The sequence below is a fragment of the Eptesicus fuscus genome, chromosome 11, assembly GCF_027574615.1.
Source record: "Eptesicus fuscus isolate TK198812 chromosome 11, DD_ASM_mEF_20220401, whole genome shotgun sequence".
Taxonomy (NCBI): Eukaryota; Metazoa; Chordata; class Mammalia; order Chiroptera; family Vespertilionidae; genus Eptesicus; species Eptesicus fuscus.
In genome coordinates, this window is record NC_072483.1 from 93,058,481 (window position 1) to 93,185,000 (window position 126,520).

The window sequence follows — 126,520 nt, forward strand, 5'->3', positions numbered from 1 at the left end:
CAAACCTCAGGATAAAAGCAAAGCAAATGCACCCTGTGGTCTCTCATGACGAATTATTAAAAGAAGCGCTTTATGGCCGTGTAGTACAGGATTGTGAACTATGTGTGCGGGGAACGCTGCTGAGTATTTAAAAAAAAAAACAAACATGCTAAGAGCTACACGATTTGAAAAACATGAATTCTGGGCTGCCCATACACTAACAGTGAGCTCATGTAATGGAACAAGGATGTACTCATGGCGTTCTTTCTGAAAATCCTAAAATGCTGGCTTTCTAAAGAAAAGAGGGAGGCCCGGCCTCATGTGTGTCTTCACCGACAAACATGTATTCCATGAACGTGACCTGAGCAGCTACTAGGTCTCAGGTTCTGGGTCACGTGTTTGAAACGATGAGACACAGGTGAGTTTGTAATCTACTAGGCCAGTGGTCGGCAAACTGCGGCTCGCGAGCCACATGCGGCTCTTTGGCCCCTTGAGTGTGGCTCTTCCACAAAACACCACGTGCAGGCGCGCACGTACAGTGCGATGGAAACTTCGTGGCCCATGCGCAGAAGTCGGTTTTCGGCTCTCAAAAGAAATTTCAGTCGTTGTCCTGTTGGTATTTGGCTCTGTGGACTAATGGGTTTGCCGACCACTGGACTAGGAAGACAGGCCTGTGCACAAACAAAACCCGGAAATGAGACAGAAACAGGGTCCCCCCAGAACGAAAGGCAGGAGCCACGCTTCATCGGAAGGACCATCTGTGGCACTCGTCGAAATGGCCAGTTCTCGGCCTACACGTCACACCTGCCGAGTCATCATCCCGAGGGTCACCTGGGGATTTGTGGGAAGTTTTGCAAACGCCCCGAGGTGAGTTTTCATGTGCAGACGCTCCGATCCACGGCAGAGGAACCCCCACTTCCTGAAGATATTGGAGACAATTTACTCAAAAGGAGGGCGCCGAGGGACCACTGTTCTCCGTCCGAGGTGCGCAGGACAACGGAAGCCAACGGCGCTGTTAGTCCTCGTTCGGTGTCTGGTCAGTAATTATTTATGGAGCACCTACTCTAAGCCAGGTGCCTTACCTACGGGGTTGGGCAAAAGTAGGTGGACAGCTGTGGGTACACAAAACACAGAGTTTACTCTTGTATTCTTGCTTATTAATTATCGTGTTATGTATTTGTATTGCAACTGTAAGCCTACTTGTGCCCACCGCTGTATGCAGAAGCAATGGGCTTAGTGACGCTGAGCCTCAGGTTTAAGAAGATAAGAATAGGCCCTCTCACCCCATGGCAGAAAGGAGAGGAGACCCCGGCCAGCATGGCTCAGTGGTTGAGCATCGACCTATGAACCAGGAGGTCATGGTTCGATTCCCGGTCAGGGCACATGCCCAGGTTGTGGGCTCAGTTCCCAGTGTGGGGCGTGCAGGAGGCAGCCGATCCATGATTCTCTCTCATCACTGATGTTTCTCTCTCTCCCTTCCTCTCTGAAATCAATAAAAATATTTTTTTAAAAAAAAACAAAAGTAAAGAGAGCACTTGAAAGTCATGCCTGTAGAGACCCTTCCTAATGGGAAGTCAAAAGGTGTCAGAAGCACTTTTCATTCCCTTTCATGGTGACATTGGAACTGGGTCTTGAAGGAAGGGAGAGAGTTCCCAGGTCATGGTATGTTGACATGGGAAATAAGAGAGCAAAAGCGTGGAATGTAAACACGCTCAAACCCAAGTATGCTGAGCGCCAGAGCCCAGGTACGGGATCACCTCAGGGGACAAGGAAGAGCTCTCCGGGACGTTAAGTCCATGCGAAGAAAGAAGAGCTTTGTCACCAGGCCGGCGTGGCTCAGGGGTTGAGTGTCGACCTAGGAACCAGGAGGTCACGGTTTGATTCCCGGTCAGGGCACATGCCTGGGTTGTGGGCTCAGTCCCCAGTGTGGGGCGTGCAGGAGGCAGCCAATCCATGATTCTCTCTCATCACTCATGTTTCTCTCTCTCCCTTCCTCTCTGAAATAAATAAAAATATATATTTTTTAAAAACAAAAGTAAAGAGAGCACTTGAAAGTCATGCCTGTAGAGACCCTTCCTAATGGGAAGTCAAAAGGTGTCAGAAGCACTTTTCATTCCCTTTCATGGTGACATTGGAACTGGTTCTTGAAGGAAGGGAGAGAGTTCCCAGGTCATGGTATGTTGACATGGGAAATAAGAGAGCAAAACCAGGCCGGTGTTGCTCAGTGGTTGAGTGTCAACCTAGGAACCAGGAGGTCACGGTTTGATTCCCGGTCAGGGCACATGCCTGGGTTGTGGGCTCGATCCCCAGTAGGGGATGTGCAGGAGGCAGCTGATCCATGATTCTCTCTCATCATTGATATTTCTATCTCTCTCTCCCTCTCCCTTCCTCTCTGAAATCAATAAAAATATATTCTTTTTAAAAAGAAGAGCTTTGTCTACTTAAGAAGATGGCTCTGGGCTTAGTGAAGACCTGGGAGAGGAGAGGGTTGGTAGCTGGAAGGATGTGGCAATAATTCCAGATAGACATGAGGAAGGTCTGGATACGGGTCATGGCAGAAGAAACCAAAAGCAGTGGGCATGTCTTGTAGACGGTTCTTTGGGGCGATGGGTGGGAACGGGTGCCTGGCTGTGTGAAAGGGGAGGGGAGGGGAGGGAGACTGAAGTTGGGTGTGGGAGCTGGTTGGACAGAGCTGATATAACACAATGTAATAAGAAACATAAGCTTGGCCTGGGTGGGAGAGCAGCTCTGTTTCAGATGTCATTGGGCCAGGGCAGAGCCAAGACCCAAGGCCTCACGTCAGGTTCGGGTGCTGCATCGTCAGACGCAGGTCCTGTACTTTCCTCTCGGGCAGGACGAGGCTGGCTCTCCCCGGGGGCTCCGCTCTCGTCCATAGCAACTGGGAACGCAGAACATCCTCTTGTCAACATCCCTTTTCTCCGGTGTCCGAAGCAAATAAACAAACGCGTAAAAACAACAACACTCACATGCTTTCTCGTCTTAAAGACATCAAAACGCTGCGTGTGAGCCAACTCCTCTGGGAATGGAGGTAGCAGCTGGGGCTGAATCATCTCGATGGAAGGTCATCTCTGACGGAGAGCAACTCCGACAAAGTCCCTTCTTCACAGCACGGACCCCCCTCCTCATGGCATTGGCCATCTTTCTTATTCTTTTTTTTTTTTTTTCATTGTTGCCTCTCTCTACAATGATGCAAGCTGCACAGGAGCAGGCAGCTGGTTTTTATTTTTGATCGTTACTGTGACCTGAGCGCCTGGAGTCGTGTGGGCACAAAACCATAGTTGGTAGCTAGGATCATGGCAGTGAGGAGAGCGAACATTGGAAGCCTTCGCCTGGATTTCCCGTCTCCTTCCCGGGTTCGTGGGGAGAAAATGCCCCTCTCCCGAGGCCCGTTCCGATCCCGGGTCAGGACGCAGATTCTGCCCGCTGCCGGGAGGCCCTGTGACCCTGTGGCTCTGTGTTTTGCCAAACGGCCTGCACTCCTCAGGAGTCCCCGCCGTAACACACCCACCCGAGCGGGATGAACCGGAGTAAACCCGCTGATGTCAGAGGCGAGCGGCTGACCTCACTGGGTGTGACAAGGACATCTCCGTCGGTCATGCTCTGTTATGAACAGTGTGTGAGCACAAGATCATTGTCCTAGGACTGAGTTTGCCTTTTTCTAGAACATTTCAAAGAACAAGTACAAGATATGCTTCAGGAGGGAGGGCAGGCCCGTCCTGGTGAGAGGGCGAATCTGAAACAGGAGCCAGTGAGGGGAGGCCTCCCATTGTACGCGGGTCCCTGGCAGCTTCCCCAGGAGCTGCAACTTCATACTCCCCGGAACCACCGTCCATCCCCTGCAGGTCCCGGGGGAGGGGGTCCAACAAGGGGGAGCTGGGCGCCTGGGCAGTAAAGTCGGGGTGCTAGGAAAGGGGCTTGCCTGTCAGTCTAGCCAGGGATAAAGGGACGTATCTTTGATGAGAGAGAAACAACATCGACCAGCTGCCCCCTGCACGCCCCCTACTGGGATCGAGTGTGCCACCTGGGCATGCCCCCGGGCCAGGAATCGAACCAACAAACTGGTGGATCGATACTCAACCACTGAGCCACACCGGCCGGGCGAGAACGGCCTATTTTAAGTTTAGGTGGAAAAGGCTCATTTGACAGCGTTGACAGGGCGTCAGCCATTGAGTCCACTAGTTCCTGTTCTTCTTCAGCTACAAGTTGATCGAACATTCCAGTCCCTCCTTTGCTCTGTCCTTTCACGTGGCTCTAGGAATGGCACTGGAGGGGCGTCTGCAGCAACAGCTCTCACCTTACCCACAGAGCTCCGGCCCAGACACCGCTAACAGCTCCGCCCCCTTCTACCCGGTGGACTTAACTTCTCCAGTCTCTCCCTGAAACAGTTGTGTTTTTAATGTGTACAGTGCCTAGCCCTAGGGAAAGTAAATCATAAGGTTATGAAAAGAGTCTCACTGTGCTGACAATTCCCATGTTGTTAGGTTCCTTCAGTACTTAGTTAGGAACGTGCCTAGCACATAGTAAGTCCTCAGTCAGCATCGCAAGCTAATTGAAAACCGTCACCTGAAAGACATGTCTAGTGTGGCATCACGGCCCATGCACAGAGACGAAGGGTATTAGAAGGTAAAACAAAATAGAGTCACGTTATTTCACAAAATAATACTTGCACAGTTGAAGGAAAGAGGGCAAAAAAATGACTAATATTGATTAAAATTTAGAATTTGGTTATTATCTGATAGAAAGAAATAAGTTGCCCATAGCATTCAGAAATTTTTATTTTAATGACCACGTTTATATTTAAAATATGTAATAAAAATGTTATAGTGGACATATAAACAGAAAAATAAAAGTGTTATATACACTAAGAACTCGGTAATAGGTTCCCATAAATTCTTGCTAACATCTCTTTATCCACCAACTGCCGCTTGTTTGCATCTTTCAATGTTGACTTTAAAGTCACTTCATGGACATCACTCTCTTCAAAATCCTTCTAGCATGTTCCGAGGTTGTCACAGAGTAAAATAGCTCCTGTTTTGTAATAATTCCTCTGGATTTCTGTGTGCCTTCCGTTCCATAAAGTCTAACATCACCAACCATCGATAAGTGGGGGAAACATCCGTCCTCCAAGTACACAACAGAGAGAACTGGGACATCGGATGCATTTAGAGACCAATAAACAGTGTGCATTATTCTTGGCTTCCGCTTCCAGTTTAGATTTATTGGCCACTTGGAAAAAGAAACGAGAGTTATTGTCTTAGCCTGTGAGGGGAAGGAGAAGGCCAGTTACATGGTGTGCTAGTGCATAAAAGAGAGCAATAAAAGGGTAAGCTCTGCCCCAAAGTGCTAGCGGGACCTCCGGCTGTCCTTGCTCCCTGACAGAGAGGCAGAGCGGAAACAAGAAAGACAAACAACTGCATCTGGTGACAGGTTCGCCGGGACCCCATCTCGCTCAGCGCTGGGCTGGTCAAAGGGCCCCACGGTCCCCCCGTCTCGTTCAGGACGCCAACGGCCGTGTGGACGACGGATCCCGTGGATCCCTTTGGAGCTCAATGTCCACAGAAAAGAGCAGCCCCTCCCAGCCCGACCAGCCGCCTCCTGATGCTGCTCCCCAGCAGCACGACGTGCCCTGACCTCTTCCCGCGGCCACGGCCCCTCCTCTCAGGAACATTTTCCTTTACTCTACCTTGCTTTTTAAGTATGTTTTTATTTCTCTCACACAGGAAGGGAGAGGGGGAGAAAGCTAGAAGCATCAAAGGGGAGAATCGTGGCTCGGCTGCCTCCTGGGCCCTGACCGGGAATCGAACCGTGACCTCCTGGCTCGTAGGCCGACGCTCAGCCCCGGAGCCAGGCCGGCCGGGCCTCTCCTTTAACGGTTGATGCTGCTCTCGGTGTCCACGTGGCACGTTTCCCGTCCCCGCGCGCACACGGATGAGCCCGGCGCCACGTGTGCTGAGGTGGCCTCTCTAACGCCACCCGAGACGGTGGCCCTGGCGCGGAGCACCCCTGGCCGTGCCCACTTGCGGGCCTCAGCAGCCACGCTCAGCAGGACACACCCCGAGTTTGTCCCCCTCGCGCCCAAATGTGCTCTGTCCTTCGCTGCCTGTGGAGGCTCCCAGCACGGGAGTCCATCAGCCCGAGCCCTCCCTGCTCCGTCACCTCCCTTCGCATCCTCAGCTGCCGCCAGGTTCTCAACAGCTTTCAAATCTGCACTCCCCCTCCCCCCTTTCCCCCTCCCCCCTTCCTCCCCCCGCCCCCGCCCCCAGGACCGGGCACAGGTTTCCATCCACTCGGAGCGGGATGTTCACTCAGACGGTCCCAGCTCCCACCGCACACGTTTGACTGAGGCAACCCCGCACCAGGGCAGCCTTTCCACGAGGGAACTCGGGCGCCTTTCTCCCGACGTAAGCGCTGCAACATCTTCCTCAGCACGGGAAAGCCGCCCAACCCCTCAACCTTCCGCGCTCGGATGTCGAGTGTTAGCATCGAGATTAAAATTACTCTTTGAATGTATCAATAATTTGAAATATAAAAAAATCCAAATAAATAAGTTTGTACGAAAAGAAACTCCAGTTTTTATTCTACTGCCGCGCTTTGTAAAATCTGGGGTATTTTAAAAATTAAATCCCGAGTAGAATAAAGGAATCGAGAAAAAAGCAAGTGAGTGCAAAGGGTTAAGTAACACAAATAAGGGTTTACCTGGTCTTAGCCCCCCTGCCCGCCTTTACAGCTCCCTCTCTCACACTCACACACACACACACTCACACTCACACACACCGGTCTCTGGCCAGGCCCACCTATCTGCCGTTCCCAGAAAGTGTCGTGTTCTTTCTAGTTCCCAATCTTTTGCACGTGCCTAGACCCCTTCTTTTGTTTCCCTAGCCCAGTGGTCGGCAAACTCATCAGTCAACAGAGCCAAATATCGGCAGGACAACGATTGACATTTCTTTTGAGAGCCAAATTTTTTGAACTTAAACTTCTTCTAACGCCACTTCTTCAACATAGACTCGCCCAGGCCGTGGTGTTTTGTGGAAGAGCCACACTCAAGGGGCCAAAGAGCCGCATGTGTCTCTCGAGCTGCAGTTTGCCGACCACAGCCCTAGCCAAACACATGTGCGTCCTTAAAATCTCATTAAACATTTCACTCCCCCTGCTGTTCTCTGCACCCATATGACCTGCACGCTAGTGGCTTCTGCTTCATCGGAATTGTGCCTCACACCCTCCTTCCCGAATCTGCTTTCTAGGCAGGTGCCGTTCCCATGAGTCCAGGACCGAGAATAGTTCATAACATTACTCATTGGGCCTTCTACAAAAATATAACTGAATTAATAAACAAGAACCCTTTAAATGATAAAAGAATATGACTTGTTTCCGTTTTACATTTCTTTGAGAAGATACTGACATTTACTTAAGGATTTTTCATCTGAAGAGATATTTCTGAGGTAAGAGAGGACTTGATAAATATGAAAAAGTGAGAACAAAAACACAAAAACCTTTTCTTGCCTTCTTAAATGCTGTTCCAATACCTGAATGGCCAAAACATCACCCTTTAAAATGTTTTTACGTTGTGCTTGTGTGTACAGATTTAGAAGCGTATCGAGAACATTCGTATAGTGCGGTGAAGGCCTCGGGGAGACAGGGTAGAGGGGGTCGGTGCGGGGAGAAGGGAACATCTGTAACACTCTCAACCATAAAGATAAACATAAACGTTTTTAAGGAAAAAGGGAATATTTTTATGAGTCACCACGGCCTTGTAGTTAGGTTCCCAAACTTGGAGAGGTGACCCCTGCTTCCCGCAGCCCAGCCAGCCAGCTCACACAGGCGCCGCGGTGACCGCCACGACCTGCACCCTCTGACTCGCCTCTGCTGCGCCCACGGGCCCTTTGCCAAGACCAGGTTCCCAGAGCAAACTGAGCGCCATCGGCCTTCGCACAGCCCAGTCCGTGCCGGCCTCACTCACGCCCTGTCTGGATCACGTGTTCAAACTTAGCGATCGCTGGGATTGGTGGAACCAAATCACGTGCTTACGACCATGGAAAGAGAAACCTGCTCACACCCGCCGGCACCCAAGGGACGGCTCGCAGCCGCCAAGAGGGTTCCGGAGGAGAAGGAAGAGGCGGGCGCGAGGAGTGAAGGGCAAGGCGCCCAGCAGACGTCTCCTGCATGGCCACTACCCACACGCCCTCCTCGTGTGCAATCCCCCTAACTGTCCCTGCCCGCCTAGGCCTCAGTCTCATCTCAGCGACAATGTGCATCTCCAAACAAAAATCCCCACATCTCACACGCCCCGGCTCCAAGTCCAGGGAACCTCGTGATCCGCATGCTGTTCGAGGAGATGCCAGGCGGCTTTTCATGGCCTGGTCACGTCCGCTCCTGACCGCTGTGGTCATGGCCTTAGGTAGCGTCCTAGGGAGGGTACCGAGTCGCGGGGGAGGAGGTAGACCAAGAATACAGAGTTCTGCTGGGCAGGCACTGCGTAGTCTAAATGTGTCTTCTGAAGCTGAGGGAGACTATCATTGTATAATCTTCTATAATAATAAAAGCGTAATATGCTAATTAGACCGAATGTGCTTCCGGACGACCTTCCAGATGAAGCCGGGGCTGCGAGGGAAGCCCGGGTCCCAGGTGCCAGAGGGAAGCCGGTGCCGGCAGCCAGGGAAGGAAGGCCTACTCTTGCATGAATTTTGAGCATCGAGCCTCTAGTTAAGAATAATGCTTAAAATAGGTTTACGTGAGAAAATCATTCTACAGAAAAGAATATTTTAAATCTGTTTCCACTTGTGGAAATAAGTTGGTTTTTGCCAGGGGCAGAAGTATGTTTGGAAGAGAAGACAACGTTTTTATCTGCTCCAATGAGAGGCAAGCATCACCGTGCGCGCATTCTAAGAACCTTGGGAAACCAGGCCCCACTTCTGGCTTCTGGTCCCGCGTGTGAGAGGCTTGGAACTCATGCTCCATCCTGACAGCAAGGAAAGAGCTGAACAAACTGAAAACTCACCCCTCCCCTCAGGTCTGCAGGAGACGTGAGGCCCCAGGCAGCGGCTCCCCCAGCATCAGAGAGACGCCCCCAAACACTGAGAATCACGGCTTCCTGGCCAGAAAGGCGCGGCCACAGAACCGGCCCCGGGGGAAAGTCCACCCGGTACCGGGACCTTCTGGAAGCTCGGGGTGGACGACTCAGGCGCTAAACCCCTGGAGAACCTTCCCCCCCCCACCCCCGCCCCGTCTGAGTCCTACCTCCAGAAGCGCAGCCCAGCCAGGTCTCGGGGTGAAGATCCGAGCAAGCCCCCTCTTGCTCCCGGCCGGGAGGAGGAGGCACCGTTTAGAGCCACACCTGTGGGCGCTCATCTTCCTAAAAGGTCCGCCCTCAGGAGGAACCAATTCCCCAGGCTCTGCCCCGCTGGGTGCAATCAGAGCCCCCCGACCGAGGAGGGGCACCCCAACCCCAGGGCCCGCTGGCCCCTGGCCCACTCAGCAGGGGGGACCGAGAAGCACTTGGGAGTCCACACCCCAGAGGCACAGGCTCCCTGAAGACAGACCAGCCACGGGCCTGCAGAACCCCCGGAGAACCTCCCCGAGGGGTTCTCTAATTTAAAAAACTAAATTTTAACGAACAACAACTAAAAGGTATAGCCTGGGTAGTGATAATACCAGAATTAGAGAAAGGAACAGAAGAAATACTTAAATAAATAATGACTAACCATTTCCCCAGGTTAATGCCAGACACCAAACCACATACTCAAAAGCTCAGTGAACTCCAAGCATGATAAATATATAAAAAATAAATAAAAAACCACACCTGGAAACATCCCATTCAAACTACAGAAAATCACCGGTAGGAGATATCCCGAAAGAAGCCAGGACAAGAACCACCTGATCATAGAGGAGAAGAGAGGAGAATTACAGCTGATTTTTTTCTCAGAAGCCATGCAAAAGCAAGAGGAGAGTGAAGTGTTAAACGTTTAGAAAAAAATAAAACCAGTGTACTATCCTGGACTAAAACCAATATTCAGCCTTGAAGCCAAGTAGAACCAAGACTCTCTCCACATGGACGAGGGCTCTTTCTAACACACAGGCTGAGGCCAGAGTAGGGCTCCAGTTGTTTGTGTGGAAAATAATACAAGAAGTAATAATGCAAGAATAAACTAGCTCTGTTTCACATGCAGCTTGGTGCTTGTTTATATCTGAGAGGCTGTTGGACACACTTCCCTGGCGGCAGACAAGGCTGACAGTTCTCAGCACGCACTGTTTTGGACGCTCCCCGATGAACCGCCCTCTTTCTCGGCCGCTAGTGAGATCTGCTCCGTGTGAGCAGCCAAATTGGCCCTCCCTGCTGCCTCCTCGCTCTGACTTTAACAAACCCCGAGACACTTTGGGGGGACACTGCACGTGGGGGTCACGTGAGCCTTGTCGGATTGGAAGATCACGTCTCCGGCCCCTCGTGGAGCCGACTTCTCGTTTGTGAGAACAGTCCCCACCCAGAAGTTTCGGGGCCCCGGGAGCCTCCCCAGCATCGGAGAGACGCCATTCACCGGAGAATTCCATGCCGGAGTCCTCCCGAAGCCCGGACCTCGCGGGGTGTTGGGGTAAAGGATGACACACCCACGTGCACATGTATGTCCTCACTCACAACGGAAACGGGAAGAGCTGTCGGTACAGCTGTGTGAGCCTGTGCCGCTGGTGAGACGCGGGGTGGACGGACCTGAGCAAACTGACCAGACACCTGCCAGTTGCCTCCGTTCCTCTCTCCCGGCATCGGCTCCAGCGGAAGGCTACGGACACTCTGTCGCCCGCGTGGACATGCGCCTGCATTTGCATCCAGGCCTGCTCATGCCGCCGTGCCGGCCCAGCGCTTGCGATAGTTTAAAGCCATTTATGGAATCTAATAATGCCGGAAACCAAACATTGTCACTTTGTAGTTATGTGAAAAGGGAACCCGACAAGGCTGGTCAACCTTGAAGCTAAAGGTCAGAGCCAACCACTCCCTATCTAATTGAGACGATGGTAACTGAGGCAACTTCCCCACCAAATAATCATGTAAATCCATATTGATAAAGATCATCTGTCTGTTACTGGAATAACCTGCCTAAGGGCAATGGGTGTATCTCAGAACTCTAATAAAAGGGATAGAGCAAAGGCCAGAGCGAGGAGTCCTCCCACTAGAGGTGGCTCCCGCCTGGCCCCACATTTTCCCAAATTGATTCTTTTCTAGCTTCTCTTCATTTTGATTGCGGCCTTCTCCAGAAACCGGACCTGAACGGGATCTCTGAAACACGCGGGACGTGACAAGGGATCTAATAACAATGACCGCTGCGGGGTGATTGCATAGCGCTCTTAGCCTTTAAGACACTCTCGCCTTAAATTGGCTTTCATGTTAATATAAAGTCTTACGACACTTAAACCATGTTCATTTGCTGTCCTACCACTAAAGTGCATTTTATTTTTTATTTTTTAAATTTCTTTATTGATTAAGGTATTACCTATGTGTCCTCATCCCCCCATTACCTTCCCAACCCAGCCCCTAAAGTGCATTTTAAAAGATCCCTAACCAAGGAGCAACTGTTTACTTGGCTATACCTACAGGGGTGGGTGAGAGGAGGTTTACAGTTGTGAGTACATAAAACACAGTTTATTCTTGTATTATTACTTATTAATTATTGTATTATTTATTTTTATTACAACTATAAACCTACTTTTGCCCACCCTTATATATATAAACTAAAAAAAAAAAAAAAAAAAATCCAAGCCCCTCCCCAAAAGTATCATATTTTTAATGCAACCTGTGTAATATATTCTTCCTCCTGGCAATTAAAAAGATTATAATGCATAATATAATATTATTATATCATGGATAAATTTTATTTCCTGTACTTCATTGCTTAGAACAATCTCTCGTGAGCTTTACTCTCTCGCTCCGTTAGCAAGCGTTCGGTATAGAGTTGTTAGTTACGCGTTCTCTGGTCCTTCTACGCCGGGTGACACTGGAAGTTTCATTTCCAGAGGGCACAGCAGCTGACCATCACAGTAAGGCGTGGCCGCCTGCAGCTGAGGGTGGCTGTGGCGGCCGCGTGGCTGAGCTGGGCTGTGCGGCTCCCGTCCAGCAGCCCCGGGACAGCATTTCCTCCGGACGCTGCTCGCGTAGCCTGTCCTCCTGAGGTCCCTGACCGTGTCCACCTCGCTGAGGAAAGGGTCCTGGTTTGGGTGATGAATCATGGTGTCCCCCTGACATGGAGGCATCGGCACAAACCCCTGCTGTGCGATGCCCAGGCCCACACACACCTGCGCGGCTACCGAGGAGAGAGCACCCGCCTCTGCACCGCAGCCGCCGACCCGCGAGACCCGAGACACGCATTTGCATGCGGACGGTCGGAGCCTGCACGTCTGGACGGACGGAGAGTGTGAAGATACAACGTGCTCGGGGATTCTACGGACAGACATCCCCCGGCCTCCGGCCTTCCTCCCGGAGGTGCGGCTCCGGGGGCCTTGCCCTGAGCGCAGGCCAGCCTGGCTGTGGGCCCGGCTAACGGTGTGACGTATAAGACGCCCCGGACCGCTGAGGGCGGAGGGAGGCCCCGAGAAGGCATCGCCGAAGGAAGATGATGGGAGTCAGGTTCCCAGTGCAGACAAGGCACACGGCGTCCCCCCGGGCGTCGCCGGGGCAAGGCTGGCCGCTCCCAGAGGCCTCCCGGGTGATCTTCCTTCCCTGGTGCTCCCCACGGGCCCGAGCCGGCCTGCGGGCTCCCAGGCCCAATGGCTTGGTTCTGCCAGCCTTCCCAAAGCCAGCCACAGCCCAGGAACAGGCTGACCGTGTCCACGTCCCCGGGGTAAGTCAATAAGAGCAGAGTGTGACTTGATCCACGTTGTGAAATAACTGTGACAGGGATTAAAGCGCCCGAAGCTCCAGTGAACAACACGTTTTGTCCTTCCAGGCGCACACGGACAGGCAAGCACTCCTCAGAAGGCGGCCTAACCAATGTGCAATCAAAGCAACAGAAGTGAGATGGGTCCCCCTTTAGTGACACTGGTTCAGATGCTGAGGAATCCCTCTTCCCAGGGGCTGGCCCAGGCGTCAGGACGCTCCCAGTCTGTTGGCTAAATGTCTTTTCTCCTGGGCAGGGCGGGTGGGAATTGCCAAATTTGCCTTCTGAGCTGTTTTTTAAAGGCGCCCGTGACTAACCCACTTGCATCCCGTGGAGCACTTTCTCCAGACACCTCACTGCTCTACGTCTAGTGCATTCGAGTCGCACAGCTCGTAGAGCTGTGTCTACTTGGTGATTTTTTAAAATATTTTTATTGATTTCAGAGAGGGAGAGAGAGATAGAAACATCCGTGATGAGAGAGAATCACTGATGGGCTGCCTCCTGCACGCCCCACGCTGGGGATCGAGTCCACAGCCCAGGCACGTGCCCTGAGCGGGAATCGAACATTAAAACTATGAAAAACAGAGCGTATGTTGAGGGGGGTGAGTAATAAGAAACTCCTTTCTTCCAGCTGAGAAAACAGTGCAGTCAAAGCTGCCAATCATTCCATTGTCTTCGCAGCGGGAGAGAGAACTAGAATAGATTTTGGTAGATATAATAGAAAAAAAGCAAGTATTCAAAATATGGAGTCACAGTAGATGAGGGAAAAGGAAAAAGACTATATAGACTTTTAACTTTATTTTACTTTATTTGAAATGCGATTTACAATGTGTCAGCCAGAAAACTCACAAACCATTTTATTTTTTAAAAAGATGACTGGGAGTTGCTGGCTCTCTAGAGAGAGATTTTCAACCTTTTTCATCTCCTGGCACATAAATAACCATGAAGATTCTGTGGCATACCAAAAATATATATATTTTGCTGATTTGACAAAAAAAATAGGTATAATTTTGATTGACTTAAGAAAAAATAATAATAGTAATTACCCTTTTTGTTTTAAAGGGGCTTTTTAAAAAATCAGATTCTTTTACTTGTATATAAGGACTTCTGGTACCAAGAATTAACCAATCAGATTCAACTTTACTATTATGTTTTTAATCCTCACCCGAGGACATGTTTTTATAGGTTTTGCAGAGAAAGAGGAAGGGAGAGAAAGAAGGAGAGAGAGAGAGAGGAACATCGATGTGAGAGAGGAACATTGATCAGTTGCTTCCTGTACACACCCCCACTGGGGAATCAAACCTGCAGTCTAGGTATGTGACCTGACCAGGAATCAAACCTGCAACCTTTAGGTGATGGCAGATACTCCAACCAACTGAGCTACCCAGCCAGGGCCAGACACAACCTTATGATGCGCTGTGACCAATAAGATTCAAAACTGTTATATCCTGTATCTTTATGGCTCACAACAGGGCATTCACACCGGATGGCCAGCGTTGTGTCGGCTGTTGTCATTTTTTATCGACAGTTTGAGGGAAAGAGGTCAGTGCCCTCCTAAGTAGGCAGATTTCGCATGTGTTAAAAACCCTGCGGCACACCGGTTGAAAATCGCTGCTCTGACAGAATGGAGGAAGCAGGACGAGTTGTTGGCTTAACATCTTAAACATGTCTTAGTTTTAAAAAAAGAACAGATATAGAAGATTTTTTTAACCAAAGTTTGGAAATGTGACTCTTGACCCAGGGAGACATGGATTTGGTAGATGCCAATAAAGCAAGCAGAGTTTAAAAGAGAATATAGAGAAAGAGGGATTTGGTTAAGGAAACAGCATTGAGAGTTAATTCCTGTGGAAATACGAAAGATGAGATGCGGGAGAGGGAGGAACGCGGGCTAAGGAGGAAGACAGCGCCAAGAAAGTGAGGCTGAAACTTAGAAGGACTGAAGCTCATTCACCCTGGAATTTAAGAAATTACGAAAAGTTTAATTTCCAAAGAGCAGGGAAGAGAGTCTGTAACATCGGAGGTTAGGGGCGAGTGGGAGGTGAAAGTGATGGCAGCGGTGTGTTGCTTTCTTCAAACAGTGGTTTGCCACTGGGGGGTGAGGGCACGTATGGGAGTGGGGTGGGGGGCCATGGGGGGCATGGACACATGTAATATCTTAATCAATAAAAAAAATTTAAAAAGAGAAAAAATAGTGGTTTGCTAGAGTACCAGGTTAGAAGGAGTGTGCGAGGCGGAGCCGACGGCAGGAGGGAGAGGCGCTTGGAAGCCAGGACGAGGAAGTGACATCATCTCTTGTCAGAGGGCTCCTGTGTCAAAGCCATCAAATCCGGGAGGTTGGGTGCGGCCAGGAGGGAGGGGAAGAGGGTGGAAACGTTTGAAATGGCCCCTGTGGTGAGTAAAGAACACGGAGAACACGCTGAGGAGGGGTGAGCATCGGCTCCATTCAACGGCACCTGCTCAGTCTCGCTGCCATCTCCTTAGACGGCACACGCTCATCGGAGTCCCCTCGTGTTCTTCCAAAGGCCGCGTCAATGGACACGTGAGAAACTTCCTGTCTTATTTGCCTTTATTGTTGAGAATATTACAGATGCCCCCCCCCCCCTTTCTTATGTCTGTAGTTCAGGCGTGGTGCATTGTCTGTCCTTCCTGGCTCGCCCCAGGCCTCCAGCCGCTGCACGAGAGGAGCCGCCCCCATCCTTTGGGCTCAGCTCGAGCCAGAGACGTAACGTATGAAGCCTCCCCGCCACCCATTTTCAAGCCACAGTCTCCATGACATCGCACCCTGCATTGGCATTAGGTCCGCTGGAACATGCAACGGTAAACTGACCAGATTGTCCCGCTTTTGGCGGGACCGTCCCAATTTTTAACACTTTGTCCCGCATCCCACGGCGTTTTTAAAAAGCCCCTACGCCGTGGGATGCAGGACGAATTGTTAAAAATCGGGACTGTCCCACCAAAAGCAGGACGATCTGGTCGCCTTATGCAACGGGGCTAAGAAAACGCAAGTGTGGCAGTCAAACACCCGGCTGACGGAGCAGCAAGCCGGAGCCAGCCAGCCCAGGCTCACAGACACACAAGCAGCGCCCTGCACGAAGGCGGCCGGTTTTCCGATGTTAAGAGAACGCACAGGGGGGCTTAACCCAGTTCGGATCATCAAAGAAAGCCTCCGAGTCCTAGACATTTAAACAGAGGCCCATGGGGGAAAATTTTTTAAACACACAAAACATTCAGTTATGGGAAAAATGGGATAGAAGCTTCTGGGCTGAAATAGCAGCATATACAAGCTCCCACAGCAGAACAAAGCGTGGCAGGTAAGATAGAGCAGAGTGTGGCTCGAGCTTTGAGTATGTCGGGAGAGCGGTATGGGGTGAAGGCATGGAGGGGACCAAAAGCCAGAGAACCAAGGGCTGTGTCTACAGGAGTAAGAAGTGTTTATTTTCTTCCAACCGGCGTGGCAGATACCAAAGAGTTTGGGGAAATGGACCTGCTTTAACTAAACCTTCTCCGGGAGCCTTTGAAGACGATGCTGGAGGCGGCAGGAACAGGAGAGGGAGAGGGAGGAAAAGAGTGGGAACGTCCAGGCGAAGGTGATGGTGGTTTGGACCAGGGTCAGCAAAGCAGAACCGTGGAGACGCACACGTAGAGTACCTGAGGTGTGCCTTCTGGAGGATGGAGAAGTTGGGGTTATGGACTGGACGGGGGGTTCAGGACGAGGTCTGGGTCGCGTTAGATCCCTTACAATGAGCCATTGTTCCCTCGGTGCCTCATGGAGAAACTGGTCTCCTACGAGCTGCGCCAGTAAATAGAGGGAAATTGTCCGAGCCTGCAGCCAGCGCTCTTCGGGAAACGAAGGAGGCAGGAGTCCCCCACCGTCTCCCTCCACGAAACTCAGTCCGGGGTCAGGCAGACCCGATCTGCCGTTCTGACTGCGCCTTTGCATGCCACACCGTCAGGCGCGTTACTTCACTCCTCTGATCCTGGAACTCCTCAGCTGACAGCAAGGCAATCATTTCAGAGCACAGGGGGCCGGGTTTCAAGGAGACGAGACATGGGAAGAACAGAATGCAGCACCTCGCACGTAGGAAGTACTCGTGGTTCCTTTCCGTGGAGGATGTGGAGGGTTGTTGTTTGTTTTGTTTTTTATTGATTTCAGAGAGGGAGGGAGAGGGAGAGAGATAGAAACATCCATGATGAGAGAGAATCATGGATCGGCTGCCTCCTGCACACCCCACACTGGGGATCGAGCCTGCAACCCGGGCCTGTGCCCTGAGTGGGAATCGAACCCGTGACCTCCTGGTTCGTAGGTCGACGCTCAACCACTGAGCCAGGCCGGCCGGGCCAGATGTTTCTTTTAAAAGTCCTTCTACTCACTAGTGTGCTTGTCCTGTGAGCCTCCTCCTCCCCAGCGAGGCCCTGGGACCCTGACGGAAAGCCAGGACCTGCCAGGGGGGTATAAACTGCCTTGGAGATACCCAACATTTCCATAGGCTGTTTAGCTCCTTCTCAAATAGAATCGCTTATTCTCTCTCTCTGTACGTGAAATTGCCAGGCTGCAAATATTCCCGCTGTACTTACGTATTTGTTACTGTGTTTATTCTTTGGAATTGACTGAGGACTGAAAGAAAAGTCAATTTATAGTAACACATAGTCCTCACATGTCACGAAGGAAAAATAGCAAAGATGACACATTTACAAGAGCAGGGACAGAAGCACCGTGAAGCCTTTCATCGCTCCTGAAATCTTGAGTAGAATCACAGCTGTCACACTTTTGAACAACAGCCTTCACGATCTGTACGCTTTAGGGCACCTGGGGTGTCAGTAAGATCCTGGTGATAAAAGAAAGAAGACAGGGGAGCTTCCCACATTCCCATTTTGCACAAAGTAATTCTTGACGTAGCAAAGCATCGAAAGGCATTTGAAAAAAAAACAGAAAATGACCAAATGACCGGGCTGTGTCCATTGAGCCAATCACACACGTTCCAGGTGTCAATGCCCCGGCCAGGAGCGCAGCGCCTCCCCTGACGGTGAGCTTTACCCATTCGTCTACGCCCCTCGGACCCTACGTGACTGCGTTTGCACGGCTCCCCGGGCGGCTTCCTGGCGAGGGGTTGCCACCTCCGTCCAAGGCAGGGGGTCCCAGGCAGGTAGTGCCTCCGCCCATTCACACGCTCACCTGTCCTGTCAAACGGCAGCCTCTGTGGAGACTGCACACAGAACAGGGCATCCCAGAGTCCGATCCGAGCTCGCAGAGCCAGGCTGCGGGGTTTCCTTGGGAAATTCTCAACGGAAAGTGACCCTGCAGCGGAGAGAACACTGACAGTTCTGAGCCAATTGCCCATTTCAAGCTTACTTCTTCCGATCTAAAACCACGGACCAAATAACACACACACGCACACACATATATACACACACACACACTATTGTTACTCTACAGAGGATCCCTGCATGTGATCATAATCACGTTTAAACAATGACACCTTTTCATATAAGCACTGTATATGTGACACCAAGTCCAATCAGCCCTGCATGTGTGACAATTGCCAGCTTCCACTGTTATAAACTGATTCTGAGTATTAATAACGGTCCAAATACATTTGGCCAAATCAAGGTCAGATCCCCACTGTGAGCTGTAATTCCCTCACACGTAAAACGGGGTGATTGGATTACATGATTTCTGCAGCCCCGTCCAGCCTTAAAGACGTATAACCATTATTTCCAACCGTGAGAGGGAAGGGATGCGACCCCTGTCTCTGTCTCAGCGCTGAACTGCCCGGGCTACTGGCTTCCTTTGTCCCCGGGAGCCTCCTCTTGGACTAATGCGCGTGGATATCCACGTGCCGCTGAGCAATGGGAAGTGGAAAGGGTTCCGATGCTCAGGTGACCAAGTGCTTCCAACTCTTGGAGGTGCAAAAGCAAAGACCCCCCTTCATACCCAGAGGAACTAACCCCACGTGGTGGCAGCAGCAGCCACACACACAGACACGCTGGCCCCCTCGCCACCGCGGCCTGTCAGCCTCAGGGTGTCCCCAGCTCGCTCTCCACTTGGCTGGGGAGCGGTGACGTGAGCCCTCGCAGAGGAAGTCTATTAATACGGACAGAGTCGCGGCCAGGGCCGGAGCGGATCTCTGCCGAAGGGCAGCTGGCCTCTGCCCCGGGCCGGCCTGGGCGCCAGCGGACACGCGCCGGAGGGATGACCGCAGGAGGTGAGACGGGGAAGCGTGTTCCCTCCTGCCGGGGCCTCTGAGAAGCCAATCCACGCAGCCACGTCTCCCGCTTCCATTACTGCAGAAGCAGTGACTTAGAGAGCATTTCGTTATTCGTATAAACAAGAAGGGTGGCAATCTACATTCCCTTAACCAACTTCACTTTGTCTCGTCTCTTTAGCGAGTCTCACCAGAGCTTCGCGAGCGCTGGGCTCCCCTCCATCCTGGGCTCTGTCTGCCCGGGCTCCCTGCAGCTACGAGCAGGGCAGAGCGAGCGGAGAGAGACGAGGGTGAAGACAAAAGGGCAGCAATAGTGTCATCCGCTCCTCCCGGGCTCAGAGGTCACCCGCTGAGCACCTGCTCGTTCCCCCAGCACCCAGCACCGCACCTGCCCAAGTTCAGGTGCTCAGCATGTCATTAACACCCAGGGCACACGGAACAATACAAACACACTTCATATATGAACAACCCGTGGGCGGTGCGTGTGCCGTGGACAGGCTGGACCCCAGCCTGCAGGGTTTTCCCACCCCCACCCCCGATCTGCTTCTGCCCAGGACTTAGAACTACGTCCTTCTCTAACCTTCTGACGGTACGACCTCTCTAGACACTGGAATCCTGCACTGAACGCCAGCCGAACTGACTAATATCCGCTCTTGTCCCTTCCCCCCGCCATCTCATCACCTCCAGGGCCTGTTCTCATCTCTCCAGCGTTAGCCCCTGCCTGTGCACCTGCCAGGATCTGCAAGTGTGGCCACAGTCATCAGATAGTGAGCGGACAGGTCCTGCCTCCATGTCTGCTGAGGCCCAGGGCGTAGGCGCCAACCGCTTTCCCCTCCCTGTGAAACCGAGGCCACTGGCAGGGCTGCCCGGGAGCTGCCCGGGAACCAGCCTCCGCCGCCTCAGGCTCCTAAAGGGGGTGCCAGGCGCCTGGTCCCTGGAGGGCAGGAGAGGATTCTGCGGACACGGTCTCAGTGAGCGGGAGGAGGCCTTTTGGGCACGAGGGGAGTTGGCCCTGGTCCCCATTGAGGGAGAATGGCTTTTAGGAGGGCATTTCCTGGGGAGTCTGACATGATCGCCTGGAGCCTGGGACACCCAGCCCCGCCTTCAACGCAAGACACTGTCTGTGGGAGGAGGCTGGCCGCCGGCCCGCGGTGCAGAGCGGCTGCCAGGGAAGCTGTGGGCCATCGCGCAGGGCCCGAGGGGCCGGTTTCTGAAGGACGAGGCCCGGGTACGTGGGAGGCAGAGCGCGCGGGAGAGGCTTTAAGTCCTGTCCAAGGGGGCTTTCTGGAAGGGTCAAGACAGTCTCCCCATGGAGGTATCGAGCCAGGCGCGGAAGCTGGGTGGGAATCACCCCTGGACAGAGGAGAATCGCGACCCAGGTTGGGGGGCTTCAGGCAGTCAGGAGGGGCTCACTGACACCCTGGAAAGGGGCGCTTCCAGCAGGAACACGGGCCGAACGGGAAACCAGGCTCTAGCGAGTCCGGGAGCCTCCTTTCTCTCTCCTGTTCTTGTTCACGGATGGGGTAACAGTGACCCAAAGAGTGCCTCCAGAATCAAGTTCTCTGATTGAATGATCGCGTCTCATTTGGAAAAGGGTACAGAGGAGTGCTTAGAGCGAAACTGGCATCATTCTTTGGCTCCATGACGCTTCAGCTGTTTCCACTCTGAAATAAAATAATGTAAAACAAATGGCCCGTGTGCTGAGAAAGGGAGGCTGAGAAATCTTAATGGAAAAAATACTGAGTTCCTGTGATCACCACATCAAATGATCACAATACATAATGTAGAGAAAAAGTTATTTACCTTCTCATAACCAGTCATTTCGTTTTCTTTTACTGACATAAGGTAATAGTTCGTCATCATCATCATCATTCTATGGAGCTCACACTTCTAAACCAGCTTCACAAACATCTATATTAATAAGAGGCCCGTGGCCGTCACATAGTCACAACCAAAAGAGCAGCGGCTCTCATGGCGGGCGGGGCGGGGCGCGAGCTACCAGGGGCAGAGAGCTGCGAGCAGCAATGGGCGGGGCGACCAGCTGAGGCAAGCGGAAGCAAGCTACTCGTGCACGATTTCGTGCATGCTGCGCCTCTAGTTTTCTTATAAAAGTGCTTGGAATTTTTGTTCACATTTTACATGAATATTGGAATTACGGGACAAAGTCAAAGAGTGTATCAGTAGTGGAGTCGCGATTGGAAGCTATGATCCAAGATGATGTGTTCATCAGACATACGGACGGCACGCCGCTCCTTCACTAGCCGTAGTCATAATGATCCATTTCGTTGGCATCACACAATTAAGTCAGTATTATTTTGTTGACATTTAATCAATCTCTTAAATTGTACAAATATTTTATTGTTCATAAGTCGACTATATAGTTTACAGATGAACTATATATGCATGGCCAAAATTGTCACCGACAGAGCTGAATGGAAAATGTTGTCCAGCAATCCCAGGCCTCTGGTCCCTCTCATCCATCTTTGGATATGGGGTGAATTTTAATGACATAATGTACTAACGAACATGATTTTCTCCCAAATCAGTGAGAAAGTAGGAAGTATCCAACGTTCCATAGCGCATTTCAGCTTTAACTCTTGCTGGTCAGAGTCCCACTGTGTTTGTAGCTAAAAACCAAAACCTTCCTTCTCTCCTTGTCTTGGTGAAGTCTCTCTCCTCAGTATTTGATTTACTTGCATAGTTTTCCTAAAAGTATTGAACCTACTCCTTCTATGTCATCGGGCTAATTTTGACCCGTTTCTTTCTTCACCTAAACCCTCTACTCACAATCGGATTAGGACATTCCACTCAAGTATGTTCAGGGGACATCACCCCCCTAATCCAAGGAATTTCCTTACAAATAGCCAGCTTCTTTTAACTCTGCACTGGCAATCAAAGTGCAATAATCAAATTAATTTTTGCTGCAGAATCAATCACTAAGATGATTACAGATATAAAGCTACATGTTAATGATTTGTTCGTACTGTTTAAGTCTCTGTTATTCATAAATATTGCCTATGAAGGAGTTTATTTCTGGTAAGGAACATGGGAAATAACCATTAAACAGTTCTTAAAATTATGAATACATGTACTAGCTCTTGAATGTACACTGGGTATAAGAACTCAGCTACATCCTAGGGTAATGGAGACTGAGGAGAAAATAAACAAATGGGACTACATCAAAATAAAAAGCTTCTGCACAGCAAAAGAAACCATCAACAAAACAAGAAAGCCCACTGCATGGGAGAACATATTTGCCCATGTTATCTCCGATAAGGGTTTAATCTCCAAAATTTACAGGGAACTCATACAACTTAACAAAAGGAAGATAAACAACCCAATCAAAAAATGGGCAAAGGACCTAAATAGACACTTTTCTAAAGAGGACATACAGAAGGCCAAGAGACATATGAAAACATGCTTTAAGTCATTAATTATCCAAGAGATGCAAATCAAAACAACAATGAGATACCATCTCACACTATCATCCACAAATCAACAAACGACACGTGCTGGCGAGGATATAGAGAAAAAGGAACCCTCGTGCACTGCTGGTGGGAAGGCAGACTGGTGCAGCCACTGTGGAAGACAGTATGGAGTTTCCTCAAAAAGTTAAAAATGGAACTCCCTGCCGAAACCGGTTTGGCTCAGTGGATAGAGCGTCGGCCTGTGGACTCAAGGGTCCCAGGTTTGATTCTGGTCAAGGGCATGTACCTTGGTTGCGGGCACATCCCCAGTAGGGGGTGTGCAAGAGGCAGCTGATGGATGTTTCTCTCTCATCGAGGTTTCTAACTCTCTATCCCTCTCTCTTCCTCTCTGTAAAAAAATCAATAAAATATTTTTTTAAAAAATGGAACTCCCATTTGACTCAGTGATCGCACTTCTAGGAATATATCCCAAGAAACCAGAAACACCAACCAGAAAGGATATATGCACCCCTATGTTCATAGCAGCACAATTGACCATAGCTAAGATTTGGAAACAGCCTAAATGCCCATCAGCAGGTGAGTGGATTAGAAAACTGTGGTACATCTGCACAATAGAATACTATGCCACTATAAAAAATAAGGAACTTTTACCATTTGCAACAGCATGGATGGACCTGGAGAGCATTATGCTAAGCGAAATAAGCCAGTTGGAGAAAGATAAATATCACATGATCTCACTCATATGTGGGATATAATGATCAACATAATTTGATGAACAAGAATAGATCCAGAGACAAATGGCAGGGAAAGGGGGTTTAGAGAGCAACCAAGGGACTTGTATGCATGCATATTAGCATAACCAACGGACACAGACACTGGGGCGGTGGGGGCTTGCCCGGGATGGGAATGGCTGGGCGGGGCGGATCAATCAGGGAAAAGGAAACATTTGTAAATCTTTAGACAATTAATAAATAAAAGAAGAACTCAACTCCAAATTCCTGTGTGACCCTACAATCTATTGAGTCCGACACAAGGGTAAACAGAACATTAAAACACAGTACATGAAGCAATATCCTGCCATTCATCCATTTAGTAAACATCCACCGAGTCCATCATCTGTTCCGGGCCTTCACCAAGGTGCACAGAAGGAGGTAAATGAGCTGGCCTCAGAACGCCTGCACGCGGGCCGGGAAGAAATGAGGAAACCACGGATCAGGTGCAATGCGGGGCGTGTCAGTTGCTCGTGCCTTCACTCAGCAGACATTTCTCGGCGATTACTTTGTGCCAGACCCTGTGGCGGCTGCTTGGGATAGAAAGGCTGTAACTCCCGATCCCTTCCCTTAAGGGGAACCCGTGATCGCTGGCGCATTAGGATGTGACACTCACTTTGTCTTTCTAGATGCATCTGGGGTACCCCGGAATTCCGAAACCTCTTCCAAAAGGCCACTTGGTAGCCCTAACATATATTCCCCAAACCATGCATTATGTCACGATTACATGGCACTTTAAAAATGTATCTTTTTTATTGATTTCAAAGAGGAAGGGAGAGGGAGAGAGAGAGAGAAACATCAATGATGAGAATCATGGATGGGCTGCTTCCTGTACATTCCACACTGGGGATCGAGCCTACAACTCAGGCCTGTGCCCTGACCAGGAATGGAACCGTGACCTCCTGGTTCATAGGTCGACGCTCAACCACTGAGCTATTGTTTCCATCTTTTAAATACTGGTTGCATAGATGAATCCTATTACCACGGTTTGAAAATATTGCTTGAATTAAGTGACTCCCATCTTTCTAGCTTGACAACAGAGGAGAGTGGATGGATAGGTCATCAAGCTGTGAGACTCAGAGGAAGGGCGGAGGAGGAGAGTTTCGAAGGGGAGAGACCAGCGTGTGCGCAGGGTATGCGAGTCACTTTCACGTAGGACGCTTCACTTCATCTCCATAATCTCCAACCTGGACGGGAAGCTGTTGTTCCCCTTTTAAGGAGGAAGAAATCGAGGCTCCTAAAAATGATGGCGCCTTTCAAAAATTGCACAGGCAGAAAAATGGAAGAAAGGCTTTGAAACAATATTTTACACACACACACACACACCCCCGTTAAAATAAGTATTTTGCAAGGTTTCCCTTTAAATTAACCAATATAAACCTTGCTTTATATTTGGAAAGTTAAAAATGCAAGAACATACTGTCATTAAACATCTGGCTGACACCATCGTCTAGTTTTATGTGTATGAATTAAGTTATTTTTCTGTTCCATGTTCATGTCAATCATTCTAATTCTGCTTGTTCTGTGGGTGAGAGAGAATGAAGGACCAGAACTATTTTTTCTTTCTCTGAATTGTCCATTTTCATAGAATTTTTAAACTGAGAGAGACAGTATAAATCCAGTGGAGACATCCAGTTCCTTTGCTTCACAGATGAGAAAACGGAGCCCAGACATTCACTGGCAGAACGGGGTGTGTGGGAAACCGTGGTGCATTATGAGTTCTGCCATTTAAAATCTGCAATTATTATTCCACTTCCCTCTTCACTCTTCTCTGCAAACATTCTAATTGCTCTTTCCAGAAAAGCCATGTCCCACGTAGTCCAGGTCGCAGAATAGAACACGAAGGAAGGGTCAGGCACCGGGAGGAAAGGGCGGGGCTGGGAACCCCTCCCTGTGCCTCCCGTGGGTTCAAAACCTTTTTTCCCTCCTACCTCTTTTGTGTGTGTTTATGATCCTCACCCGAGGACATTTTCCCATTGATTTTTAGGAAGAGTGAAGGAGAGAGGGAGAGACAGAGAGGGACATCCATGTGAAAACACGCTGATTGGTTGCCTCCTGCGTGCAACCCTGACCAGGGCCTGGGCCGGTAGGAGCCTGCAACCCAGGTACGTGCCCTTGACCGGAATCCAACCTGGGACCCTTTGGTCCGCAGGCCGACCCTCTATCCACTGAGCCAAGTTGGCTAGGGCTTCACTCCTACTTCGGTACACACAGGCTGGGCGGAGGGGGGGGGGCGGGGGGGTGCGGGGGGGAACACTGCTTTATCTCCAGCTCCTACGGAAATTAGACAATTATTTTCCTCTCCCGATCTTGATGATTGACAACTGGCATCTCAAAGATTCACTTGCCCCTTCAGCGTCTGTTTTCCCATTTCCTTCCCACTCCATGAATATGTCAACTCGTCCGTGTTCATGTTCATTTCAGCTCTTTGTCCGTCAGGACGGCCTTTGTGGCAAAGGGCCCCTCCGGCCCACTGCCCCCCAGTCTTTGCTTCTAGATGCTGTGGAGGGTGGCCGGCCACAGGGAGAGCGTCCCACAGAGGAGTCAGCCGAGGCCCTCGGGAACCGTTGTGTATTTCACAGCCCAAATAGGAGCAGCTGATTCCAATCTGGGCAGAGGCTTTGCAGGCCAGAGGGATTGGCAAGAAATAGTTACAGTGATGAAAAGCAAGGGCCTGTGGCTTAGAAGGACAGAGAAAGGGCTCCCAGACAAGACACAGCTAAAGGAGTTCGTCACCACCAAACCACTGTCATCTGAAATGTGAGAGGGTCTTGATGAAGAGGAGGAGGAGGAGGAGGAAGTTTATAAACAATAAAATGGCAATGAATCCATATGCACATCAACCATTGAATCTAAAGAACACAATAGACGAACAAGCAGAACAGAAACACACCCACAAACACAGAGAAGATCTCCATGGCTGCCAGGAGGGAGGGGGCTGGGTGAAAAAGATGAAGGGATTAAGAAGTACAAATTGGACCTTACAGAATAGTAACAGGGACGTAGAGGACAGCACAGACAATATAGTCAGTAATATTGTAATGGCTGTGTATGGTGTCAGATGGGTGCAAGGCTTATCAGGATGACCACTTAGCAAGCGACGTAATATCTAATCTCTGGTGTGTACACCCGAAATGTAATAATCTACATCAACTGTAATAGAAAATTAATGATTTTAAAATGGGGGGAAAGCAAGGGGGGAGGGGGGTTAATGGGCGTGTAAGGGGGGCATCTGTAATACTTTCAACAATAAAGATACATTTAAAATAATAAAATAAAATAAAAATGGGGGGATTTAAATGTATCATTTGAAACCTTCAAAAATGAAAACTACAGCCCCAGATGGTTTCGGTAGTGAATTATACCAAGTATTTAACGAAGACATAATACCAATTCTTCCACAGTCTCTTACAGAGACGAGAAGGTGAGTCTCTGTAAGAGACCAATTCCCTCCACAAAGCCAGTGGCTCCTGGGTGCCGCCCAGCCAAGGCCATCACGAGAAAACACAGAACGCTGTCCCGCACGAGCACGTGTGACAGAGCCTCAATGCTGCGACGAACACGCGTCCCCCTGAATTCATGTGGTGACACCTTCACTCCCAGAGGGGATGCTATTAACGGGGGAGGCCTTCGGAGGTGGTTAGGTCAGGAGGGTGGTAAGTGTGCTTATCTGACTAAGACCGGCTCCGGAGCCGAACTTCTTAAGTCAGATCTCTAGGACGGAAAACCCCATGCTGGTGCTAAATGAACTTTGTTAGTTTAAAAAAATTTTTAATTTAAATATCACTTATAACCTTGTAAACACACATATGCATGTGCGCACGCACACACACAATTATAACTGGTTTCAAGTCGCCGGGGTTGTCTCCAGCGCCAGGACCCTGCTCTCTGGCTAACCTTTGGTGAATTTCTTAACGAGGGAAAATGAGAAACTCGCCCTGATAGCTAAAGCCGTCTTCTGGGCAAGCAGGTCTCAACCCCGGTTAGTTCATCCATGGATTCCTCCCAAGACGCATTTGGCAAGCGTCCTGATGAAATCAGCGCGGAAAGTCACAGAGGAACAAATTGGGGTCATCAGAGTCAGTCCGCTGGTGCCTCCAAACACTTTGAACCGCATTTCCAGGGGAAAGTCAGGTTAACATCACAGTCAACTGACGACCTTGCTTCAGTTTCTTGTAAGCGGTGAGTCAGAGGGGACAAGGTGGAGGGAGAGGAGAAAGGACAGGGGATGTGTGGGTAGGACATTGCCAAATGGCTGGAAATAACTGGTTTTTTCATCATAAGTTTGAAATCATTTCGAAAGAAAGGGTCATATTCATAAGCGATACTGCTATCTTTTTAATAAAATATTTAAATCCTACTTCTAAAATAAAAAATAATACTCTATTAAAAAAAAGGTTATTTTGGTATTCCATTTCAAAGTTCAAAATAATATACATCCCAGAAGCTCTAAAACTAAAGTATTAAACTCTCAGGTTTATTTAGCCTCCTTTCTTGCGATGAAATCTCATGTTCTTACGTTTTAGACAACTGTCTGGATAGAAAGCTACAGTTTCAATTAAATCAATATTATAATTAAAGCAAAAAATGTTCTTGTCTATGAACGCTTCACTACAAAACCACTGGTGTCCGGAGGAGAGATGAGCTTTTGTTATTGAATTTGCTGCCACCAAAAACATTCATAGAGCAATCAGTTCTGTTTGTCCATTCTAGTCTTTAAACTTTTTCTCATGTTTTCTTTGTCTGTTTTTCCACTTGTCTTCTCCTGACTCTACAACGAGTATTTCTTTTCCTTCCTTTTTGTCCTTTGTATCTTTTCTTTTTTCTTTTTCTTTTTTTATAACCTATCACTCACATTCTGTCCCGGCCTTTCCGAGCCCTGACCTCCCTTCTCCTATTTTATTTTATTATTTTATTTTATTTTATTTTATTTGACATCTTTTCTTTTCCAACCCACCCACTGGAGAAGACTGGCTGCAGACCAGCGCTGTGGTGTGGTATCCTAACAGTCTCTTCTCCAACCATTGCTCTTCCTCTGCAGAACGCACTTCCTCTGAAGACGGCTGCTGGGTGTGCTGGGCCAGGTCAGCCAGCCTGGCAGGGTGGCTGCTGAAATCACTCACTGATGAGGTCTGAGTATCATTTTCAATGAAACTATACTTCCTAGGTCCCTAAAAATAAAGTCATCCGAGGAAGACAAAAATATTTTTGTAAACGTGTTGTAATGTATTCCCTTAAGAGGATTAGGGGGCATAGCAGTGACACATGTACCTCGGCTTCACTGGAATGCTCTCTGAAGTGGTGTTTCAGCTGCTCTCGGTGATGGACGAACAGCGACAACATGTAACGAGGGGAGCAGACGTGTTTGTCTAGAGAAGCGCCATTAGCAACGACTGCCGTTTATTGACTGTTCCCCGTAGCTCCGGCTCCTGGGTGAACACAGCGCACAATCACCGCACCCCATCCCTGCAACCACTCCTGCGATTCTGGCTGTTTTTATCGAGATTTGATGGGTGAGGATCAGAGCCACAGACAGGGTGGGCAGCCTCCGTGCGCGCATTAGCAATAACTGGAGATGCAGACACAGGTCGTCTGCCTGTCTCCAGAGACAACACTCTTGGCTGCCAGTCTACCCTCCATCAGCTACAGAAAGGAGAGTAGAAGCCGTTACTTCAATGGAGAAGGGGCAGCTACGGGACCCCAGGTCACCTGAAACTGGAAAATAAACAGAGGAGCACCAAGAAGGTTCTAGAAGTAACGTGTCATTCCATTCTTGGCCAGCGGCAAAAATAACTTAAACACGTAACTAACAGAGTAAATATAAGCATCCTTCATGAGAATGCACGCCCTCTATTTATTTTTTAAATATATTTTACTGATTTTTTTACAGAGAAGAAGGGAGAGGAATAGAGAGCCAGAAACATCAATGAGAGAGAAACATCCGATCAGCTGCCTCCTGCACACCCCCCACTGGGGATGTGCCCGCAACCAAGGTGCATGCCCTTGACCGGAATCGAACCTGGGACCCCTCAGTCCACAGGCCGACGCTCTATCCCCTGAGCCACACCGGCCAGGGCCACGCGCTCCATGTAAAGCGTGTTTCCTGTATGACACACGATCACATCCCTCCTTCTCCAGCTCGGAGCAGCGCGTGTTCTCCGATGGAAGCAGACCCGGGAGGCCGCCTACGTGCTCAGCCCTGCGGACTCCAGGCTCCGTGGGCGTGGCACCCCCGTACGTTTACAATCTCGTTTTAAAGCGCCTGGAACTCTGGCCAGACGTTACATTGAGTTTACATTTTCCTTTGTCTTCTGTGTTTTAAGAAAGGGAATAAAGCACTCGCGTCACCAAGATCTGATTGCAAAAATGGCCCTGGGGTCACTCACGTCTCAGGAAAAAAAGGGCTGATTTATTATCGTGTAAAATACACAAACTGCATGAAAGGGACATTTCCTATGCCTGTTTACTTAAGCAGTCGGGGAGCTGCCATGGAGCTCCATGCAGACGGACGCCAGGGGCACCCGCAGCAACAATGAGAGCCGCTCCCCCCCCCCCACCCCCGGCCCTGCCCTCGGCCAGGAAGGGGCGCTCCGGCGGCACCGGGGAGGGCAGCGCCCGTCCACACCGCACAGCTCCGCACCCGGGGCCCCAGGTTCAGACGAGGGCGGGGGCAGTCTCCGCCCTCGGTGTGATTTGAGCATGTCAGCCCCTGTAGAAATTAAATTAAACATAGAAATTAAACATAGGAAATTAGATATAGAAGTGTTAGCGGAGCGTGTCTGCTCTCTGCCGGGGCGGGTGGAAGGAGGGATGCAGGAAACGCCGCCACCTTCTCAAGGAAGAGAGAGGCCCACCCTCCGCCCACAGGTGGCCAGGCCACCCTTCGGTGGTCAGGGCTGTAGGGTGTGGGGCGAGGTCCCGACCCACAAGCTCTCACACTCTCTGGAATAAGGAATCCTCTCGAAGTGCTCAGCTCAGCGCAGGTGGTCTGTGCCGAGAAAGAGCAACGGGTTTACAGCCAGAGCACCAGCCCGGCCGGGTGGCTCCGTGGTTGAGCGTCGACCTATGAACCAGGAGGTCACGGTTCAATCCCGGTCAGGGCACAGGCCCGGGTTTCGGGCTCGATCCCCAGTGCGGGGCGTGCAGGAGGCAGCCGATCCGTGATTCTCTCTCATCATGGCTGTTTCTCTCTCTCTCCCTCTCCCTTCCTTTCTGAAATCAATAAAAATATATTTTTTTTAAAATAGAATCAGTGACTATATGGGCTCAGTCACTAGTTACTCGGTCAGCTTAGAACTGCTATGTAATGTTGCTGAGCCTCGGTTGCTTCGGCCGTAGAATTGGAGAGAATAGTACCTGCTTACAGGCGTGCGGCCAGGACAACAGGAAACATGCGGAAGGGTTCTCCGATCCTCCCACTTCTCCCCAAATGTAAACGGTCCTACAGTCCTGTCTGTAAGCCCCGAGGGCCTGGATGCGATGCAGTCACGCGGACAGGGACGCTGGGAGGGCGCCCTGCAGAGAGCGCCCCTCTCTGGGCAGCCAGCTCCTCTCCTCGGACCCGGAGCCTCCAGCTCAGCCTCCGGAGGCAGCAGGAGGGAGACACCTCGTGTTGGGAACAGCGGGAGAGCGGGTTGGTGAGGCTCAGGGACTCCATGTGCACAAAGCCGCGGCCCTCAGAAAGGGGTTCTCTCTAAAAACGACTTTCCAGAGTAAATATTGGGGGATTTTCATTCAAAAAATTAAATATAGAAACCATTGACTTTTGAAAAACATGCAGTTTTTTAGGCCCCGGAGATTTTTAACCTTTACCTGAAAATACGGAATGAAATTGGGTGAGCTACTTTCTCTTGTCACATGTAACTTGAATAACATATGACCACACCCTTACCAGGCTCTCTATGATAGCTAGGCACAAAGGCAAACATATGTCAGTGATCACAGGTGAACATATGTCATCTATACAGACAGCCATGTGGTAAAGGGCACGGAACATGGTTCACGTGAATGGTTGTACGTTTATAGTAATTTGGTCTCAAGCGTGTCTTCCCTTTAGAAAATTATGTCATGAAAACTTATCATCTGTTTTCTGACCCACAACATGTTCTCCGATCCTGCCTTTTAAGAGAGGTTCAGTTATAAATTAAAAGCACCCCCCACCCCAACCGTTAGCATATTCACCACATTTTTTTGAAAGAATTGTTCATGTAAAACCACTGAAACCTGTAAAGAACTGTTGTGAGTTTATTTAAGCCAAACTGTTGACATATGCCAGGAAGCAGAACCTCAAGGAACTGAGATAATGCTCCGGAGAATGGGGAGTTCACACCTTGTTTTTATAAAGTACCATCAAAAGGAAAATACGCAAGTGGGTTTACAGGAAGTCCATTGGTGATAGATTAGGGGGGTGGGAGAAAGCAAAGCGGGGGAACCTCTGGGATAGGACAGTGAAATGATGGACAGGTGCTTCTTTTACGTAGATGGATACAGGAGAGTTAACAGAGTTAACAGTGAGGATTAACTTGATAACAATAACAATGAGGGAAGGCCCCCGTGCCATTTGTTGTGCCCTGAGGGATCCAGAAAAAAACAAAACAGGAAGCTCCAAGTTACCCAGACACATCACAGATATGTTATCTTAGAGGCAAAAAGGCAATGGGCTCAGGAAAGATCTAAGTTGATCTTTGTCAGGGAAGACACTGGCCTAGGACATGACTGCCCTCTATAACCTGTTTGTAGTTAAATGTTTAATTTTCAGACCGTCCTTTGTGGTTATTTTAGGTCTTTGGGTTTGCACAACGGCCCTGCAGGCCTCCCCTGAACGAGTCAGGTCAGCATGCGGCCGCTTCCGCCCACAGAATGGAACATGGACCTGGGCTCAGAGACTTGCCATGGTTTTCTGCGTCTCTGACTCTTCATCTGGGGCAGGTTTCCTAAAACAGGCTCCCTCCTCTTTAGACACCTTCTTAAGCTTTTTACTTTGAAATAATTATTCACTCACAGGCGCTTGAAAAAAATACTCCAGGAGTCTTGCCTCAGAAGCTTCCATTCAGTCCATTGAGGCAGCCTCTGTGGAATCACACGGAGGGTCCGCGAAAAATTAAAAAATAGAAAGACCACATCATCCGGCAATTCAGCTTCAGGGCATTCATCTGAACAAATGAAAACACCAACTGGAAAAGATAAAGTATGCACCCCCTTTTTATTGCTGCATTCTATACAAAAGCCAAAATATGGGAACAACCTCAGTGTTCATCAGGACTAAGTAGATAAAGAGAATGTGAAATATATACATATATGTACATATATTAGATACATAGATGTATACATATATAACAGATTCTTAAGGAGCCATAAAAAGAAGGAAATTTTGTCATTGACAACAATATGGGTGGACCTTGAGAGCATTACGTAAGTGAAAGGCCATACAAAGCAAGACAAATATATGAAATGACTGCAATGTGGAACTGAAAAAGAATACTGAGCTCATCGTTAGAGAACAGGTTGGCGGTTGCTGGAGGCGAGGGTGGAGGGTGGGTGGAATGGGTGAAGAGTCAAACCCCCAAGTTCCCGTTATAAATAAATAACTCACGAGGAGACACTCACTGCACAGCATGGGGACCTTAGCTGATAACAGGATTGTGTATTTGAAAGTTGCTCAGAGAGGGAATCTCACTACGAGAAAAGAAGGATAATTATGCGTGGTGAGGAGGTTAACGAGACTTAATGTGATGGCCGTTTCACAACATCCACAAACAGCGAGTCACTATGTTGTCCAACTGAGCCTAGCGCTGCATGTCGGCTGCACCTCAAAAGCGCTGTTGCAGGGTAACGTGTTTTTAACATTAAATGCTTCTAGAGGCAGTAAGACATTTTGATGAAAAAATGCCCAAAGCTTACATTCAAGACTAACATAGATAAAGATAGCGACTGAGTGTGAGGTACAGAAAATAATGAGAAATGAGTGAGAGACTAAGATGGGAACAAAGACATGGCATGGACCCAAGGCAGGAGTCACCGCTCAGAGGATCCTGTGGGGTGAGAGGCACTGAAGCTGCCTCTGTACAGCTCGGAGGGGCTCAGAAGGGGGCGAGGCATGGCTCCCCTGCCCGCCATGCGGGGGGGCTGCCCTGCCCGGGGGGTGGGCCGCTGCTCCGCTGCTTGGGGCAGATTCTGAGACAAAGGCTTAGCGAGCGGAGGCCACCCAGTCGCTGTGCAGCTACATCCCTCAGCAGCAGGAGCCTCACATGCCGTCATGTAAAAGCCCAATCGGACCTGAGAGCGTGGGGGCGAGTGGAAGCAACCACCTGCAGTCGAGGGGGGTTGAGGGGGGCCAAGGTGGAGAGGTGTAACCTTATTTTCTTTAATCTGCCCTTTTATGGTGATTTTCCGCCTTTGACTCCAGGTGGCCTCGCCTGGCCCCTGGCTCGCCCACCTCCTCGCCCTCGCCTCATCGTTGAGCCCTGAGGACAGTGGGCAGCATCCCGTGGCCTCAGAGGCAGACCCTCGGGTCTGCGACCACAGAGACGGCGTTTCTGTGAAACTGGAGACAACATCTGGGCCTCAGCTGTGTTCCGCCCCAGAACAGCCCCGCGGTCAGCATCCCCGGGAAACCAGACACAGCAGTGCCCTGGCCGACCAGGGCCCGAGGCAACGATCAGCTCCATCAGCTGTCCCGGCCCTAGTGCTGACCAGCCAGCAGAGACCACGCCCTGGTCGTGACCCTCACGCCCTGCGTCGCCAGGATCAGTGATTTCCCCACGTCACCCATGGCTTCCAGGGGACCACGTCATGGAGCACGAGCTGCCTGTGACTCCAGCACGGCCCATCGCCCGCACACAGCCTGCTCCTCTCTGTCCTGCTGGCTTTGATGCGCGCGGGCAAACAAACCCTCCATCCTGTCCTAAGGGGAGAGGAAGGGACACGCCGTCCTGTCGCAAGGGGAGAAGAAGGGGGAGAGAGAGAGAATTGCAAAAAGAACTGGCCCCACAAAATGAGCTTGCAGTCTAAAATTCTAATCGACAGCCAAAAAGGTATGCTTTTGGCTTTTCCTATAATAGTCATCGCCACAAGTGGGAAGGGCTCTCGCTGATGCGGGGAAGGGCGGGCAAGAACAGGGCCTCAGGGCGGAGTGACTCTCCCCTGGCCGACTACAGATCCGCGGTGTCACAGACCCTGGGAAGCTGAGGGTTTGCAAGGAGTAAACAGGGCTGTGGAAAGATAAGAGACGGCGCAGAGCCGGGGGCCCTGGCTCAGGAAGGAAGGTGCATCTTGAGAACGGACCAAGGACAGGAGATGCTCTGACTCGGTTGCTGTGCCTGGACCCTGAGCCCCTCGGGGCGTTCGCTTCAGGAATGCTGACCTTTCTCCCGCCCCAGGAGCAGGCAGAGCTGGTTTAACATCATAGAAAAGTAACTGCCTTGCTACCGGACGTCAAGATCTTGGAAGGGGACACACAGACCGTGGCCCTGCAGCCCCCATCCGGCCTCCTCCCCCTTGCACGCAGCCCTTCCTCCTTATCCCTTCGTCATCAGCCGGCTGGTAGGGGAGGGCAGAGCAGAATTCACAGGGGGGCCTGCCGCTCTCCCAGGCTCCCCGAATTACTGCCATCAACGCTCATCTGTGAGTCAGCCCTGTCTCTGCTCAATTTGGCTCAAGCAGTGCCGGGCGGCCCGGACCCGTTGGTGTTTGCTGAGCTGTAGGAGCTGCTGACATACTTTGGAGAGAAATCCTTATCAGATACGTGGTCTGCAAAGGTTCCCTCCCACCCCACAGGGGCCTCGGGCACTCCATGCTCTCTGCAGCACTGTGAGAACCAAGTGTGGGCACCATCTAAATGCCAACTGACACGAATGGAAAGAGAAGGTGGTACAACCATCAGTGGAGTACTATTTGGTCTTAATAACAGCGGGAACTTCTGCAATGTGCTACCAAATGGATCGACCTTGGCCAGCCAGCGTGGCTCAGTGGTTGAGTGTTGACCTATGAACCAGGAGATCACGGTGCGATTCCCAGTCAGGGCACAGGCCCCGGGTTGTGGGCTCATCCCCAGCGTGGGGCGTGCAGGAGGCAGCCGATCCATGATTCCCTCTCATCACTGATGTTCCCATCTCTCCCTCCCTCTCCCTTCCTCTCTGACATCAATAAAAACATATTTAAAAAGAAAAGGAAAAGAAACCAGTGGGCAGGGCCTGCAGCAGACTCACAGGCTCTGAGCTCCATCGCCCCCCGCCGGGAGGCCAGCGATCCAGCCGCCTCATCGAAGGCAATGGCTGCGCGGAGTCTCTGCCAGAGGACCTTCATTCCCACGCCCGCAGGGCGCGCCCTCTTGGAACAGAATGTCTGTGAGCAAAGGACAGAAATAGCCCGGATTCCCCTCCGCAGGAACGGCTACGGGAGGAAGGGAGACGGGGAAGGTGACAGTGATGGCATCAGCTCGGGTTCAAATGCCGCCTGTGCTGAGCAACTGCAACCCAACGAGCAACACACCTTCGGAGGCTGAGAGCAGCGTGTCTGTGCAACACACATCCCAGAGGAGCGGCATCGCAGAGCCGGACGCAGCGAGGGCAGAAAGACTAGGCCGGGAGGAGAGCTGCGTAAAGGTTGGGGCTGTTTTTACTGAAGTCATCAAAAGAGGATTTAAATTTTTTAACCTATTTTTATTGATCTCAGAGAGGAAGGGAGAGGGGAGAGAGAGAGAGAGAGAGAGACATCCATGATGAGAGAATCATTGATTGGCTGCCTCCTGCACGCCCCACGCTGGGGATCAAGCCCACAACCCAGGCATGTGCCCTGACCAGGAATCGAACCCTGACCTCCTGGTTCACAGATTGATGCTCAACCACTGAGCTATGCCAATCAGGCAAGGATTGAACTTTTAAGCAGTTCCATGTCACTTATCCAAACATAAGGATGACAAATGCCGGGTTGGTTGGATGGTTTTAATAGACTATTACCAAGCAGCGGGCAGGACATGCTGGTTGGGACAGGCAGGGGAGCAGGAGCCGTTGGTGTGCCGTCCTGAGCCACAGAGCAAGCTTTTGTCCTCACGTGTGGCCATCTCACACGAACTAAACATTATCCTGTGATTTCGATGCTAACTTCGCCTTCGGGAGACCAATGACCCTGTGACAGGCGATGTTTGCTGGGGAGGCCCAGCCGAGTCCCTAGTGAACTTCATCTGAAGCAAGCCGGGACTGTCAGGGCATAAGCTTGGTTGAGCCTAACCGGTGTGGCTCAGTGGATAGAGCGTCGGCCTGCGGACCGAAAGGTCCCAGGTTCGATTCCGGTCAAGGGCACGTACCTTGGTTGTGGGCACATCCCCAGTAGGGCCTGTGCAGGAGGCAGCTGATCGATGTTTCTCTCTCATCGGTGTTTCTGACTCTCTCTCCCTCTCCCTTCCGCTCTGTAAAAAAATCAGTAAAATATATTTTAAAATAATGATAAATAAACTTGGTTGACTACACAGATTGTGAGTGAGCAACTGCTGGTCTCATCCTGCCCCGCCCGCTTAGCGATTGTTTCTCCCGAGACCCAGGCCGCCATTCCCACACTCCGGCTGCCCCGCCCTGGTTCCTTCCCTTCCCCTCGGCTGGCCCCCTCCCAGCCTCACTGATGAAGCAGCTGGAACGCGGCACCCTCCTCGAAGCTTTCACCACCCCCCTCCCTCCAGCTGGGCTCCCAACACCCCTCCCCCCCCCCCCGTGAGAAACCTCCAGCCTGGACTGGCGAGGAGCAATTATAAATCGTGTCCCTCGCCCAGCCCTTGTCTCAGGCTGAGCACACACATCACACGGCGCCCCTCGGCTGTTAGGTAACAAATGGGTGAGTCATTCCAATTCAAATGTCATGTGTCACTGATTCAAGGTTAGAAACCAGCTAAACAGTCACTAAATCTGTCTCTTCATAAAGTCGCAGCATTCTACAGAACACAATTCAATGCATAAATTCCGACTTCGCATCCGCTGTCTTGTTTTCTTTAAAAACGTTTACATTTTTTCAATTGCACTTTACATTCAATGTGACGTTGTGTTCGTGTCCGGTGCGCAGCGCAGCAGGCAATCATACGCTCTACAAAGTGCCCCCTGATAGCCCGGTGCCCGCCGGGCACCCTTCACTGTCCTTGCGGCTCTGCTGACTCTTCCCGCGCTGTGCTGTGCCTCCCCGTCCAGCTATGCTTCTCCGTCCCTCACCTTTTCCTGCCCAGTTCCCGCCGCCCCCCCCCCCCCGCCCCTTGGGCAACTACCACTCTGTTCTCTGTATCTGGGAGTCGGTTTCTGTTCTGTTTGTTCATTTATATTGTTCTTCAGATTCCACAAACAAGTGAAACCAGGTGGCATTTGTCTTTCTGCCTAGCTTATTTCACTTAGCATAATGCCCTCTAGGTCAGCCCATACTGTCACAATGGTGAGATTTGTTCTTTTCTGTGGTCGAGTAATATTCCATACACATGTGTACCACCGCTTCTCTATCCATTGGTCTACGATGGGCAGTTGGGGTGCCCCCATCGCTTGGCTGTTGTGAACAGTGCTGCAATGAACACAGGGGCGCACATACCTTTCAAATTAGTGTTTTCCGTTTCTTTGGATACATGGTAATCCAAACAGCACAGTACGGGTATAAACACAGACATATAGACCAACGAAATAGAATAGAGAGCCCAGAATAAGCCCACACCTGCGTGGTCAGTTGACGTTTGACAAAGGTGGCGAGAACATGCAATGGAGTCAAGACAGTCTATTTAACAAATGGTGCTGGGAAAATTGGACAGCTACATGCAAAAATAATGAAAAAAATGCTCAACATCACTAATCATCAGAAAAATGCAAATTAAAACCACAATGAAACATCACCTCACACCTGATTTAATACCTTTAAAAACAGGTCTGTAGACTTTGATTTCTCATAATCAAATATAAATGAAAGGATTACCATCTGTTTTGGTTAGTATTCCCTGGACAATTTATCTTCGGGGTAATTATATCGCTTTAAACAATGGAGACGTCCGTATGAGTGTCAACAATACATTTTTTTAAATGAGGTGAATGTAAGGTGCTATAACATAAAGGCCACCCATTCAATTATTGCTATCAGATATTTAACGTGTCTTTAATGTAACAAAGACGAGAACGTGATCTTTATGAAGCTGTTCTTTTACGATGGTTCCAGGTGCTAACGACTGACTAAACAAAACACATATTGAGATATACAGAGAATACTACTAAACTGATCTGAGTTTGGAATCATATTGAAGTCATTTAGTTTTGTGGTAAAATGATAATATGTGAAATGTCTGTATACAAAGACGCTACGGGGATGGGCGTAGAAATGACAGGCCTCCGCGGGTATTCTCCCAGGTACTTAAAAGAATACATTATTTTTCTAGTAAATCTAAATTTAACCAGAGTTCCTTTCCTCAGTAGTCACCAAACAATATTACTAAGGAGTTTTACTATTTACTTAATGGATATATTTTTCCAATAGGAAATTAGAGAACATCAATTAACCAGCCGAATTAATTTATCCGGTACTTGTAAAAAGCATTTTTGAGCACATATTATGTACAAGACACTGGAGTAGACACTGGGAATAGGAAAAGTAGAAAGATAACCATTTTAAATTATTTACATTCTCAAAAATGCTTGTAATTGATAGGGATGTTACTTGTGGTCTAATCGTATAAAGAATTACGGAGAGGAGAGAGCTTGGAATTTATTTTGTAGCAAATTTTAAACCGCAAATCATTTTGGGAGCTCAGTCCACTGCGTATCTAGCAGCAGCCTGGGACTAGGTCAGTGGTCGGCAAACCACGGCTCGCAAGCCACATGCGGCTCTTTGGCCCCTTGAGTGTGGCTCTTCCACAAAACACCACGGCCTGGGCGAGTCTGTTTTGAAGAAGTGGCGTTAGAAGAAGTTGAAGTTTAAAAAATTTGGCTCTCCAAAGAAATGTCAGTCGTTGTCCTGTTGATATTTGGCTCTGTTGACTGATGAGTTTGCCGACCACTGGCCTCGGTGACGGGGACAAGGCCCCCGGAGCCGCTGCCCCCGCTCAGGGACGAGGCCGGGCGGGCCTGTGCCCAGAGTTAACGCGGACACGGAGGACGACGCCCATAGACCCGCTGTAACCGCTGGAGCTGCTGAGCGCGGCCACCAGCTCTCCGTTCCTGGGGAGCACCGTGTCTCCGGGGGGCCCTTCGCACCCACGTGCTGAGCCTGCACCCGGGCCCTGAGACTCCACGCTGCGTTTGAAATGTGTTCACGTGTCCGGCAGCTCAGCCACCTCCCGCTCCCCTGGGCACGTGGTCTGTGAGGTGCTCATCGCCGTGCGGGGAAGCGGGCACTCCCCAGGCCCTGGTCTAGTTCCACAGCGTTGTTTCCATGGGAACCCAGAGGGGAAGTGCCGTTTGCTCCCAGTACCCCAGCAGCTGGAGCTCTTCTAGAGAAATCGGGTTATTTTTATCTCAGGAGGGATAGAAATTCTGCCTGCGTTTCCTTCTTTCCTACTGGCTCTCAGGAAAGGAAAAGCCATTTATACTCACCAATAACAAGTGGATAAAAGTCTCAATTCCTGCCTCCATCTTATTGGGGATTCCTGATTTCTCCTTGCCTCATCTCTTCTACTAATCCCAAGCAACGTTCTCTTCTTCAATCTTTTTATATTTATGTAAAGCACCTTAAATTCTTCGTTTAACAACAGATTAAAACGATTAACCAGGTGTTCAACAAATGTCTTTTCAAAACCGTAAGAATGGAGTACATTATTGAAGTTAAAATTATACGGATGTTACACGTACTGGTATGCTTTTCTTTCTGAAATCCCTTCGCCTTGCGTTAGGTGAATTCTTATCTGTTCTTTAACCTTCACTCCTCAGCACAAGTTCAATGACGTACATTGTAGATAGAACAAGACTGAGTGCTAGAGCTATTGTGTTTCTGTTCTGTGCTTGTAATTTATGTGATGGAGCTTCTTCCGGAGGATCCCTCTCCTAACTTAGCAGTTCGCTCAGTGAGAGGCGGCCTTCGGGCTGTGCCCTACGTGTGACTTGCAGTCGTCGGTGGCCTGGGACTGTGGCCTCACCGCTCGGAGGCCATCAGCTCGAGTCATTTCTTTTGAGTTTTCATTGCCCACGACTTCGTATTCATACTTTCGTCAGCTAAAGCCACAGGAGGGAGGGAAACGCCCCCTGTGGAACCTCGGGGGGCATGGGGGAGTGGAGGGAGGAGGAGGAAATAGGGGGTGGGGTGGGGGTGCTGTGGCTGCGGGGTTCCCAGAAGCTAGCACCGAGTGAGCTGACATGTTGACCGGCTCAGGCATCAAAAACAACAAGGGCCTCTTTCTCAGCTCAGAGCGCCTGCTGGGCAGCTCACGTTTAAAGGTGAAAAACAGGCAGCAAACCCTTCAGATGGCTTTCGCTAGAACGGGCTGTGGCTGACGTCCACATTCTTTATTTTTTTTTTAATATATTTTATTGATTTTTTACAGAGAGGAAGAGAGAGGGATAGAGAGCTAGAAACATCGATGAGAGAGAAACATTGACCAGCTGCCTCCTGCACACCCCCTACTGGTGATGTGCCCGCAACCAAGGTACATGCCCTCGACCGGAATCGAACCTGGGACCTTTCAGTCCGCAGGTCGACGCTCTATCCACTGAGCCAAACCGGTTTCGGCAACGTCCACATTCTTATCGAATCGTTTCCATAAATATTCCAAAGAACAATATTTCTAGGCCATTTAATATCTGTGTATTCTAGCATACACGTAAGGAAGGATGCATACATGAAGCTACCTAATTTACCTTACACTGGGAAATAGCTCGCTCTCCACGTGTCATTCTTGTGAGAACGCCACGTTGAAGAAAAGCCTGTGGCTCAGATGACCCAGAGGTGATCAGCTCATCACCAGGTCTGCCCCATATCCCTGGAGCAGAGCATACGCGTGGCCCGTTCCACATGAAGTTGGGGGAGTTCTTTCTGTAGATAGCTAGGAGACCTTTTAACCTTTTCCTCCAAAAACTGCCCAATGACCTGCGCACGGTCACGGTGCTTGAAATGACTGCGTGCGCATGACTTCTTAAAGAAAAACAATGAAGTTGGAAAACAGCAGATCGTCATAGGTCACAGACATCCGAGGCTGGGAATTCCAGATCTTCCTCTGAAAGGTCATTTCCCACTTTTGCAACATATTTCATCATGCCGTTGCATCATCGTCCAAGAGAATCAGCTTGGTTTGCCATCGCTAACATGTTGACAACTTGATGGCTAACTCGGGCATATGAGTAAAATAGCATGGCAATGACACGCAGACCTTTCCAGAATGAGAAATGACCCTTTGGGAAACAAAGATTCTCCTATTTTTATAAATTTATCTTTCACCACCTGGATATAATGTCATATCAGTTTGAAATTAAACACTGATAGAGGAGGCCCTAGGTCAGTCAGGGAAAAGAAAAGTCGTTTCTCCTGAGAGCTCAGGGGGATTCTTTTTTTAAATATATTTTATTGATTTCAGAGAGGAAGGGAGAGGGAAAGAGAGATGGAAACATACATGATGAGAGAGAATCATTGATTGTCTGCCTCCTGCATGCCCCACACTGGGGATGGGGCCCACAACCTGGGCATGTGCCCTGACCGGGAATCAAACCATGACCTCCTGGTTCATAGGTCGACGCTCAACCACTGAGCCACGCCGGCCAGGCTCATGGGGGTTCTTTTCATACAACTTATTTTAGGAAAAGTTTGAAAATACGTGCTATTTAGCAGAGTTCTGACTCCCTCTTGTGACAAGTAAATGAAATGTGAATGCTGCATAAGAGTTTAAACAGCAATTTCGATGAAATTCCCCAAACCTACCTAGATTATAAATGTTCATTAAAATCAATTTGCTATCAAGGACTGCACACATCTGAAAAGAGTTTATTGAAAGAGAAACTCATCACGAGTCAGCCAAATGTGACAATAGCAAAAATTTACTTTTGTTTTTCTTTTTACTTCAGAATGCATACTTCAAGTGTCTGCATTTCTCGGTAAATAACCCTGGAGTGCAAGACAAGCAGCACAATTCTCCAGCTAGATTGAACTAGGAGTGACTTCAGCCAAGGCCCCATCTCACTGAATGGCTCCCACGAACACTGGTCCTCAGACGTGACCAGAGGGGGGGCAGGAGAGGAGGTGCTGTCCTGAAACACCCAGGGCCAGACCCGGAACGGGCCCAGGGGGGAGCCCGAGCCCCGCATCGCGGCCTCCTCTCCGCTCCTCAGCGGTCCCCTGAGAGGAGCCGATTAAAATGGCTCTCGGCTGGAACACGAGGAGGTGACGCTTGTCTTGGATGGATTCTTCCTGTTCAGCAGCACTGCTCCCCAGCCGCGGCTTTGAGCACCACCTCCCTCTTTTTCCAGAACCCAGAGTTCTCTCGTGGCCTCGGAACAAGATGTACGCCTGGGCCTCTCCTCCTGTAGCCAGTGGCCTGTGTCCTATGTGCATCGACCACTCATCATGCATGTCAGCAGCTGTGAAAGGACCCCCCTCGCCTCTCATGACCGATTCTCAGGACTGGTACCTTAGAGAATAGGTGTGTGTGTACGCACACATGCACACATACACACACACACACACACACACACACACACACACACACACACTGATTGAAACTAAACTGTACCCGGTAAATGTTTGCCTCCCTCATCCTATATCTGCACTTCCCGGGGGATTCCTAGAGACATAACCCTTTATCCCAACATAACATCAGGTTCCAGGCATGGCGGTAAAGGAGTGAGCGTGTTGAACACCTACTTTAGCAGGTACTATACACTGAGCGGCCAGATTATGATGATCTCTGAACACGTAATAATCTGGCCACTCAGAGTGTGTGTGTGAGTGTGTGTGTGTGTGTGTGTGTGTGTGTGTGTGTGTGTGTTAGAGGCCTGGTGCATGAATTCATGCATGGGTGGGGCCCGGTCAGCCTGGCCTGGGGGAGAGGACATGGGCGGTTGGCCGGCCCGCCTGCTGGTCGAATGCCTGGTCGAGGGGACAATTTGAATATTAGCCTTTTATTATATAGGATATACACTGAGTGGCCACATTATTACGCATTCAGAGATCATAATAATCTGGCTAGTCGGTGTATTTGGCTCTCTGTGGACATTATCCCATTTAACCTTCGTGACGTAACCGTCACCTGTGATGACAGCGTGGGTGTCTTTGTTTACAGATGAAAAAACTAATCCTTAAAGCAGCAGCTCCCTCAAGGCTGCTTGGTTCATGGAGGATCCCAGTGACGCACCCCAGTCTGTCTAGCTCCCAAGTCTCGGCTGCTCGTCTTCAGCAAATAGGACGCATTTCGACCCGAAGACTTTCCAGGTGGTTCCCAGACAGCACGGGAAGGCTGTCGTCTATTTATCTTTGCCTGATTGTCTTCCTGGTGAGCTGGGTCATGCTCAGTGCATCAAATATGGACAAAAGTTCTCAAAACTAAACATATAAACATGAGGTCACTGAGCTGATTTCCCCCCAGGTCCCAGGGTGTCGTTGTGGTTTTTATAGTCCTGTATCGCGTACTTTATTGCATTATGAAATTCTGTAGAATTGTAGCTTGATTTCATTGTACATCATTAGAAGCATTTGAACATTCACTTGAATTTACCCACCAGTTATTTATTGAAATCTATCATGATTAAAATATTACAGATTGCCCAGCCAGCGTGGTTGATCATCGCCCTCTGAACCAGGAGGTCACTGTTCCATTCCCGGTCAGGGCACAGGCCTGGGTTGTAGGCTCTGTCCCAGTGTGGGGCATGCAGGAGGCAGCCAATCAATGATTCTCTTTCATTATTGATGTTTCTATCTCTCTCTCCCTCTCTCTTCCTCTCTGAAATCAATAAAAATGTATTCTTTTAAAAAAGAATGTAACTATGTGGCAATTTATAGGATTATTCCATTCAGCAAGGCTATTATAATGAGGTCCTTTAGGCATTTCAGTAAATAAATTCCTTTGGTTGAAGTTCAAGACTGGCTCACCTTATACCAAAATATTTATGTAGTTGACATAATTTGGGAATTTTCTCTTTGAATTTTAAAGCGATGTACCCTTTGGAATTACAGTAGATATATTCCAGCTGCTTTGTTTTCTAAACCCCACTTTACATTTGTTTTCTGACACAACGTGAACATTTCTCCCCTCTCTACAAAATGTTTTGGTAGTTTTGTCAATTCTGATATAGCTGACTGTTCTACGATCTCCTATAGATGTGACTGACTCAGAATATATCATTGACAATCATTGGAGCTAATTTCCTGAGTGCATTTACACTGTGTGAATACAGTTGTGAAGAATTAAATCGACACAAACCTTCCCCTACAGTGGTCAAATGCAGCTTTTGTTCTACTATTCACCGTATATTGGAATATCATTTAAAGAAGCTCCAAAAAATACTAGATTGTAACTAGATAAGCATATTTTTATTTTTTAATATATTTTTATTGATTTCAAAGAGGAAAGGAGAGATAGAAACATCAATGATAAGAGAGAATCATTGTTCGGCTGCCTCCTGCACGCCCCCTACTGGGGATGGAGCCCACAACCTTGGCATGTGCCCTGACTGGGAATCGAACCTTGACCTCCTGGTTCCTAGGTCAACACTCAACCACTGAGCCACACCCGGTGGGCTAGAGTAAGTGTGTTTTTAAAAACTACAAAGAAAAAAATGTGTAAATCATGAGGATTGCATCAGCAATGTAACCAGAAAGACAACTGCTGACACTCGCCGGTCACCTCAGCAGTGTTGAGTAGGACTTATTTCTGCTGCAGAAATGCCACCACACCCTCAGACCAAATACGTCACTTTCTCCGCCTCCACCAGCTCCACGTACGTTTCTGGTTCTTTGTGGAAAAGAACAGGCTGGCTGGAGGACAGAGGAGTGGGGTTATGTTGGCTGTTACATTTCTTATCGTCGAATAACTCCCTGGCTCCCTGGTTTATATGCTGCGGTCTCTGGTGAATTCAGTCATCCAGCACCTCTGACTTAGCGTATTGACAAGACTGAGTCTGGTAAACTAGACCAGAGTGAAAGCATCTGTGCTGTAATTACGCTTTGTGTGGCCTCTTGGTCTCTTGAAATTTAACCAGCTGGCTTCCCACCCTCAGCGCCTCCCAGCCTCCATAATGGAGCAGAAGGATTAGATCCAACAGTTAGTAGGCAGGCTCTCCTTCCGTCCCTCAAGGTGTCTCAATGTGATAACGTTCATTTACATTTACATCAAGACTTTCTTCCTCCCATGTTCATTTATGTAGAAAAAAAACTACCCTAAAAGCAGACGGATTTTTCCGTGTAGCAATGCCTTTGCAACGAACATCATCGTGTTTTCTAGAAATGAAGGCCTGTTGGTTGTAATGAAGAAAAGGAGAGAGAAATAGTGTATTCGAAGCAAGGTTTTAAGATGGACAAACCCTGCCGAGCTCAGCCCTGCTCCTCCCGCGGTTGGGAGGCAGGAGGAGGACCGGGGAATCAGGACCCCGAGGAGAAGGGGCTCCGCTGATACTTGATGGACAGAGAGCGAGCCCAGGACACTCGGCGCTGGGCTCTGCTTACGGCCAAGAATAAGACCCACCAGAGGCCACCGACAGCCTGGCGTTCCTACCACGATCTTCACCCTCCACTGCTCCACCCTCACAAACAGACGAATATAAAACTGGGGATCTTACCTCGTTCTGGACGGCTGTGTGGACGCAGCGCGTGGAGAAGAGACGGAGCGGCCGTGGCTGCAATCCCATACAACTTTAGAAAGCGGAAAACAGGGAGCTGAGGCTGAGCTCCTGCCTTTTATCCTCAAAGGGCCGCCCCCACATGACTGCGACCTCACGGGGTGTGGGAGGGAAGAGTGGGAAAAGGTGCTGGTGGGTTAGGGAGCAGGTGGAGGCAATGTTGGCACCGAGTGGGTGAGCTGGAAACTCCCCGAAGACTGCCGTGTGCAGGGGGACGTCACAGGCGTTGGGGTCAGATAAACCTGAGTACACTGAGAGTGCACAGCTAGTTAGCTTTACGGTTTCTGTATGACCCTCAGTTTCTCCTTCATGAAATCTGAACAGTAATTTCTATTAGGGATGTTATGAAGAATACACAAGTGACTAAAACCGTGACTGGCACAGAGAAGGTACCCAGTAAATGATGGCCATTACCAATAACTATTCTGGGAAGTTTGTTTGTAGATCACACATACTTTGTATAAGGGGAGTTTATATAAAAGACAAAGCCAGGTCCCTTTCATGTGTTGTGCTTGGTGATCATTTATTTAACATTTTCATCTCTACTAAAAAGATCTTTAAAATATTTCACTTAATAATAATTTTCCTTTATATGACTTACTACCGAAATCATCCGAATGAATAAGAACTCCATGTCTAATTCTCTAAGGACTGGATCTTCTCTCACATGCATCCATTTCTATCAATACTTAAGAGATTCTAAGAGCATTTATTTGGGTTCAATGTAGACCTACTAAGTGTGTGTTAAATGTGCTACACTCATTTGGATAAATATCCTTAGTCTTGGTCACTACATCATTTATTTTTTTTGTAAGGGAAATATATATGAGCCTTTTTCATTTTCTAAAAATTAATTTTATTCAACATCGCCATCCCCTGAGAGTTAGTCATGCCAAAGTTTGCATAGCAGCAGAGTATTTCATCATGGAATTGTGAAATGAAAATTTGTTCTGCCAAAGTTATTGGTAGACAGTAAATGGTGAAATTCAATAAACTCTTACTAATGTATGTCCTTAGGAACTTATTTTTAAGACAGTAGCTTACTATGTGATTAAACTTGAGTAAACCTTGATTCAGTGAAATATTACTTACCTTCCAGTCTGCTTTATTGAGGTTTATTTTTATTGAGATGTAATTCACATAAAAGCATTGTGTTTGTGCTCAACATATTGATCTGTACATTTATATATTGCATATGATTGGCTCCATAGCATTAGCTAACAATGTTATTATATCACAGAGACATTATTCCTTTTTGTGGTGGAAATAATTAATCTCTAATCTCTCAGCGACTTTGAGGTTCTAATACAGTATTATTGTCCATAAACATTATGTTGTGCACTACATCTCCTTTTCTTTTAGGTTGTCCAGTTCCTTGGCATATAATTATCCAGAGCAGTCTCCTACGATCCTGTGCATTTCTGTGCGATCAGCAGCAAGGTCTCCCTTCATTTCTTCTTTTGAATCTTCTCTCCCTTTCTTTAAATTATACTGGCTAAAGATTTGTTGATCTTTTTGAAACACCAGTTCTTAGTTGTGTTGTTTTATTGTTTTTTCAGTCTCTATTTTATGTGTTTCTGCTCTGATCTTTATTTCCTTCCTTCTATAAACCTTGGGCTTTGTTTGTTCTTCTTCTAGTTCCTTGAGTTGTAAAGTTAAGTTGCTCATTTGAAATCTATTTCTTAATATATCCATTTAGCTCTATAAATTTCCCTCTCAGAATTGCTTTTGAAGCATACCATAGGTTTTGACAGGTTTTGCTTCCATTTTCATTTGTTTTGATATTGTTTAAAATTTTTTCTTCTTTGTTGTTCCACAGTGTTTGGTTTAATTTCCACATATGTGTCCATTTTTCAGCTTTTCTTTTGTTAATGATTTCTTGTTTCACATCTTTGAGGTTGGAAAGGTACTTGGTATGACTTCAATATTCTTAAATTTCAAAGACATATTTCATGTGCTTTATACAATCTTCCCTTAAGAATGTTCTGTGTTCACTTGAGAAGAATGTTTACTCTATTGCTGTTGGATGAAATGTTCCAGAAATATCCGTTGGGTCTATTTGCACTAATGTATGGCTCAAGTCCAACATTCCCTATTGATTTTCTATCTGGATTATCTATCCGTTGCTGAGAGGAGGGTACTGAGGTCCACTACTATTATTGGGTTGCTGTCCATCTCGCCCGTCGGATCTCTCAGCATGCCTACATGTCTATGAATGTCGTATCTTCTTGATGCATTGACCACTTTATCATGATATAATGACCTTTTGTCCCTTGCTTCTGTTGTTGGCTTAGTCTATTTTTGAATGATATTAGTATAGCTTTCTTTTGGTTTCCACTTACATGGAGTATCTTTTTCCCACCCTTTACTTTAAGCTGATATGTGTCCTTAAAGCTGAAGTGAGTCTCTTGTAGACGGCATATAGATATTTATTTTTTTATCCACCCAGCCATTTTCCTTTTGATTGTGAATTCAATCCATTTTCATTTAGAGGTGTTATTGACATGTAAGGACTTACTCATGCCATCTTACTAATCACTTTTGGATTGTTTTGTATTTTGTTTCTTTTTCTTTAGGTCTCTCCCTACCTTTTTACATTGATAGTTTTCCATAGTGGTATGCTGTTTCTCCTTTCTTTGTCTTTTATAAATCTACTCTAGGTTTTTGCATCATGGTTACCATGAGGCTTATATAAAGCATCTCATTAACAAAATGGCACATTTAAGCTAACAACAGCTTACCTTTGACTTCCTACCAAAGTTTCATGTTTTTCCTCTCCTTTTTGTAACTTGTATGTCATCACTTACCTCTTTTTCCACTGAGTATTCGTTAACAAACTGCAGTGGCTACCGTTATTTTTATATTCTCCCCTCTAACCTTTATGCTGTAGTGAAGTGGTGCGCACGCCTTTCGGGCTCAGAATCCCCTGTGTGTCTGGCTGTGGCCTTACCGTTGCCGGTGTGTGGCGTCCTGCCTGCCTTCACGTGCCTGGTCAGTGTCTCTCCACATCAGCGTGAGGACCTCCTCCCAGCGTTTCTCGCCAGGCAGGCGTAATGGCGAAGGACTCCCTCAGCTTCTGTTTGTTTGCGTGTTCGTTTGGGAAAGCCGGCTTCTCCTTCGTACCTGGAGGCTGACCCTGTTGTATGGAGTATTCTGGGATGGCAATTTTTTCTTTCAACACTTTGAACTCGTCATTCCATTCTCTCCTGGCCTGTGGGGATCCTGCATAGGTTTTACTATGCTTTTCTCTGGCTGCTTTTAGGATTCACTAGTCATCTCTGATTTTTGACAGCTGCATCACGTGTCTTGAAGGTCTTTTTATGTTGATATAATAGCGTGATCTCTTGGCTTCGTAAACTTGGATGTGCAAGTCTTTCTCCAAATTGGGGATGTTCTCAGCTACTATTTCTTTAAATAAACTTTCTGCCCCTTTCTCCCTCTCTTCTCCTTCTGGAATCCCAGTTATTCTAACATTATATGTATAATAATAATTATATATATGTTATTGATTTCAGAGAAAGGGAGAGGGAGAGAGATAAAAACATCAATGATGGGAGAGAATCATCGATCGGCTGCCAGGAATGATTCTCCTTGCTTTTACCTTCCCACCATTCCTGTACCCTCTTCCCCTAAGCTTATTTTCCAGGTTGTAAAATATTGGAACACAGTGTCTATTTCTATTAGCTCTAAGACTGAACTAAGAAGATCCCTCCAGCTGAGAAAGTGTATTTTAGAAGGTGGTGTTCATGTTTATAATAACAAAATCAAGAAGACCGGACCATTTGAAATGGATTTACATTAAAGAAACTCCTTTAACAAAAAAGCGTGGTGGGGACAAGAAGAAAGAAGTCTTACGTCCGTGATGTCACCCCGCTTCTATCCTTTGTTATTGTCATTTCTCTCACGTTTGCATTTAGAAGAAAGAGATCCCAGAAGTAAAAAGGAAGTCTGTATGTGGGAGAAAACAGTCACAGGATTTATAATCATAAAATGTGAGATTCACTTTCTGGTTCCAATAAATTTCAACTTTGTGACTTCGGGCGAGTTAAATAATACTTGATCTCCATTTCTCATCTGTAACATGCAAATAAGCTCTCCCTCGGCTGTGGGGAGAACTGAACAGAACGCTGGAGCTGCCTGGCATTTGTTGAATTGCCGATGTGAAGCCAGGCTTAGCTTCTTTCCTTTTTCCTTTCCTTTCTTTTCAATGAGAACAATAGCTTCCTTCCCTATTTCACAGCTACTTTTCAAATATAAAGAATGCGGTCAATTTAAGGAAAATCCGAACAAGTTAAAAGCACAGTTTTTGCTGATATCCAGCAGTTTTCTTTCACTTAGAACTTCATTCCGGAGCAGGTTTCTATATCTCAAGGGCTGGGAGATTGAGGAGAGTGCCTCCAAAATATTATTTCTTTAAAGCATCTCTCTGCCTGGTGTCTACTAAGTGGGCAATAAATATTTGTTTAATGAATGCTCACCAAAATCTTAAGGAACAGATGAGAGTTAATGGGCTTGATAAATTGTCTTACACAAATAATATGCACAGATATTCATTATATTTTTAAAAAGTTAAGAAGTAAATCAGTTTGGATGAATCTTTTCCTCTCAGTTGTCTCCCCTCTGGTTTGACTTGAATAAATTAATTTAAAAAATGAAAAGTTACTTTACGTTACTCACAGAGTTTCAAATGAGAAGATATGGTCACTAATGAAGTAAATGTTTACGTGCCACTCTGAAAACACAACTGAACCATGACTTCTCCCATTTATCATGGCAAAAACGTATTGATAGAACATGAATTGCTGGAATAAATAAAACTTGGCTTACAGTTATACAATTAGAATTCTGTTAGATTAAATCCTATTCCCTAGAATTGTTTCATAAATGTCATTGATACTCCTACTGAGTTTTTTATTATTCTTTTTAAAAATATATTTTAATTGATTTCAAAGTGGAAGGGAGAGGGAGAGAGAGAAACATAATGATGAGAGAATCATCAATTGGCTGCCTTCTGCACGCCCCCTACTGGGGATTGAGTCCGAAACCCAGGCATCTGCCCTGACCATGAATCGAACTGTAACCTCAACCACTCAGCTACACTGGTCGGGCAATGATTCCTTATTATTCTTAATGCTATATTCTATTCTTTCTGGTGAAAAACCTTGAAAACTCAATAGCATTATTACATGTGAAAGTTTTAATCTGATTGACAACTCTCTTCCTTAACTGAGTGGAGGATGAGAGGGTAGGGAGGAGAGAAGAGGAAGAGGAAGAGCATGAGGAAGAGGAAAGTGGCAAGGAAAGCGACGCCCTCACGTCATCACAAGATGGCCGCCCTCACGTCATCACAAGGTGGCCACCACAAGATGGCCACAAGATGGCCGGCAGGGGAGGGCAGTTGGGGGTGAACAGGCCAGCAGGTCCAAGTCCTCCTTGAAGTATGTCCCTCATAATCCAAAGAAAGTCAGTGGCAAGAATAATTAGGAGTGTTTAGAATTGTAGTTTTTAATCAAAGAACAGAGCATGAGTAGGGTTGTTTTTTTATAACTACAGTAATCGGTGTTCTAAAAACATATCTGTAAAACTCTAAATTTAAAAACTAATTTACAGCCCACCCAGCATGACTCAGTGGATGAGCCTTGACCTATGAACCAAGAGGTCGCGGTTTGATTCCTGGTCAAGGGCTCATGTCCGGGTTGTGGGCTCAATCCCCAGTGGGGGGCGTGCAGGAAGCAGCTGATCAATGATTCTCTCTCATCATTGATGTTTCCATCTCTGTCTCCCTCTCCCTTCCTCTCTGAAATCAATAAAAATATTTTTAAAGTAATTTACAGAAATTTAGACTTCTTTAAACTGACAACTAAGTTTAAGATTCTTCTTTGATCTACATGTAACGATGTCACATTTCTCATTACATTTTTAAAAGCAAGTGAGAAAAAGGGGACATCTGTAATACTTTCCACAATAAAGATAATTTTTTTAAAAAAGCAACTGAAACATGTTTCAAACTACCTGACAGCTGTCCTTTCAATGTCATTTACCAAGAAAATACCACGCAGATAAAGGGTAAGCCCTGGTTTAATAATTAGTGTGAACAGATCAAGTTACCAACTACCTTCCAGGATGCTGTCCGAAGTGTCACAGGGTGGGGGTGGGAGAGTCCCGCTGGCCCACACCCTCAGACCCGCGCTCGGAGGATGCGCACCCCACCCACACACAGCTGCGCACCCGGGAGCCGGGACCCTGAGAGGGAGCCGCGGGAAGCAACAGGCCGAGGTTGCACAACTCGGGAGCCGGGCCAGCGCTCCCCACTCCTGGCGCCCTCGCCCTGGCCCGGCGGCCTGGGACGTGCTCAGCGGGCTCTCCGTGGACGCCAGGAGCCAGACGGGCCTCCCGGGTCAGCGGACCCGGTCCCACCGCCTGGAACATCTGGACGCAGAGACCTTCTCCTCGTGGCCGGCCAGCCGCCAGCGCACGGCGACGAGCTCAGGAAGAGACTGTCTTTCTTCTGACGTTCCCGTGATTTTGCTAAATGCAAATAGGACAGCGTTTCTTTTTCAATCCAGCTGGGGGGTAGGCTTCTCTTTTGTCTCGATTGTGGCTTTTCAAGAGAAAACTTCCTATAAAAAAAGCACTGAATACGCGTATTCACTAGTGCACTCTGCGGCCTGGCCCGTAGCTCAGTGGGGGAACCTGGTCCTGATGCAGGAAATGACCGGCGATGGTGTGACTAAGAGGGACAAACCCCCCTCCCTTCCTCTCTCTGCACCGGTTAAAAACCAGCGCCTGTTTGAGGGCCTGGCCGCGCGTAAGGAACATGGAATTCTCGCTTCTCAGGGAAAAGCCGATAGGGCCACCGACAGTTAGAGACATGACTGAGGTCTTCAAAGCATCACCGGGCTCGTGAGGGGAAGTGGCCCTTCGGTCCGTGGGGCGCTCCCTACGGGGACGGGGGGCCATGTCCAGTGCTCTCACCTGGGGAGGGTTTTAACCCGCGTCCAGCCCTGTCCTGACGGGGGAGCTGGGAGGGGGAGAGAGAGCGGGGCCACAGCCGCTCCTCCTCGGGGTCTGGGCCGTGGGTGGCAGTCTGGGGCGATGCCAAGTCCCTGGGCAGCTGTCCCTCCGCGCAGCTGGGGACACCCGTGTGGGCGCCCGAGGGAGAGGGGCGCGGGCAGCTTCTCCGCCACCGGCCGGCGCTCACGCCTTCCCTCCGGCTCCTCACTGGGGACCCTGCGGCCCCATCATGTGCTCGGGCCGGCGCGGTCTCCCTGTGGTCCTCTGGCCGGTCGCTCAGCCCTCTGCAGCCTCGGCCTGGACCCACGCCCGCTGCGCCCCACGCACCGCTCTGCCCCCCAGCACCCGCGGGCGGGCTTCACGGCCAGTCACTCACACGGAGGGGGCAGCCAGGGGCCCCCCCTTCCCATCCATCGCGGCCCAAGGAGGCTGGAGGCCCGGAGAGGGGCGCTGCCCGGGCGCCAGTGAAGGAGGACATGGGCGCAGCCCATCGCGTGCGCACGGATTCAACACGGCCCGACTCGGCCATCAGTGAACCGAGGGCACGTCGCGAAGACAAAGATGATGCCCCGCTGGTTTGGCCCCGCGCTTGGAGCGTCAGCCCTCAGGCCGAAGGGTCTAGGCCAGGGGTCGGCAAACTCATCAGTCAGCAGAGCCAAATACCAACAGGACAACGATTGACATTTCTTCTGAGAGCCACATTTTTTAAACTTAAACTTCTTCTGACGCCACTTCTTCAACATAGACTCGCCCAGGCCGTGGTGTTTTGTGGAAGAGCCACACTCAAGGGGCCAAAGAGCCGCATGTGGCTCGCGAGCCGCAGTTTGCCGACCACGGGTGTAGTGTTCCATTCCCGTCCAGGGCAGCACCTCGGCGGCAGGCTCCATCCCCGCCCCGGCTGGGGCACCTGAGGTTTCTCTCTCTCACACACATCGATTCTCTCTCTCTCTCTGTCTCGCCACCTCCCTCCCATTCTCTAAAAATCAATGCAAAAAGATCCTCGGGGGAGGATTAACAACAAAATATATGATGATGATAATAAATATTAAAAAATAAAGACTATGAGGAATACTAACACATGAAAACGGGTGGCACAGTATTACCTACTGTTAGCAGGCGACACTGACAGTGTAAACGCACGTGCATGTGTGTGCGCACACTGACTGCGGCTTACAAACCGTGCCTGGGAGCCAACGAGTCCAAACACTCACGGCCTCGCAGAAGCGAGACCACACACGATGGCTGCGGTTCCTCTTCTGGTCTCCGGTGCCTCACAATTCAGGTTGGGTCTTTTTTAAGAGAGGGGTTTAGAAATCATTGTGAAAAACTTTTCAGATCATTGTCTTAGTTATCTATGTTTGTTTCTTTTTATTTTTATTGTTGACATCACTACAAATGTCCCCCGTTTTCTCCCCTTTGCCCCCCTCCACCCAGCCCTGCCCCACCCCAGGCCCTCACACCCTATTGTCTGTGTCCATGGGTGATGCCTATATGCATGCAAGGTCTTTGGCTAACCTCCTCCCATCCTCCTCCCCCTGCCCTCTGAGAATCCTCAGTCTGTCCCGTGCCTCCATGCCTCCAAACCTATTTTTTTCATCAGGTTATTGTGTTCATTAGATTCCACCTGTGAGTGAGATCATGGGATACTTGTCTCTCTGCCTGGCTTATTTCACTCAGCATGATGCTCTCCAGGTCCCTCCGTGCTGTCTCACAGGGTCAGAGATCCTTCTTTTTCACAGCTGCATAGTATTCCACAGTGTACATGTACCACAGCTTTTTATCCACTCGTCTGCTGATGGGCACTTGGGCTGTTTCCACATCTTAGCTATGGTACATTGTGCTGCTATGAACATAGGGGTGCGTATATCCTTTCTGATTGGTGTTCTGGGTCTCTTAGGATTTATTCCAGAAGTGGGGTTACTGAGTCAAATGGAAGTTCCATTTTTTAATTTTTTGAGGAAACTCCGTACTATTTTCCACAGTGGCTGCACCAGTCTGCATTCCCACCAGCAGGGCACGAGGGTTCCCTTTTCTCCGCATCCTCGCCAGCACTTGTCGTTTGTTGATTTGTTGACAGTAGCCATTCTGGCAGGTGTGAGGTGATGTCTCATTGTAGTTTTGATTTGCATCTCTCTGATGATCAGTGACATTGGGCATCTTTTTATATATCTCTTGGCCTTCTGTATGTCCTCTTCAGATAATTTTTTTTTAAATCCACCCTGACACATACAACTATGTTGGTATACATCTCTAGAATATGCCCACCAGGACTCAGATAACTCTTTAAAGCCAGATGCAGACCCTGATTGAAATGTACCAAAAAAATCCTTGAAGGAAATTTTTATAGCTTCCAAAAGGCACAAATCCTTTATTTAAGACAAAACATTGGCCACAAAATGGAAATCCTCTCTTGAAATAAGAGAACAAAATTGGAATTTTTTTATCATAGAAATAAAAGGGGAACAACTTTTAAATTATTAAGAAATTTTTTCTGTTTCAAGAAATTGTGTTATTTCCAAACAGGACTGTTTTAACTGTTATTTTCCTGTTTTTTAAAGAGGGCCATCGTCCCAAAGAGAGGAAGCGAAGACGCCGCTTCTGGTGCAGCTTCCAGGTGTGTGAGGTGCGGAGAGCTTTCTGGGAGCCGGAGCCGGCCCTGGCCCCGCCTGCGGTGATGTTGGCATGGGGTGCTCCCGGCACAGCCCGGCCCTGGCCCCGCCTGCGGTGATGTTGGCATGGGGTGCTGCCGGCACAGCCGCTGCTAACCTGCCTGGCGCGCTTCCTGTCTTTGTGCTCGGTCCAGCCCGGCGGCCCGGCTTCCCGTGATGGTGATAACACTCCCGGCTTTGTTGCTGCTGCTGCTGCTGCTGCTGCTGCTGGCGTGAGGGCAGGCAGTGCCCTCTGACCTGCGGAGAGTAGACCCGGCTTATCGGATCCTCCCCAGATACCATTCAAGGAAGCGGCTGAGCAGGCCGCCTTCGGGAGGAAACATATTTTATAGAAACTGTCACTGCTGACCTCTCGGTCACGGCACCAGAAAATCGCTCTGCGAAGCTGGGTCCTTTCAGACAATGAAGCCATACCAAGCTCAACGGAAGAAAGTCACAAGAAAAGCGCAACTGGCAATAAATTATCCTCCTGCCATTGCATGGCCAAAAACACTGACTCGCCACGGTAACTGGAAATTGAGTCTAAAGTCCCGTAAGTATTTAAAGGGTCAGCACTAATGCACGCTTTTTAAACCTGTGTATGTCACACAAACACATTTTACTTACATTTAAGTTGCAATAGGTTTGTGCCTCAGTTTATTCAGTCTCTCAGGTTACATTGGGCAGAACGGTGATGGTCACACCGTCACATCTCCTGGCCCCCAACTGATCTCCACGTTCACGTGCACAAGGAAACTGTTAAACCTAAAAGTTACAAAATTTAGTAAAGGAACAAAATTAACATATAAAAATTATTTCTTTTCAGATAGTAACAGCAAGCAATCTGAAAGGAAATTAAGAAAACAATCCTATTTACCATAGTATCAAAAAGATAAATACTTAGGAATAAACTTACCCAGGAAGACAAAAGACTTGTATAGAGAAAACCACAAATCATTGCAGAAAGGAATTAAAGGAAACACCAATAAATAGAAAGACATCCAATGTTCGTGGGTTGGAAGGCATCATGTTGTTAAAATGCCCATACTACTTACAGCCACCTACAGAACCAATGCAATCCCTGCCAAAGTCCCAATGGCATTTTTACAGAACAGAAAGAAACAGTCCTACAAGTCAGATGGAGCCACAAAGGACCCCAACTAACCAAATGACCTTGAGAAAGAAGGACAAGGCTGAAGACCTCACACTTCCTGATTTCAAAATCTATTACAACACTAACGTGATCAAAAGAGCATGGTACTGGCATAAAGACAGAAAAAAGGTAAATGGAACAGTCTAGAAAGCCTAGAAGTAAACCCATGCGTATACCGTCAACTGATCATCAATAAGCGTGTCACCAATACACAGAGTCTTCAACAAACGGATCTGGGAGAACTGGATTTCCACGTACAAAACACCATTCACAAAACTCAACGCCACGTGGACATCTAGAACGAAGACGACAATGTTAAGAGCCTACCCCCAAGCAGCCGAGGCCTGGCAGGTCACCTCAGAAGAGACGGATTAACTAGGGGAGAGAAAATCCGGCCGCACCAGAGAGCACCCGGAGTGATCGGAGCATTATTTTAGCCAAAAGCCACTGCCATGGTGAGCAACACGTGGCCTTAGACTTGGCCAGGAAACACCGTGTCGCTGCACTCTCTGTGCCCAGCACGCAGAATCAGATGTCTAATTAATATAAAAATGTGGGGATTAATTACACATAATAGCGGTCACATTTCAGAATAAAATCGTTTAGAAAGTATTAATCTTACAAAATTTTACAGAGAAATTTCTTCCATAGAAAACTTTATTTTAAGGTGTTGGCCTCTTTATACTTCTTGGATTCTATCATTGATATTCTAGTTCAAGAAAGTGAAATACAAAATATTAAATGTTTCCTTGCAGTAGTTAAGCTCCAGGACTTCATCTTGTTAAAGAGATACTTTAGCATGTCATTCTTTGGTGTAGATGATGCTTCTGAATTAACAACCCAAGTCACGCCGGATAGAATTCTAAACACGTTTCTGAGTGAGTATTAGCCGCCGCTCTCCTGCGCCAGTCAAAGCGGTGGTCGGCCTGGCCACCAAAAGGCTGCCCCTTGGGGTGAGGGTTTGACCCCCCCCCACCCCCATCGAGGTGTGTAAGGAAGGCAACCAATCCATGTTTCTCTCACATAGACGTTTCTCTCTCTTTCTCTTTCCTCTCTCTCTCCTTCTCTCATCTCCCTTCCTCTCTCTATGTCCTCAGGATGAGGATTAAAATAAAAACCCTCGAGTGGCACAGTGAGAACTGAACCGAGCAGTCACTAACCTCGGCAGCAGGCCTGACAGACACAAAGGACTTTCCCTTCACTGTTCCTTCTGGTCTGGTTCACATGGCAGTGGTTCTACTAACACGTGAAGCACACACAGCAGATGGTTTGAATAAAATACGATAAATTCCATCATTTCTATGATTTTAAAAATCCCGATGTTTAAAGTCAGATAGACCAAATATTTCAATATTTCTTCATTTTATCTACATGTTCTGATGTTTTAGAAACAATTCGAAGTGAGAAATAATGGAACCAAAATGAACCAAACAGAATTTTTATTTTGAATAAATTTTGAGGATCAGCTGACAGGCATTTCGAATGCATATTTGTGCTTTTTGAACAATGGACAACCTCCCATACCCACCTGAACATCTGATAGCGCTTTGCTACTTGCACGAGATTAATCGGGAGAGGACATTTCGAGATCAGAGCACCCCGCTAGTGGGAGCACCCCGCTAGTGGGGAGCACCCCGCTAGTGTGGCTTCCCACGCGCAGCAGCTCCCAGCCAGGTCCCCAGGGCTGCCTTCCGGGGGACGCGTGCTTCCAGCTGAAGATGCAGGCACACGCCCTGAACCACAGGCAGTTCTGCTGAGTGAGCAGATTTAAGCTCAGACAAAGCATTTCTATTAAAATAGCTCGTTTGGCACGTCGTTAGGGCTGTGCTATTATTAGTTCCAGGCGCACAGGTGGCTTCCTGGTGACATCCAAACCGGCGTCTTGTTTTCTTCTTGGCGCGGCCCTGAGCTGAGCATGCGTTCCCGGTGCAGTGAGCTGTCAGCATTAGACAGAGGCGCAGCCTCGCCATCCCGGGCTGGTTAGTCTGCTCCTTCACCGTGGGTATGACACCAACTCGCTTCTCTACAAACAATATAGCAAGTTCCATGTTCTCTAAAAATGTGCATGTGCTGGCCAGGGACACAAAAAGTTCAAAATCAAAGTTCTGATCCTTTTGAGAGCATCAATAGCCATTCTTTTAGACATGAAAACTGGGTTAATATTCCCAAAACGTGCACAGTCATGTCAAAGGTTAGCGCTGCCTGTGAAGGGCGTGGCAATGGACTGAACACACATGTCGCAGCTTTTCCTCTTAATGTGGCAGCAGAGACCCTTTCCCCATCTTCCCACGGAAATGAAGACACATTTTAACCATGTTTTTCATAGTGAAAGTACGTTTTTAAAATCGTTTTATTGATTTCATAGAGGAAGGGAGAGGGAGAAGGAGATAGAAACATCCATGATGAGAGAGAGTCACGGATCGGCTGCCTCCTGCTCGCCCCACACTGGGGATCGAGCCGGCAACCCAGGCCTGTGCCCTGACCGGGAATCGAACCATGACCTCCTGGTTCACAGGGTGACCTCTGAGCCATGCCAGCAGGTGAAAGTAATATTTAAATGTAGTCTAACTGGCCAGCACATGCACATTTTCAGAGAACATGGAACTTGCTGTATTGTTTGTAGAGAAGTAAATCGGTGTCATACCCACTGTGAAGGAGTAGATTAAACAGTCAGGGATTGAAAGGCTGCGTCTCTGTCTAATGCTGGTACCGCACTGCCCTGGGACATGTATGCTCAGCACACGTCCGCGTACCAGGAGGAAAACAAGACGCCTGGTTTGGATGTCACCAGGAGGCCATCTGTGTGCCTGGAACTCATCTGTTTGCCTTAAAGCCGCGTGGCAGTGACCATGGCTGCCCCGCCACAGTCTCGCCTTCTTCCTTTCACGCATAGAACCCTCCCGAATTTTAGCGCAGCACAGGGCTGGCCAGCGGACACCGTGACGGCTGTGCCACTGCGCGCCAGCCCCCGGGCTGGGACAGGCGTGGCGTGTGCCAGCCCCGGACCCGCTCCTGCAGCAGGCGTCGCTGCCTCCTGCCCCTCCCGCTCTGCCCTCCCCTGCTTCCGCGGGGCCGCTTCAGTGACAGGAAACAAGAAACACAGAACAGGAGGAAGCTGACTGCTGATGGACTCAGACGGAGAGCCCTGACCCCCGGACCGCTCACCTGCCTCTGGGCTGTGTTTTAGAGTCTTGTCTGAGCCACGGTATCTTCGTTTTCCTTTTGTTCAGCGCACTCCATCCATTCGTCTTTGTGCTGTGGTGGATCCGTGCAGAGATAACGTGGAAATGGTCTAGAGGCCAGCCTGCTTTGTCTGCTGTCTGTTTAGAGGGGTCTCCGTCCCTGCGGCTGAGGGCGGCCGGCTCGCCCACAGGCATACGGAAACCCAGCCTCGGTCCCTCGGAGCACTGCATGAGGCTGACCATCATCACTGCTCATGGCTGGACCCCAAGCCCATGCCAGGACCATAAAACCCTCCCCACATTCTGTTAAAACTGTCAGCAAAGCCCCCTCTTCTCCGTCGGAGCTGAGTGGCACTACGAACCCACGACACTTGAATTCTTGAAGCTCCCTGGCTACCAAGTGGGGAAATCTGCCGAGAAGTAAACGCAACAAAAGAAAACAAACCCGCTGGGCAGGCCTGGCTGTGGCTGAGGGTCAACCTATGACTCAGGAGGTCACGGTTCCATTCCCGGTGGTCGGGGCACATGCCCGGGTTGCGGGCTCCATCCCCAGTGCGGGGCGTGCAGGAGGCAGCCGATCCATGATTCTCTCTCATTGATGCTTCTCTCTCTCTCTCCTTCTCCCTTCCTCTCTGAAGTCAATAAAAACATTTTTTTAAAGAAAACAAACCCAAGAGAGGAGGAAAGAGGGGTCTTGGTGGTGGTATTTAACTCCCGCATCCAGCTGGCGGAAGTGCATGTAGCTGGGGTTCCCCACTTTTGTGGGCAATAAACTCCCACTTTGGGTTAAAAGTAATTAAAGCTGGATTTGTGTAATTTACAGCTAAATCACTCTGGACTAAAACAGCTGCTGGTGAGAGGCATGTTCCTTGACAGAAGCACCATTAAGACTTTTCATCTAAACACAGTTCTAGCCTCAAGGTCATGGCCAGGTCCCAGGAGGGTCAGGGAGCGGCTGCTCGTCTTCTCCTCTCACAGGCTCCTTCCGGCGACAAGCGAAGGCTGCGGCGTCTCCGGCTCCGTGACACCACAGCTGCCGCCCGAGCACGCACGCCCTTTACTCTCCTCCGTGCTGGCCTAAACGAGCAGCTGCGTCACTGTCTATAGAGCGTAATCTAACAGCAGTCATCTGAGTTACACTTCTTTGGTGATACGTAGCACCTCTATCCCTTCTTTCAGCTAAAAGAGATGTGAGATTTATTTAGAAGAGAACTTTAAACTAAATTACATAAATATACACTTGGAACCTTCTGTTGCTCCACTCTGTACAGACTGAACAAATACACAGCATACATCGAAGTAGGCTGCCACTCTAATCACTCCTACCGACGGAGGACGTGGGAGTCCTGGCCACCTCTGCTCGCTGCCAGCTCAGTCAAGGGGAAATCCTGGAGCATCCTACGCCAGACACGGTTCCAAGCATCTAAAATACTGCACTGGCCTGACCGGCGCAGCTCAGGGGCTGAGCGTCCACCTATGAACCAGGAGGTCACGGTTCAATTCCCGGTCAGGGCCCAGGCCCAGGTTGTGGGCTCGATCCCCATGTGGGGCGTGCAGGAGGCAGCCGATCCATGACTCTCTCTCATCATTGATGTTTCCATCTCTCTCTCCCTCCCCCTTCCTCTCTGAAATCAATAAAATATATTTTTTTAAAAGAAACGACTGCACTGAAACCAGGAGCCAGCTTTTGCTCCCTCCGAGGCGGGTTTTCTCAGGGTGGTGCCTGCCTTCCCACCACCTGACGGCGGGAGCTCCTCAGGACCCGCGTCTACAATGATCACAGGTCCTCACACCGCCGTCACGATGCCACCGCCGTCCCGATGCCGCTCTAACGGCCATGGTGCGGAGGAAGCCGGAGCACAGCAGCGGCCTCACTGAACAGCTGGCTCCCGGAGGCCTCCCTCTGCGTCTCCTTAGACCTTCCAACCTGGAGGCAGTGACCCTGGTCTGCTGCTGTGTATCTGGTTCGGCACAAAGGTCACGCCCGCACTGAGCCTTCCTTTCAGACGGGGTCACCCCACAGGCTCAACACTCCTCCACCCCCAGGTCACCCCATAGGCTCAACACTCCTCCACCCCCAGGTCACCCCACAGGCTCAACACTCCTCCACCCCCAGGTCACCCCACAGGCTCAACACTCCTTCACCCCCAGGTCACTCCACAGGCTCAACACTCCTCCACCCCAGGTCACCCCACAGGCTCAACACTCCTCCACCCCCAGGTCACCCCACAGGCTCAACACTCCTTCACCCCCAGGTCACCCCACAGGCTCAACACTCCTCCACCCCAGGTCACCCCACAGGCTCAACACTCCTCCACCCCCAGGTCACCCCACAGGCTCAACACTCCTCCACCCTCAGGTCACCCCACAGGCTCAACACTCCTCCACCCCCAGGTTACCCCACAGGCTCAACACTCCTCCACCCCCAGGTCACCCCACAGGCTCAACACTCCTCCACCCCCAGGTCACCCCACAGGCTCAACACTCCTCCACCCCCAGGTCACCCCACAGGCTCAACACTCCTCCACCCCCAGGGCCAACGCTCCCTCTCTCCCAGGCTCCTCGGCACCAGCTGGGGTTCTTGGTCATGGTTTTGTTTTTAAATTAGTTGGTGTGGCAATCAGTAAACATTACTTGTGGTAGAAGACAGGATTAGGCCTGGATTCAATTCCCCCTTTGTTGTTGTTGTTATAAATACTGAGAAAACTGTTCACATGCTGTGGGATGCGGCCGATGGGAAGGGGAGTTTTGGTATTTGCAATGTAACTCAACTATTTGAACTTCTTTCAAGTTATATGCCCAAAAATCACATATTGATCTATTATCAAAGAGTGTATTTGAATGATCTGTCAGCTCCTTTGATCATTTAGAAAGCAAAGAATTTGGCCTGGCTGGTGTGGCTCAATGGATAGAGCGTCAGCCTGCAGACTGAAGAATCCCAGGTTCGAGTCCAGTCAAGGGCACTTGCCAGGGCTGTGGGCTTGATCCCCAGCGGGGGGCGTGCAGGAGGCAGCCGATCCATGCTGTTGTTTTCCTTGTTGTTGACTTTATTGGGGTGACATTGGTTAGCAAAATCACACAGGTTTCCGGTGCACGACCCCACAACCCATCATCTGTGCACTGTACTGTGTGCTCACCACCCCAAGTCAAGTCTCCTTCCATCACTGTTTGTCCCCCCATACCCGCCTACACCTGCCCCCACCGCCCACCCCCTCCCCCGGTTATCCCCACACTGCTGTTCCTGTCCCTGAGGTTTTCTGCTCAATCCCCTCCCCCCAGCACTCCCTCCACAGCTGTCTCTGTTTTTCTTGTTGCCATTTTATTATTAGACTCCACATGAGGGAGATTATGTGGTGCTATTTCCTGTAAGATGAAGCTGATGGTAGATGGATCAGGGTGGACGCACAGGCAAAGCCAATGATGCTGCGTTGGGCAGTCAGAGCCAGGGAACAGCCAGACCCACGTAACTTAGGGATTGCCCCACGTGCCCCTTAGCGAGAAGGCTTGTCACTTACACGGAGCAGGGCACGAGCTGGGCAGCTATTGCTCACATCCTCTCGGGCGTATGGACAGAGCAGATAACAGAAAGGGGAAATGTTACGCTTTGATCTTCTCGAACGTCCACATTTCTTTCAGAACCTATTGAAGAAGAAAGCCGCTGACTGAAAACCCAAAACACAGACGCAGGAAACACCTCCTAACTGCATTCCTGCGCGCCCCTTTGCTCTGTCTGGTCCCTGGATGTAGATGAGCTTCCCTCCTGCAAGCAGCTGGCGCTGGCTTGAATAGGTCACATAAACGTGAGCGTCTGGGCAGGCGGTGATTACTATAACGCACGAGATGATTGCATTATTAGATCCGCATTTCCCAGCACCGTCCTGGGAAAGATCCACAGAAGCATGTTCAGGAACAAGCAATGGCTTAACGTTCACCCAGCTGTCCACAGTGCGACGCTGACACCTAGTGGAATGAAAGTTCCCAGGACGCCACGGAATTCACACTTCTAAGTTTTTCCCACTGAACCTGTAGACTAAATCACACACACACACACACACACACACACACACACACACACACGGTGTGGATATCATAAATACATGCCAAAAGACAATATGGCATTGGGGCCAACTTAGTAAGAAATTACTTGAAAGCAGACGCTACATTGGATCTCAAATAATAGCCCCTCACCAAGTTCTATAAATTAGATTAAAAGTGGCTGTGGAGGAGATAGAGGAAGACATAAACAAGTGGGAGAATATACCATGTTCATAGATTAGTAGAATCAACATCACTAAAATGTCCATACCACCCAAGGCAATCTACACATTCAATGCAATCCCCATTAAAATACCAACAGCATATTTCACAGAGCTAGAACAAATACTCCAAAAATTTATATGGAACCCAAAAAAGGCCCTGAATAGCTGCAGCAATTTTGAGGGAGAGAAACAAAGTGAGAGGAATCACAACACCAGATTTCAAGTTCTACTACAAAACCACAATCAAAACAGCTGGGACTGGCGATGGAGACCAATGGAACAGAACGGAGAACCAGAGACCGACCCAAGCCATTGCGCTCCATTAATATTTGACAAAGGAGGGAAGAGCATACAATGGAGTCAAGACGGCCTCTTCAGTAAACGGTGCTGGGAAAGCTGGGCAGATACATGCAGAAAGGGCACAGTTGTAACGAACTAGTTATCAATAACAGGAAAAGAGCAACGGGTGGGGGGCAGACATTAAAGACATGTTCTCTGCAAAACACTGGGGGGCGGGGACTGACAGAGGGCAGACAGACACGCCCAGTGGAGCTGGGGTGACAGAGGGAAGGCACTTGCCTGTCAGTCACACCTGGGAACAGGTCATTGGCCAGGATGGGCGTGGCCACTGCCAGGGCATGAAGATGGGGTACTGAATTCCTGCACGAGGAAGGGCCCTCTCTTGGCCTCTCTGTTCCTCTTGGCCTGCTGCCCGGGACTCGGGGCCTGCGGGCTCTCTCGCTCCTGCTTCCTGGCCTTCTCCTGCGGGGCCCACGGCCATGCAGACCCCACACACAGCGGGCTCATGGGCTGCAGCTGGCCTGACGCTGGCCCGGACCCAGCTCCAGCACGGAAAGGAAACTCGGGACGCTGGCTCCGCTTCAGCTCCACTGGAACCCAGCTGCACTGCTCCTGTGACGGGAAGGCCCAGGGAAATGGGACTTGGGAAACCCTGGGTGTAACCCAATGCACATGGGAACCACTCGCTCTCCCCTGTGCGTCTCAGGAAGTTCTTTTTCTCGGGATTTTGTAGGAAGCCCACCCAGCACCCAGTGGGGAAGAGGACCCCACCTCGTCTGGTACCCCAACTCACCCACACTCCCATCCCACCATCTATGTCACACTCGGGGAGCCCTTTCCAATGAGTCCCCTTGAATATTATAAATTATTCCTTTAATGTTTTTTTCCTATAATTTCTATTAATGAGGTATTAGAACTCTTGTACTATCTTACAATATTACTTTCCCATGAAATTCTACATGTTTGTTTTTTGTTGGTGGTAGTGTGGTTAGTTGGATCCTGTTGTTTTGTTAGGATTGTTTTGTTTGTGAGGAAGATTTCCTTAGCCCTTATAGTCCTCTTAAGGTGTTTTTGTTGTTGTTGTTGTTATAACTTAAGTTGCTAAAAGCTCTTCTTTGCTCTCTTAGTATTTCTTAATTGCACCATTCTGTTCCTTTTCCTCTTAATGGTTTCAGTACACAGACCTCTGAAAAGATTATGCAAAATTTTTCACCTTTGCTTCTCTCTGCTGAGTCTGTTTCTTCCTCAAATTTTTGTTTCTTTTAGTTATTTGATCTCTTTTAAGTTTCTAACCTTTGATTACTAGATCACATAGGAGTGGGTGATAGCCAATCCCAGTTCAAAGAAAAGATTGAGGGAAAAAAGATGAAAGAGTAACCAATAGATAAGAATGACCAAAAACAAGCAAATAAAATCAGATACAAAATACTGATAATTTATGTTCCTTAAAAAAGAATCTGAAGCAATACAGCAGAAGCAATATCAATAATATCATAGACTAAGACAGTGGGTCGACCAAGTGCCAGAAAAATTTAATGAAAAACAGCTCTTGAAATGATCCTCATTGAAGTGTTATACACTAAGAACTTTTAAGCTATGGAAATAGAAGTGTTGCCATTACTTAAAAGATAAAAAATTGGGGCCCTCTATGTCATGGATCACCTGAGAATATAGAGCAGTATCTTTAGAGTTGCAGATGAAAGACTTTAATCCAAGTATTTTATACCCAACCAAATGGTCATTTCCTGTGAAATCAATTTTAAGACAATTTAGGTTATTCAAGACTCCAGGAAATATACCACCCACATCCTCTCTGCAAAACGTATTACGTTCTCTCCCCACTCCCGCCCCAGGTGTTCCCCGACTTCCCAAACCCATCTCAGTGGGCCAGGCCCTCCCTGCACATACTCCACCAACACCCCACACGCACGCCATGTTGAGACTGGCAGCCGGATCCTTCCTCGGACGCCTGTCACTCCTCCTCCCACCTCCTCGGGGCACTCGCTTCCACACAATCCCAAGGTCTAGTACTCCAGGCCCCGTCTTTTCCATCTCCATGTGGAGCAATCGTAACGTATTACTTCCTGTCTTTCGTGACCAAACTGTATTGCTAAAGGGGCTAAAACATACCTTATAAATTTAAAGTTTATAGATGACTTGCTTCTACTACTAACCCCTTTTCTCTTCCCCAAGGCAATATGTTTCAAAATGTAATTCGGAGGGGAACATAGTGAATTCAAAGGAGAATTTAATTCCCCAATTTAATATTTGCAAAATGTTTCCCCAGTAACACATTCTTTTTTTTTTTTAAATATATTTTATTGATTTCTTACAGAGAGGAAGGGAGAGGGACAGAGAGCCAGAAACATCGATGAGAAACATCGACCAGCTGCCCCCTGCACACCCCCCACCGGGGATGTGCCCGCAACCAATGTACATGCCCCTGACCGGAATCGAACCCAGGACCCTTCAGTCCGCAGGCCGACGCTCTATCCACTGAGCCAAACCGGTTTCGGCTAGTAACACATTCTTAAGAAATGAAGCAAGCATGTGGGATAGTCACCTGGCTTTAAAAATGTGTTTGAAGTCTTAGCTGACAGCTCCCAAAACAAATGTCTTACAGCGAGACGGGAGCTCTGTCTAGCAATCGGTGCTTTCTCTTGTTAACTTTTGGGAAAGCTGCTTTCATCGTCCCCCCAAATGGAACTTATGAGCCTATATTCTGTTTACACAATGACTATGGCGTCTTAAACACAGAACCTTTCTGAAAATGCTGTTTATCACTTACACACGGTGTGTCATTATCTAGTTACATGAAGTAAAACACACCTGTTTTACCAGTTACTTACTATTGTTGTTCTTAATCTTTATTGTTGAAAGCATTACATATGTCCCCTTTTTTTCTCCCATTTAATATTTTTTTAAAGCTGTCCTCAAGGTCATTCTTAAGTAACTATATATTCTGTACTAGAGGCCCGGTGCACAAAAATTCGTGCACTGGGGGGGGGGGGATGTCCCTCAGTCTGGCCTGCCCCCTCTCACAGTCTGGGAGCCCTCAGGAGATATCCTACTGACGGCCTAGGTCCGCTCCCTCTGCGGGAGGCGACAGGGCAGATCAGGGGAAGGCGCCGCCCCCATCACCCCACTGCTGCTGCTGCCACTGCCAGTGGCCACGGGTACGAGGCCAGAGCCCCGGGCCTCACAGCCGCCGATCCGCTGCAGCTTTGTCCGGTAGGATGTCTGGAAGATGTCCGGAAGACGTGTGGTCTAATTAGCATATTGCCCTTTTATTAGTATAGAAGATAATGTATATGGAGATAAAATACATATGGAAATATATGTGTATATATACTTACATATACTTATGTATAAGTGTGTGTATATATAAGTATATATGTTGTATATATGGATGGATAGCTAGGTACACACACACATATATGGAGAGTGAATGGTTGTTGAATAGTGTCTTTGTTCTAAAACCTCATTCATCTTGTTATTTAGAAGGTGTAGGCTGTCACTAATTTATTTTGTATTTTTAAAAGTGTAAGTCTTAATAAACAAACTACGGGAATTCAATGTATGATTCCTTTTGGCTTCAGTGAGTTTTTCCTAGTGATAATGTCTGGCTTTACCATCCAGCACCATTAACGTGATGGTGACGTTGGGGGTCTGGCCGCACGTGTGTTGGCTGTTCTGAGTCAGACCTGGGATGGCGTGGTGTTTACCTGGATGGCTCAGGCGAAGGCCGCACCTTCCAGCACCTTCTTTCGTGTGGTGGCCTTCGGGCATCTCCCCTCTCCGGCTGTGGCCATGGCCGGCTTGTGGCTTCCTCCCAGGAGAGGCTGGGACAGGTGTCCTCCATCCTGACGTCACCCGGTGGCTGTTTCCGGTTTCCACTGTAGAGACCCCAGGGACCCGGCTTCTTTGCTGGGCTCCTCTCATTACCGGCTCCCCGGGAGCCAGAGACCAGGTCAGGGGCGGTTTCAGGTTCTGGGACAAGGTTGGTACCAAGGCTGACAATCCTATTCCTTACACAGGGATCCGACATCTTAGAAGGCACAGAGTCAACAGATTCCACCCGCCTCCCTCCCCAACACATCCTGACCCCATCAGGCAATGTAGGGACCCCCCCCCCGTCCCACCCCCACCCCCACCCCACATTTCAGGATCGTGCTTCCTGGGTCAGATGCCTGTGTTAGGGCCCCCGGAGGAGGAGCAGAGGCCAAGGTGGTTCCCGTTATAAACCCATTAGGTGGTCTGGAGCCCAGAGGGGAGGGGCCCCCAGGGGCGGGAGTGGGAGGGGGTGGGCGGGGCGGGGCGGGAGGGGGGGCGGGCTGGGGGGAGGGGCGGGCAGGGGTCTGAGCGGGGGACATGGTCCAGCCGGAGGGGCGGGGCGGGTCCACAGGCCCGTTCCCCGGGAGGGCGGGGGCGTGGATGCCTCGCGGGCGGCTCGGTGGTGAGCTGGGCCCATTGGATCGGACCCCGCAGGCCCCTCGCGGGCTGGGGACAGGCCAGCGGCACCTGCCGACGCCGCAAGGGCCTCGGTTCCGACCTGATGACGAGTCGGCATCTTCTCCGCACCCGGAGCCCAAGCCGGGCGGCGCGCCGGTCCCCACACAACCAAGGCCCGGCCCGGGGGCCCCGCGGAGGGACTGACAGCCTCCGGCCCGGCCCCCCGACCCGCCGGCGGCCTTAGGGACCCTCCCGGGCCGGGGCCGGGCGCCGGGGAAGGAGCGCGGGCGGCGGCGTCCTCACCCGCCCGCTCCGGTCCCCGCCTCCGCTCGCGCAAGGCACGCCGGGACGCCGCGGTCCCCACCCGTCACCAAGGCAACCGGCGGCGCGGTCCCCACCCCGTCACCAAGGCAACCGGCGGCGCGGTCCCCACCCGTCACCAAGGCAACCGGCGGCGCGGTCCCCACCCGTCACCAAGGCAACCGGCGGCGCGGTCCCCACCCGTCACCAGGACAACCGGCGGCGCGGTCCCCACCCGTCACCAAGGCAACCGGCGGCGCGGTCCCCACCCGTCACCAAGGCAACCGGCGGCGCGGACCCCACCCGTCACCAGGACAACGGCGGCGCCGGAGGTGGGGGGCCGCCGGGGCCCGCGGTCGGCCGCGCCGGGCGATGCAGCGCGGAGGCCCCGCCAAGGCCGCTCCGCGGCGCAGACACCTGAGCCGCCGGCTGAGCCGCGCGCAGGACCGGGCGCTGGGCGGCAGCATCTACCTGGTGCGGGAGAGCGGCCCCACCGGCTTCCTGCTGCGCGAGGAGGAGCCCGCCTTCCGCGACTTCCGAGTAACGGCCGCCGGGCCCCGGCCCCGCCCCGCCGCCCCGGCCCCGCCGGCCCCGGCCCCCCCCACCGGCCCCACCCGACCCGCCCTGGGCCCCCAGTCCCACCGCCCGCCGGCCCCCGGCCCCGCCCCTGCCCCTGCCCCCCGCCCCGGCCCCACCGGCCCCGCCCCGCCCCTCCCCACCCCCCCCTGCCCCTCCCGCCCGGCCCCCAGCCCCACCGCCCCGGGCCCCGGCCCCTCCCCGCCCCGGCCCCGCCCCCCGGCCCCCACCGGCCCCACCCGACCCGCCCTGGGCCCCCAGTCCCACCGCCCGCCGGCCCGCCCCCCGCCCCCCCCGCCCCTGCCCCCTCTAACCCCGCCCCTGCCCCCTCTAACCCCGCCCCTGCCCCTCTAACCCCGCCCCTGCCCCTCTAACCCCGCCCCTGCCCCCTCTAACCCCGCCCCTGCCCCTCTAACCCCGCCCCTGCCCCTCTAACCCCGCCCCTGCCCCTCTAACCCCGCCCCTGCCCCTCTAACCCCGCCCCAGCCCCACCTGCCCCACCTGACCCGCCCTGGGCCCCCAGTCCCACCGCCCGCCGGCCCCTCCAGTCCCTAAGGCCATCTGGGCTCAGCCCCTAGGGGCGCGCTGCACAGGGACCATGTTGCTGAGAGAAGGTTCCCTCTGGGGTGGGACTCCAGATGGCGCCCCACCGGGGAGAGGATGGCCTCTGACCTTGGGCTGGGGAGGAGGCCTGTGGTTGGAAGCCGGGGTTGGGAGGGTTAGGGTTAGGGTGAGGGTTGGGTTAGGGTGAGGGTGAGGGTTAGGGTGAGGGTTAGGGTTAGGGTTGGGTTAGGATTAGGGTGAGGGTGAGGGTTAGGGTTAGGATTAGGGTTAGGGTTAGGGTTAGGGTTAGGATTAGGGTGAGGGTGAGGGTTAGGGTTAGGGTTGGATTAGGATTAGGGTTGGGTTAGGGTTAGGGTTAGGGTGAGGGTTAGGGTGAGGGTTGGGGTTAGGGTTAGGGTTGGGGTTAGGATTAGGGTTGGGGTGAGGGTGAGGGTACGGGTTGGGGTTGGGGTTAGGGTTAGGGTTAGGGTTAGAGGATTAGGGTTAGGGTTGGGGTTAGGGTCAGGGTCAGGGTTAGGGTTAGGGTGAGGGTTAGGGTTAGGGGCGTCCTTAGCCCGCACTAGCCCCGCAACTGACACGGAAAGCTGCTCTCTGCCTGCAAACCGCTATCACGGCTAAATACCGAAACCGGTTTCCTGGACCGTTAGCCACTCTCCAGCTGATAAGACCCTAAAAAAGGATGTACATGATGGCGCCCTGGAAGGGTCTTAGTGGATAAAAGTTCTTTGTGGTTTTGCTGAAAGTCCACGGATGTTTCAGATATTGGCATATCCTGCTCTCACCGTCCCACACCGTCCGACCCTCCCAGCGGGCGTGGCCCGGGGCGTTTGGGTGGTTTATGCTTTGACCTGCCGAGTGCAGAGGATCTCCCTTCACTGTGCTGCTACCACACTGCGTTCAGTGTGCTCAGCCACGATGGGCGAGGTGAACAAAATTAATTAAATTAACTCACCAAACAAACAAAAAGCCAAAATCTTAAAAAGGTCTTTGGCTTCACTGCAAGGTAGGATTTCCTGAGAGAGAGAGAGAGAGAGAGAGAGAGAGGAGAGAGAGACTTTGAAGCTTTTAAGATTAGCCTTCTTTTCACTTGCCCGAGATTAGGCCATTCAAAAACAGTCTGGGTTGATCATGCAGGTCGTTGACCTAGGCCCATGGTCGGCAAACTGCAGCTCACGAGCCACATGCGGCTCTTTGGCCCCTTGAGTGTGGCTCTTCCACAAAATACCACGGCCTGGGCGAGTCTATTTTGAAGAAGTGGCGTTAGAAGAAGTTTAAGTTTAAAAAATTTGGCTCTCAAAAGAAATTTCAATCATTGTCCTGTTGATATTTGGGTCTATTGATTAATGAGTTTGCCGACTGGCAAAGGCAAAGGATTATGGGAGTGAAAAATGAGCCGGTGTCAAGAAGGAAGGGGTCCCTGCAGCCCAGATGCAGCCTTCCAGTCACGGAAACTGGATTGCCTCCTGAAACCTCTTTTAATCTCATGATGTGTTCGTGCAGCTTTCCTCTGACTGAAAACCGCCTGGAGCTTTAAAACGTGCGTTTTTCCTTTAAGGTTTTCCTGGGAAACCCGCACACCTGTAACTGCCCCGCGTTTCAGAAGGGGGCGGAGCTCTGCAAGCACATATGCTGGTGAGTGACAGCAGTGACGCCTTCCAGAAGGAGCAGCACGCTGCCTCACGTGTTTCCTTCCTCGTGTGTGAGCCCTGCAGGATTAAAGAAATCCGGTGTTGGGAAAACGTAAAGGCAAATGGTCACGGCTCATCAATATACACTTTAGGGTGTTTTATTTCATGCTTAAGTACGATTTAAGTTAAAAAATACTGTCACCTCTACATGTTTTGAATGTTAATATCTATACTAATAAAAGGGTAATATGCTAATTAGACGGGACATCTTCCCGACGTCCTTCTGGACAAAGCCACGGTGGCAGGGGCCAAGGCAGAGGTGGTTAGTGGCGATCAGGCCAGCAGGGTGGAGCAGTCAGAGGGTGATCAGGCCTGCAGGAGAGGGCAGTTAGGGGCGATCAGGCCGGCAGGAGAGGGCAGTTAGGGGCATCAGGCCAGCAGGAGAGGGCAGTTAGGGGCGATCAGGCTGGCAGGAGAGAGCAGTTAGGGGCGATCAGGCTGGCAGGCAGAGGTGGTTAGGGGTGATCAGGCTGGCAGGCAGGAAAGCAGTTAGGACCCAGCGGTCCCGGATTGCGAGAGGGATCCCGGATTGGAGAGGGTGCACAAATTTTGTGCACCAGGCCTCTAGTTTTTAATAAAAATCAGTGTTTCTCATTACATACAAATATGAAATCTATAAGACAGGAAAGGACTCCCTGTCCACCCATGTCGTTGATAACTATGTGTTTTGGTAGAGTACATGTTTTTTAATTTATTGTTTTCCTTTCCAATAAGCATTTGACTGTGTCTTTCAAGATAGAAGTAGGACTTAACTGGAGATTTTTCTATCAAATCTGAAATTTTTCCTCTAATGTCAGAATTTATTTGTAAGGGAATTCCAGAAATAAAGTAATAAAGTTGCATTTAGTTTAACTCAATTCATTTTGTTTATCTACTATACTTATATCAAAAAGTCATTCATTATATTATTATAGAAAATTTGTGATTTATATTTGAGAGAAAAAAATCAACAAGATGGTAAGAAAATAATGTGTATCTCATATTTCTAATGCTTTTGTTTATAGGTTAAAAAAACCAGTGTAATATCTGTTATTCCTAATGCTTTTATTTACCAAATTTTTGTTTTGATCAGTTTTTACTGAGCATCTACTAACAAGTTATTTGCTCTAATTAGCGTAAGGATATAAAATATGGTCCTTTCAAAACTTGCTGTTTGCTTTTATTATTATCATTAAAATATCTTTTTTCCCATTTTTACTTTCTGCCAGCTTCCTCGGGGCAAGGGCATTCTTTTCTGTTACTTATGTAATGTAACTCATGTTTTACTCTATATTAACAATAAACTGGATGGAAATATAATACAAGTATTTAATATACAGAAATATACTTAATATGTATTCAGCACAAATTTAATATATATTACCCACTTTTAAAAAATAATCATATCCCATTTTATAACTTTAGTTTTTTTAATATATTTTATTGATTTTTTACAGAGAGGAAGGGAGAGGGATAGAGAGTTAGAAACATCGATGAGAGAGAAACATCGATCAGCTGCCTCCTGCACACCCCCCACTGGGGATGTGCCCGCAACCAAGGTACATGCCCTTGACCGGAATCGAACCTGGGACGCTTCAGTCCGCAGGCCGACACTCTATCCCCTGAGCCAAACCGGTTAGGGCCATATTCCATTTTAATGTAACTGGCTTATGTAGGAAAAGTCATTTGGTAATCTCTCCAGAAAATTACTCCATTTCTGGGAGTAGGAGACGATTGGGAAAGTTAAAGGGAGTCCTAGGAACCCCTGCTTCCCTCACTAGCCTCTCTGTAAAGGACTTGACGTCATGAAGAAATACCTGGATGCCATCCAGCAAATGTCTTTACTGTAAATGTCGTTCGTTTCCATTTATCATACTTTTTTCACATATGCTTCTTTTAAAACATAAATGTAACTGCTTTCATAACAGAAAGCTGGTGAGGGTTTTAAGTTTGTCCTATACATTCAGTAGTATGAATTCTATAATGCCATTCCTACTCTAAAATAGAAATGAAATCATTTTTGAGGTTATATCAGAAATAAATGTGTTATTTTGTTTTTCTACTTGTAAACCTTAGGATCTTGTTGAAAAAATTCAAGCTTCCAAGGAATCATGAATGTAAGTTGTATGTGCTTTTATAAAAACTATGTTGAAGTTAACAAATTATAATCATACAATTAATCCAAAACCCTTAAAATGCACTAGTTGCATGGGCTCTGTTTAGTAAGAAACGTGAGGCAATGTCCCTTCTTTTCATAAATCAGTCTTTTCTTGCTGGAAGCGACCCATTGTCTTCCCTATCAGGGAGCCCGGAACGCTGGTGAACCTGGAGCCCTGGCAAGGGCCAGAGCAACGCACCCATTGTTTAGTCGAGACAATGGTGGCTCAAGCAATTTCCTGACCACATAGTCTCAGAGTAAATCTTTACTAATAGTTACTGGCCTTTAAGATTGTCGGTCTGTTACCGGAATTGCCTGCCTGACTAAGGGCTAGATGTGTCTCCAAGATTGAATAAAAGGCTGGCAAGGCCTGGGCACCAGTGAAGTCCTTCCTCTTGCCTTGGACTCTCCGCCTGGCCCTCCAATTTCCAAATTATTATTACTGGTCACGTCTCTGTCATTTGCATGCGGCCTTTCTCCAGATCCTGAACCCTGAGCCACGCGGGACGTGGCTCGCACATTTTCTGACCATTTGACTCTGAAAAGAATACAAAAACGGGGTAAAGGTGAGTGTAATAACAACCCAAACTGTCTTTCTGACACGGGAGAGAGAATGCTGACTTTCAGCACAGGTTGTTCCGTGTGTGACACTCTCCTGCTGCTGCTGAGTTTTAACACGGGGGGTTTTCACTAGATGCTCTGCAGTTAGGCCTGGTGGAAGGAGAGATCGATGACCTGCTCCGGGGGGTGGATCGCTTGCCCTCTCCCCCAAAACCAGCCAACGGCCCCCATGCACACACGGAAGGCGACGGGTGTGCGAAGCAGAAGGAGGTCGGCCCCGAGGACATCTGCTCCATCTGCCAGGAGGTGCTGCTGGAGAAGAAGCTTCCCGTCACCTTCTGCAGGTGACGTCTTCCGTCCGGAACTTAGGGAGAAAGTCTCATGTCGTGTGTGCGTGTGTGTGTGTGTGTGTGTGTGTGACTGTGTGTGTGTGACTGTGTGTGAGTGTGTGTGACTGTGTGTGTGTGTGTGTGTGTGACTGTGTGTGTGTGACTGTGTGTGAGTGTGTGTGACTGTGAGTGTGTGTGTGTGTGTGACTGTGTGTGTGTGACTGTGTGTGAGTGTGTGTGACTGTGAGTGTGTGTGACTGTGTGTGTGTGTGACTGTGTGTGAGTGTGTGACTGTGTGTGTGTGACTGTGTGTGTGTGTGTGTGACTGTGTGTGTGTGTGACTGTGTGTGTGTGTGTGTGACTGTGTGTGTGTGTGACTGTGTGTGTGTGACTGTGTGTGTGTGTGACTGTGAGTGTGTGTGACTGTGTGTGTGTGACTGTGAGTGTGTGACTGTGAGTGTGTGTGACTGTGTGTGAGTGTGTGTGTGTGAGTGTGTGTGTGTGTGTGTGACTGAGTGTGTGTGTGACTGTGTGTGTGTGTGAGTGTGTGTGTGTGACTGTGTGTGTGTGTGTGTGTGTGTGACTGTGTGTGTGTATGTGTGTGTGTGTGTGTGTGTGACTGTGTGTGAGTGTGTGTGACTGTGAGTGTGTGTGTGTGTGTGTGTGTGTGTGTGACTGACTGCGAGAGGACATGCTGGCGGCAAACAGGATCCATTTGAACGGTTGTGTGTCGTTGGCTTCTCTCAGTCTGTATGTTGTGAGAGGTCCCGTTCTTCCTCTGAGCATTTCTGGGCGACATGATAAAGGGTAAAGATTGAACCTAATCTACTCTTTTCACTTTAAGTTTGTTAAAGTGGAATATTCTTGACATTTCCTTTAACACATGAATAAATGCCATGGTGTAGAGTAGTTACAGGGAGTTTTCCAAAAGTAAAGATTATTTTACTTTAAATGGTTAAAAAAATCTGTTTTTCAGAGCTCTGTTTGTAAACCTAAATAATTCAGAATTTCACACAAAGGTTTATTAAGTATCATCGTCAACTATTCTTGAAGGCAGTTGGATTTGGAAAATGTGGACAACCATTTGCTATTGAACTTCTTTTCATTCTTTTTCCCCCTCCTGATTATTTGCCAAGATTGTATCCACAGGTAGTTTTCACCACTTCCCGAACCCTGTTTCTCCAGGGACGTTTCCCGGGATTTCCAGAAAAAGAAGGTGGCAACTGCTCTCCGCTGCTTTTTGTTTAAAAAGTGAGCAGGCCCGGCGGCGTGCTCAGTGGTGAGCATCGCCCTCGGAGCCAGGAGCTCAGGCTCGATCCCCAGGCTGCGGGCTCGATCCCCAGTGTGGGGCGAGCAGGAGGCAGCCGATCACTGGTGCTCTCTCATCATGGATGTTTCTATCTCTCTCACTCTCCCACCCTCTCTGAAATCAATAAAAAATATATTTTAAAATACTAATCATTATTGTTATAATGTTCCTTTTTGTTAATACTATGTGCATGCTCCCTTTACAAATGGAAAATATTTTCATGCTGCAACATCTTTTACCACCATTTCATTGAATGGGGGGAGTTAGCTTGGAATTCTGATGGAGTGAGTTAAAGACGGCAGATGAGCCAGACAAGAGAAGGCAGAGTGGGCGGGGATGTAAGCACACGAGTTTCAGCTGGAAACTCGGGGTCTTTTCTGTGGGAAATAAGGCGGCAGCGGAGAACACTGTCTACACGCACCTACGTAACGCGTGTGCACGGTGGTAACCCAGCTCTCCGCCCCACAGGTTTGGTTGTGGCAATAACGTGCACATAAAATGCATGAAGATCTTGGCCAATTACCAGAATGCCGCGGCAGGCACGTCTATGTTGAAATGTCCGCTGTGCAGGGAGGACTTTGCACCGTTAAACCTGATCTTGGAGGAATTCAAAAACGCGAGCAAACTCGTGACCGTGGCGGAGAGGGAGCGCCTGGGCAGGCAGCTGGGGATCCCCTGCAACAGCTGCCAGCAGTGCCCCATCGAGGGCACGTGTTACAAGTGAGTGTCCGCGGGGCCGGGGGGCTGAGCGTGGAGGGCCCGGCACCTGGCCGCCTCCCTCCTCCCCGCCTAACGGAGTGTTTTCCTTGACCGATGGGCGTGTGGTGAGGGTTTCCAGACTGGGGTGTTGGGGAGCCAGGGCCTCCGAACGCCACCTGTCTCCTCCTCTTCCCTCACCCGAGGGCAGGGCTCTGCACGCCGTCTGGAGTGGGATGCTGAGTGGTCCCCGCCTTGGGGTCCTGGACCAATTCCCACGCTCAGAGCCCTGCTGGGAGCCGACTCCCCCTCGCTCCCGGCCCTTCATTCTCCTGCGCCCCCTGGGCCGGTGTGAGCCCCAGGGCTCTCAGAGGGGACGAGGGGACACAGGAGAGGGGCATGTGAGCGGGAAGGAAGGCCCGGAGGTGCTGCCCGCTTTCCCTGAAGGTGAAGTGGGGGGGGGGGGTCACAGGAGGAACAGGAAGGCGGCGGCCCGGGAAGGTGGACGGACTGGACCGCGCTCTCGTCCAAAAGGAAACGCATCCTCCTGGGCCCTTGACTGCAGCCCGCGGAGAGCCGGGCAGGCTTCTCGCTCACAGAACAGTAACTGATGAGCGGCACTGCGAGGCTGCTGCAGGTGTTGGCGCTTGTTACCGTAGCAATAGGAAGCTGACACCAGGTGAGGCACTCAGACGGGCCTCGTCGCATCTGTGCAAGGACATTTTGACCAGAATCCTTCACCCCAAACCGTCCAAGTAATGGGGTTTCCCTTGCGCGCGTGCGTGTCCAGGTGCGCCCAGTGCGAGGAGTACCACCTGTGCCAGGCCTGCTTCGACAGCGGCTGCCACCGCGCCCACGCGTTCACTTTCCGGGAGGTGAGTGTCCCCCCCCCCCACCGTCTCCCCCCCCCCGCCGTTTCCCCCCCCCCCCCCCAGTCCGTCCCATTGGAAACGCCATAAAGCACATCTGAGAACAGGAGGACGCGACAGCCCTCTGGGTGGAGTGGAATGAGATTAAACAGACACCAAAGACCTGACGTGTTGGAGAGCTCTTTCCCACAGGGATGTGCAAGGCCATCGGTACGTACATTCGTGATTTTAAATCCAACACAGTAGCCAACATTGTGGCCGCCTTGCACATCGGTCGTCAGTCAGGAGCGCATCGAACCCGACGGTGCATCTTTAAAGGATCTGACCACTGCAGGCTGAGTTCTCACATTCAGTTCCTGGTGTGCAGCCTGTGAGCTGTAATTCACACAGTAAAAGGAACATGTATGTTTTCTCTATTACAGAAGAGAAATCAAAGATGGAAACCACTAGAAAAAAGACCAGGTGAAACTGAGAAATACAGAGATGTTAAAAACGACGTAGAACAGACACCACATCTTCCAGAAAAGCCAGGGTGAGCTTCTCCGTGGAGTTCCGTGTAGGACGTGGGGTCCTTATATGATGTCTGAGTTTGACACGTTTCAGTCAGTCCTTTATCCGATAAACCCATATCGAGTCCTCATTACAGGCCAGGGGACGCTGCGTAGCAGGTGGGAGCGAGGCCTGGGGTCAGACGGCTTAAGCCCAGGCCCCGTGCAGCCACGCCGGCTGCCTGCCTGCGGGCAGTGACACCACCTCTCCTGCCGCCGTTTCTTCCGCTTGGCACTGGGGTGAGTCTAAAGCCGGCCGCGCAGGAATTCTGCGAGTCTGAAGGGAGTTAACACACACAGCAAATGCTCCAATCACGTCGTCTGTAATTATTATTAATTCTACCAGAGGCGGTACTAGGTCCTGGGGAAATAGTACAGTAATTAAATGATCATCTTAATAAATGTAAAATTAAAACTGACACATCATGTGTGCACCCCCACGTTCATAGCAGCGCCATTTATACCAGTAATAGCCAGGATCTGGAAACAGCAGACGAGTGGATAAGAAAGCTGGGGTGCATCTACACCAGGGAGTACTGTGCAGCAGTACAAAGAGGGACCTCTCACCCTGTGAGACAGCAGGGAGGGGCCTGGAGAGCATCATGCTGCGTGAAATAAGCCAGTCAGAGAAAGACCAGTGTCCCACGATCCCGCTCACATGTGGCATCTAATGAACAAAATAAACTGATGAACAAAAAAGATCCAGAGACACAAAACCATGGGACAGACTGATGAATCCGAGGGAAGGTGGGTGGGAGGGAAGAGATCAGCCAAAGACCTTGTGTGCATGTATGCACGGCCCCCATGGACACAGACGATGGGGTGGGGGAGGCCTGGGGGAGGGTGGGTGTGGGCTAGAGGGGTCCATGGGGAAAGGGGGCACATGTAATACTTCCAACAATAAAGCTTAAGATAAGTAAATCTCAAAGTGGTTTAAAGAAGAAGAAAAGGACACCACAGGGGATTTGAGATCTGCTTTGACGTGATTGGCCCCACGGGAAGGAGGTCTCCCCCCCCCCCCCCCGCAGGGAGAGAGGGAGAGTGTGAGCGATGGGCTGTGATTAGAACACAGACGGCCCGTGCTCCAGTGGTCGGGCCTCCAGACCTTGTGCCATACCCCTTACCCATCACAGAAACCCAAGTTGCTGGTTTTCATTACCTACCAGCTACATTGTAAATATATACAAAAGATCGTTTTCAAAGGGTGGGATAAAATTGAACACTTTTTAAAAAACAATTTCAGTGAATTAATCAAACAAAATGTCTATATATACCAGAGGCCCGATGCACGAACTTTGTGCAAGAGGAGGCCTTCCTTCCCCCAGCTGCTGGCACCGGCTTCCCTCAGGCGCCTGGGACCCGGGCTTCCCTCGAAGCCCCAGCTTCATCCGGAAGGTCGTCCAGAAGGACGTCTGGAAGGACATCCGGTCTAATTAGCATATTACGCTTTTATTATTATAGATGTGCATGACCCAGGGGACATTCAGCCCAGGCCCTGTGGGCACTGTGGGGACCACGGCTCTTCACGCGTGTAGGTACGACATGAGCCTCGACAGAGGGCCCTGGCGAGGGGATGAGGAACTGTACGGCGAAGGGCGCGGGAGGTGTGGGGGCGACCAGCGAGCACGCGAGGCAGACGGACGCTGCAGACAGAGGGGCCCCACAAGCGGGGAGCCTCCAGAGCGAGAAGACACTGAGCCGACGGAAACGGGCCGGGCCTCCTCACTGGGCTCGGGCGGCGTGGTCAGGGCGGTGCCCGCAGCGCCGGGGGCTTCTGCGGAGCAGGAGGCACGGCTGTTCCCACGGCTTTGGATCGAGGGAGGCCTGACCCTCAGCGCCGTTGGCTGTGGCTCTGGGTGCAAACGGGCGTGGTCCTTCCCCGTCACAGCCACGGGGCTGGCAATGCCGAGCGGTCGGCGCGCCCGGGCAGGGCGGGCCTCGCACACACACCGTGACCTGCGGCTGTCACAGGCGGGACCTCTGACGTGGCCCGGGGGCCCCTGCTGCCCACCGGACAGAGTCAACTGAGTTGTGTTTTTCTAACAAAACAAACAAAAGCCTATGTGTTGGCTCAGACCCGAATAATGTGTATGATTCTCATCAAAATTCTGCTCTGGCTTGCAGGTTAGTATTTTAAATTGAAAAGACTAAATTTCATTCTTTTTTTAAAATACGTTTTTATTGATTTCTTTTAGAGAGAGGGGCAGGGAGAGGGAGAGAGACATAGAAACATCCATGATGAGAGAATCATGGATCGCTGCCTCCCCCACACCACCCACTGGGGATCAAGCCCGCAACCCACGCCTGTGCCCTGACTGGGACTCGAACCCTGACCTCCTGGTTCCTAGGTCGATGCCAAACCGGCTGGGCCTGAACTTTATTGGCTCCTCCTCGCTAAGGACTGAGACACTAGACTTTGTTGAACTGTGTACCGTCTGCGACTTCTCTCTTCCGTCCAAGAAAGCGGGGTGCTGGTGGGCATTCCTGCCGCGGGGGTCACTCTCCGGGCTGTGGCTGCTTCCCGCTGGGGAGTCACGGGCCAGCCCTCACGCCTCCGCTCCCCCTCCAGCCAGGCGCACACGCCGAAGCACGCGGTGCGGGCGCTGCCCCTGCTGATGGTCACGAAGAACAGCAAGCTGCTGGCCCCCGGCCTCCAGTGCCGCCTCTGCCTGCAGCCCTTCTGCCCCGGCCAGTACGCCAGGCTGCTCCCCTGCGCCCACAAGGTGGGTCCCCCGGCCTCGCCCGCTCTCCCTGCGGCCGCTTTCCCAAGTGAAGGGACCTCAAAAGCCTCTCCTTTCTCCCTGGGGTCGAACGATGTGCAGATGTTAACCGAACGGTGTCTGTGGAGGAGCAGAGACCATGGAAAAGGCAGCTGTGCCCCTAAGAGTGGGTTCCTCTTGGTTAGGGCTCCGTTCTGTGCAGACTGTCCAGGAAAGAGAGACTGGCCCTTTAAGTTAGATTCTTGTATCCACTGTAGTTATCTGTCAAAAGGGAAGGCTTACAGAATACTAAATTTTATATGTATATTTTGTTGGTTTCAGAGAGGAAGGGAGAAGGAGATAGAAACATCAATGATGAGAGAAAATCATGGATCGGCTGCCTCCTGCACACCCCGCCCCTCTTGGGGGTCGAGCCCACAACCTGGGCTTTTGCCCTGACTGGGAATCAAACCGTGACCTCCTGGTTCCTGGGTCGATGCTCAACCCCTGAGCCACGCCTGGCCGGGTCAGGATACTAACTTTTTAATGTGTTTTTATGATTCTTTGGATGAAGCGGAGATGCCTCATTTGACAGAGTTAATTATCATTTCAGATGGACACACTAGAATCAGAGTCTAATGCTGCTTGATCACAGAGTACTTGGTAACCAGGTTTTTCCTGAAATAAACTTGTTTTAGTTTAGTTTTCAGTTTGCGTTCAGTGTTCCCGGGCCGCCTGGCACCGTGGGCCACGGTGGTTACCGCACGGGGGCTGTGTTCTCTGCGCGGGACTTTGATCCCCGGGACTGTCCGCAGCTGCCAATACGGAAACGCACTCAGACACGGAGGACAGACTGACGGCTGCCAGAGAGGAGGGACTGAGAACGGGGAGGCAGTAAGACGTACAAACTGGTGAATGACATTGTTTCCGTAAACAGACATGTATAGCTGTAGAGTCACCCTTACTTAAGATGTCTGATAGTTTTTCGTCCCAAGAATGTGATGTATTTTATATCTTACCATCATGAGACCAATAGTCCACTCTTGTTGGTTATGACTTTTTTGTTATTTAATCATTTTCATTCATTAGAAATAGTAAAATTAGTGGCTTGGATAAGCAGTCTTAAACAAAATTACAAAAATAATACCCATAGTAGGCTTTCCACTTCAATATTGAAGATGGACATAATAATATAGGTATATTATACTTTATGAAAATAAGATACACCTATAATAATACTATAAGCCATGCCACATTTATCATGGTTTTCTGTTTTGTTTTCAAGAAACGTATAACCCAGAACCAATTACATTTTTAAGAGAACCTCTTCAATGTATTTTCATAAAACTTGATAAGTTATAATTACCTTTCATTTTGGCTAGTTTTAGTAGTGACTCCGTAATGAAACAGGAAAATTTGCATAGGTAATCTATATGTATAAAAGCCTAATATGCTAAGTGTCTGACCCAGAGGTCGACTGTCCGATTAATCGCTATGACGTGCACTGACCACCAGGAAGCAGATGCTCTGACCGGTAGGTTAGCTTGCTGCTGGGGTCCAGCCAATTCGGACTCAGCGAGATGGGCCGGAAACGCCCTGGAGCCAACCTCCCGCAGTCCCTCCCCAGCCTCTAAAATATTTCTTCTAATTAATTTCCTTTCAATGTGCACGAATTTGTGCACCGGGCCTCCAGTATACATTATAAGCAAGATCATTATACCCCCAGTTAACTCATAACCTTTTTTTAAAGTTCCACAGGAAATGTATTGACAGCTGGTTAGTCCACAAGTGCAACGCATGCCCCGTTGATGGACAAGTCATATACAACCCTTTGCTCTGGAAAGACACAGCCGTGAATGGACGCGGCCATCACTCCGTTCCAAACTCAGAGGTCGCCCGTCTGTCGAAGCAGGAAGAACCAGGGCTCTTCATTCCTGGTACTGGGTTGGCGTTAAAACAAAACAGAGCTGGGGTTGTGCCTAGCATCCACCAACGTAATTCTGAAAAGTCGAAGACGCCTCCGCGATGCACAGACACCCACCAGGAAATGACATTAGGTGACCTGTACTCTCTCAACGTAGACGATGCAAATTCAAGGAAATTAATCTACGAGTATAAAATCAGGCAACATTTCCCCCGGTATTTTCACGACTTACCCACGGGATCCTCTGGGAAAATACCATCTCAAACATTTCTTCCTTCTATCACTCGCAAGAAAAACGTATGTCCCCCTGGAACGGGACGTCCCCGGGTCAATGAAACCGGTCAAAGCCAGAAGCTGACCAAAGGCTCTAAACGTATCCACCACAATCTGAAGAAGATTCTCGGTACCCACGTCAGAGAGGAAAACAGGAGACCAAATACCCCCAGAAGATTCCGATCTTATTGCCAGTTGGGGTACAACTAAGAGTTTGTCTACAAGGTGTGCTAATTGTTTGGGGAAACTTAGAAGAAAATGCCATCATCGATCAAGAAGGCCTATGTCTCACCCTTTACATAAAACAGAGCTGAGCTGTCGTTAACATCGGAAGGAGCTCAGTTATGAAAATATACTTTTGACTAACATCAGGATTTTCTACTATTTGGATATCGAACATGAAATGTTTTCTTTGTAGAACGTAAAGCAATACTATATAGCTTTGACAAATGGGTATAAAATTTTCTGTTGTCATTTTGCTCACTTGTCCATGAAGAACTAACTACTCATAAAGGAAATTAGTTCCTTCTTTATAAGACTTAAAGTGTTAGGTTTCTCAATGAGTATGTTCAGGATGTTATGAATTATGAATATTTTTTGAACTTTTATATCTGATTTTATGTTCATTAAAATAATTATTATTACTTAACTGAAGGAAGGAGATTTTTCTTATATTGGATCACTGTTTTCAAACATTCCACTCGATAGCATAGAATGGGACTCTTCCCACATATGTGTGGGATGTTGGTAGAGAAAAACTACAATGCTGTAACATGTACTTTCCGTTAAAACAAAGATATAATACAGACACTATTCCTATACTAGTCAAACTTATTAAGGATAACTCTGCCATCACTGAGTTTTCTCATTACAGTAGTAAACCATACACGAAATATTCCGCCCACGGCCTGCTCGGGGAGTAGCGAATCCGGGTAACTTTCTGTAGGGTGTTCGAACGGTCCCGAGAGCAGAGCGTTAACAGAGCCCGACGGCAATCGTAAATGTGCGTGACCGTCTTCTCCACGTGAATGAACTTCCTATGCTCTCTCCTCACTGACATAGGAAGGGTGCACGCGCCGTAGCAATGGCTTTACGTCATGCGCCTGAGGTCATGTCCATCTCCTCTAGCACATCCCAGCTGACACAGCCACTCGGCCAGAATTCCTGCTTCGTTGGTTTGTGGTTGCAACCATCCGCTGCCTTCTGGTGTCACCGGGCATCACGGTGAGGTACATGGAAATGAGATCGGGACCCCTCGTGTCTTCCGGGCCGCATGGTTTCCCCCACGCGCCCCTGGATGTAACTTCATTTCCGATTTATTTTTTGGCTGAGTTTGGGGAACAATTCCAGAAGCTTCCATGTGGGAATGATCACCCTTATCAACCACAGGCCAGGAACTCGGTGTGGGGCTTGTCCTAATCCTGTAGGATCTCATTCTCAATTATGTTTCCAGGGACTGGGGGAATAATGGCTCGGTTGATCTGAAGAAATAATGGGCCCCTCACAAGCCAGAACTTTCTCAACACTTTATCACCTGGCCCTCCCGGGGCCCAGTTCCAACAGCGAGACGATCACAGTGCTTCAGCTTTCCGGACGTCACTGTCAGTTCGGACTGGGCCCCACCGTCCTTGAAATGCTTGCCTCGTGCCCTTTCCCAGGACACAGCAGTGAGGTCCCCAACTCCTCCCAGTTCACGCACGACGTTCCCAATTGTTTACTTCTTTCATATCTTTCTATTGATTTCAGAGAGGAAGGGAGAGGGAGAGAGAGGTAGAAACATCAATGATGAGAGAGAATCATGGATCGGCTGCCTCTTGCACGCCTCCTACCAGGGATCGAGCCTGCAACCCAGGCATGTGCCCTTGGCCGGAATCAAACCTGGGACCCTTCAGTCTGCAGGCCGACGCTCTATCCACTGAGCCACACCGACTAGGGCCCCAATTTAAAAGAAGAAGAAAATCCCATTTTCCAAGAAGCCTCTTAGTTCTGGGAAAACTGGGATATTGGCCACTCTAAGAGTTACCCAAGTCAGTGAGTCTTGGGGTGGGGGGGAAGTGACTGAGTATAGTAGTACTTGCCAGGCCATTGCAACTTCCTTCCTGGTAGGCACGTGGCCTCCTCTGCGGTCAGTGAATGCACGTGGCCTCCTCTGCGGTCAGGGAATGCACGTGGCCTCCTCTGCCGTCAGGGAATGCACGTGGCCTCCTCTGCGGTCAGGGAATGCACGTGGCCTCCTCTGTGGTCAGGGAATGCACGTGGCCTCCTCTGAGGTCAGGGAATGCACGTGGCCTCCTCTGAGGTCAGGGAATGCACGTGGCCTCCTCTGCGGTCAGGGAATGCACGTGGCCTCCTCTGCGGTCAGGGAATGCACGTGGCCTCCTCTGCGGTCAGGGAATGCACGTGGCCTCCTCTGAGGTCAGGGAATGCACGTGGCCTCCTCTGAGGTCAGGGAATGCACGTGGCCTCCTCTGCGGTCAGGGAATGCACGTGGCCTCCTCTGCGGTCAGGGAATGCACGTGGCCTCCTCTGCGGTCAGGGAATGCACGTGGCCTCCTCTGCGGTCAGGGAATGCACGTGGCCTCCTCTGCCGTCAGGGAATGCACGTGGCCTCCTCTGCCGTCAGGGAATGCACGTGGCCTCCTCTGCCGTCAGGGAATGCACGTGGCCTCCTCTGCCGTCAGGGAATGCACGTGGCCTCCTCTGCGGTCAGGGAATGGTGGCTCGGAAACCTCCCTCGGGCCCGGGGACTGGGCGGCTGGTGACGTATGTTCATCAGGACCACTTCCCGGGGCCTCCTGGTCGTTTGCTCCTGGTTCTCTTCAATAGCGCGAGCTGCGTGGGAGCCCCTGCGGGGTTCCTGTCTCTCCTGATGCCCCGTGACGTTGGCGGGTTAGCCATCTCCATCTCCTCGCCCGGGCCTCCCGGCGGCTGCTCGGACCCTGCACTCACCACTCTCATTTCCTCCACCTGGAGCTGAGCAAGACGGGCTCCCACCTGCCCTCCCGGGTCCGATCACCCTCGCGGCTCTCGCGGAGCCTGGTCCTGGCACCCGCTCCGACTGTCAGCCCGGGTTCTAGAAGAGCCACCGCTGCCCGGTCAGCGATTCTGGTGCCCACAGCAGAACATGGGCATGGGGTGCCCACAGCAGAACATGGGCATGGGGTGCCCACAGCAGAACATGGGCATGGGGTGCCCACAGCAGAACATGGGCATGGGGTGCCCACAGCAGAACATGGGCATGGGGTGCCCACAGCAGAACATGGGTATGGGGTGCCCACAGCACAACATGGGTATGGGTGCCCGCAGCACAACACGGGCATGGGGTGCCCACAGCAGAACATGGGTATGGGTGCCCACAGCAGAACATGGGCATGGGGTGCCCACAGCAGAACATGGGCATGGGGTGCCCACAGCAGAACATGGGCATGGGGTGCCCACAGCAGAACATGGGCATGGGGTGCCCACAGCAGAACATGGGCATGGGGTGCCCACAGCAGAACATGGGTATGGGGTGCCCACAGCAGAACATGGGTATGGGGTGCCCACAGCAGAACACGGGCATGGGGTGCCCACAGAACATGGGCATGGGGTGCCCACAGCAGAACATGGGCATGGGGTGCCCACAGCAGAACATGGGTATGGGGTGCCCACAGCAGAACATGGGCATGGGGTGCCCACAGCAGAACACGGGCATGGGGTGCCCACAGCAGAACATGGGCATGGGGTGCCCACAGCAGAACATGGGCATGGGGTGCCCACAGCAGAACATGGGCATGGGGTGCCCACAGCAGAACATGGGCATGGCTCTGCTAAACGGTGCGTTTTACAGGCTTCCCAGGGCATCACCATGGGGGCTCCGGGCCTGCCCACGTAGGTGGAAGGACAGTTCCTTAAAGAGTGTTTTCTGAGCTGACAAAGGCAGATGTCCTTAGCAATGGTGTTGTGGGGACACATAACTTCTGTGACTAGAGTAAGGATCACGCTGAGCGAACACCTGTGTGAGAAGTGTCAGACTCACTTCCACGCGGACGCCGTGTGCTACGTGTTCGGGGGTTAATACCTGTCCGGAGGGGCTGTGGCATGAACTCCTCAGAGCTGACTGGCAGGAACATTCCCGAAAGCAGCCAGAAGACTCAGAGCGGACGGGACTGCCTTTTCCGGAGCGAGGGCTGCTGTGCGGCCCGTTCTGCTTCGGTCGAGGTGCCTGTGAGAAGGACCGCCGTCTTCTAAGTCAGTGTCCTTGTTGCTGGGACAGCGGCTGGCCTCTCGGGTGAGCGACTCTCCAGCTTGTCGAGAAGATCGATTCCTCCCACAGGCACGTGGGCGGATGGCAGCCTGAGGTCCCTGGAGAGACCCAGGCTTGCAGCGGGATTTCCAGTTGTAAACAGATTGTGCAATACGAAAAGGATTGTACGTAACTGAAACCCATTTCCAAGAGGTGAGCCTGTCCGAAAACGTGAAATCCGAGAGTAAGTTCTGGAAGACGTGACGGTAAAGACCAGATTGAGCTTAGACACACCGTTAGGAGAGTAGTGGCGTGCTGGCAGGCAGCATCTTCATCGCACGAAGGAGCGAGGCAGCAAAGGAGATGAAACGTCGTGAGTGGTGGCCTCTGTTTGGAAATGTCAGTGATGGAACAGAGCTGCGTCCGCGGAACTTCACAGCATCTGAGCAAGACAGTCCAGGTGTTCTGACGGCAATTCCTCTTTTCCTAAACATGCCACCAGGGAAGCTGCCACTTGAGAAACACTCGCAAGCTAGCAATAATAAAGCAGGTTGTTTCTACCATGGGTAAGCCCACTAGCGCACAATAGTTACTTTTCCAGTGTCACATCCCCATGCTAATGATTATTTAAAATAAAAACAACATTCTGCTTCTCATTAGTTTTTCTCATTATGATGGATAATGATTTGAAAATGCTAAAATTCTAAATGTTTATTACAGAAGGAAAATAGAATAAGATAATAAGATGGTTTTAATGCAAGTTTTCATAAAAATTAGTTATTCTGAAGAAAAATGAAAATACCTTGACCCTCGTTATTTCAGGAAGTTTTGTAGTGCTGCTTAGTTACTTCAGAATAAAATAACGAGGCGTCGGTTTTGGAAGCAAAGTAGCGTGCTCCCACTGCTTTGTATTCTTCTGTCTGTGACTTCTGTCTTCCAGTTCCTGAGACGTGTTCTGGGCCCCGTCACAGGTCTGCCTGTGAGAACATCTCCTTTGTCCATGAAACTTAAAGGAGACGCTGACGTCACTGTCTTTTTTTTCCCCCCAACTTAAATACGTACGTGTGTTTATTTATAAAACTCAGTACTCAAATGGAATAGATATTTTACTTTCATGAAGTCATTATTACACAAATAATAATTTCCTGGCATCGATGGAAACCTCTCCGCACCCTAACACTCAGGCTAGGACAGTGGTTGGCAAACTCATTAGTCAGCAGAGCCAAATATCAACAGGACAACGATTGAAATTTCTTTTGAGAGCCAAGTTTTTTAAACTTAAACTATACAGGTAGGTACATTGTTATTAACTTAATTAGGGTCCTCCTAAGCTGGCCTTTGCTAAAAACTCAAGGGGCCAAAGAGCCGCATGTGGCTCGCGAGCCGCAGTTTGCCGACCACTGGGCTAGGTCATCTCGCCCACCTGCAGCTAAAACCACCATCTGGAACTCCCCACATCTCTCCGCCGGCATCAGCTCTAACGCCTGACGTTACCCTAATCGCCGTCCCCCGATAGAGCCCAGGAACACGGGAACCTTCTAGCGGCCCTGCGAGCCTAGTCATTGGGAATATCCAGACGAAAGCAACAGGTTCCTCAGCCTCCCCCCAGTCTCCCAGCGACCCCAAGGGTCAGTAATAACCACCAAATGGAAAAACTATGTGAATAAAACATCTGTGAAGGCACATGTTCACAAACATCTACGAATGGAAACAAATATCAGAAGCTAAATTAGAAATCGAGGTTTCAAAATAGTATTATTTCAGAATGCCGGATATTAGAGCTACATCGATTAAGCTGAACAAATTTAAAAATACTTTGTTCAAAACACATCTATGGGGATATAGAAAACATAATTTTGAGACATCTCCTCCACGACTATGCTTCACAGCTGCCATTATGTTTGTGAGTAAGTAGTGCTTCAGAAGGAGTTTTAACCGAGCTGTTCCAGGGTCATCAGCCCGCGACCCCCGGGCCGTCTGGGGGCAGACGCTGCAGGTGGCCGCGTGTGTCAATGAGGTCGGCGAGGCTGAGAGCCAGCAACACGAGAACGGGAGGCGTCCGGTAAACCGCGTGGGAACCGGAGTGTCCTACGGGACTGTGGGATGTTGACAGCCGCGGCGAGCGTGGGTTTGGAAACCAGGAAATACAGGTCCCACCAGGAGAGGTTTTGTCAACAAAGGGAAGAAGAAACACATCTACTTTTCAACACGTGAGCGTCCCCTTAGAAACAGGAAGATGCTTGTCCACTGGGCCAGCGGTCGGCAAACTCCTTAGTCAGCAGAGCCAAATACCAACAGGACAACGACTGAAATTTCTTTTGAGAGCCCAATTTTTTAAACTTAAACTTCTTCTAACGCCACTTCTTCAACATAGACTCGCCCAGGCCATGGTATTTTGTGGAAGAGCCACACTCAAGGGGCCAAAGAGCCGCATGTGGCTCTTGAGCCGCAGTTTGCCGACCACGGCACTAGAGCAGGCAAAGCAGAAAACCGTGTTACTGCGATGGCTCAGCAGCCAGCACAGGTGTGGGCCGTCAGCGCGGCTGTTACATGTGTACTCGATGAGAAGGTTTCCTCACCGTTTGTAACTGAGTTTATTCACTTTGGGGGTTTAAAATGGCAATTGTGATCGGTTTCTAGACGATTTTTCTCCAGTGGCGCTCTGAAAATGTTTTTGTAACGAAAAACCTAACGCGTTGGACATTGAGTGAAAACCACAGGAAGTCGATGCCTCTCGCAGAGCGTGCCTGTTTCTGCTCACAGCCCCAGGTGGTCTATGGAGCCGGAGAAGGCAGCGCCTGGTTCCGTTTAACAGGGTCCCGCACGAGTTCGCGGGAAGGCGGCTGCCCAGTGCTGGTGGGTGAGCCGCTTCTGATAAACCCGTTAGACACCCAACTCCAGCCAACGCCCCTCCCGTCGCTCTTACCCGTCCGTCTTCGCTGTGCTGCTTCCGAGGCGAGAACGTGAGAGCAGCCGGTGAAGTCACCTGTCGGGCGGCGGAGTCTCTGACTGGGATGAATGCCATGTCCTTGACCCCCGCCCGTTCCCTGTGGGTTGGGCCCTGCAGGCCTCGCCAGGGGCTGCGTCATTCTGTTAAGACTCCAGACTCCGCCCGCCCGGCCGGTGTGGCTCAGGGGTTGAGTGCTGACCTATGAACCAGGAGGTCAGGGTTCAATTCCAGGTCAGGGCACGTGCCCGCGTGCGGGCTCCATCCCCAGTGGGGGGCAAGCAGGAGGCAGCCGGTCCATGGTTCTCTCTCATCATTGATGTTTCTCTCTCTCCCTCTCCCTTCCTCTCTAAAATCAATTATATATATATATATATATATATATATATATAAATATATATATTTTTTTTTTAAAAAAGACTCCAGATTCCCCTCCGTGGAGGCCAGGCCCTGGACCAGGGCAGCCACACCCTGGCCGGTACGCGGCAGGGATCCAGATGGAGTGCCCGCCACAGTGCCCGGGCTGGGAGGCCGTCATGGCCGCGGTGTGGCTGAGTGGGCTCAGAGCCCAGTTCCCGTCTGAACTGACCCATAACATGGTATTCCTAGGCCCACGTTCATGTATGTTCCACAGACTGTCCAGGAGGCGGCAGCCGGCTAAGGGCTCCAAAGAGATCCCGAAGCCCCCGGTGCAAGGGCCTGAACGTCGGTGCAGCCAACGACGTGAGCACACGGGCCCTCGAAGAACCGGCGCCCTGAGCGCGCAGCCGTGGCTAAAACAGTCTCCGCTGACAGGCCAGAGAACTCCCTAACGGCGGGAAGGAGGCGGTGTACCCTCGTCTCCCCTGGGTATTTTGGGAAACGCCATTTACCTCACGTTCTAGCCCATTACCTTAAGGAGTCTTCTCAGTGGAGGAAAACTAGTATGTCTATCCCCGGCTTTCGTAGCAAAGACGTGAACTTGGGAGAACGTGACGAGCAAAGAGAGATCAAGTTCAGCCGAGGCCGGTTTGGCTCAGTGGATAGAGCGTCGGCCTGTGGACTGAAAGGTCCCAGGTTCTATTCCGGTCAAGGGCACGTACTTTGGTTGCGGGCACATCCCCAGTAGGGGGTGTGCAGGAGGCAGCTGATCGATGTCTCTCTCTCATGGATGTTTCTGACTCTCTATCCCTCTCTCTTCCTCTCTGTAAAAAAATCAATAAAAATAAATAAATTAAAATAAATAAATAAATAAAAGAGAGATCTTCAAGTTCATCCTATAAACAAGGGGTAATCAGATGTAGAATGCTTGTTCTATAGGAGTATACGAAATTAAAAATTAATATCTGAGTTCTTCCTAGATCAAATGAGAACTTAAGAGGGGGATATTTTGTCGTTTGCCCAAAATAAACAACGCATCGAGTACATTTTCAGATTTATTTTATTATCTTTAATGAACTATGTTTAACATTGTACAAATCTCCAGGTTGTTCCAGTCTCCAGCAGTAAGTGCAGTAGTAATGGTCATAAATACACACTGGGATGGGGCCTCCTCTGGCGAAAGAATACAAAAGCTAAAAACATTTGGAACCAGAGGGCGAGCCGTCAGCCCTCGGTGTGCGATGGACACTCACACAGTCAGGTTCTCTACCGAGACAGGAAGTACATGGGCGAGTGTGTGCCTCATCCCCTACAAACTCAGGCGTGCCTCTGAGCGCCGCCCTCGGGGGGAGTTTTGAGGGGCACTGGTTGGCCCTGTGGCCCCTAAAACAGGTGCGCTGATCCCAGAGGACTCAGACCCGGGGCGAGCGATCTGCCAGAGCGGAGAAGTCCTTCAGTTCCTCAACACGTGTGAGCTGCGTGGTGGGCTGTCTATCGCAAAAGGGGGTGATCCCGACACACTGCTTACGTGCCGTAAAAATGTGCTTTATAAAGTCCCAGGGTCCTAACACGCATCCAAAAATACATGTCGCTGTGCTTCAGTACACGAACCCGGCAGGGAATCGAGGGAGACGTTTAAGATAGAAGCCAAGTATGTACCAAGGATCCACAAACGTGAACCATTTGGGACCAAAATGCTCTGGGTTTACATTTGCAAAAACCTGGGTTGGCTTTCAATCCATCTGGCACTGGAAGGACGTGTGCACGTGGTGGGCTCAGATCACTGGGGCTGAGAGAGTGGATGGCTTCGGCGTTGGAACAGGAAATGCGCGCACCGCTCACCACACGGTGCGCGTTGTTAACCTTCGTTAGAAAAGATGCGTGCCTGTCCCCCTGGAGGACAGGAGGTGCGCGTCTGGAAAAATAGGGTTTTCCTCTGAAACCACAACAATGCGTTTCTAGAAAAGCCCTTGGGGGCACCTCTTCTCGTTCCCTTTAGCACGAACGAGCGGGTGCAGGTCTGCATGGTAGGCCCTTCATCCCCGGAGCCCATCACCCAGCGGAGAGGACGCGCTTTAAGGAGGGAGAGCTTCACGGTTAAGACACTGATGAAGCCGAAACCGGTTTGGCTCAGTGGACAGAGCATCAGCCTGAGGACTCAAGGGTCCCGGGTTTGATTCCGGTCAAGGGCATGTACAATGGTTGCGGGCACATCCCCGGTAGGAGGTGTGCAGGAGGCAGCTGGTCGATGTTTCTCTCTCATCGATGTTTCTAACTCTCTATCCCTCTCCCTTCCTCTGGAAAAAATCAATAAAATATATTTTAAAAAAAAAAAAGACACTAATGAAGTGCGACTTCTCACTGTCGTTTCTCACCGCCTCCCGAGATAACCCACCGACAGGACCTGGATGCGAGCGAGGACTACAGACAAGGAAGGAACGCTGCCGGCAGATCCCATCGCCCCACGTGAACGCCCAGGGCCGGGTCGGAGGAAAACCTGCACGTCCGTCTGCTGGGGCCGCCGAGAGCGCGCACTTGGAGGGTGGGTCCCGCCTGGCAGGCCGTCTCCACAGGCCGGTCCCCGTGTGGGGCGAGCAGGAGGCGGGCGGTCCCTGGTCCTCTCTCATCATTGATGTTCTCTCTCCCTCCCTCTCTGACATCAATAAAAACATTTAAAAACAAGAAGTTCCTACTGCAATTTACACCAGAAACGAGAACGAGCGGCACGTAGGGGGACCCCCCCCCCCAGCCCGGGCTAATTTAGGGGGAGCAGGGGGCGCTCCTCGCGCTTCCTCCAGATGTTCGTCTTGCTGTCCCGCTTGGCCAGGCCGGGCCGGCCGCGCTTCCTGGTGGGGGAGGTGTGGGCGTCCCGGTCGTCCCGGTCGTCCCCCGCGCCCCTCCCCCCGGGGGCCCCCTCCGCGGGGTGCTCGGGGAGGGGCCCCCCGCCGTCCGGCGCGGGCCGCAGCGCGGGGTCCTCGGGGGAGCAGACGGCCGTGCCGCTCTCGCTGCTGCTCAGGTCCAGGTCCTCCAGGCAGAGCGCGCGGGGCGCGGCGGCGGCGCGGACGAAGGTGCGCTCCCGCTCCAGCCGGCGGCCGGCGGGGGGCTCGTGCAGGTCCACGCCCGAGTCCAGGCTGGCGTCCTCGCTGCGGCCGCGCCGGCCCCGCTTCAGGTCGATGAAGGAGTGCCGCACGGGCGCCACCGGCGTGCCGTCCAGGGACACGAACCAGGCGCGCGGGTGCGGGCAGGGCGGCGCCTGGCTCAGCTCCCGCAGCGCCTGCTCCGAGACGCCCTGCAGCTCCGCGGCGAAGGGCGCCACCCCCGCCGCCTCGTTCAGCGTGCCGGGCACCGACACCGACTCCAGCAGGCTGCTGGGGTAGCGCCCCCAGGCGGCGGCCGCGGGCGGCGGGCTCGCGGGGCCCTGGCGCGGGGCGCCCTCCTCCCCGGCGGCCGCGGGCGGGCCGAGCGCGTGCCCGGGCCCCTTGGGCAGCGTCTGCGCGAAGGCCCCGCGGCCGCCCGGCTCCCGCAGCGGCCCGTAGCCCGGCGGCGCCTTCCGGGGCAGCGTGGCCGCCTTGGCCGCGGGGCGCGGCTCCGGGGCGAAGAGGTCGGCGCCCTGCAGGAGGGCGAGCGGCGGGCGGCACAGGTGCAGCAGCTGCTCGGGGAGCGGGGCGCGCCCGCACCCCTCCGGGCGGCCCGCCGGGCACCGCGCCGCCTCCTGGGCGCCCCCGCGGGACTCCGGGGCCGGCGGCCGGGCGGGCAGGAAGGAGCCGTCCGCCCCGAAGAGCCTGAAATGGTCCCGCGTCCTCACCACGGCCACGCGCTCCTCCGCCGCCGCCTGGGCCAGGCCGGGCCGCTGCGGGCTGCGCGCGGGGCTCCGGGCGCCGCGGGGCTGGGCGCGGTCCTCGGCCCTCAGGGCGGCCTGGCCGGAGCCGATGTGGGGGATGTGCGTGGTGGACGTGGTCTGGTCCCGGCGGAGCGCCTCCAGCTTGGTGACGGGCCTGTCTCTCTTCCGGGGGGGCCCACACCTGTCCCTGGAGGGGGGGGCAGTGTTCACAGCTGACCAGCCGGAAGGCTCCTCAGCAGCCCCCCACACGGACAGCCCATCGGCGATGCTGGGGGACCAGCTCCCTCCCAGTCCATCCACCTGCTGCAAAGAGGAACCCCCGACCCCAGCCCACACTTGGGAACACACAGCACACGCGGCCCCCGTGATGGGGGTGTGGGGTTTGCGCACACGCATGCCCACACACGCATGTACCTGCACACACATGCCCGCACACGCATGTACCTGCACACGCATGCCCACACACATGCCCACACACACATGTACCTGCACACGCATGTACCTGCACACGCATGCCCGCACACGCATGTACCTGCACATGCATGCCCACACACGCATGCCCGCACACGCATGCCCGCACACGCATGTACCTGCAGTAGCACAGCAGCACCGCGAAGAAGCCAACGACGATGACGACGGTGCCCCCCAGGATGGCCGTCAGGAACGCCGTGTGGTAGGCAGCCATGTCCCTGGGGTCTCCACTGGCCCCCGGACCTGAGCGGTTCCGTGTAAACAAGCAAAGCAAACAGGAAATGCACGCTTTATTATCATTATTTTGTCACCCTCCCCGGAGCCTGTTTTCTCACTGGTTTTCGGAGAGAATTCTACGTAAGATTCATTATAAAAACAGATTCCTGTATTGGCCACGTGCCCCTCGGCAGCTCCGGCTCGGTAACCGGCCCGTCACAGGCCACCTCGGACTGGACAGGGACACTCACCTCCTGACAGGTGTTGGGAGAGAAGGGGTCCCCATACCCCACCCCCCGTTTAGAAACCGGAAAACAGACTCAGAGGGGTCGGTGCCTATTTCAGACTCCCGCCCGGTCAGTGCCTGGCAAAGACGGCGCCACTCCAGCTGCCCCGTGAGTCTGGCAGGGCACAGGGCTCCGGCCGGATCCGCCTGCAGCAGGAGCAGCAGGAGCAGACGGGGTCAAGGTCAGTCTCGGGGGGGCCTCCCTCCTCCTTCAGCACCTGACCCTCAGGCTTTTCCAACATAAAGCGCAGACCAACGTCCGCCTATTTCAGAAAAGCACTCAGCCCTGACCACTCCTAAGGTCACCGTGTGAGTTGGCTGTTTCCGGTGTCCGTTTAGGGGAAGGGACACTTCTCTCTAAGGAACCAAGTAAACTGATGGACAGAGCGGATCCAGAGGCAGGACGCACGGAACAGATGCGGGATCTCGGGGGAAGGCGGGGAGGGTGGTGGGTGGGAGGTGATCAGCCACAGACCTTGTGTGCAGACATGCATGGCCCATACAGAAAACAGACAATGGGGGTGGAGGCCTGGGGCAGGGGCGGGCTGGAAAGGGTCAATGGTAGAAAAAAGGGGACATATGAAGTACTTTTCACAATAAAGAATTATTCAAAATATAAATAAATAGCCCTGGCTGGTTTGGCTCAGTGGATAGAGCATCGGCCTGTGACTGAAGGGTCCCGGGTTCGATTTGGGTCAAGGGCATGTGCCCAGGGTTGTGGGCTCGGTCCCCAGTGGGGGGCGTGCAGGAGGCAGCTGATCAATGATTCTGTCTCATCATTGAGGTTTCTATCCCTCTCTCCCTCTCCTTTCCTCTCTGAAATCAATAAAAATATATATATATTAAAAAATGAAATAAAGTAAAAATAAATAAAATAAAAATACCAAACAAAAGGAATACTTCTCTATAAAGCCCAAGTGCTCCGTAGGCTGTTTTTATCAGACGTGAAATGACGTGGCGTTCGCCGAGCTGAAGAGTTACATTAAATATTAACTGTTCTTTCTCATCAATATTTCATTCTGGCTGCACATCGGGAACGGGATGAGGCCGGACAGCTGGCAAGGCTGCGTGGTATTTTGCCTCGTGAGGAACAAAAGCAACCTCCCCGTGGTTTCTGAATAATCGTGTCGTCAGCACTGAGGTCCGAACAGAACAGAGAACGGCCCTTTGACCGACATGGTTAAGGGCTTACAGTTCTCCTGTGCGGAGACCAGGTTTCAGCTTCACTTAAAAAAGTCTTGTACGGTTTTATGAACCAATGTCACCCCAATAAATTCAATTTTTAAAAAAAGTCCTGTTACTTGCACAGTTTAAAATGCAAAGACTGTCAATAAAACAATGCAAGTTAAAACCTTTCTTTTCATTTCAGAAAAACTGTGCGAGTGTTCAAATGGACAGACAGCCGCGATGAGTGTGACGACAGGGTGCCGTGGAGAAAGGCGTGTGAGCGTCACCCACGTCCCGGTGGGCGTGTGCGTCCCGGTGGGCGTGTGCGCTGGGGCGGTCCTGCCGGCCTGGAACAGCCGCCGCCGCAGCCACCCAGCCGGGAGCAGGCACTGGGCAGGATTAACTCTCTGGCACACGAGTAGGTGGAGGGATGACCTATGCATTCAACTTCCATTCTCCCCAAAACGCCACAGAAGCGGCACTGAAGGTTTTGCTTTGCTTTGTTTTTGGAGAGACAAACCCAGGATTACAGGAGGAGGAGGCAGGAGACAAGAGCAGACGCTGAGGCCCGGAAGTTGCCTTGGCAACAGTGGCTGCAGGGAAGCCCTGAGGCAACTCCATTTATGCCAGCCCTACCCCACCCCCCACCTCAGGCCCCACCCCACCCCAAGGGGCAGCAGGCCTGGTGCAGCCAGTCCTCCCTGCAGCAGGCTAGAAGGCTTTTCTTTATTTAAGAAGATTTAGCCCGGCTGGCTCAGTGGTTGAACGTCGGCCTATGAACCAGGAGGTCAGGGTTCAATTCCTGGTCAGGGCACAGGCCCGGGGTTGTGAGCTCGACCCCCAGTGTGGGGCGTGCAGGAGGCTGCTGACCCTTGATTCCCTCTTATCATTGATGTTCCTCTCTCTCCCTCCCTCCCCCTTCCTCTGAAATCAATAAAAATATTTTTTAAATAAAAAAAGTTTTAAAAAGAAGATTTAATGGCTGAAATATGCAGTGCCTGAGTCTTTTGAGAGTCGCACAACTCCAAGGTACCTGTCGGATTTCCTGAGACACAAGTGATGTCACTGGATGCCATGTTCCATTAGAAACAGGAGATGCTCATTCCTCCCGGAGCCTGAATGGAGCGCGCCTCGTTCTTGGGTTCTGTTCCCCTCTGCCCACCCCCACGGCCGGCCCATCTTCACGGGAACCACCTGCCTTACCTGGGGAGCAGTCTGGGGGCACTCTTATCCGCAGCCCTTCCTCCCCCAGCGCTGTGCTCAGGACCCACGCCCAGGCCCCCGAATTCTCCATCCCCGGGCGGCCAGGAACCGTGTGAGGGCAGGACTGCAGAGGGTGAGTCCGCCATCGCAGGGCAGAACCAGTGGGCAGAACCGGGGACTCCTGCCTCCTGGCACCGGCTTCCTCGGCCTCCCCAGCACCCGCGGACTCCCCTCGCCCTCCCCTTGTCTTCATCACCCAGAGCCTGTGCCCTCCGGGCAACCAGGTGCTCTCCCTGGTCTGGGTAGAACTTACTCACAAAGAGTGAACTCAGAAAAGAGTCATCGCGGCCTTCCGGAACCTGGGCGCGTGGGGAAACCAGCCCGGTGAGGTGAGTCTAACGCTGTTGGTGCCGAGGAGGAACGGGTGGCCCAGAAGTCCCGCCTGACCTGCCTGACCCCGTCCAGATGCCCCGACCCCACTGTGGCCTCTGGCACCGTAACCTTGTTCCTGGCTTATCAACAGGTGGTTGGTTATCGGTCACCTGATCTGGGACTGATTTTTACAGAGAGGAAGGGAGAGGGATAGAGAGTTAGAAACATCGATGAGAGAGAAACATCGATCAGCTGCCTCCTGCACGCCCCCCACTGGGGATGTGCCCGGAACCAAGGTACATGCCCTTGACCGGAATCGAACCCGGGACCCCTCAGTCCGCAGGCCGACGCTCTATCCACTGAGCCACACCGGCCAGGGCTCTGATGATTGTTTTCATCTGCTGATTGCTTTTATCTTGTCTTGACTCCTAGACCAGCAGTCACCAACCGCTTGGACCTCGGGACCACGGTTGGCGACCGCTGTACTCGACAGGGAATGACTTTCTTTTCTACCTTTGTTCAACTCCCCTGTCTGTGTCCACCATTTTGAGCACATATACCCTTAGCGACTATTTAGCTGAGTTATCATATGAAGACAACAAGAACTCTGTTATTCGCTGAAATGAATGAGAGAAAGCTGTAATTGTGATGTTCATGTTTTGTGTGGAAACTAGAGGCCCCGTGCACGGTGGGGTCCCTCGGCCTGGCCTGCGAGGATCGGGCCAAACCCAGCTCTCCGACATCCCCCGAGGGGTCCCAGATTGCGAGAGGGTGTTTCTCGGATGATGCACCGCGGAATTGAGCTCCCTCCTCTCTGGTTCCGGGTGCATCACCCAAGAACCGCCGCTGCCAAGTCACCGCAGCTCGGCAGCTCCTACGTTGAGCGTCTGCCCCCTGGCGGTCAGTGCACATCATAGCTACCCGTCAGAGCGTCTGCCTCCTGGTGGTCATCGTGCGTCATAGCTACTGGTCAGATGGTCGAACGTTCAGACGGTCGCTTAGGCTTTTATACATGTAGATGTTCTATGATCTGATGGAGTTCCCTGAGAAAATGTAACTCCTGCCATATCTACTATAAAGACCTGGCTCACTTAAAAAAAGAGAAAGGAAAGAACGAGAGAGGGGGGGGGAGAGAGGGAGAGAGGGAGGGAGAGAGAAAAGACTTGATCCGAACAAACTTCATGTTCACCAGCTATCGTAGCTCCAGGAGACCTTAGAGTTCACGGAGCCTAACTCTTCTTATGAACACGAAAGTGGAGACCCAGGCCCGGGAGCCGTGTGCACGCGGCGCCGCAGGGAGCGCGGTGCCGATGGCGAGGTCGGCTGCTGTCAGGGCCAGCGTGGCTGTTGGGGTCGTGATTTTAATTACATTTTGTTTCATGTTTACGAACCTCTAGTTCCCGGAAGCGGAGCTGCTATCCAGTAGCCCAGATGCGGCGCGTCGTACGTCCAAACCAAATGGTTGTTATCGTCCTTGACCGTCCCCCGGCCGTGACTGATCCAAGTGCCTAGAGAGGACGGTAAGGAAACGCCACGCAGTCAGTCTCCATCGATCGCTCTCTTCAGAGCTGACGGGAGTTTGCTGATGGTCATGCACAGAGTGCCTTGCAGGACTTTTGCATAAATTATGAAAACTGTAGCAATATGTTACCATGGGATAATATACACATCGTGCGTTACATGGTGCTACAGTAATGTGAACGATGTGTTATGACTACACAAAATAAAAGCATTGCAAATAAGTACAGGATGTTTCAGGAAATCGTAACTCTCCAAATAACGTTTAAATTGTGCCTATTGAGCCCGACCGGCGTGGCTCAGTGGTTGAGTGTTGACCTATGAACCAGGAGGTCATGGTTTAATTCCCGGTCAGGGCACATGTCTGTGTTGTGGGCTCCATCCCCAGTGTGGGGCGTGCAGGAGGCAGCCGATCGGTGATTCTCTCTCATCATCGATGTTTTATCTCTCTCTCCCTCTGCCTTCCTCTCTGAAACCAATAAAAATGTATTTAAACTAGAGGCCCGATGCATGAATATTCATGCAAGAATGGGCCTTCCTTCCCCTGAGTGCTGGCACCGCCTTCACTCCGGCTGGAGCCGCCTTTCCACCTTGCCATGCTGCCCAGAGGCCCGGAGTGGCTGGGGTGGTGCAGAACGCCTGCATCATCACCATGGCGACGACGCAAGTGTCCCGCCCCACCCCTGGCCGCTAAGTGCCTGCATATGCAAATTAACCAGCCATCTTTGTTGGGTTAATTTGCATACTCACTCCTGATTGGCTGGTGGGCGTCATGAAGGTACGGTCAATTTGCATCTTTCTCTTTTATTAGTTAGATTGTGCCTATTGAGATTATCTTGAGGATGTGAGTCGTGAAATCCAACTTTATCAGCAGGGGGGTTGGTTATCTGTCACCTATTTCGGATTCCCATTAAGCAGGGACAGTGTATGCAGTGTCTGCATATGTGATAAATCAACCCCAAAATTCTTTTCGCTGGAAGGTGCAGTAGAGACAAAGGCCTTTGCCAGAAGGAATCATCTGAAATCAGGACTCAAACCAGAAGATCTGCTTCTTCAAAGTGATTTCAAACAACCTCTCGCTCAACGTGTAGGAAACTGAGGCCCAAGTAAGGGGTGTGCTCAGACACAACCCTGGTGAGTGGGCTGTTTTCCACATGCGGCCTTTTGAGTTACTTTATTCTACACGGAAACAGAGAGACTTCACTTGTCAACGACACTTCCACAAAGCTGAAATGAACGTGCAGAACCTGCTCCCGAGGTCAGACATTCACCAGGGCGGTGTGCAGACCATCTCGCTCTCGTCACACACCTGTGTCCATGTCAAAGGTCCAGGCAGGGACGCGGTCCCCCGCCCGCACGTCCCGGGTGTGGAGAAGCGGCAGAGAAAGCTGGACGGAGCCGGCCACCTGGAGCTCCCGGCCCCCCGAGTAAATCTTCACGCACACCGCGGCGAGGGGCGTCAGCTCGATGCTTTCAAAACCTGAAAAAAGGCCATTTATTAAAATCTTACGTAAACCACGGGCTGTAGTTACATATGAGCACCATTCATAGGGGCCCCCAATACCTCGTTCCTTCCTTCAGCCAGAGCTGCCCACTACTGACACGTCTCATCCATTTGATAAGGATGAACAGAAGGTCAAGTTATAAAAGGACACGGGTCAATTTCTCTAAATCCCATTTCCATTTCTCAATGTATTTTTTAATTTACAAGGTCACACAACAGTCATTGCTATTTTCGACACCTGCCTTGACCTCTTTTAGGTGAAGTGTGGAACAGGGTATGCAGGAGGCTTTACTTTCTCCCACTGCCTTCGAGGGGGTGGAGTGCCTGGAGCCTCTTAACCACTGGCCTGGGTTTCAGAGGTGCCGCGCCCGCCCCCCGGGGCTTCAGCGAGCGTCCAGCCTACATCGCTGTGACAGCTCTGACGAGAGGCGTGGGTACTTCCCTCCACAGATGCCTCTCCTGCATGAAAGGAGACGGCACCTGGTTTATCCGGCGCGCCCCCGGACGTGTACAGAAAACTGTCCATCTTCAGGAACTGCTGCGGGACCGTCAGGTAGCCGGTCACGTTGCTGACGTGGTGGCTGTCCGGGAGTGTGATGAAGGCTTTTGAAAACTGGACGCTGGGCTGGGATTTGGCCTCTGGAAGCAAAGAACGACCTGACCCATTCCGGTTTCCGCCTTAGGAGCCCCAGCGACGTGTCACCAAAGACGTGCCGTCGTCATAACCACCACCTCCACCGGGTCCTTGCCAGCCGGGGAAAAGGCGTTATACATACCAGCTAGCTTTCCGGTAATCAAAACGGTGTCTTCAAACAGCCAGATATTCGCTTGGCTTTGCGGGAACAGCGAAAGTGTCACTGATGAGTAGACTGTGAAATACAGCACAACGAGAAGACGTTACTGAGCCTGGGGGGGGGGGGGAGGGGGACAGACATGCGTGGTTCTGCTCCAGCAAGGCCCTTAAACGGGGTAAAAAGCAAACTGGGGAGCCAGGCCAGTGGGGCTGAGCGTCCACCTAGGAGCCAGGAGGTCAGGGTTCGAGTCCCGGTCAGGGCACACGGCGGGTGGCGGGCTCAATCCCCAGTGTGGGGCGTGCAGGAGGCAGCCGATCCATGACTCTCCCTCATCATGGATGTTTCCCTCTCTCTCCCTCTCCCTTCCTCTCAGAAATCAATAAAATATATTTGAAAGGAGAGGAAACGGGCCCTCCTCTCTAACCCACATTACACGGATCATGCAGACGTCCCTGTGCCGTTCCGAGCCCGAGGCCTGCAGAGAGGGCGGCTGGGATGGGGACCCCCCCTCTTACTTGGCATCCGGCCGGGCCTCCAGGCCAGCGGCGCCAGCACGTAGCCGACCTTGTGCGCCAGGATGGTGAGCCCCAGGCCCAGCGTGTAGGGCACGCGGACCAGCGCGGTGCCGCGGCTCCCGGTCACGGTGGCGTTCGTCTTCGTGTGGTTGACAAACACCTCGACCGCCGCCCGGCGCAGGGGCTGGCGGCTGATGATGTCATTCACCTGGACCTTCAGCGTGAACGCGGACCCTGCGGGGAAGCAGCGGGGAGCGGCCTCGGACCTGGAGCGCGTGTCCCCGGCGCCAACACCCTCCGGGCCCGCGAGCGGCCGTGCCAGCTGCTGCTGGACTCGGGGGACAGGGATGTGAGGAGGGAGCCGCAGGAGGCGGCGGAAAACCTCCCGGCAGATTCCATCCTTCCTAAAACCCCACACGTTCGAGGGGCTCCGAAGCCCGCTCTGTGCCAGGTCACAGTGAGCCGGGGGTCACCCCACCCCGTCTCCTGGAGGAACGTGTGACTGTGGTCATGGCTGCGAGCCTAAGTCCTCACACAGCGACAGCAGCGTCGGGGGGTGGGGAGTGCCCCCTTCTCGCCGATGCCGAGCCCTGGCTCCAGCTCCAGGGGGGGCACGACTCTCGGGAAACTAAAAGGCTGGAGTGTCTGACACGAGGGGCTCTAACCCAAAGGCACCTGCTGGCCGCTCAGAGCAGAAACGGTTACGTGTGGAGGACAAGTCCTTGCTGCTCAATTCCCGACAGGCCCCGGCCCCCGAGACACGGGGCTGGCCCGCCAGCTCGGAGCATCGCACCGACAGGGCCTGAGAGGTTTGTCAGGACTTCGACACGTGAGTCCAGACACACAGAGGCTAGAGAAAACGGAAAATTTCAAACTCGACCGAAAAACAACAACGGCCGGCGTGGATCAATGGCTGAGCGTCGACCTATGAACCAGGAGTCACAGTTCATTTCCTGATCAGGGCACACGCCCAGGTTGTGGGTTCGATCCCCAGTGGGGTGTGCAGGGGCAGGTGATCAGTGATTCTCTCTCATCATGGATGTTTCTATCCCTCCCTCCCTCTCCCTTCCTCTCTGAAATCAATGAAAATATATTTAATTTTTAAAAAGATACACACAGAGGCTCAGCCTGCTGGAGCTGAACGCTCTGAGCCTCAGTGAGCCCTGCCCACGGGGTTCCCGCGTTCCTGGCCCCCCTCCCACAAGCTGGAGGTGCAGCTGCTGAGCATGAGCCTCATCGTCGTCCCCCCCAAACCCCTTTGCTCCTTGTCCTCAGAGTCCGGTGCGGTTGCCGGCTTCCAAAGCAAGAACTCGGACGACATCGGGAACAACCTGAACTCAGGATACTCGCGGGCTGCTCTGATCAGAGGGCAAAGGCAGGGCGGACAGGGTCCCCGCCACAGCATGGCGTCCAGGAGACGAAGACGGCACTCAGCTCAGGGTCAGGAACCAGGGCTCGTCCCGACGGAAATCCGATGCTCCCACCTGCCCCTCCTCGGCTTCCACCCCAGGAACAGGAGCGCACATGTCAACACAGGGACGTGTGTGTGAACACGGACAGCAGCTTCCTCTTTAATAGCAAGAATGAGACCACCGACACGTCCATCCACCGACGAGCAGGTAAACCTTGGTGGGGCCACACAGCGTCATACGTTGGGCATGAAACGGAACCTTCTGTCAACACACAACAGCAAGGAGGACTCTCAAAATAACGGTGCTCAGGGAAAGAATACCAACTACAGGGAGTGTGTATTGTATGGTTCCACTTACAGCATTCTAGAAAATTCCACCTACTTCGCAGTGACAATAACGGGGTCCGTGGTTGCTTCGGGAAGGATGGAGAGATGGGGGGGAGCCAGGAAACTCTGGGGGTGATGAGTGCATTCACCATCTTGATGGTGGTGACACTTTGAAGAACGTTCTTATGTCCAAACGTATCCAATTTTATCGCAATAAAGCGCCCTTTACACGACAACAAAAGACAAAGTTTGATGACGGGTCTTCTCAGCCGCGTGTCCGGGCCACGGCTCCTCCGCAGCACACGCGGGACGGAACACGCGGGACGGAACTCCGGGGGACGTCCATTCATCCGCTCGCTGCGAAGACGCGTGTCCGAAGTTCGGAGCCTCTGGGTCTGTGGGCTCACCCCAACGTGCCGGAGCCGTCCGCTCACCCGCGTCTGAACACCCCGCCGTCCGTCCGCTCCGTCGGTGAGGCGGCCGCGAAGGGCTGCGCTCGGAGGCTGGGACTGGTTTGAGGGATGCTTTCTAAACCTGCTCCCTCCAGGACGGTGGTTTCATATTTCACACGCAGTAATAACAGTCACGTCATACGTGTGCCGAGAGAGCGGACACCAAGGCAGAACAAGTGATCTGCGAAGGTCACGCCTCGGCGACCCCTCGTCCTCCCTCGGAGGGCCCCACGCCTGGGCCTCCCGTCACCTTAGGCCGGGGCAGGAGCTCCAAGTGGGAGAAACGACTGATATTCGTGTGATACACACACGTGTGCGCACACACACACACACACACGCACACACACACACACACGCACACGCACACGCACACCCCAGGTCCAGAGCTAGAAACTTCAGACAACAATTCAGCAGTGAAACGGTCCAGGTTCATCGGACACTCACCCGCCAGGCACTCCCGCCCCGTCGTCCGCAGGCCCCGCGGCTCAGCGGCTCAGCCCGGGGAAGCAGGGAGACCGCAGAGGAACAGACGGGTCCTCCCGGCCACACGTCCCTCCGGGAGAAGCCTCGGGAGTCTGGTTTCATCATGTTTACCAGCTCACCCTCCATCCCCCTCACCCTCCTTCCCCCATCCCTCACCCTCCATCCTCCATCCCTCACCCTCCTTCCCCCTCACCCTCCTTCCCCCATCCCTCACCCTCCTTCCCCCATCCCTCACCCTCCATCCTCCATCCCTCACCCTCCTTCCCCCTCACCCTCCATCCTCCATCCCTCACCCTCCTTCCTCCTCACCCTCCTTCCTCCTCACCCTCCTTCCTCCATCCCTCACCCTCCATCCTCCTCACCCTCCTTCCTCCTCACCCTCCTTCCTCCTCACCCTCCTTCCTCCATCCCTCACCCTCCTTCCCCCTCACCCTCCTTCCTCCATCCCTCACCCTCCTTCCCCCTCACCCTCCTTCCCCCTCACCCTCCTTCCTCCATCCCTCACCCTCCTTCCTCCTCACCCTCCTTCCTCCTCACCCTCCTTCCTCCATCCCCTCCTCATTCCATCCTCCATCCCCTCCTTATTCCATCCTCCATCCCCTCCTCATTCCATCCCCTCCTCATTCCATCCTCCACCCCCTTTCCATCAAAACCCCTTCACGTGTTACTTCAGCGGTAAGTGCCGTTCACATCAGAAAATCTCAAACTGGTTGGAGGCAATGGGCCAGGCCAACTGGAAAATTCAAAGGCCCGACTTTCACAGAACACGATTTCCCAGCCTGATCGATACGTTAATCAATACATTAATCGCCAGTGGTCTCCATTAGGGGTGGAGCAACCGCAACACGAGAGAGAAACCATTCACTCCTCCTCGGACATCTGTTCTGAAAAATAAACAGGGTTTCATCCGCTTTGCAGCAGAATTCATTCCTAAAGAGTGTTTGCCGAAGAACCTCCGTGTAACGGACTAATCACACGCGCCCGCAGCACGCAGGGCCCACAGCTTGTCTCTTCCAGAGAAGCCGCCCTGTCCTTCCCACACGAGTTCCCCAAGGACCCGCCAGCCTCCGCGGGCTGTTTATACTGAGAATATTCTAGTCCGGGTTGAGGTCTTCTGGACCCATCTGTCTTCTCAGCAAAACAAAAGGGATGATGTGATGAGAGATGCTGCCCCCCCCCCCCTCCCCCCCCCCCCCCGCCCCCAGGCTGCTGTCTGTCCACCATGCTGCTCGCTTGCATAGATAATGCTCCAAAGACAATGTCAACTCTATGTTGTTTTAAAAGAAAACGGTAATTTTACTCCAGAAGACGCTTCCACAGGTCTCACTACAGAAGTCCTGACGTGCTTTTACATCGACGACAGGAAGCACACGACAGCGAGCACACGCCCAGCCGCCTCGGCCAGAAAGCTGCAGACCCGGGGTCACCGCTCTGTCTACCTACTCGGCCCTGACTAACCCGGAACAGGCTGGACGTCAGGACGGACGGTGAGCCTGTGACATGTTTCATTTACCGCCTGTTGTCTGATGGTAACAGCTCCGGGCCGGTAAGTTCTGGATGTTTTACAAACACCGACGCCTCTGCTAACAATCCCTCTCCTTCCTCTCAGAGCAAGTTCATGGGCACGAACCAGCTCACAGGAGCGGGTGGCTCAGTGACTGAGCGTCGACCCCTGAACCAGGAGGTCACACTGTGATTCCCGGTCAGAGCACAGCCCCGGGTCCCAGCTCCACCCCCAGTGGGGGGCGTGCAGGAGGCAGCCGATCCATGATTCTCTCTCGTCATTGATGTTTCTCTCTCTCCCTCTCCCTCCCTTTCTGAGATCAATACAAATATATATTTTTTAAATAAAGAAGAGACAGGCAGACTTTGGACCCACTGCCAGAACCGCAAGTCCATGCTCTCGCCACCGAACCACAGCCTAGCGCCCTCCCTGGTGAGATGTCGGCCACACAACAGCACGGGTGACAGGAACAGAAACCAGGGCTCCGCCCGGACCACACCTGAGCCCCGCCTCCCTCCGCCCCCACCCGGCCCCCCACCCCAAGGCCTCTCACCCCCAAGGCCTTCCCTCTCCAGCCTCCCCCAGGAGTCGCCCAGCTTTTAAAGGACTAGGACCCCTTTATTATGGCCAAGAGAACTGTTACTTGGTAATTAACGAGGACAACCGTTGATTAGATGCCCTTGTTTGCCATGGAGATTTAAAACTTGTTTTTAAAAGTCAGAGGCCTGGGGCAGAGCCGGGAGGAGAAAAAAGGCTCCTGTTTGGGGTAAGAAGGTCTAAATTCACTAAATTCACGGTGAAGTGGCAGGAAGGGAGGTGAGAAGAGGGGAGGGTGAGAGGCAGATCATCCTAGCCAGGAGGTGACCGAGCTGAGTGCTAATGGGAGACAAAAATAAGGCAGCACTGAAAGAAGCAAAAAGGCAGGAGAGGGAGGAAAACCACGCTCCCCACTCCCCGTGCTCAGGGTGAGACTGCACGTGGGTGTGTTCACAGCACGACTCCTTCCACAGCCACGTTCGCACAGCACCCCCACGCCCTCCCATACACACAGCACCCCCACGCCCTCCCACACACAGCACCCCCACGCCCTCCCATACACACAGCACCCCCACGCCCTCCCACACACAGCACCCCCACGCCCTCCCACACACAGCACCCCCACGCCCTCCCACACACAGCACCCCCACGCCCTCCCACACACAGCACCCCCACGCCCTCCCACACACAGCACCCCCACGCCCTCCCACACACAGCACCCCCACGCCCTCCCATACACACAGCACCCCCACGCCCTCCCATACACACAGCACCCCCACGCCCTCCCATACACACAGCACCCCCACGCCCTCCCACACACACTGTGACCCCCACGCCCTCCCATACACACTGTGACCCCCACGCCCTCCCATACACACTGTGACCCCCACGCCCTCCCACACACAGCACCCCCACGCCCTCCCACACACACAGCACCCCCACGCCCTCCCATACACACTGTGACCCCCACGCCCTCCCATACACACAGCACCCCCACGCCCTCCCATACACACACTGTGACCCCCACGCCCTCCCATACACACAGCACCCCCATGCCCTCCCATACACACAGCACCCCCACGCCCTCCCATATACACACTGTGACCCCGTGGTCTCCGTGCCTTGTCCACACGGGTGTTCTCTGCCCTCAGTGATCGAGTTTTGTTTAAAAAAAATAAATGGCCCGGCCGGCGTGGCTCGGTGGTTGAGCGTCAACCTATGAGCCAGGAGGTCACGATTTGATTCCCGGTCAGGGCACAGGCCCGGGTTGCGGGCTCGATCCCCAGCGTGGGGCGTGCAGGAGGCAGCCGATCAGTGATTCTCTCTCATCATGGACGCTTCTCTCTCCCTCTCCCTTCCTCTCTGAGATCAATAAAAACACGTGTTTTAAGAGGCGGGGAAATACGGTTTCAGGGAGTGGAGAGGTGACACCGTCGATGCCGAGAGCCTGGAGCAGCCCCGGTGGTGACAGCCGATGACAAGGCAGATTCCAGCTCTGTCGTCTGAACGTTCTCTTCTGACCCCAAAGCTGTTTGGGACCCACCGTTCCGGCGGGTGTCAGCGGGTGGGGGGCGCAGGTGTTCACACACGCCTCCTTGGACATCAGTCACCGCCGGGGGGCCCTCCTCTGCGGAGGTGCCTGCCGTCTGTCATCAGACCCGGGGTCCAGGCCCCTCGGAGTCACGCCCTTCTGACAGGTATCCGCTTCGTCCCGGCCACCGGCCTTCACGGACCGGCGAGCGGGGGCAGCTCCCGGGCCGGCCGCCCACGTGTCCGAACAGAGGGCTATTCAGGGTCAGGCATCCCTCCCGGTCACGACGGAATGAAACCTGAACGGGACCCAGGCAGAGGCCTGGGGCTCACTGACGGCGGCGGTGCCTCGATGGCCATTCTGCAGACGCCGTGAAAGGCCAGAGGCTGGGGCTGACCCGGGCGCCCGCCAGGCCGCTGGGCCTTTAGGGGCTGCCCTGGCAGGAGAGGTCATGTGAACGCCACGCTTGCTGATTTCACATCACACGTGCACAGGAACAGGACACTTCACACGCTAAGAAAACACAGAAACAGCCCTGGCCGGTGTGGCTCGGTGGATAGAGCGTCGGCCTGCGGACTGAAGGGTCCCAGGTTCGGTTCCGGTCCAGGGCACATGCCTGGGTTTCAGGCTCCATCCCCAGTGGGGGGCGTGCAGGAGGCAGCCGATTGATGATTCTCTCTCATCACTGATGTTTCTCTCTCCCCTTCTCCCTTTTTTCTCTGAAATCAATAAAAAATGTATTTTTAAAAACAAATAAATAAAATAAAATAGAACCTCCCTGGGGCACTCACCCAGAGATGAGCCAGGGGCTCTCCAGGAGCCCAGGGAGAGGCCGGGCATGGCTCCCGGCTTCCCACCGTCCGCGGAGCCGCTGCGGGCCACACCCACGGACGGCTGCTGGCTTAGGTCTCTCAGGCTCTCCCCTCCAGCAAAGCTAACAAGTGAACCGAACCACACAGTTTAGAAATGATATTTCTTTACTGGAGAAAACAACTAAGTGTAAGAACTGATAAATGCCCTGGCTGGTGTGGCTCAATGGATAGAGCGTCGGACTGCGGACTGAAGGGTCCCAGGTTTGATTCCAGTCAGGGCACATGCCTGGGTTGCGGGCTCCATCCCCAGTGTAGGGACGTGCAGGAGGCAGCTGATCAATGATTCTCTCTCATTGTTGGTGTTTCTATCTCTCCCTCTCCCTTCCTCTCTGAAATCAATAAAATATATTTTTTTAAAAGAACTGATAATACTGGCCAACGTTTAATTCTCAATTGTTCCCCAAACTGCATTGACCTAGACACGTGCTCGAGGAGAAAAGGCACAGGAAGCAGAGCGGTGGCTCTCCCTCGCGTGTACATGAAATTACCATGAAGTTACCATGAGGCCTTCCTTCCTGGGAAACACGCAGAGCCCGGCCAGGAGGCTGCGCGGCACCACCGGCTCCAGGTGCCAGGCGGCCAGCCTCGAGGCGGCTCCGGCACGTCCGCCTGGGCACCACGGCCTGGCACCCTCCCCCGCCTGAACGCACTCGGCACCACGCACTCATCCGGCCATGGGGGCGGGCCTTGTGCTCAGACGCCGTCAGCACGTCCTGAAGACCCGCCTGCTCCCCGGGACCCCGTCATCAGAGGGAGCCACGGGGCCCCGGACCTGCCGCTGGGACCCCAGACCCCGCCTCCACGAAAGGCCCGTGCGAGAGACGCCTCCAAACAGACTCTCCCGAGCAACCAGGAGCCGATTCCCGAAGCACAGGACGCACTTCCTCCCGGCACGTCCAGTCACGACTGTCCAGGTAAACACTGCAGAGCGCACTTTAAAATATATTTGTATTGATGTCAGAGAGGAAGGGAGAGGGAGAGAGAGAGAAGCATCCATGATGAGAGAGAATCACGGATCGGCTGCCTCCTGCACGCCCTGCACTGGGGCTCGAGCCCACACCCCGGGCCTGCGCTCTGACCGGGAATCGCACCGGGACCTCCTGGTTCGCAGGTCAAACCTCAACCACGGAGCCGGCCGGCCGGGCCCAAGCACACGCTTTACCAGCAGCAGACGGAAACGCTGACCGCCTCGGACAGAAGGAGACGCTCAGACACCGCACTCAGCCCAGTGCACGGAGGGCGACGACGCTGCCGCGAGCCGAGTCAGTCGGAGCGTGAGGAGCGTCCGGTCCGGCTCACACGCCGAGGGGAAGGGCTTGTTTCCGGAAAAGGCCTGTTAGTTTCCGGTGAGTCGCACGAAGCACGTGGAGAACCCCCCTCTCCAGCAGGCGGGACTGGAGCCCCCCCCCCGACGGCGTGAGTGTCCACCTGTGAGCGACACCAAGAAGCTGGTCCCTTCGGTTATTAGAACCCTGACCCGTCGGGAACGGGGCCTCCACAACAGAGCACGTCAGACCGGACCGCCCACCTCTCGTCCCGCCTCTCCACTGAGTCCGATTCCCTGAACAGCAGCAAATGAACGCTTTCGTGGATGGGAGACTCCAACCAGGCTTGTGTAGATCAAATTACGTGAGTTCCATAAAAAGCAGGCAGTAATAATGTATGTCAAAAGTCACTATTTGAGCCCTAGCCGGTGTGGCTCAGTGCATAGAGCATCGGCCTGCGGACTGAAGGGTCCCAGGTTCGATTCCGGTCAAGGGCATGTACCTTGGTTGCGGGCACATCCCCAGTAGGGGGTGTGCAGGAGGCAGCTGGTCGATGTTTCTCTCTCATCGATGTTTCTAACTATCCCTCTCTCTTCCTTTCTGTAAAAAATCAATAAAATTTTTTTTAAAAATCACTATTTGAAACTAAATTTTGTTTATTTAGGCTTCAGGTATTTAGAATATGAAAAAAAAAATTTTAACTTCAAAGGTGTACACTTGCCCAACAATTCCACTCCTCCAAAATCGCCTCCAACTGCACTCAAGAACACGTGTGCAGCCCGGCCAGGGTGGCTCAATGGTTGAGCATCCCACCCATGAACCAGGAGGTCAGGGTTCGATTCTAGTCAGGCCACATGCCCGGGCTGCAGACTCAACCCCCCGTGTGGGGCGTGCAAGAGGCAGCCCATCAATGATTCTCTCTCATCATTGACGTTTCTATCTCTCTGTCTCTCTCTCTTCTTCTCTGAAATAAAAAAAATCTACCCTAATAAAAGAGAAAGATGCAAATTGACCGTACCTTCGCGATGCCCACCAGCCTATCAGGAGTGAGTATGCAACAAAGATGGTGGGTTAATTTGCATACACAGGCACCGAGTGGCCGGGGGCGGGATGCTTGCGTCGTCGCCATGGCGTTCCGCACCGCCCCAGCTGCTCCGGGCCTCTGGGCAGCGTGGGAAGGCGGAAAGGCGGCTCCGGCCGGAGTGAAGGCGGAGCCGGCAGCCAGGGGGAGGAAGGCCCGTTCTTGCACGAACCTTCGTGCATCGGGCCTCCAGTGTATATATATTTTTTAAAGACGGTATGTCCACACAAAGATCTGTGCAGGAATGTAGCAGCTGCCTGTACAATACCTAAACTGGAAGCAACCCCGATACCATCCCCAGAAGCAGGGGTCCTTCCGACCATGAAATACGACTCAGCAGGAAAAGAAATAAACTACCAACAAGCAACCGCAGGGGAATCCACGGAAAGCGGACGGAGCGGAAGCAGCTAGACACACCGAGTCCGCGCCACGCGAGTCCACGGGAGGACGTGGAAAGTCAACGCTAACCTATGAGGAAAGCCCTGGGGGGTGGCCTCTGGGTCAGAGGAGGCACTGCCTGGGGGGGGGGCACGCGGGGACAGCGAGGGGATGGGCAAGTCCCGCGTCTCGATCGGTGCTGGTCCATCAGGCAGTACACGAAGAGGTGCGCACGTCAGCGTATTTCACCTCAAAGGGAGAAAGAACCGCGAGGTGGGGACGGGCGGAGGTGTGGGTACCAACTTCCCAGCTGAGTGTGGCCTTTGTCACAGCTGTGACGCGTGCGGGTTTTTATTTATTTATCTTCGTTGTTGAAAGATGTCCCTTCATTCCCCCCTTTACCCCACCATCGCTGTGTCCATGGGTGATGCACATATGCAGACAAGTTCTCTGGTTAATCTCCTTCAAAATACTACTCTATTTGCTTCCTATAGTTTTGACATTTTCCAAAATAAAAAGTTTAAAGATACATATGGGTGAGATGTACAATCAAAACATGTTTATACCATAAAAACATGTTTACACCATAAAAACATGTTTGTACCATAAAAACATGTTTACACCATAAAAACATGTTTGTACCATAAAAACATGTTTACACCATGTTTATTCCCTACGCGAGGGCGTTCATTACCCCCGGGAGGCCCTGGGCCCCCTCACTGGGAGGATCTGGGGCGGAGCTCCCCGCCCCCCGCGGCCTCCCACCCACCGGGCCCCCAGAGTGAACATGACGCTGCCTCAGCCCCACCAGCTCCCGGATCCGTTCCTCCGGCCTCACATACGTGTTAGTAACCGGCCCTGGTGCGTCTGAGACCCGGAGCGGCTGCACCCTCGGGAGAAAGCCCCTGCCCGAGGGGTCTCCGCCTCGTCTTCCCTCTCACTGCTCTCCACAGAGGGCGCTGGATGAGGCGGTGAGAACACGTGTACACTTACGGCTTTTAAATCCCGATTTTTCTAAATCTCACATTCAACTGTTCCTTTTTACCTCTTCGTTTTATTTTAATCCTCACCCAAGTGCATGGATTTGAGAGAGGCAGGGAGTGGGGGGGAGGGAAGGAGAGAGAAACATCCATTCGCCGCCTCCCATGCGCCCCGAGGGGAACCGAACCAGCGACCTCTGGGCGCACAGGACGCGGCCCAACAAGGGGCCACGCTGGCCAGGACACACTGGACCCTCCCTACCCCCCGTTCTTCTTTCTCGCGTCCAGAGAGACGTCGTCTCCGAATCGGAAAACCGTGAGAGCACTAACCAAGGCCCGGGGCTCGTTTCTCTGCCGTCTGCGCGGCAGATCGCCCACCGGCTGTGCCATCGCTTTCTAGATTTTGCCGAGAAAAGCCCTTTCCTTCTTCACACACCGCGTCCGAGGAATCAGCACCCACACAGCGGCAAAGTGTGACAGCTGCTCAGCCACAGCTATTCCAAGGCACGCTAATGCCTCCCGGGCCGTAAGAGGATTGTTGGTGCACCTGGGACAGAATTTTCCGGACAGAACCCAGAAACTGGACTCTGGCGTTGGTACCCATCGGTCGGCTCTGGTCGGCATAAGACAAACACTGAAATCAGCTAACATTAAAAATCCAAAATTTATACATATATTTATAACCCCTACTTACAAACACTTCTACCGAACGTTTCCTTATTTTGCTATATCCCCTGCTAAATTCCAAGAACAATTTCACAAGTGGTTACGTCAGCAAAAGGGATTCTGCTGCCAGCGTTTTTTTAAATATGTTTTTATTGATGTCAGAGAGGAAGGGAGAGGGAGAGAGAGAGAAACATCAATGATGAGAGAGAATCATTGATCGGCTGCCTCCTGCACGCCCCGCACTGGCGGATCAAGCCCGCAACTTGGGCCTGTGCCCTGACCAGGAATCGAACCGTGACCTCCTGGTTCATAGGTCGAAGCTCAACCACGGAGCCACGCTGGTTGGGCCTGATGCCAGCATTTTTGTTCATCCATCCATCCATTCATTCATCCACCCATTCATTGAACAAACCCATGCTTGCCTAGACACACCAGGTGTTCTTTTAGGTACTAGAGACATGCAGAACAACCTATCTACACGAATAAAAGAGTAAGATGCAAATGGACCATACCTTCGTGACGACCACCAGCCAATCAGGAGTGAGTATGCAAATTAACCCAACAAAGATGACGGGTTAATTTGCATATGCAGGCTCCGAGCAAATTAACTCACTCAACTGCTCCGGGCCTCTGGGCAGTGTGGGAAGGCGGGAAGGCGGCTCTCGGCCAGAGCGAAGGCGGTGCCGGCAGCCAGGGGAAGGAAGGCCCATTCTTGCACGAATCTTCGTGCATCGGGCCTCTAGTGTATATATAAAAGGCTAATATGCAAAGTGTCCCCTCGGGAGTTCGACTGGGAGACCAGGAGTTCGGTCGCTCACTATGACGTGCGCTGACCCCCAGGGGGCGGCGCGAACGAAGGGAGGCCCCGGCCAGCAGCCAGAAGGCCCCGACCGGCCCTGATCGCCGGCCAGGCCTAGGGACCCTCCCCGTGCACGAATGCAGTGCCCCGGGCCTGTAGTTTGATATCACAGTGAACAGAACAAAGTGGATGCTGACATAGAGCTTGCAATCCAGTAAGGGAGACGGGCTTCTGAGAGACGAGGACACTGCGTGCCGTGGGGGAATCGTTACGGACGCACACAGATGGTGGGTCATACCCGGCCCCCAGCCAGGATGGAGACACATCGGGGCGCTTTCCTGTCGGGGTGCCCTGGTCGGGAAGCCCCCTGCCCTGGCCAGTGGCTCGGTTGCTGAGTCATCCAAGCACCGAAAGGCTGCTGGGTCGACTCTGGTCGGGGCACAGGCTCAGCTGCAGGCTTGACCCCCAGTGGGAGACACGCAGAGGAAGCCTACTGTCTGTCTGTCTGTCTCTCCCTCTCTCTCTCTCCCCCCCCCCCAAAATATTAACAAAAAAAATAAAATAAACAAAAAGGGCTTTGCTGTTACCGTGACACCTGAGCAGACCCGAAGGACTGGAAGTTCAGGGTTCCAGGCAAAAGAGGCGAGTGCAGAGGCCCCGGCCCCCTTGCAAACGGAGGCGGAGGGCAGGGTGGCTGCCGCCGAGGGGGCGAGGGTCGGAGGGAGGGTCAGGGCTGTGGGAGGTGGGGGGCCGTGGGGGAGGCTCGGGGTGGGGGTGGAGGCCTCTGCAGGCCGTTTCCAGGGTCGGGCGTCCAGTCTGAGGGCGGTGGGCAGGAAGGTCCCACAGAATGTTTTCCAAGGCCACGGGGGAGGAGGGGGAGGGGGGTGCAAGGCGAGGAGCCAGGCCAGAGCAGGCGGCCGTCTCCCTGGAGGCCTCGGGCCGGGACGCTGTCCCTTCGCCGTGTAGCCCTGCCTCCCGCACGCGGACATCCATCGGGGAGAGCCGCTCCAGCTGCTGCTCTGCGGGCCTGGCCGGGGCGCCCGTTTCCGAGGGCAGCAAACGCTCAGGGGTGACCCACGCCCTCGGCCCCTTTAGCTCACTCACCGCGGGACAGAGCCTGAGCTCCCCACACCGCCCTCTCCGAAACACGCCTCACGGAGGAGGATACAGGAGCATCCGTGCCGATGTCCGTGCACACAATACGAGATGTCCCAGGGCTGCGCCTCGCACACCCTCCTCACGCATCTACACGCACCCTCCCCGCGCACCTACACGCACCCTCCTCACGCACCTACACGCACCCTCCTCACACATCTACACGCACCCTCCTCACGTACCTACATGCACCCTCCTCACACATCTACACGCACCCTCCTCACGTACCTACATACACCCTCCTCACACAACTACACGCACCCTCCTCACGTACCTACATACACCCTCCTCACACATCTACATGCACCCTCCTCACACATCTACATGCACCCTCCTCACGCACCCTCCTCACACATCTACACGCACCCTCCTCACGTACCTACATGCACCCTCCTCACACATCTACACGCACCCTCCTCACGTACCTACATACACCCTCCTCACACATCTACACGCACCCTCCTCGCACATCTACACGCACCCTCCCCGCGCACCTACACACAGTCACAACCACTCACTGTTCCCCAAAGATAAACCGAATGAAAACGCACTGCAACCACACCCCGGCCACACTCCCGCCTTCTCCCTAGGAACTGAGGGAGCCCCCCTCCCCGTGTGAAGAATGGGTCTCCGTCGCTCCTGCCGTCACTTCCTTCAGTGAGCGAACAGCTCAGGCAGCCGGGTGACCAGGCCTCGGCCTCCGTTACAGGACCCGTGGGAAAGCCCGTCCAGGGTGCCCTCAGCTCGGACCACGTGGGAGCGCCAGGCACTGCGGAGAGGGTCAGAGCCTCCTCGCTCAGCCCCCGACAGGTGAAAGCACCCCATGTGTCTCCACCCCGGCCGGGGGCCGGGGATGGCTCTCGGACGCTCAGGGCACCCCGACAGGTGGAAGCCCCCCGATGGATGTGTCTCCACCCCGGCCGGGGGCCTGGGATGGCTCTCGGACGCTCAGGGCACCCCGACAGGTGGAAGCCCCCCGATGGATGTGTCTCCACCCCGGCCGGGGGCCTGGGATCTGGGATGGCTCTCGGACGCTCAGGGCACCCCGACAGGTGGAAGCACCCCGATGGATGTGTCTCCATCCGGGCCGGGGGCCGGGGATGGCTCTCGGACGCTCAGAGCACCCCGACAGGTGAAAGCCCCCCCCCGATGGATGTGTCTCCATCCGGGCCGGGGGCCGGGGATGGCTCTCGGACGCTCAGGGCACCCCGACAGGTGGAAGCACCCCAATGGATGTGTCTCCATCGGGGCCGGGGCCGGGGATGGCTCTTGGACGCTCAGAGCACCCCGACAGGTGAAAGCCCCCCATGGATGTGTCTCCATCGGGGCCGGGGGCCGGGGATGGCTCTCGGACGCTCAGGGCACCCCGACAGGTGGAAGCACCCCATGGATGTGTCTCCATCCGGGCCGGGGCCGGGGATGGCTCTCGGACGCTCAGGGCACCCCGACAGGTGAAATCACCCCGATGGATGTGTCTCCATCCGGGCCGGGGGCCTGGGATGGCTCTCGGACGCTCAGGGCACCCCGACAGCTGAAAGCCCCCCCGATGGATGTGTCTCCATCGGGGCCGGGGGCCGGGGACGGCTCTCGGAGGAGCTGGAGCAGCACACAGCGGAGGCTGCCCCTCTTTAAAAATCCCCTCCCAGCATCGCGTGGGACCTCACGGGGCCGGACTTAAAAACACAAACCAGTGCTTCACTCCTCTGCTGCTGCAAACACCTCAGCCCCTTCGCCAACCATCGAGGGCTTTTCTCTCCAAGGAGCAGGAGGGAAGGCATATGGGGTGGGGGTGGGGCGAGGCTGGTGACATGGAGAGCCCGGCTCCCTGCGGAGCGGGGTTCCTGGGGAGGAGGAGGAGGCTGAGGGCACAGTCGCCCTGGCGGGAGGGCGCTGGGAACCTGCCTCAGAAGTTCCACCAACAGGTCAGGGGGTCCCCGGGGGGAGGGGGGCTGCTGTGCCAGCATCACCAGGCTTCATCCTCCCCTTCCCCTCCCCCTCCCCCCCCATCACCAACTCCCCTCCTGGTGGTGTGTGACATCGCATCCTGAAGGGATTCTGCAAACCACCTCACACCCTTCCCGGAATAAGAGCGAGAAATAAAGGAAAATCCATCCAGACTTTCCCCCAAAGTCTACATTTAAACACAGCAGGCGGCGGGGTGGGGAACGGTGTGAGGGTGTGAGATTATCGTCTGTGGGACAGAGACGGACTCAGAACAGGATGCGGAAGGAATGTGACAGCCGTGTGTGCGTGTGAGAGAGTGTGTGTGTGAGAGTGTGAGTGTGAGTGTGTCTGTGAATGTGTGTGTCTGTGAGTGTGTGAGTGTGAGCCGTGTGTATGTGTGTGTGAGTGTATGTGACAGAGTGTAAGTGTGTGTGAGCTTGTCTGAGTGGGTCTGTGAGTGTGAGTATGAGTGTGTGTGTATCTGTGTGTCTGTGAGTGTACGTGTGTCTGTGTGTGACTGTGAGTGTGTATCTGTGTGAGTGTGAGTCTCTGTGTGTCTGTGAGAGTGTGTTTCAGTGTGTGTCTGTGAGTGTGTGTCTGTGAGTGTGTGTCTCTGTGAGTGTGTGGTGTGTGTGTGAGTGTGTGTGTATCTGTGTGAGTGTGAGTGTGTGTCTCTCTGTGTGTATTTGTGTGGTGTGTGGTGTGTGAGAGTGTGTGTGAGTGTGTGTGTGAGTGTGTGAGTGTGTGGTGTGTGGTGTGTATTTGTGTGGTGTGTGTGTGTGTGAGTGTGTGTGTGTCTCTGTGAGAGAGTGTGTGAGTGTGTGTGTGTGTGTGTGAGTGTGTGTGTGTGTGTGTGAGTGTGTGGTGTGTGGTGTGTGGTGTGTGGTGTGTGCACAGCCCGGCAGGGCCTCGTTCGGGAAGCGGGAGGAGGAAGAGATCCATGGAGGCAGCACTGGCCCCCCTCCCGCCCCCTCCGCACCCACTGCAGGGCCTGGGCTTCCCAGACAGCTCCTCACCCCAGGCAGACCGCCCCCAGAGCAGCGCCCAGTCCTGGTGGCCAGGGAGGCCGGTGGGCAGGGGGTCCGGGCTGGGCAGGGAGGGTGGTGGGCAGGGGGTCCGGGCTGGGCAGGGGGTCGGGGTGGGCAGGGGGTCCGGGCTGGGCAGGGGGTCGGGCTGGGCAGGGAGGGCGGTGGGCAGGGGGACTGGGCTGGGCAGGGGGTTGGGCTGGGCAGGGAGGGCGGTGGGCAGGGGGACTGGCCTGGGCAGGGGGTCCGGGCTGGGCAGGGGGTCGGGCTGGGCAGGGGGACTGGGCTGGGCAGGGGGTCCGGGCTGGGCAGGGGGTCGGGCTGGGCAGGGGGTCCGGGCTGGGCAGGGGGTTGGGCTGGGCAGGGAGGGCGGTGGGCAGGGGGACTGGCCTGGGCAGGGGGTCCGGGCTGGGCAGGGGGTCGGGCTGGGCAGGGGGACTGGGCTGGGCAGGGGGTCCGGGCTGGGCAGGGGGTCGGGCTGGGCAGGGGGTCCGGGCTGGGCAGGGGGTCGGGCTGGGCAGGGGGACTGGGCTGGGCAGGGGGTCCGGGCTGGGCAGGGGGTCGGGCTGGGCAGGGGGTCCGGGCTGGGCAGGGAGGGTGGTGGGCAGGGGGTCCGGGCTGGGCAGGGGGTCGGGCTGGGCAGGGGGTCCGGGCTGGGCACGGGGTCCAGGGTGGGCAGGGAGGGCGGTGAGCAGGGGGTCGGGCTGGGCAGGGGGTCCGGGCTGGGCAGGGAGGCCGGTGGGCAGGGGTCGGGGCTGGGTGGGGGTTCGGGGCTGGGTGGGGGGTCCGGGCTGGGTAGGGGGTCCAGGGTGGGCAGGGGGTCGGGGTGCCCAGGAGGCCGGTGGGCAGGGGTTCGGGGGGCCCAGGGAGGCCGGTGGGCAGGGGTCGGGGTGCCCGGGGAGGCCGGTGGGCAGGGGGTCGGGGGGCCCGGGGAGGCCGGTGGGCAGGGGGTCGGGGGGCCCAGGAGGCCGGTGGGCAGGGGGTCGGGGGGCCCGGGGAGGCCGGTGGGCAGGGGGAGGCCGCGGGGCGCTGCCTGGCGGGGAGGGGCGAGGGCGCCGCGGGAGGCCGGGCCGGGGACCTACCTGGCGCCGGGGAGGCGGAGGCCCCGGGCCCCTCGGGCGGGTCCTGCGCGGCCCGGTCCCGGTCCCGGTCGCGGTCGGGGTCCCTGGGCCGCTGGCGCTGCTGGATGAGGCTGAGGTCCGAGCGGCCGGGCTGGGCGGGGAGCGGGCGCGCGGGCAGCAGCAGCGCCAGGCCCAGGAGCAGCGCGCAGGGCCCGCGCCGGAGCCTCGCCATGGCCGGCAGCGCGGGCCGCGGCGCACATCGCGGGCTGCGGGCGGGGGCCCTGGGCTGCGGCTCCGCGCCCGCTCCGCTCCTGCGCCCCCGTCTGCGCGCTCCCGGCGGCGGGGAGGGAGGGGGGGGCCGAGGGGGGAGGGAGGGGCCGGGGGGGGGAGGGGGCGGAGGAGGGAGGGAGGGAGGGGGCGGTGGGGAGGGAGGGGGAGGGGGGGAGGGAGGGGGCGGGGAGGAGGGAGGGGCGCGGAGGCGGCGGAGGAGGGACCCGCATCCTCGCGCAGGAGCTCGCGGGGCGGGGCGGGCGGGTCACCTGCGGCCCCGGGTCCGGGTCCGGCCACCTGCGCGGAGGCCCAGGCCGGTGCCCCGACCCAAACCCACAGAACCACCAAGCCCAGCAGCCTCCCGGGGAAGGACGTGGACGTGGACGTGGATTTGTCTTTACCGCCAACATTGGGCCAAGACAGTCACCACGTGGGAATGAATTAGGAAAACGGTGCCGCCGGAGCCGGTGTGGCTCAGTGGATAGAGCGTCAGCCTGCGGACTGAAGGGTCCCGGGTTCGATTCCGGTCAAGGGCATGTGACCTTGGTTGCGGGCACATCCCCAGTGGGGGGTGTGCAGGAGGCAGCTGATCGATGTTTCTCTCTCATCGATGTTTCTAACTCTCTATCCCTCTCCCTTCTTCTCTGTAAAAAATCAATAAAATATATATTAAAAAGAAAAGAAAAGAAAAGAAAACGACCCCATTGACAAAGGCATTAAAAACAAACCCTGGAACAAAGTTAAGCGAAGAGGGAAGAGCTGCCGCTGAAAACACAAAACGAGCGTAGAGGGCCAGGTCCACGGAAAATCCCCTTGTTCCTGGGCCCGAAGAGGGAACATTGCTAAAATGTCCACACCCCCCAAGGCCAGCTATACACTCACTGCAATCCCTTTCAAAATGTCAGTGGCATTTTTCACAGAAATGCTTTTTTTTTTAATCCTAAAATTCATATGAAACCACAAAAGACCATGAGTAGCCAAAGCAATCTGAGCAAAAAACACCCCAAAACTGGAGATAATACACTGCCTGACTTCCAAATATAACCCAATCCAGCCCCCAGGCGTGGCTCAGGGGCTGAGTGTTGACCCATGAACCAGGAGGTCAGGGTTCCATTCCCGGTCAGGGCACAGGCCCGGGTTGTGGGCTCCATCCCCAGTGGGGGGCGTGCAGGAGGCAGCCGGTCCATGATTCTCTTTCATCCTTGAGGTTTCCATCTCTCTCTCCCTCTGCCTTCCTCTCTGAAATTAAATTAAATGTATACATAAATAAATACATACAAAGTAGTCCAAACAGCATGGAAAGGACATGGAAACAGACCGATCAGCTAACGGAACAGAACAGGGAGCCCAGAACACACCTGCACACGTATGTTCATTGTTCTCCAGGGCCCGCCGGGAACCGCCCGCTTCCCATGAGTTTGACATCAGCAGAAACGCCGCCAGCGTGGCCACAGGAAAGCACAGCACACAAGGCGGCTTGGCCCACACGACCGACCGACCAGCACTCGGCGGCGGGCACGTGCTGCCTGTCACGGGGGGACTCCGTGTGGACCCTTCACGGGGGGACTCCGTGTGGACCCTTCATGGGGGACTCCGTGTGGACCCTTCATGGGGGGACTCCGTGTGGACCCTTCATGGGGGGGCTCCGTGTGGACCCTTCATGGGGGACTCCGTGTGGACCCTTCATGGGGGACTCCGTGTGGACCCTTCATGGGGGGGCTCCGTGTGGACCCTTCATGGGGGGACTCCGTGTGGACCCTTCATGGGGGGGACTCCGTGTGGACCCTTCATGGGGGGGACTCCGTGTGGACCCTTCATGGGGGGACTCCGTGTGGACCCTTCATGGGGGGGACTCCGTGTGGACCCTTCATGGGGGGACTCCGTGTGGACCCTTCATGGGGGGGACTCCGTGTGCACCCTTCATGGGGGGACTCCGTGTGGACCCTTCATGGGGGGACTCCGTGTGGACCCTTCATGGGGGGACTCCGTGTGGACCCTTCATGGGGGGGACTCCGTGTGGACCCTTCATGGGGGGGGACTCCGTGTGGACCCTTCATGGGGGGACTCCGTGTGGACCCTTCATGGGGGGGAACTCCGTGTGGACCCTTCATGGGGGGACTCCGTGTGGACCCTTCATGGGGGGGGAACTCCGTGTGGACCCTTCATGGGGGGACTCCGTGTGGACCCTTCATGGGGGGGGCTCCGTGTGGACCCTTCATGGGGGGACTCCGTGTAGATCCTTCATGGGGGGGCTCCGGGTGGACCCTTCATGGGGGGGGACTCTGTGTGGACCCTTCATGGGGGGACTCCGTGTGGACCCTTCATGGGGGGACTCCGTGTGGACCCTTCATGGGGGGGACTCCGTGTGGACCCTTCATGGGGGGGCTCCGTGTGGACCCTTCATGGGGGGGGACTCCGTGTGGACCCTTCATGGGGGGACTCCGTGTGGACCCTTCATGGGGGGGGACTCCGTGTGGACCCTTCATGGGGGGGGACTCCGTGTGGACCCAGAGCCAGAGAATTCCTGGGAACCGTGACACTAACTGGAGCTCCCCCCCCCGCCCCCCCCCCCCCCCCCCCCCCCCCGGGTTCGCACACGGCTTGGGATCAGGGACTTTTTCCTTCTCTGAACCGGAACGTCTGGCACTGTTGTCAGACGCCTGTCCCACCACGTGGTGTGGGGAGCAGAGAACTGGTTTCCTTCGTTCCACGCTCCGCAGAGAGGACGTGCACCCCAGGGAGGTCAGGAGCCAAGCCTCACCCGCCCCCGAGCTGGACGGGAGCTAGGTCAGCCCTGCGACAGGACAGGTGCCCCCCCCCCCCGACCTGGACGGGAGCTAGGACAGCCCTGTGATATGATAGGTGCCCCCCCCCCCCCCCGTGCCTCAGCAGCTGGGCCAGGGTGTGCAGGGCTCTGTGACTTCCCGTTTGGGGGTTACTGAGCTTCCAAAACTGGTTCTACTTTTGATCCAATTCAGAAGCTTTTTGGCTTCCGATATATATATTTTTTAAAGGTAAGAGTTCCTTCTTTTTTCTTTTTTTATACTTTTTAAGTGTTTTTATTGATTTTTAGAGAGAGGAAGGGAGAGGTATAGAGTGATAAAAACACCAATTCGAACCATCAATGATGAGAATCATGGATCAGCTGCTTCCTGCACGCCCCCTCCCCCTTCTCCCCACCTCCCACTGGGGATCGAGCCTGCAACCCGGGCCTGTGCCCTGACCTGGAATTGAACCCTGACCTCCTGGTTCACAGGTCGATGCTCAGCCCCCGAGCCCCGCCGGCCGGGCTGCCTTTCGGTGTGTTGTCTGGCCCACTCTCTCCCCCGACTCCTTTGTACCCGGTGAGAGCTCCCTGGCTCACCGAGGCCGTTCATTTCCAGTCCTGCCCCTGTGCAGGCGGCTGGGTCTGTCCGTCTGTAACACCCTCTCTGCTGCCCCGTCCACCACCAGCACCTCCAGAACTCAGGCAGGAGGGGGGCCACGTCCCGGAGGCGGCCCTTCCCACGTCACTCCTGCTCGCCCGTGTGAGCGAGAAAATGAACGTCCCCGAAGGGAACAGTCCGTCCACAGAAGTGGCGCCTGCGGCTCAGTCATCGGGCGGGCGGTCACTCGTTACACCCGGGCACGGGAACTCCGTGCCCGTCCCCAGCCAGAGCGGGTGGGCACCGCCAGGGTTAGGACGCGCTGGCCGCGCCCCGGTGCTCACGGAGCGAACCGAAGGAGACGGCCCCGACGGCCGCAGCTTCCCGGTCGCGTCCGGAGATTCCCGAGTTCCAGACCCAGGAGGGGCCGTGTCCAGCCGCAGGAACATGCGGGAGGGGCCGTCCTGAGGGACCCTCTGCGTGCCCCGCAGACTCGCCTTCCTGCTAACCAAGCACCAACCCACCTCCATTCAGCCTGGGGTTCCGGAGCCTCTGCTGCCGGGGGACCCTCTGGGCCGGGGCACGCGGGGACACGGCACTCGAGGACGGCGACAAGGACGCGAGGCTCGGGACCCTCCCGGGAAAGCCCTCAGGTACCAGGACTCACAGCGAGACGCCAGCATGTCCCTCCCTCCCTGCAGCCGCCTCCCAGCCCGTTAAAGGGGAGACGCGCCAGGACGCGGAGGGGCCAGTCATTCCCTTTGCCACGTCTGACCCCATAGTCCGTCTTCCGGTTTTATGTTTTTTCTTATTTATCAAACCACCACCGACAAGCAGGCGGCACCGAGCCAGGCCAGGGACCCGGGCGGCTTGGTCCTCACCGGGCCGGGCGCTGCCCCTGCCAAGGAGCGCCTGCCGCCTCCCGAGCGTGTGCCCTATGACCCCGCTGAGCTCGCCACGCGGCTTCCCACAGAAAGCCTCCCCCAGGGTCAGGGTTCGCTGCAAAAACCCTCCACCGCCTCTTAAGCAGCAGCAGTCTCTCTTCTCACACGTTCTCTTTACATAAAAGCATGAACGAGAACTCACCACGAGTAACAGTTTCATAACGCAGGTGTAATTGTGGCACGGGTTTTTTTTTATTGTTGTACACGTCAGAATTAAGAACTCAATCAGAATTATTATCATAATCGCAAGAGAAAGGAAAAGGAAAGGATGTCTCTCACACAAATGTTTTTCCAAGTATTAATTCTCAAACAAATGCCTACATAAGAAGTCAACAATGTCAGTATTTCTTACCAATAACAAATGCTTTACACATTATGTACCTCACCCACGTGTTTTCAAACTGAGTCAGATTACAAGAATTGCGTGCTCAGACTGGATTTTCATTCTCAATAAATAACGCAACAGCAGTTAAAATGGTTGAAAATTAAAATCGTTTCCATAGGGTTTTGTTTTGTGTACCTTTTAACCGAATATATCGACATGCTGCTTTCAGGAAAGAATCCAAACGTGTTCCTCCACGAGTAGGCTCTTCAATTAGACGTCTACCGTGTTTTTTAGAGATAATTTATAAGTTCTCATTTTTAGAAGAAAACGCTCCTGCCTCAGACCACATTCACAAAGGCGATCTGACACATCCCGTGAAGTTCCAACGAGGCAGCCTTCGATCTCCGACACGAGACCGGACCTCGGCAGAGGCCGCAGAGGAACAGGCTGCGCCAGAGGAAACGCGAACTTGGCTCGACAGAGGGAATCTCTGCCCAACACGTCATTGCGGGAACGAGGGTCGGCGCGTGGGAACACGGGGAAAGGCGTTACAGAGCGCAGGCCCCAGGACAAACATGGTTTTTTCTTTAAACACATTAAATTTGTTGGTAATAAAAGTACTAACTGCAGGTGACTGAGCTCTCTTGAGCTGCTAATGAAACCTGTCCTACCAAAGCTATTCACTTTTAAATGCGCTGAAGCTCACTCCGGGGTCCCGTCACGTCCCATCCTGTGTAACTCACCCACACGTGCCTTCCGTGCATGGCTGCGTGGGGCGTGATCACACAAGTCACGGCAGGATAAACCCCAGCTGTCTTTGAAACAGAAAAAGTCAGTTATTTAAGGGAGATGCTTAGCACTGCCTGACGAAGACAGCAGCGAAAACGCCACTGCACCCTCGATTTCCAGTGCAGAACGTGATGCAATTGCACAAAACAGCCGCGAGCGCCGTCGCCAGCCCGGCTCTGGGAGCCGCGGCGAGTCCCACGTGCCTCCGGAACGCACCGCCCTGCGGGCAGAGAGCACTCGGTGCAGCTTTTACAAAAACCCCTAGAAAAGTAATTGACGGTAATAAACCTGAGGAAGTTCCAAAATCTTCCCAGGAACCTGAATGGCTTATAAAAGTACCTTTTAAAAACGAGTCTGAGAGAGAGCTGAGACTGTCTCACACATCACACCGCGCTCCGAAGGCGGTCACGGCGGGGACGCGGCCTCGCGCTGCTGCTGCCG

At 52.4% G+C, this 126,520-nt stretch overlaps 2 protein-coding genes and 1 long non-coding RNA gene across 3 annotated transcripts; 1 reads left to right on the forward strand and 2 right to left on the reverse strand.

Annotated features, from left to right (window-relative positions):
* Positions 1–55,878: 55,878 nt before the first annotated feature.
* Positions 55,879–68,627, reverse strand: LOC114233363 (uncharacterized). Its single transcript, XR_008557446.1, has 3 exons — positions 68,297–68,627; positions 56,305–56,433; positions 55,879–55,935 (listed from the first exon to the last, which is right to left on the reverse strand). It is a non-coding gene; the product is annotated as an uncharacterized LOC114233363 (long non-coding RNA).
* Positions 68,628–69,695: 1,068 nt separating this feature from the next.
* On the forward strand, positions 69,696–84,145 carry ZSWIM2 (zinc finger SWIM-type containing 2). Its single transcript, XM_054723201.1, is given in 10 exon segments — positions 69,696–69,863; positions 72,019–72,095; positions 74,207–74,247; positions 74,983–75,193; positions 76,956–77,207; positions 77,974–78,058; positions 78,475–78,584; positions 81,170–81,323; positions 83,050–83,663; positions 83,665–84,145. Coding segments are annotated over 10 exon segments (1,869 nt in total). The 3' UTR covers positions 83,822–84,145.
* A 9,429-nt stretch (positions 84,146–93,574) lies between these two features.
* FAM171B (family with sequence similarity 171 member B) lies at positions 93,575–120,710 on the reverse strand. The gene is made up of 8 exons (XM_054723099.1): positions 120,408–120,710; positions 102,916–103,149; positions 102,383–102,475; positions 102,087–102,245; positions 101,412–101,582; positions 99,976–100,092; positions 95,460–95,583; positions 93,575–95,056 (listed from the first exon to the last, which is right to left on the reverse strand). Exons 1-8 carry the CDS (start codon positions 120,616–120,618, stop codon positions 93,784–93,786), a joined length of 2,382 nt encoding a protein of 793 aa, XP_054579074.1. The 5' UTR covers positions 120,619–120,710; the 3' UTR covers positions 93,575–93,783.
* Between the last annotated feature and the right edge of the window lie 5,810 nt (positions 120,711–126,520).

What these genes read in the sequence shown, in the direction of transcription:
- FAM171B (XM_054723099.1), bottom strand. Translation starts at nt 120,618, where the DNA reads ATGGCGAGGCTCCGGCGCGGGCCCTGCGCGCTGCTCCTGGGCCTGGCG. An exon ending in CTCCGCCTCCCCGGCGCCAG is followed by an intron (nt 103,150 to 120,407) that starts GTAGGTCCCCGG and finishes GCTTCCCCGCAG; the next exon opens with GGTCCGCGTTCACGCTGAAG. An exon ending in GAGGCCCGGCCGGATGCCAA is followed by an intron (nt 102,476 to 102,915) that starts GTAAGAGGGGGG and finishes TGTATTTCACAG; the next exon opens with TCTACTCATCAGTGACACTT.